We start from the raw sequence: 136680 nt of genomic DNA, 5'->3' as shown, positions 1-136680 counted from the left end.
TTATTTTAGGTATAATAAAATTAAATTTTAAAATAAAATTTAAAACTCAAAATTTGAAGTGGTTTGGCAATATCATAAAAGTGATATGAAATCTCCTTTTGTATTCAGACTTTATATTATGAAGTTGGAAAGCAAATATCAAAGTAGCTATCCAAGTCCCAATCCAATTCAGAACTGCTTTTTTCATGAGGAACAAATCTAATAATATTCAAATAGATATAATCCAATGAAATAATTAATAATAACTCATTTCAACATAATAGATAAAAATATTAAATTAAAAAAAAAAAAAAACCCACCCCACAACAAACAGGGGACATAAAACTGATTGTTGTTTTTCCAAGAACAAGACCAATAACTGAATAAGGGTTGCTGTCAACGGAAATTTCACACCACATTTCGGGTCAATAATTTTACAACACAATAAATAATTAGACAATTCTAATAAAATTATACTCTTTCCATTATGCATCTAAATGACATATTTTACTAGTGTAGTGTGTTTCTTTACACTCAAATATCAAAATTTTACTATTTAAATAATATTTATATTTAAAAAATATATATATTTTTTTTTTCACAAAACATTTCATTATATCTTTTTTAATATCAAACTCAAATAAAATTTTTTAAAATTCCATCAAAAGAAACACACCCGATTGATTTCCTAAATTTGTAATAGGCCTTGCTATTAAAATATTCTACTATCAAATACATCAACAGAAAGCTGAATATTACAAAGCTGAATATTATCAACAGAAACCTCTCGCAAATTGGAACAGAAAGAATCCAATTATCAATCTTATAGTGAACACTCACTACCCACCCCACCCCTATGCACGGATAAAGACACACAATGCTCTGTGTGTGTGTAAATAAAAATAAGAAAACACAAGGAGATGGGGAATGACATTAAATAGAACAAAAGGAAAATATCAAGTCTAGTTTGGAAGATAAGATATAAATACATAAAATAATATTTTATATAATTGTAAGGGAAAAATAATGGAAAAACACAGAAGGGACTTGACATTACTAGGCACACCCCAAAGAATGGCCACTCTGTCTTTGTCCTCTTCAACTTTTATTAATTTAATTACATATATATATATATATATATGAAAACAACAAACAACATAATAGGTGCAATGGCAATGGAATGGATATATATACATACATATGCACATATGTATGTATATATATGAGTCATCATCTATCCACCAATGATGAGAATTGACACCTAATTTGTTGTCTCCCCAACTTCAAGAACCCCCATGTTACCTGCAATCATCTTTTCCCCCTTCCATCATTATCCAATGAGCCTGCCCACTGGGGACTCGCCACGTGTACATTCATGGCCCCACATAGATCAACACGAAAATCATGTTGATCTCTGGGCCTTTGGGTTCAATGGCTGTCCATCCATCCACATGGGCTCACCAAATTCATATTCATATTCATATACTAATACTACATTCAATTAATCCCAAACAAAAGGGGAATGGGATTGGAATAGAAATTAATGCAATTACTTATATCCCCCACCTTACCAAACAACGTAACAGAAATAAAATGGTCCATTACTTACTAAAAAATGGCCATCTTTGATTTGTCTTATTGCATCTCTCTCATCCAAAATTAGCTGTTGGAGGCTATCCCTGTAAATGTAAACCACAAAGAAATCATGGAAAACATGATTACAGCAACTTAAGGTGATATTGAGGATAGGTAGATAGACATATGGATAAGCCATGTAACCTTGAAAGAAAAATAAGTCGCGACTTCTTTTAAATGCCGCTCGAGTCCCTTCCGAAAATGAATCGCCTCATCCAGTCTGATATCACCAGCATTCTTGTGCGCCAGCTCACTAGCTTGCTGAAGAGATTGGGTACATGTATACACTAATCATGTCTGATTGAAGATGCAGATAAGTTGCTGTTGTTGCAATAGAGAATAAGGCAAAGGCTCACCTTGCATATACAGAATACCAAAGCCACTGAGTGCTGTGGCCGATCGAAATCCAATCTCCGGGGAGTTGGGCAGCAGTCTGCTCACCTCCTAAGGGAGCAAATTGCCCTAAATGTTTGTACCTTGATCACAAAGTAGAAAAGTAATGCAAGCAATTAATCTGCAGTCCATTTCGAAGTAGTTATGAATGCATTGCAGTAAATGGTTCCAAACATATTATATATATATATATATATAATTAAGCAGTGGTGTCAAAGGAAATGGTTCGATTTGTACCTGAAAGGGCGGAATCTGTGACGCCCTTCACCCCTGAAGCGCAGGGGACCTTCAGGATTTTTCTCACATTTTTCCATGCGGTTGAAACAGTCGGCAAGATAAGAACCTTGCTGGGCTGCAACCTGAAATGTCATCAATAAAACATTGAAAGCGTATAACATGCTTTTCTTGAAAGAGACTGTTAAGTATGAGAGGAAAAACCTGGGCAGTTGCTGGAAGGTTTTTCATTTTAGAATCCACCTGGGAAAGGACCAATTTAAATTCGTCAAGATTCACTTCCACAGATTCCTTCACAGAATCCCCTCTTGAATCCTTCAGGAGATCAACAAGGTTGTACAATTGTTTATTTTTCAAATAGAGTTCCACTTGAGGGTATCTTTCACATATATCATCAAGCACTTCTTGGAATTCCTTGACAGTGAGTGTTCCAGAGTTGTCCTTGTCTGCTTTTTGAAATATTGCCCAAATGTCTTCCTTAAAAGTATAAACAAATCATGTTAGCTTCAAAACAAAATATTAGATATTGATATGAACGGTAAAAATTTCAAAATGATAAAAGTACTATCACCAAAATGTAAAATATATTTTGCATGGATCTTAGAAAGCAGAATGAACTAGTAAAAATCACACAAATAGACACAACTAAGAGATGAAAAATATCTTTTGCAGAGAGAAAAATAAAGCAGATTAGACAAGAAAACTCGACACCAGTAATCTAGCAAGGCAAGTTGCTGCTTCTTTTCATATCAAGTATTTCTGCAATATTTGTTTTGGGTTGATTTCTTTTTGCTAGGAGGGTGAAACAAGGGAATTGTATGAAACCTATCATCACCTATTTTGGTGTCATTCCACATCATATAATGCTTTCTATGAATCACTGATGCAATGTCAAGAAAGTAACTAGCATTGAACAGTTAGAAGTTAGAACCATGAAACGAAACATAGGGGTTATAAATGATTTAGGCAACATAGTTCATTTGATTTTGAATCAAGGAGCCAGTTTGAAATTTTTGACAAGTCCCTCCAATTATGAGTTTTAGATATTAAAAAAATTATATACCATGACGCTTCGTTGATTGATTGTGGCACAGTCTCCTATTGCATAAATACTGTCGCACCCTTCTACGCGCAGCCATTCATCAGTTGCTAGAGCACGTCTTTTACCCTGATGCACAAAAAGTTGTTCAGAAATCACAACAATTTTATTTGGGATCTATTCAACAATAAGCCATTACACAAAAACACCTTAACAAGTTAAAACTGTTAAGAACTTCCAATTTACCTGACCAATTTGCTTCATGAAATCCATTATAACAGGGCGAGTACCAATACCAGTTGACCAGACAACCATTCCATATGGCATAGTGGACAAGCCACCATTCTTAACCTCTTTAGTTGAAATTTCTTTGTCTGTTACTTTCACAACCATTGCTCCAGTTTTGATATCAATTCCGTCCCTTTTAAACTTATCCTCGGCAAAAGCTGTGATTCTTTTGTCAAACCTGTAACAACTCACATGAGACCATAATTCAAAGGGACCTGCAAATATGTGGCACTGCATATTTGAACAAGACAGATCTTCTTCATAGAAAGAAATAAACTAATAAAATTTTGATGTATTTACACAGTGACCATATTAGAGCAAGACGAGACCTTCCTCGATCAGAACCGATGTCCACTTAATTTCTTAATTTGAATGATGTTTCTGAATCTTTCAAGCAATAGAACAACATTATTGATATAGTTGAAGTCAGAGCACAGGTTGATTATTTTACCAGTCTCATTCCTGCACGGAACAGACTCAATTCATAGACACTTTGAGGAATCTAATGGATCATTCGGGGGCAAATAACAGAATCATAAACACATGCACTTATTTTTATGATAGGTCATCATCATGCTATCCATTCACAGTAGTGTGCAAGTTCCGTCTCTAATTATTTTAATTATGAAAAAACTGCAACTCACATGTTCAAAATATGATCAGTAGCTTCAAGAAGCGTTATCTTTACAGCTTCTTTAACCTTTGGGTACAACTTCACTAGATCTTCATTCACATAATCATGAAGCTCTGCTGCAAATTCAACGCCGGTTGGACCTCCTCCAACAACAACAAAATGAAGAATTTTCTTTCTTTCATCATCACTTAGGTTAGGCAAACTGGCCTGCTCAAAACATTCTACAATGGTCCTACGAATTTTTTGAGCATCTTCTATTTCCTGCAAGAAAAGAAGCTTAGTGGAGTAAGTTTCCCTTGGAGTAGGCACAATTTATGACAGATTCAGCTCCTATAACTTAGGATAGCTGATGTTTTATGCTCAATATGACATTGGGTGTGATAATGTTTCAATCCTCACTTCATTGATTCAAACTCAAATCATTACTGTCGATATGAATCACCCAAAAACATTATAGCGAAAGCGGACAGTAAACATTTCACAATGAAACAAGCCCTTGGATGCTACCTTCAAAAAATGGCAGTTCTCTGAAACACCAGGGATGTTAAAAGTATTTGCACGAGCCCCAACGGCAATCACAAGATAGTCGTAGTCTACAACAATCTCCTCTTCGTCGGTTGGACAGCCAGCCAGGTAGGACCGGCAATAAACTTTTTTATTTTGTGAATCAATCTTGAAGCATTCTGCTTCCCAATAGTGAACATCTACCTTTTTCTGCTAGTGATAAGAATCCAGTGAGCATACAAATTAATGGTAACCACACCGCAGAAAGGAGACTAGAATGCTGAAGATTTCACTTTAAGCCAAGAGGAAGCCAAATTTGTAAATCTAGGATTTACAAATGATTAAGTCATACTAAAATTAGCTTCTACATTTTGGCAAGACTGCTGAATAGATATGCATGAAAAGGCAAAAAGGCTGAAATTGCAGTAATATAATTTAAAAGCTCAGAGTAAAAGAAGTTCGTAAAGAAGACAGAGGGAATGCTCAATCAATTCCATGATCAAATAATAATAATCACAGAAAATTTGGGTATGATGAATAGAAAGCCTATAGTTCACATTACCCCAAAGACATTATTTACCTTTCTCACAATCCTTCGAATTGGTTCCACTATGCTTCGGGGTTCCACAGTACCACAAGTCACACTTGGTAGCAATGGAGTAAAAGCAAAATAGTTACGTGGTGATATCACCTGGACATCATAGGATGGGTCTTTCAAGCTCTTTAAGAAACTTGTTCCAGCCCAACCGGTTCCAAGCACCACCACTCTTTTTTTCTTGTCACCAGCCTCAGAAGAGTCTGGAATATTACTTAATTCTTCTGCTCTGGCTTCCGAATAAGCCACAAGGCCACCACCACTGCTTTTCATATATAAATTTGGAAGGATTTTAGTCAGCATATCAAGAGCAATTGCAAATAAAATGAAAAGCCCAAGAATTCATTAAAAGTTTGTTGTACCCAAACATGAAATTTTATAATCTACCGAAATCTTCAATTTCATTTAACGAACCAAGTCAATACTAACTTTATAAACGTAGCGAAAAGAGAGCCAAATCAAACATTGACAGAAACACAAGTTGCTAAATCATGATCCCGATCTACAACATTTTCATACTATCATATCCATTCAACTCAGCAACCATCATTTCATTTCATAATCAACGAGACATAGAAACCATACGAATCAATTCTAGCCGGACACATTAGAGCAGTCAACAGAACAGAACTCCATCCACAACAAAATCAACAATAACAACAACAACAAAGCAACGAAAACCTGATGGTGAAAACAACCAACGCTTTAGCAAGCGAACTATTCTCCCGAAAATTCCGCGAAAATCTCTTAAACACCGTCATCTTCTCCATGCCTAAAACTCCAACTCCAGATCACCTCCAAAACAACAAATCAAACAGAGCAAATAAGGAGATTCAAATTACAAAGAAATTCCAGTTGCAAGAAGAAATTGAATTGACAGAGTGACTGGAAAGCGGTAAAACCAAACTGCCCACGAAGGTCGGAGGAGAGCGCACGGGAAACGTGATGACTGAGCTGTAACCAGAATTGTTGTGAAGAAGTATGTTTTGGGCAGACGAGTTGCACACGAGAACGAGACGCGTGTGACCAGAAAAGGAAAAAACCAAAAAAGAAAAGAAACGCTTATTCGTCGTAACTGGACACGAGCGAGATTAGAGTCCACGTGCGAACTAATCTTCGTTGACAACCGCTGACAGCCTGAGAGGCCATAGCTCCTCTATTTAACAATTAATTAAATAATTAATTTATTTAGGGCACCTCATTATCTCAATAATGTCTATATTAAATCATGGGACAGTAACATTAGTATTGAAAATTTTCTATTAAAATACAATTGTGATTTGATATGTACATTCTACCCATTTTTCTAAGAACAATTGCAATATTTTTATTTTAGAATGTCATGATAGTTAATACTTTATATTTTTAAGTAAATTTATTAATTTTAACTATATTTAATAAATATAAATTAATTTAATTAAATTTTAATATATACAATTATTAATTTTTTTATTTTTTAAATAAATTAATATTTTTATCTATATTTAGAATTTTATATTTTTTTTTTACCATTGTATTTTTAAATCTTTCTCTTAATCTAATTTGTTTTCAATCCCTTACAAAACTAGTATTTTTAATCATAAAAATAAAATAATTTATATAAAAAAACAAATATTAAAAACTCTTTTACCGCAGCCATCAAATATACTGCAAACTTGTATGCATTTTTTCTTCTTCTTCAAATAAAATAATAAATAAAAAGACAAATCAACTATTAAATTTTTTTGCATTAATTGTTAAATATAGTACATTAAAAAAATGCAATAAATAAATAAATATTGAACATACAATAAAAATTAAATATACAAATCAATAATAGTGAGTAAATTTGATGGACAAATTAAGTATATAATATTGAAATATTGAAGGTATATATATGTAATTTCTGTTCGTATTTGGTTGCAATATACTACAAGTAACATATTTTTTTACATGTATGACGTAAAAGCAAAAACGATGTTGTTTTCAATTTTCAAGCATCGCTGATTGAATGGGTATATTAATTTGATGGAATAATTTCCTTCGTTGCCAGCAATTACTATCATCATCAGAAGTAAATAGTGACACAGATAAATCTGCCAGTTTCTTCGCATTCAATCTGGACCGTCGGATCCTCCTTTGCTTTGGAGCATTTGGAGCTTCTACCTCATCGAAGAAGCCAAAATCTTCTGGTTTTGTATTCAGAAAAGTGGAATTCTTACGAGGTGTGCTGAAGGCAAAGTGAGATTGCTTTGCCATCAATGCCTGCATTTCAATTCAATCCAAACAAATTGATTCTACCGAGAAGAAAAACCGAGGAAGAATTTGAAGAACAAATCGATGAACTGAAGCAGAGATTGAAATTAGGCGCAACTTACTGCTGCTCTAATAGATTTGGACACAAATGATAAAGTCTTAAGATCAGCATGATCTACTCCACATAGAACCCTAATCTGCAGAGGAATACGTAATTGGCATTGGTATGGCTTAACTAATCAACACATGATTAATAATTCAGTTTTTGTATCACAATCAGCAAAACGAAAAAGGAATCTATCCTCATTAACTTCCTCCATCAATTAAAGCGTGAAATTAAAACAGTTGTTACTAACCAGAATTTCCTGAGGCAAATCTTCGAGTGCTGCAGATTTCAGCACGCTCAAACAGCTCTGTTTCTCCGAAGATCGCCTGATTGGAACGAATTTCTTCATCGCAAAATTGATATTAAGTAACAATTCAATAAGCCACAGGATGAACTGAGGAAACCTATTAAGCAGATGGTTATGCTGAACAGAGAAATTAAAATTGCAGAAATCCAAATCAAGAGGCGGAGAATCAATTGGCGGTTCATCTAATTAAGAACCGCCACTCAGATTATATATACACACATATACATACATATATATATATATCAGTGAGTGAATGTATGTATATATATCAGATTGTGCAATTAAGTTCCCACACGCTCAGCCATTCATTAAAAATATATATATATTTAATTCATTAAATTTGCATTGACGTGTCTTTAATTTAATTTTTTTATTACTATTTCTAATTTTCGAGAATATTCTGCACACGTGTCGAGCAGAAAGAGTTTTGTGCTCTTATGACGTGGCGGATTTTTATTGGTCAGGTTGGTGTATGGTAGCTTACCAGTAACGCGTAGTCGTGGGTCGTTAAAGTTACCGGACGTGGATGTAGTGCGGAATGCGTACATTTCCGAAGAGGGTATAAATGTAATTTCGTGGATTTGAAGTTAGTTATAAATGTAGGGCAACGGTCAACGCGTGGACGGTTGAATTACTTGCTATAATTGTGGTGGGAAGTCTTTTTGTTGTCCTTAATAAAGTTACAGTTGAGATTTTTGGTATTATTTTTGAGGCATACGCATTCAATACACGTATAAAATATTTAATTTGAATTAATTTATTTAAAAGGGTATTGAAAAAGTGAAATTATTATTATTATATAATTTAATGCGTAGATTTCGACTATCACAATTAAAAACTTGCAGATTTAGAACCCAAATTTTGCTTTGGTAATCCTATTGACTAATTAATTGGAAATTGCGATTGTTATTTATAGTAAAAGATAAATTGTTTTAAGTAACCTATTTATATACATATTAATAGAAGATGTCAGTAATTTTCAGAATTTAAGTTATATTGTGATGATCTTGTATAATTGTAATAGGTAACTACATTACAGATATTAAGTATAATAATTAACTATAAATCCTTGTATTATTATAAGATGTTTAATGTTTTTTCATGTCAAGTATTTGAACCAATTTAGGTTGATTTTATATTAGCTTCATTCAAATTCTAATTTAGTTGAGTTCAAATTTACAATCTAATGTTAGAAAAAAAAAATATATATATATATATATATTGGATGAACTAATACTCTATCAATTAGATATATCATAATTGGATGAGCTAGTCCTTCAAGCTGTTCAAGTAAGTAGAACATAGTGCACCAAAAATATCCCAAGCAATACTAGTAATAACACAACCTGTAGCATCTTAACACACTAGAATAAACGACCTCCTGAAAATTTAAATCCTAAAATAGAAAAACCTAATAATAGTAATATATTATGTATTATATATAAAAAAATGTGAAACAAAATAAGAAGAGACAATTTTTAATGAAAATCCTCTTTGATGAGCAAATTCAAGAGATCACACAGTTAGTGTTGTTGGTTCTTTTTCTTTCCCTTCTTTTTATCTCTCTTGCTCTGCGGTTTCACCCGGGATCTCTTCTTCGGGGCTTTCTTGAATTGTTTCTTCTTGCTCACAGGGATGACCGTTTGCTTTCTCTTCTCCAGAGCCGCTTCCTCTGTTTGGGATTGAGGTCTTGCCGGCTCCGGTTGGGTGGGACCCTCCTCCGGCATTATTTCACGCGTAGTCACTGTCACTTGCACATCACCATTGTCGTACATGGTTGTCCCTGAACCAAACAAGATCACAAGGGGTTTATAAAAAGCACTATGGAGATTGCTATTGAATTCGACACTTAAGTCTAGTGAAGCAATAGAGGGTATGGTACAATATAGTATGATGTGTAATGGTTTTGAAGCTCGTGCAAATCACCGTAAAAGAATTGCATGTAATGAAAACCGCAATAGTTTTTGTAAATTGCAGTAAAGCATACACAATTTATCGTATGGAATGTTCCAAAAGCTTGTGTGCTTCCTTGATTAAACACATCAATACATACATACATATAGATGTGCGTATTTGAGAGCATAAATATATATTTATATATGCTATAGGTACTGTGTGCTGATGATAGACACACTCAACTTATATTAATTTAATACAAATGCAGCACATAAACTAACAAACTTCTATTGATTTCAGGACATTACATATATGCTCATAAAGCACATTCTTAAATAAGAACAGACAACACATGTTTTCAAATAGTACAGCAGGTGTTGTCTCCTAATTTTTCATGTCCTCATTGAAAAAATCAGCATGGTAAGTCTCATATATATATATATATATATATATAAGCATCAAGTCAAATTAGCAACTTATACATAGGGTAGTATCAAAACTACAGTCAAGCGAATCATTATCTTGCCATGACAATTAATTGCCATGACTGTATGTTCATAGCTACATGCGTGTGTGTGTTCATGAGCATCGAGGCATCTTAGACACATACAGAAGTAATATTCTTCGGTCCGAACAGTTGCTATATTCCTCTTGTTTTCTAGAGATAGTTTATTATGCAATCTAAATTTTCGTTGATATAAGTTTTGAGATAATACCTGCAACTGATGCAACTGGTTCAGAATTGTCATCTTCTTCATCATCGGCTGCGGATTCAGCACCATCGCCACCTGAGTCAGGTGGAGCTCCACTATTCATAATGAAATCTCTTTCCAACTTTCTCTGAAATTCAAGTGGTACGTGTTAGCATTATGGTACACTGCTAAGACAAATCTTCAATTTCAAAAAACAACACTATGCAATGCAAATACTTCAACAACAGTTTCAGAGAATTCACACAATTCAGAGATTTGGTAGCAAAAAACTTCAAAGTATCAGAGATTTCAGTGCAATCAATTGAAGAAAATAAATTCATAAATGAAAAAAAAAAAGAAAAAAAGAGAGAGAGAGATCCATAGAAAAAACGGCCAGAAAATCCGATAGATTCGTGTGGAGTTGTCGACATACGAAGGGGAACGAGTTACGAAACAATTTAGAACAACAAAGCAAAGCATCTCGTGTGGAGTTGTCGACATACGAAGGGGAACGAGTTACGAAACAATTTAGAACAACAAAGCAAAGCATCTGGCTGTGAAGTGCTAACCCGTTTGCGCATCTCAATGCGCTTTCTGCGGTCTGCTTCTTCCTGCTTCTGCCGAGCCTCTTTTCTCCGCTTCTTCTTCCTCTTGTGGAAACCGGTGACGAAATCCCTACAATCAATCACCCACAGAAAAATCAGAAATCATCATCAATCAATTAGGGATTCCTCCGTATGAAGTTAATACAAGCGAATCATTCAAACAAAACAGGATGAAATAGCCCGTACTTGAGGTCCTTTTCATTGAATGACAGTGACAGTGTTTTGTTCTTGAGAGCTCTCTTCTTTATGTGGCGAGAACGGGAGCGCAGACTCGGCGGTGCTCCGTCTTCCGCCGTCGCCTCCTCCATGGCCGCTGTGACAAGAAAAGTAGTAAAACCCTTAAAATTTAGACTTGCTCAGAAGGTTTCGAACCGACGGTCCAGGCCGGCGACGGCAGTTAACCGAAATCCAAACCGCGGTTCGGTTCCATTTAAACTGTAATCGTAAGTCGAACCGGCGGTTCAAAGTTTTATTTAAAATAAGATATTTATATTTAAAATTTATATATTTTTAACCAAAATAAATATTATTAATAGAAAATTAAGCACTTACTCTGTCCAATCTTGACTCTTGAGGCCATATTTTCTATTTTTTTTTTTTTATAACCATGGACAATTTTATTTCATTAAACTTACTATATCAAAATATATTTAATAAATATAAATTAATTTAATTAATTAGATATCATATTATATCATAGAATTCCTTAAAAAAAATTTATTTCTATCTCGTACCATTTAAAATTCTATCCATTTTATAAAATTAGTTATATTAATTATTATATATATATATTTTTATTTGTATTGTATATCATATTCATATTATAAATATTTTTCAAAGTGTTAAAATGCATATTCTAATTAGTTAGTGTTATATATATATTAAATTTATTTTAAAATATCAATATAATTAAATATATATATAAATATTACTCATTATTATTAAGGGTGTGTTTGTTTGGGGGTTTGGATTTTGAGTTGGAATTTGAATAGTAAAAATTTTGAATTTGATAGTTGTATGATGTGATGTAAATAGGTGTTGATGTGATGTTTTGAATGTAAAATTTATTTTTAGTATAATATAAAAAATGAAAAATAGTTGTTTGATTTGATGTTTTTGGGAGGAAAAAATGAGATGTATAGTAAGATTTTGTAAAAGTCTTACAACCGAACACACCCTAAGTAAATAAATGTCATTATCTTAAATATTGTATAAAAAAGTGAAAAAGGTGTGAACGAGTATTATTTGAAACAACTACAATATTTTATTTTATTATTTTAAAAAAATATTAGTAATATTCGTCTTAACTGGAAACCACAGTGTGAGGCGACAGCCCAAAGTGTGTGGGCCCAATACCCACAAATTGCAATTAATGGCCCATTCACACTAAGACCGCGACCTTTCTTATACGTTTTTTTCGTAAAAAATAAAAAATAAAAAATGGAAATAGAATAATATAAAAACTACACTGAAATGCATTTTTTTATTTGATTTTGGTTAAAAAAACAAAACCAATAATACGGGAAAAAGATGATTAAACAATGAGTATAGACTAAAGATAAAGTGGGTGACAATATTTTATTAAAAATATTCTCTATTTTTTTAAGCAATTAAGGACATTTATAGGAATACATGGTTTTTTTTTTATTAGGTTCAATCGAAGTTTACCCAACCTATTTTCGGATAGGGATTGCGAATTCTCAAATTATAAATAATAATAATAATAATAATAATAATAATAATAATAATGATAATCATTGATGAACTAAGAAAAAGAAAAAACACCAAACTTAAATATATAAAGGTAGAAATTTTGTACTCAACCTGTGTTTGATTGTTTCTTATTTTCATTTAATTTTTTTGGAGCATAATTTGTTTGGTTTGATTTTTTATTTTTGATTTTTTTTAATTATAATTTTGACTTTCTCTTTTAAAAAATACTTTATTTTTCTATTAAAATATTATTTAAATTAAAATACAAAATTGAAGATGGAATACAATCTTATAAGAACACATACAATACTTTAATTAGTTGATTTAAATAGGTCATTCAATTAGTTGTTTGTATTAATGTGTTTGGTGAAATAAATGTTTGATATTAATTATTTATATGTAAAATGACAATTGAAGATATTTATATTTTTACTTTTAAAATTTTTTAATTGTGTTTATTTAGTTTTAAAATTTTAAAATTTTTTATTATTAGTTATTTGAAATTAGGAATGTGTTATAAAATATTTTTTAATTAATTTTAGATTGATAAAAATAATAGTATATACTTTTATTAAGAAATATGAATATTTACTATTAAAAATGATATAAAATATAAAATAATAAAATTTTAGTATATATATTTATTATATTAATTATTGATTAATTTAATATATTTATAATTTTTAATAAATTTATTCTATTTTATTTAATTTTAATATACAAATAAAATAATAATAATAACATAATTATAGTTTACAAATAAAATTAATTATATATAAAAATTAATTAATTTAAATTTATAAAAATAAAATTATAATTTGATAAATAATATATTAAAATTATTTATAATTATTGCAGTAAAAAATGTATTTATATGTAAAAACTACGGGTAAAAGATATTTTTTTGTCTTGTGAGTGTAGTAGTGACAATTGTGAAATAATAAAAAAGTAAGAATAATTTTACAGTGATATGATTATTTATGAAAATAAGACTAGACAAACAAAAATGGACAAAAGGTAAAAAAAATTATTGGGACAGAGTAAGAAACAGGCAAATAAAGAATAAATATATAGCTTTTAAAAAATTAACTTTTTAGGCCAACAAATAGTTTATTTAAAATACATAAATTACTTTGACAAGCTAAAAGCTCTTGATAAATATTTAATTTGTCAAACACCTCATCAACAGTGGCTTAAGATTTGTTTTAGGAGTGTTTATTGATAAATATTTAATTTATATATATATATATATATAAACATATAAAGTGAACAAAACGTATATTGTAGATTCAATTTCACTACCATATACAAGAAAGAAATATTTTTATAATTTTAGATACAGATTTCGTTTTGTGTTAGTTTGTATGCATACAAATACAATACACCCCACCCCCCCCATAAAAACTTGAATCCAAAATTTTCAAGCTTTTTAAAGCAAAACAGGAAAATTAATAATATGATAATCAAACCTCAGAGCAAAATATTGCTAAAACAAAGTACTCTGGAATGGATTAAGCTTGGGCTCCACTGCTGCTTGTCGTCGTCGCCTTCTTCTTCTTCATGTGCTGATCCAACGATTTCTGCCGCTGAATCCTCATTTCGTCGTTGATCTTTCTGATAAAATCCTCGAATCGTCGGTTCAGCTCCTCCTCAGTCGGCGACGGTTCCTTCTGAAACGACGAACTCGTCGGCGGAGAATAGTTGCCGTTGCTGTCGCTGGTTGCGAAGGAATCGTGACGCGCCTCCGTTATCATCTTCCACACGCTCTCCAGCGTCTGATTCTTCTCCGGTTTCGGCGGAATCGCTCCTGAAAGAGTTGAGGAATTTGAAAGCAGCGATTAGGTCAAAATTAGGGATTTGTGAAATTTTTGTGTGATTATGTTGGCGGTTTTCGGGTAGAAATTCTGAGAAGTTTCTCAATGGAATAAAAAGGCATTTAATTTTTTATGATGTCACGTTTAAATCACGTGACGCCAGCAAATATTAAGAGCCTTTAAGAACGATGCGACGTCGTTTGACGGGGACTTTTTGGTAAATTTAAAAATTACTCACCTTCAGCAGCGGTTCGGATTGGTCGCCGGCGATTGATTCTGGGAGTTACCGGAGGCTTCTCTTCCGCCGTCGGGAAGTACTCCAGCTGAAACTCCGGTGGAATTCTCTCCGGCGACACCGCGGAGTTCGCTTCCATGGATGCGTCCTCAACTTCACCATCGTCGTCGAAATCAACCACAGATTCATCTTCAATTTCATTACTATCGACTCTCAAACCGTTAACCGTCACCGGTTTCAGCTCCACAATCCGATCTCCACTTTCGTAGACCACAACCGCCTGCTTCCGCTCCTCCACGACGTTTTTAATCTCCGATTCCACCGGCAACGCCGCGAGCTCCTCCGGCGGAGGAGTTTGCACCGAAATCAGGTGGCGATCGCCTCGAACCGCCGGCTCCGAATCTCGAATCTGCTGGAATCGCGACGACGCAAAAATCGTTATAATGATACCGTTCACGATTACAAACAAATAAGGAGGTTTCAGCCACACCGCCGGAGCTTCATTCACCGTCGCCGGAACGGACGCCTTTATCGCCATACCTAAAAGCAGAGCTCCAGCAGAAATCAGCAACGCTTGCATGGTTAAAATCCAGGTATTCATCAAGCTCGCAATGAATTCAAATTTTTAATTAGTTTATCTCAAAATGTGTACAATTGCGATTTGCGAGTGAACAGATGAGTGCGAACAGAGCAATAAATGGCAGTTACGGGGGAAGAGGTATTTATACAGAATCGTGGAGGTTCGATAGACGAAGAACGCTGGTTGTGGACCCCGGCGAAATCTGGGCCGTCGGATGAGGGAGCGCAGGGATTTCCGTGGCGGGAATCGAATGGCTCTTGTTCAGGAAGGAGTATTGGGACAGTTGTAATTAAGGTATGGTTTATCCACTATAGGTCAAACTGAATTAATTAAGATATAAGTTACCTGCGGGTTATGAAATTAAAAGATTTTCTTACAAGCCGAATCTTCTTTATCCAGGTTGTAGAACGACAGTAGTTATCAAAACAATAAATGACAGTACCTACAGTACTGAAATTAAAATTTAATGCTCCCTCGCTCTCTTAATTGCTATTCGTTTGCCTTTTACACATAATTTAAAATATATTAGTATCAATATTGATATTTACTGAAATAATTTTATTAGTATTGTATAATATAAAAATAATGATATTTATATAATATATTATAAATTGTAAAGATATTTATAATATTAAATATACAGTATAAATTACTAAAATAAATATATACTTTAATATGTAACATATCAAAATAAAAAAATAAATAATTTAACAAGAAAATGAGAGAATATTATATTGAATAACACAATAAATTATCAAAACACATACACATACACATGTACATACGATATTGCTACAAAAGTTGCATTGAATGTACATAAATGTCTATAAAATATTTTCAGCATCATAACTAGACAGTATTTAGCAATAAAAATATCAACGTCATACTGTTTAATTGTGTTTATCAGATTAAATTTATCAACTATGCAATGGTTGTTATTTGAGAATTACTTTAGATATAATTAATTTATTTAATGAAATTTTTAGTTATAAAATAACACACCCACAAAATCGAACTTTTTTTTTCAATAAATAACTATTGAAAGTGGTTAATTATTGCCCGTTGATGTATAGTTTAATTAACAAAACATTAATCAACAACGTCAGTACCCCAAATATCTACAATACTACTGTTGACTGTATTTAATCAAATAAAGTGCCAATTAATTAATTTAAAAACAGGCCCCACATAACTACAAATTTCTAACACTGTCACCTTTATTTTGTCTTTCCTTTTTCTTTTCTCTTAGTAAGATTATTTATATGAATAAACTATATGAAAATGAATTACTATTTTATTTATTTTCTGCAATATAATTATATATATATATATATATATATAGTTTTTAAGATAAAGGGGCTTTTATTAGCGGCGAACGGCTGTCCTTTGTTGTGTAAATCTGTGTTAAAGCAAGATGCTTAAATACTATAATAGTAAATTATACGTTGAGATTGAAGTTTTTAGAAGTAAGCCAATTATTAATTAAATGATTTTAATTTAAAATAACTTCATAATTGTGCATTAAATAATATTATGAATACTATATAGATTTGTTATAGGGCTATATAATATAGATTCATTAATTAATGAATATAAATATGTTAAATATTTATTTTTAAAAATCTTTTAAATTAGATATAATTTTTTTAATTGAATTAATTCATTCATCATTATTGAATTTTGTAACCAACAATTGATTCAAATTGCTAGTATTATTTGGGTTGGTATCTGTAAGATTGTATAAATGATGGTCTCACTTAAAAAGTTTAAATTATTACAAATACATATCATTTATTTATTTATAAACGAGAGACAATGTGGACGATGAGATTCGAACACGACATCTATGACTTTGATATCATACTAAATTTAATTGATTTCTATTTGTAGATATAACTAAATAAATTATACTTATTCCTAGAAATTTAAATTTTTAAGTTAAATGATTATTACATCATCTAACTGTTTTCATATGTTTTTTTTTTCTTTTTTTTTTTAATGTAGAATGGATTAGTAATTATATATCATATGTTAAATAAAAAATTAATATTTACTAAATTGTTTTAAATGGTATTATGGTAATTAAGAAATTTAATAATTAAAATGACGTGGAACCCGGAAAAAAAAAAAAAAAAGAAAAAAAAAGGGAGGATACAAATAAACAAACTTTTTAATATTACATTCATTTAAAACTCATTATATGATTATAAATGTTTTGACAATGTATGCTAATCTTATTTTGACCCTACCTTTAAAGTTTAGGCTATAATTTATTTACTTATTGTACGGATATTGTTAGGGCAACTCCAATCCAGTAGGTTGTGCAAAAATATGGAGTAACACTGTACATTCCACTCCATTTTTGGAGTGAAGTTTGTGTGGTGTTTTGTGGTATTTATGTATTTTTGTTATTTTTTTTGGATATATTGTGTAATTATATTTTTTTTAAAAAATTATGTATAATTTTATTTTTTGAAAAGTGATATAATTTTATTTTTTAAAAATAATGTATAATTTTATTTTATTTTTTAAAGTGATATATAATTTTACCTTTCGAAAAGTGATATATAATTATATAGTTTTTTAAAAATAATGTGTAATTATATATATTTGGGTTATATTGTAAAAATAAATTAAAGTTGGGGTGTAATTTATATATATATATAAAGTTATGTAAAATACTATAAAAGATGAATATATATGGAATATACTTTTTAGAGTGAAAAATTGAAGTTTATGGTTGGAGTAAAATTACCGTAAATTAACTGCTTTTTTAGCAAAAATGAAGGAATATGTTGGAGATGGTCTTAAACAAGAATACCATTCCTGTCATTCATATAATTTATTTAATTTTAGACACACTCATTGTTAACTAAATGTCAAATGATTGAATGGTAACTAAAAATATTGTTCAATGAATCATATATTATTGTTAAGGTATAAAAGTTCACTCGGTAATTTTTTTCCCTATTTTTTCTACTATTAATTTTCATTGATTTATATAAAAATACACTATTTTTATTTTTTCTCAACAAAAAGTACATAAACTAATATTCGATAAAACAAAATCTCCAACTAAACATACACTAAAGATGTCTTTGTTAATTATTACTTTTAACATCTTCATTTTTGTATGGTTTCTTTTACAATAAAATATAGTTATATATAATATTATTATATATCTATCACCTAAGTTTCAATCAAACAATTATATTTAAAAGATAAAATTCACTATACTATGGCTTATTGAATTTTTGAATTTAATTTATATGTATCATATAATCTAAACAAAAGTATTTATTAATCTTACGGATAAATGACGTCAAACACAATAGTATTGGCCATTTATTATTATTATTATTATTATTATTATTATTATTATTATTATTATTTTCTTACCGATTAATTACACGCAGAAATATATCACATACGCATAAAATTAATTAATTTCATCTGACATATATTCGGGATATTTCTAACAATCTTTTTCATATACATTAAATCGGTATTTAATGCGGACCGTCGTCTTCTAACATGTCAAGAACTAAATACACACCGTTGGATCAGTAGTTAGGACGTTCAACGGTTCAGATTCATTTACTAGTTGAAGTCCCGGAGTTGGAATTTTCAGTCGGCGAGGACAGTACGAATATGGCGATGGGCGAGTCCGGGCCCACACAGCCTGGGCTACACTCTTCCACCGACCATTTACCATTTTAGCAGGTAAAAAAAGGTTTCACTTTTTTCGTATTTTCGTAAATAAACTATTTAAATTAATATTTGGGACTTTATGAATAATTGGTCCCGCGGGAAAATTGAACCACAATGTATAATGGGGTCATCCACAAATAGACAAATAATTATTCAACCTTTTTTCTCATATTTATTTATTTATTAATCATTATTATTATTATTATTATTATTATTATTATTATTATTATTATTAACGATAATGTATGTAAGATAATAAGCAAGTGTAAGTATTTAATTTAAAATAAACAAACACATGTGCCTTGTTTGGATGGGAATTTTCATTTATTTGACATTTATCTGTGTTATTGTGTGTTTATGTGACATTTATCCACTTTAATCTCTATAAGTACCTTGGATTTCTTTTATTTGTATTAGGTTTTAAATAAATATTTAAATATTATTTGTGTTTATAATTTTAGACATGCTTAGATTGATATTTTGTTGATTTTTATTTTCATTATGTGTATATATTGGGTGTGTTCTTAGTGTAGATATTATATACCGAACATCATACACTATACTCATTTTTAATAGAATATATTACATTAAATAATTTTATTTTTCTTTTACATTAATTAATTGATACCTGCACTTATCAACTAGTTTGAAAGAGTGTGTTTGGTTGGAGAATTTTATCCGAATTTTATTATTTATTAATTTTTTTTTAAAATTATCAAATTAAATATTTTTTTTTTCTATTTATATCATATCGTACAATTATTTAAATTCAATTTTTCTTTACTATTAAAAACTCAAACTCAAAATCAAAATACCAAACCAAACACACTCAAATATGTCGGTAAAGTTTTGCTATTACACTGGTTATCATTTTTATTTTAAACTATAATTAAATATCAAATTTTCATTTAATCTATTACCAACAAATTAAATTATATATATATATATAAATAAAACAGTGTATCAAATACTATTTTAATTGAGTTTTTTACTATTTTAAACTCAAAAAATACAAATCTAAATTCCAAAGAAACACATTTCTTAAATGCAATATTAAAAAAACAATACTTTGATACAAATGATGTAAACTATAATACTAAAAACAATAATTTTTAATGCATATATAAAAATAAAAACCAACCAAAGGCAAAAGTTGAACACAGACGTGTATATTTTTCATACAGATGTACGTATATCCGAAATTGGTGTGCATTGCCACGTGGCCAACGGTATTTAAACTACCTTCAAAATCAATCCACCCCAAGTCAAAGGGTGTGTTTTGGATATGGGATTAATTGGCTTCATATTACAAATCATTCAATCTCTTCTCCTTAAAATACAAATCGAATATATTACATTATTGTTATTATTTATTTATTTTTTCCCATCCAAAAATTTTATATAAAATAAATATTTAATTAAATATTTTCAATATCAGTATATCTTGAAGTTTTCAAAATTTTTATCATAAATTTAAAATGTTACCGTTTTTTTTTTTTTTTATTGAAATCGATATCCAAACTCAATTGACAATTACACTACCAAACATACCCCAAAATTTCCGCTAGTCATCAGAGAAGCGTGAGCGGGAGGGAGGGACCAAAAATGGGACACGTGGACTCAAACAGGTGATAGATATATAGAAAGATGATAGTTGCCGTTTTCAGTGGATGTGGAATGAAAATGGTATGTCGTATACGACGTCGTCTACTGCACCCCACACGTATACGACGTCGTTTTGACAAGACGAGTAACTGTCTCTTTCACAAATTCAGTTAAAATTAGTTGCACTTTTAGTTGTAAGTTTTTTTTTTTTTTTTTACTATTTGAATTTTATATTTTAAAAAAATAATAAAATATATGGAGAGCATTTTTCTTTCTTTTTTTCTTTTTTTTTTTCTTGATACATTAGATATTATTTAAATATAAAAATCTAAATCAAATCTTGCAAAAAAAATAATAATAATAAAAAAAAACATTGGCGTGGTAGGAAGTTAAATAATATTATTACAATAAATTGGGGAGGGACTTTTTGAGCTGAATATGTTCAACGCGTTCACACTCTCGGACAAATGCTCATCTCGATCTGCTGCACTGTCTAAGCCGTAATATTTGGGTCATCGTCATCCTCTTCACCTTCATATTTTATTTATTTATTTACCAGCACTCTCTTATTTATTTAAAATGTTGTGAGAATATATATATATATATATATATAAATTTGTGATAACATAGTAAATAACTAAAAGGTTTTGTGTTTTATTGCCCACTAAACCCTAAAGAATAAGGAACCATAATGGATGGTTTTGTATTGATTATATTTGGACAAAAATTTTGTCAAAAGTTTTTAATCTACCCTTTTGATTTATTTGTATTATTTGTTAAAATATTTTAATATCACACTATATATTAAGTTTTTATTCAACATGTATTATGTATTAAAATAACACGTTCATATAACTGCATCAATTTTTATTTTTATTCAATATATTACTATTTCCAAATTAATCTTAAATTACAAAATAATTTTAAAATATATCTAAATACACTTTGTGTTATATTATTATTACTGTATTGGTTAAATATTTATGCGATGGAGTCAAGTCAAAGAAGAATTTAATTTTATTTATTTTGACCTTAACTAATTTTATTTAATTATATATATATATATATGTGTGTGTGTCTCTGTATGTATGAAACTCAACAAATCCACTGGTTTTTTTCGATATCTTTAAAAGTACTGTGAATGTACACGTCATTGGTTAGGAAAATTTAAATAATTAGTATATTTTTTCCCATGACTGTAATGATATTATATGCTTAAATAAAAATATCAATATAAAATAATCATGAACAATCAATGAAAGAAGAAACATATGTAAAGTTTATATGCTTTAGTTATACGTAAGATTATTCATCTTGTTCTCTAAGCTTTTAAACAAAACTTAATCGAACTCAAATTTATATTTAATATTAGATCGATAAAAGAAGAAAATCTAATAAGTTTATAATAAACATGAATTTAGATAAAATTAGGTCAGTTCTTTTACCACGTAAGAGTTATACTTAATTACTTACATTGTAAGTATTGTCTTCCATTTTTTATACTTTATGCCAAACCCACTCGACTTGAAAGTCTTTCAATATAATGTTTAATATAATATATATATATATAATTTTAAAAGGATGTCTTTAGTTGCAAGTTAAGATGTAAAAATTGGAAATTATGATGTAAGTTAATTTATGCCACAATATATATTTTATTACAAATACCTTTAAATAAATTTTGAGTATTTTAAAAAATAATTCTTGTATGTTCAATGTTAATTCATGATCAAATTTTATATAATTAAAAATTATATATTTATACATAATTAATATGAATAGTTTCTTATTAAAAAAATAAAAATATAATATTTATTTATTAATAGAAATAAAATTAAAAGATAACAAGCAAATTTTATTTTAAAAATATAAAAAAGTTGATGCGCTACAACGGCAAAATAACGAATCCTGAAAATGTTTATAAAATATCGTTGAAGATTGCGGAGGGTCCTGGCCTGTGGGTCCAGGCGATGGACAACCCGTGTTATCGAAAATCTTTGCTCAAAAGCAGTTAATGCTCGGTGGGTTCCACAGGTGCTGGGATGAAATGGAACCGCACTTTCCAGAGTATCTAGGCCGTTCGATTACGTGATGAACGGTGAAGATTAAACCGGTGCTTGGAGTCCCGGAGTTGTGGTAAATCGAGGTCCAGTGAGGATAAGCAGTTACTTGTCGGTTATATTAATGTTCCATTCTCTAACTACCTTATGCGACTGGGACATTGTCTGGACGGTGGGGATTAGTCAACACACTCCAACAAGTTACGACATGGATAATTCTATTTTATTATTATTAAAATTAAAAGAAATAAATAATTTCATTTTTGTCAAATTTAATTGCCTTTGCCATGTGTGGCAAACTGATTGCTCTGTGTATATATCAAAATTTAAACTGAATTTGATTAAATATATATATATTTTATTTAGTTTTTAGTAAGGGTGTGTTTGTTTGGGGATTTGGATTTTGGATTGGGATTTGAATAGTAAAAATTTTGAATTTGAATAGTTGTATGATGTGATATAAATAGGGTTTGATGTGATGTTTTGAATGTAAAATTGATTTTTAGTATAATATAAAAAATGAAAAATAGGTGTTTGATGTGATGTTTTTGGGGGGAAAAATTGGATGAATAGTAGAAATCCTCCAAAATTCTTCAAACAAACACACCCTAAATGTATTTTGCTCTTTCGATGTTGTTGCATGATGGGCCAACCTTATAGGCCCATTATATAAAAATGTAAGTATTAAATTGCAACTATATGGGCTTTAGGGCCCAATCAATCATAAGTGAAATGGAAATAAAATCAGCCTAGTTTTTTCGACTCATTTGAATTTAATATATGTCAAAATAATGAATCGAATTATAATATAAGTTACTTGTAATGGAATCTGGCATCCATATGTCATTTAATTTAAATATAATGCAATAAAAATATAACTGACCATTTTACCTGAAAGGAAATTTATATTATATAATATTTACTGTTTAAATATATTAAATAACGCAATAAACACCTCAATAAACTTCAAATTAAAAAAATAAATTAATACAGACCATTAATATATAATCTTTAATTTATTTGTTTACACAAGCAAGAATATGCAATGCTTTAGCCCAACCACTGCTTAATGGTTGGAGAAAGGAAAAACATTGAGTAAATCTCCACCGTCCGATTAAATCTAATGACTCATATTATTGTCACAGTCACATGTAATTGCGGTTGTGGATAAACATTAGCTGACATATTCTCGGGTTCCGTGTCGCCAGCAGTACAAATGATGCATCTCCACGTAGATATTTATATTATTAATTAATTCAAAATTCCAATAATTTTTAAACAGTAAATACACATTACTGCACTTACCATATTTATCAATAACAGCAAAATATAAGTAATAAATATTTTTACACAGGCGATGACCCACTCCCGGGCGTCCAGGTCCCAAACACCAATAGACGGTGCAAATCGGTTCCGGAGTCCGAATCCAGGAGTCACACGCAAAATCAAAGAACATTTGGATAAAATTGCCACGCATTGAGCTGTCCCCACAACGGTAGCCTATAAATAGAGTACCAAAACGTTCTCTTTTCCATCATCATTCTTTCGTTGTTCAGATAAGCACTAATTCTCTGTTCATTTCCTTCCATTGAAGAATAGTAGAAAAATGTTGGCTGTATTCAAGAATGGCGTGGTGAGCCCACCAAACGAGCTCCATAGCCCAGTTTCATCCCAAGGTCCCGGAACCAAAACTCCAGAAGAAACCCTCAAGGCCTTCCTAGCTTCAAATCCCTCCAATGGCTTCTCTCTCGGATTCCCAAACAAAGCCCTTTTAGCCTACGCTTCAAATCAAAGGTATGTAATAAAAGTGCATAAAATAAGTAAAACCCTAATCCCCAAATTGACCTAATTATGATCAATTCTGGTCGGTTTTCAGGCTGTTTTGCAGTGTGAATGACGTGTACTGCATTTTCTTGGGGAGTTTGAACAACCTATGTGGTCTGAACAAGCAGTATGGACTGTCGAAGGGTGCCAATGAGGCCATGTTTGTTATTGAAGCTTATTGCACTCTCAGAGACAGGGGCCCTTTCCCTGCCCATCAAGTTCTTAAAGAGCTAGAGGGTAGTTTTGGATTCGTGCTCTACGACAACAAGGCTGGTGCTGTCTTTGCTGCTGTTGTAAGCACAATTTTCATTTTCAATTTTTTTGTTTTTACAATCCAAACACAGCCTTATTGTTTCGAAATTTGAGTTCCTGATTTGGTTTGCCAAACGCGGCCATAATATTTTGGTAGGGTGCGGACAGTGCAGTGAGCCTCCACTGGGGCGTAGCATCGGACGGCTCTGTTTTGATCTCAGATGATGTGGATATTGTCAAAGCCAGCTGTGGGAAATCCTTTGCTCCTTTCCCTGCAGGTATAATTTATTTATTTATTTTAATTTGTTACTTTATTATTATTATTTAATTGTTTATTTATTTATTTATATTTGTATTGGTTTAGGGTGTATGTACCATAGTGAGGGAGGATTAATGAGCTTTGAGCATCCAATGAACAAAATGAAAGCCATGCCGAGAGTGGACAGTGAGGGTGCAATGTGTGGCGCTTTCTTCGCCGTCGATGCGTATAATAAGGTTACCTCCATGCCACGTGTCGGAAGCGAGGCGAACTGGTCCACCTGGGGTTGATGTACAGGATCGATCCCTCCCTTCGCTAACCTCACCGCCTGTGACTAATCCATGACGTCTGTGACTTTGTGTTGTCTGTTATTGTTTTACCGTTCAGTTGTTTCTGATTGGGCTGTCGTCGTGACTCCCTCACGGTATATGGTAGTGTGCTGTAGCCAGGAGGCTTTTTACTTTGTAATTTGAATGAATATTTGTTTAATGAAAGCTTAGCTTAAAAAAATAAACAATCAATACAATTTTTTTAAATACATAGATTTATATACTTTTTTGCAGATTAATGAAAATATTGAAATGTTCAACAATTGTTATGTGGCAAATGGTCGTTCAGCCTACCATCAAATCTGATGTCATAATTTGTAGTACTTCTTTTATTCTTAACAATTTATTACTATTATTCTTAATTTGGGATATCTTAAATTTTTTGTAAATTTTCTTTATTTACAATATATTTTTTATTATTTGAAAAATAATTTATAAAAACATACAAACGAAGGAAAAAAAAAAACTATTAAAAATTACGCGCACACAAAAAAAAAAAACGTACTGAAAATGAAGCAAGCATAAAAAGGGGGACATATTTAGTAATAGAATTAAAATTGTTGATTGATTTTCACGTGTATATAAGAAATTATACAGGAAGGGGGAATTATGCAAATGGGTGCAATCGGCAATAATTATAGATTCAAGGGGTGAAACTTGTCATTTTGACAACTTAAGAGGACAAATTTGAGAAACGGGTTTAGTTTGAGGGTTACGTGGCAAATTCCTGTAGTTGGTCGTTACCAGCAGCATAGAATCGAGGTGTGTGTATTTTAGTGGCAGACGAAGCTCTCTCCCCCAGCCATGACTTCCGAGTTCTGACTCATTCTCCGTTGCCTCTTCCACCGCGTGCATCCAAGGAAGGACTCCACGCGGTGTTACCGTTCAAATCACAGCTACACGCACGCCTACAACTCCGATCACTTTCCTTAAATCGATTTTACGCATTTACAGTTCGATCGTGGCGACTGATTAATTGGTGAGTAGCAGCAGTCCTTGTTTCATTTTTTGAATTGTCAAATGTGTTTAGTTGTTGATTAATTTCTCTCTGCTGCTTGTTTTTTTTTTCTTTATGGATCTCTGTGTGTTAGGAATTCTGAGATCGTTGTGAAAATGGTGTACAAACGAACATATTAGCTGTTTGAGTGGCTGCGGCTGCTGCTTCTCTAATTTTTCCGTCTAACTCTGAGCTGGTGCTGCTTCTAGTTTTGTAAAATATCGTTTATGTTTGAGATTCTGAATTAAATTGAAGCAATTCTGTTGAGAGAGAAGGGAGAGAGAGGGGAGTCAACTCAGTATAGTTCTGTTGCTTTTCACATTATTTTCTGGAGTAGATGTAATTGCCTACGATTTCCATTTCGTGCAGAATCAACTATGTACAAGAAAATTTCCCATCCTTTCTATGACTATGAGTTTTAATCGCAGTAATGGAGAGTCATACAAGCGATAGCAATATCGTAAACCTTGTTAACTTTATGCATATTATCATATTTTGAAGGTATGCTGAGTGAAAAATCGTTGATCCTTGGATAGATGTTGAAGGGGAGATCTACTGATGCGTTGATAAATAATTATTGTGGACGTTGACGCATGTGAGTCTTGGCGATCATTGTGATAGAAACAAGGACATGAATTGCAGCTGTTGTGTTGCCTCAACCGTGCTTCGGAAGAAAAGCAAGAAACGAGATAAGCAATCCATAGAAGAACAAGAAGGTAAATGTTTCATCACTCTGTTGTGGCAGAACAACTTCAAATTTTGATGCATAGCATTTCACCAGTCTGTTTTCATTTTTTATTTCTACTTTTCAGTTTCCATGATTTTGATCTCAGGATTCAACATAACACCGTTTTCGGCTTACAATTTATAACCATTTCCTCGCAATATGTTGTTAGAGAAAGTCACTCAAGTTTCAAATTGCAACATAAATGCTATTTGATATTGAAATCATATTGTTGCCAGTGTTGGCTTAGCAGTATATGCATGCTCGTAGAATCTGAGAAACTGTTCATAGAAATAGGTATACTTTTCGCTTCCCACTCGAAAATTAAATAGGAAATTCTGCAGCTCTGTAAACTTCATCGTTTCAATGTATTGAGAACACTTTTGAACATTGTATTAGCTTAGGACACAGTTGGGGTGGGTGTACGATGCTATAAGTAGATGGTTTATTCATCTGTGTTTCTTTCATTTGGTGCACCATTGTTATTCTTTTCAAAACTATTCTTATTCTAAATGTCTTCTTCTCAACTGTTCCCACATCATATGTCTTTACCAGGTGCCTCAGTTGTAAATACCAAAAGCTTCTTATACAACGAACTACGATCGGCAACAAACAACTTCAGTCTTACCAACAAAATAGGGCGAGGTGGTTTTGGTACAGTTTACAAGGTACTATACTTAACTTATTTGTGCTCCTCATCAATGGTTTCAAATTGTTATTTCTTTTTGTAAAATCCTTGAATTATCTACACACGAGTTTGAAATTCTTAATCGTGCATTGCAATTCCAGAAATTAAAATGAAAGTGCTCTCATGATAGAGTTGAGTTAATGTAAAAATAAGCAAGAAAGGTAGCCTTTCTATACTATTTGAACCAAGTTTATCATTTTACATTATCTAACTCAATAACTCATCTCTTCAAAGGTGTAAAAATAACTGAGTGCATTTTGCCATTTATTTGGCCATGGAACTTGATTGATACACTTGCTCGCGCATGTGCGCGCGCACATATATACATATATATATATATAGGGTGTTGTCAAAATGTGAATTATTTTATTCAATATTGTGTTGACAAACATAAATTATTGACTAACAACATATGATTTTAATTAAATATGCTATGTTAATTGAAACTATGTGTTGACAGATTTATATTTGATGAAATGTGTTGTATGTGGTTTGTGGACTATTATCAAATATGTTGCAATTGTATTATATTGCCATGTACATTGTGCTGTTTATTTATACTTGATGGGCTGATTGTCAATAATGTCTGTGTTGTTCTTTGAATAAAATAATGTAGCACCTCTATATACACATACATATATATATATATATATATATATACACTCTTATGGCATTTTCTTAGCTAATCGAAATCATATTTAAACAGGGAGTTCTCAAAAGTGGAACACAAGTTGCAGTGAAGAAGCTTTCTCTGGAATCAAATCAAGGAGTACGCGAATTCTTAACAGAGATCAATACTATATCCAATGTTAAACACCCAAACCTCGTCGAACTACTCGGTTGTTGTATTCATGGACCACACAAGATGTTGGTGTATGAATTCGTCGAGAACAACAGCATCGATCGCGTACTACTAGGTATTTTCTCTAAATCATCCCATGTTTGAACCACAATAAGACATAATTCTCCCAAATCAAATGCTAAACACACTTCTCCCCTTGTAGGTCCAAGAAGGTCTCTAGAATTGAACTGGGCGAGAAGGTCTGCCATTTGCGTGGGTACTGCCAAAGGACTTGCATTCCTTCATGAAGAACTTATCCCTCACATTGTGCACAGAGACATCAAGGCTAGCAACATACTTCTCGACAAGGAGTTTCACCCGAAAATAGGAGATTTTGGACTGGCTAAGCTATTTCCAGACGACATAACCCACATCAGCACACAATTAGCTGGAACAACGTATGTCTATCCATACCTTTATCTCAAATCTATTGACTCTCAAGATTCTAAAGGTTTCTAACTATAAGTTAGTCATCTCGATCAGGGGTTACTTGGCTCCCGAATACGTTTTGGGCGGGCAGTTAACCATGAAGGCTGACGTCTACAGCTTTGGTGTTTTAATGCTCGAAGTTGTAAGCGGCAGAAGCAGCGCGCACGCCAATTATGGAGGCGCACGGATGCTGTTGATCGAATGGGTATATGCCGACAATTCTACACTTAACTTTTATATACATTAAAAAAAAAAAAGTGCCATTTTGGTCGTAATATAAGATAGTTGCTTCACAGGCATGGGAGCTCTACAAAGAAGAGAAGCTTCTGGATATGGTTGATGAAGAGGTGGGAGAGTTCCCAAAGGAAGAGGTTCTAAGGTACATAAAAACAGCTCTATTCTGCACTCAAGCAAATGCTAGCAGAAGGCCGGCGATGAGCCAGGTTGTCGAGATGCTTACTAAAAATGTGAGGCTTAATGAAAAGGAGCTCACGCCGCCCGGTTTCTTTGAGGATTCCGGGCGGCGCAGTGGTGGCCAGACGAAGGTGTATAAGTCGTCGGACACTTCGACTGGCCAGATGAGCTCTGCTCCTATTTCTATTACTCAGGTAACCCCGAGATAATATAAGATTAGATAAAGATAGAAATTTAGAGAACTGCTGCTGCTGAAATTCAGCAACTATTCATTGCTATCCGTTTTTTACAATCTTCAAATATGCATATTTGTATCATTGTATATGTATTGCACACTGATTTGTTGTTGATGGTCTAAGAACCATCAAAATTATTAAGTGATCACAAATAAATTACAAAATTATTTTCAAAATCCATTTCTTTTTTTGTCAACTGTAAATTGCATGGTCGTAATATGGGTGCGGTGCGGCGCAAGAGTTCTATCCCTTCGACTAGCAGTAATAACTACAACATTTATGCTGCACTCAACCAAACAAAGAACACCACAACACATTACAATACCAGAATATGTAAACCATTCTACACAACTACAAGAATATTATTCATAAGCTGAAATTTCAACACAAAGTGCCATATCCGGCCAAAAGAACCTAAACACCCCCCACCCCACCCTCAGAAAAAGAATATATATTTATATATATGGAAACAATATATTGTCTAGTGTATGCAATCAAAACTCGGAAAGCGTTAGTTACCTGGTTGGTGATTGGCGGAAGGAGTTGCTTCTGTGGAGGCTTGTGGAACACTGTTAGGATCAGAATTATTGGCTGCTGGTTCAGCATTTGCAGCACCGTTTGAAGTTTTAGAGCCTTCTGCATCCTTCCCATCTTTCCCAGCCTTAGCTGGAGCAGCGGGAGGGGGTGGTGGCATCATGTGAGGCGGGGGATTGTGCTTAAGCTTCACCAAGATTCCACGCATCCTTGAAAGGTCGGTTGGTTTGCCCGGTTTTGGGCCTTGAATGACTGTGATGGATGGCTTCTTATCTTGATCCTTTTTCTTTCCTCTCTTCTCAATGTTGGCAACCTCATGAGGAACGAGCTCTGCTATGGCTTTCCAGTACTGTTTGTCGGCCTCTTTATGGAATTTTTCTTGACCAGCTAGGAATAGCTGTTTTGTGTGTGATATACAGAAGTAACAGAATGTTCTTATGCTAGGAAAGAGATTTGAATAAAGAAAAGGTGTGAAGATCTGGAAACAAAGAAAAAAGCTCAGACCTTCTCTTTTTCTCTGTTGTTGGTTTTGTTGGTCTCTATATTGAGTTTTCGTTTCTCGTGGAAAGCTTGCTTGTAGTCTTCAGCTTCTTGAATAATTTGGCTTCTCATTTCTTTTTCCTTCTGTTCTTTCTCCTCAAGACGAATGGCATTTAACCTGCATCAAAAGCTGAAATGAATGGAAAGCTAGTGGAGTCTTGAGAATAGCATGAATGTCAATTCTGAGGTTTATTTTTTTATAGCATGATGTTTACAAAGTACAAACAATAACACATTTGAACACGTTTGGGCTTTTAAGGTTAAATGGAATGGTGGATTTTCAGGCCAAAAGTAAAATGGAATAATGGATGCAAGAGCAATTTAAAGGTTTGTTGCGTAGTACTTGTATAACTAACTGAATGGCAGAATCAAACCTGAAAGCATAACGTATCGATTTATGCAACCATCAAACATCATTTCATGCTTACAACAATGCACACTAATCAATAATTTATCACCCTCAATCGATCCAAAAATTATAAACAAGTTAAATTATGGCAACAGAAGATATATACATATATATATATCATATGTGTGTGCGGCGCTGAGGAAATATAGATCACCGGGAGTAAATCATGTTTATGGCAATTCGCTTGAGATAACGCTACATCCTTGATCAAACGGAGTGCATCTTAACTCTAAACAACTATCCAGGTCAAGGGTGTCAAAATAATACTTAGCTATTACACATATATGTTCTAAATTGGTTGGATACACCATGACTAACTTCTAAAGATTCATCCGAAACCAACTTATACTTCAATTAATGCTTCCTCTTAAACTACAAAATTATGCAATGGAGATGTTATGAGCCATGCGATGGCAAACCGACTACGATTTTTCATTTTCATCATATTTGTAAATAAAAAATCACAATCACAACAAGAGATCTCCACGCGATCGGCAGCAGGAAAGCTAAAATGGCCTACAGCAACATCTGGTAAGCGCAACAGAATACCTAATAGCCAGATCCCACTCGTAGATATATCAAATTTCACGAGCATCGAAGGATCAATAGAGCTATAATCGAAATAGGATCTAACCTCCGCCATTCCCGAAGTGCGAATCCTTCCTCTTGCATCTGATTAGGCGGCGGTAGGATTGGTCCATCCGAGCTGAATAGCCCCTCCGAATCTCCGCCGATGTCATACGGTGCATTAGCATTGCCATTCGAGATCGGAACCGAATCAGAAGCTCCGAAATTACCACCGTTAGAACCGAAACCGAACGGATCGGAGCTATCCGCATGATTCACCTGCAAGTTCTCCGACTCTCCCAACTCTGAAGCGTAAGGTGCGGCAGAGTGAGGCGGTGTATCAACGGAGGAAAACACGGTATAGGAATCGTCGAAGGCGCTGTATCCACCGCCGTTCTCGAAAGGACGCGCCGCCTCGTCACCATCCGCGCTGTACGCGTCGAACGATTCCATCTCCTCTTCACTCTAGAATTGTTCCGCCGGAATCTCGATTTCCTCTCTCTCTCTCTCTCTCTCTCTCTCTCTCTCTCTCTCTCGTTGTTCCACCGCCAACGCGGAAGCAACGTATGAATGCTTCCGTATCCAGTAAACCTGCTTATATACCTGTGTAGTGTACTGTAATGCGTATATATACGTCACGTCACTGCGCGGTGACGTGTTCATTTTACCCTCCAAAAACCGCACTAATTATTTCATATTAAAAATTAAAATGCGTCCCCTCCACTTTTCTTCTAAATGAAGATCACGAAGCTGTTAACTACCAGTTTACTGTTATATTATTGGAAGTTTGGAACTAAAAGCCATTTCTAACACTAACGAATATATGTATGCGATCATTCAACAATATAAATACATATATATTAAGTTAAATTACAATCAAAATTTGATGTAGAATAATATACGCTGGTCCAAAATGTTATCATCTAATATATAAACATTCAACACTAATGTAACAATATATGAGATTATATTTTGTACACAGTTAGAAATCTATCATGTCATTTAACCATTTTATTTATCTATACACAAAATTGGAAATACTAAACACACTGCGTATTTACTTATCCATATAATATGAAAATTATATACCATCTGCATATAAAATCATAATAATAAAAAAAAAAAAAAAAAAATCAAATCAAATCAAATTATAAAAACCACCACCTAATTTATTTTCACAATTAATTCCCTATCATATATGCAGCAACAGAAGATTTTCTGCATAAACAAGCAAATAAATTATAAGCCCTTTGATAGAAGACAGATTGCAAATAAGCACAATCAATTTACACCTATACAAAATTTACTTCAGTTCAATAAAATCCCATTCCAACTCACCCCCTAAATAATCCATAACTCAAAATAAAGAAGAGCTTATACTATACCTCAAAACAGTGCCCCCAAAAACACACCTACATCGGCTCCGGAGGTCGCGGCAGCTGCCCCGGCACATCAATGAGTATGTTCGATCCGCAAATACCTTTTGCAAAACTTGCTTTCCAAGGATCTCCCGGTTGATGGCCCCTTTTTTCTCAGTATAACCACGCTCCATTTACATGTCAAGATAATCTGCAGGTGTAAGAAACCCCCGAATATGCCAAAGACTGTCATTCCGTCCTCTTGTTACAAAAGTTTGGGTATCTAAACTGTCGCGCTTCCAGCAAGTGATGTCAGTTCAGTCAGTCAGTTAGTTGAACAATCTAGAGAGACAAAAGTGAACAACAGCGGGCAATATCTAAACATTTGGCTTCAGGAGGGATATATCTGCAATTGTTACATATCTTTGGCATTGGGTTGTGAAGTATACAAAGATGGAATAATGTAGAGGAGGGATTTTGTTAAGGAACAGGGGATTCGTTGTTCTTCGGGTGCCGGCCACCTGATGGCATTCGCTGGAGAACTCTAGAAAAATCGGGTTTTAATCTTTTATTAGACATGTCCTGCATGGATCTGAATCAGGAAGATTTAGAACAATGGATAATTGCAAAACAACGGCAAGAAGAGGTATGCATTGTCATTGAGTAAAGTTAGAGATGTTCAGCAATGAGAACTATTAAGCTGAATTTATAAGATGCAAGGCATTCTTAAATATCAGCGTGAAAATAAACATAATGGGTAAAACTACTCACCTCGGAGAGCCCTGACGCTTGTAAGGAAACTGAACCGGAAAATTTTTCAAGGATAAAAGAGCTTTTTCTGCAGCCTAAATGAAATTGTTTACAATTAAAAAAGTGTAAGAGAAATGAATTTGATACACACAATTAGAGACATGGAAGAATCCATGTGGAAATTGATAATTAGTAGAGAAGAACCTGAGATTTAGCATCATCCCACGTTGACCCAATTGCCTTGCCCAAGATTTGGCCATTGATCTCAACCTAGAATGCAAGCAAGAACTAGAATCATCATTCTTTCATTGGTGGAACCTTTGTTCTCTTTCTCTAAATATAGGTCTATTAAGACATAAGGATAGAACTTCGCATCCAAACAAAAAGGGGAATACAAATAAACAGTGACATTCCAAACACATAACAAATTTTCCAACCTTCAACGTTTTTACAATCAGTAGGAAATAATAGGTAAAAAACAACAAAATTGGTAACTTATAATTGGCCAAAATTTGTTTATGATTTATGAAGTTCAAAAAAGGGGACATTCTGACCTCTGCATAAATTTCTTCTTTCAAGCCTCGAGCTGAAATCTGAGGTCGAGTATGGAAAGCCACATTGCGGCCCTCCATTTTGCACTGAAAAAATAGTGACAACAAGAAACACAGCATCTGAATGGCCAGAAACTCACAATTTACATAACTCATGATGAGATATATATAAGTTTAATACTTACAAGCTCTTTAAGAGCAGCAATGGAATTAGTTGGTTTCTTAGACGCATCAAATCTAGGGTCTCGAATTCTTGTTGGTGTTGATGCCGTCGAGGGAACAGACTCCTCAGACAATGCCTGATTACTGAGCCTACTTCCATCTCCAGGAATGCTGATCGAATCCTGTTTAAGCTGAGACAAGTATTTATCTGCAAAAGAATAGTCGATCTTTGTAATGACCCAAGAAGTAAGTCGGTATGTAATAGTTCAAAAACTACAGCAGCCAAATTATCCTATCTTGCGTACAAAGTTGCCACATACTACTCCTAACCCGATACTTCTGCTAGTTTTGGCTATTTCCTTCTTTATACGTGGTATAATTTAAATTAACTTTTGGTCCAGTCCTTATATGCTTATTTTGTAATATTTCATATATTAGTAAAAATTGTGTAGAAAATGGCAAAGAGTAAATTGTGTCAAAAACAAATAATTTTTTGCAAATATTCAAGGTTTGTTTACCTGTAATTTTTTTTTTACCTATTTTTACTATTCAATCTCCAAACTTTCCTAAAGAATGTCACATTCAACCACTATTTCTTCTAAAAAGAAACAAAATCCAAAAATAAAAATAAAAAGACATTCCAGATAGTAAAGAAATAGCAAATATTAGGACAAATGTTCGCAAGCCTGTATGACAAAGACTAAATATGCTTTATGCACAGATATCTCTGACCTAAATTGATTATCCAGGGAAACAGTTAGAAGCCAATGTACAATATGCAAAATAATTATCTTCAGCATCCAAAGACCATATTGTTAATACAAAAAATGACACCATACAGTTAGCTCTAAATCAGAATATATTTTGGTATCAGGACCACAAGCAAAAGAATTAATTATAGCATCACAAGATAATCCCCAGGAAGTGCCAGAAGAAAAACGGCCTAAAGAGAGTATCATATGACTTCTAATATTCAAACACCAGATATGGTACATGAAAATCCACTGTTAGAAGGCGAGAAAATAAAGAGGATTATGATAATTGTAGGTAGATTCGTCATAAAAGATAAAATTCTACCAACTCCCACAGTCGAGAAGGGTGAAAAAGAAACATGAAGATAAATAAGAACAGGGATACTACATTTCGATAGTTTAAGATACGGATGAATAAAATGTGAGACTGAAAGGACTTGAAAACAATGCAGAGCAACAAAACAGAGCAAAACCAAAGTCAATGAATTACACAAAGATCATTGTCCAGTATATAGATCTACCGTAAATCACTAGAAAGCAAACTCAAGAGGAAAGGAAAACTACAAACTGAATTCACCCCAGCCAGCCCAACAGTTCCCTCTTCACCTTTATTTATTTATTTTGAAGCTGATCTTAAACAATGGCTTCAACTAAAAGTTTTAAGCTAACTGAACTATGCAGTATTGTATATTTATATATTTATTTCCTTCAACAATCCTGTCAAAAAAATGATGGAATCTTTTTCCACAAACCCTTAAATATGACAAGTTTTCAGAATATGGATGATGATATTGATACCACCATAAAAACTTGAGCTAACAAGAGATAACAAGCAAAGAAGACAATCCAACAGATTTAACTATCAGCCAGCATTTGTTACCAGCCAAATACATGAGAGAACTTTCAGCTGCGTTGTGTTGTGCTTCCCTTCTGGTCCTACCCATACCTTCGCCCACCTTCTCCCCAGCAAAGAAAACCTGCAGAAGACCCTCAAATTATGCAAGTGAACAAAATTCCCTTCCTCTTTTGGTGCAAGAAATGCATGAATGAGAAATATGACAGCATCAAGATACATTCAGAAGTCTAGAGCAACCTCAGCAGAGAACTGCAGTTCTACACTTGATACTAGAGCTTGCTTAAACTCCACCTGCAGGTTTGAGACAACAGAAGTCAGAATTAGGCCGATAAGATTAAAAGAATAAAGCAGATGTTTCATACCCTCGCCCCACACTTAAGAGCAATATCCTGTAAAGCTCCAGCAAAAGTTTCATTGTAGGAATCATTTTGTCCAGATTCAAAATCTGGATCCTTGAGAACAGGTGCAGGGCTATCATCTTCACCTTGAAAATGGGAATGGTGAATTAGTTCTGATGCTTTTGATTGACGTTGAGTATGTATTTAGTTACGGATTATGATTTCAGATATAACATAGAAAGATCAGTCAAAGAAAATAGAAAACAAAAAGAGTAACATATGGAGGCTAAATGAGCTAGATCCATATTTGGGGATTTTTGAAAAAAAAAGAAAAATATTAATTATTTGTCAAATCTGATAAAAAGGTAAAATCTCCAGTTTCTGGCTATTATAAATTTCCTCAATTCAGGGTGAAATAGCAATTTTACTTTTAAGGATTTACCATATTCCACAATGAAGTTTTTTCTTTTATTTTTTTCCTTGAGATTTTAACATGTGGATGAAATGAAATTTGCAGATATCAAGCATATCTTTTTCTTTTCAATAAATCTGACTCACGAGAAAAAGAAGGGAAATGAGGCCGTGGTGGATTTATCCTTAACACGTCTTCTCTCGGGAGTTCCTGAATACATACAATAACACACAATATAAATACTTCTCACATAAAGAAACTACCAATAACTAATATTCCATTGGTGGCATAAGATTGATACTACTTACCTTTTTCGGCAACCTCTGGCTTTCAAGAGCTCTGCCAGGAGGAATGGGTGTTTCAACTTTGTTGAGATAGGGCGTGTGGTGGGGCCGGTGACTTTCAATAGGAAGCGACCCAGAACTAAACTCCACAGAAGGTGCGACTCGATTCAACTGTCTGAGGTTCACGTCCTCTTCACCAGGAAACCATCCACGTGGATGAACTCTAGGTACAGGCACTTGTGCAGCTGGCTCAGTTGGAAACTTGGGGGGGTCAGTAGGAGGGTGTTCTCTAATGTCTTGACCATGTTGCAAAATGAGTAATCTTCTCCTTGTATCAGGGTCTAACTCAGATTCGGGTACCTCTCCTTCTTCCCTTGCAGGAGAACTCTGCAAAGATGTTTCTGCTTGTCCAAGGTGGGTCGTTGGGGCTTTAAGGAGTGTAGCAGTGACTTGTGGTACGTGCTGACTGGGGAATGGCATCGAAGGCCCTTGTACTGCTGTTGGAGGATGAACTGTAAATGAAGTTGATGGTGCAGAGTACTGAAGGGTTGATACAATTCTTGGATCTAGATTCATTATGGGTGTAGAAGCAGCAGTCGAAGATGCGGCCATTGCCTCCTGAAAGATTTTAGAATTTCCCAATTTAACATCCTAACACAAATAGATAAATGAATTAAAAGGCACTTCAAAAAGATTTAGAAAAGGAGAATAGCATGGTAGGAAGGAATATCAGCATAGAGAAACAGCGCCACAAACAATCAATCTTTCTTGGCACCAACAAAGCATATAAGAATTTAAAACAAGAAATTTAACCTTTAATCTTCTTTCAACCTCTGGACCTGCCATCCCATCAAAACCAAGCAAATCTTTGTTGCCATTTGATATTGAAGGATCCTCCTACAAAATACCAAAACTAATGCAGCTTAGTATGTGAATTTTTGTGGTGTAACTTGTATTGCAGCAGGAATTCAAAATCAGCTTTTAAAATAATAAAATTGAGTGTATTGTTCAGCAGAGGTTTGAAGGTTAAGATTGGATAAACTAACCTCTGAAACCAAGTAGTTGCTCACATCAGGTGGAAAAGGCAAGTCAGCAATATCATCTTCATATGCCACTTCAGCTATTCGTTGCATTAGACCATCATCAAACTCCCTGAGTCAAATACATCAAGTAAATCACATGAGAAGCACATAATCAAGAAGAAAAGGGAAAAAAAAAAAAACACAAACACACAGAGGAATACCAAACTTACTTGAAAAAACCACCTCTAACATTGCAGGCGACATTTCTTGCAACACAGAGCACAGGAATGGTATTGTTGGCCTACCGAAGTATATTAAAGACAATATTCACAAAAATATAATATCAATATTGCAGGCAGAAATAGTTTGTCGGTGAGAATTAGTTACTTCAGCTTGAGGTGCAAAATATGGCATAAAAGCAGGAACAACATGCAGTCGAGGTTGATCCTGTTCTTCCCATACTTTTAAACGGTCATCGATCACCAAAGCCATCTTTGGATGACAGTTTCCATCCTGGAAAACGTTAAATAGTGATTTCCTCAAACCTGCGCACAAGTTAGTCAAATATTAAGGTCAGAAGTAATAAATCCAATCTAAAATTGAACTCACAGTTCCCCAACCTTACCTGACTTAACACACACTATGCGATCAAAAAGCTCCCTTGGGCTAATCAAATTGGAGTCTGGATCAAGAAGTCTCCACATTTCTAACGCATAATCTCTTTCCGCCATTGTGCAAACAAAAACCTCAAATCGCTTTCGACCTTTAGCTGTCAAGTAGCTTCTGAGATCTTCCCACGCAGGTCTTAATCTCACGAGAACACTTGTATCACGTACCTGCAGTAGCACAAAGTCAATATCATGCGATGTAGATTTTGCTTTGTTAGGGCTTTTCTGAGTGAGACAATGCAGATAAAATTATAATATAAGCTGCAGAAGAAAGAGCAGTGTCTTTACCTGTGGATTGATGCGAGTAAGAATAATGTTTCTATCCGGTAGCCGTATAAGTGGGCGCACAATAGTTGGGTGATTGTCAGACAAAGCCAGAACCACCTCAGACTCTGCCTTAATGATTTTTCCATTGTCATTTATCTGATCGGCTTCAGCATATTGCTTCAAAATACTTCTATCATCCTGATAACGCCTAACCTCCGCCATCATGCCATTTATACGCTGTTGGTCAGTCTCAAAACTTATTTTCCGCTGCAGCGAATCTATCCTATCCTCAAACGAACGCATTGTATTGGCAACTATAAGCGTTTCATCAAGATCAAAAACAATGCCAAGACACCTTAGATTCAGCATGACAAGGCAAGAATTGTAGAGGGCTGACGACACATTAAATCCCCAGAAGCAAGGGGTTTGCCCTTCGTACTTTCTTGAATGCATTGCAACTAAATGAACATCCTGGCCATCTATAAAGGCTACAGCCGTCTGCAAAGTATTCATTATGGCAAGAAAGTAAGCATTCGAAACTAAAAGTAAACTAATGACAGTTGTAATAAAAAGTTCAGGATGGAAACCATGACGTCTCCAGTTTCAATTTACAGAATAATGAATAAGACGAGGACAGATGCAAGAATTAAAACATAGAGATGAATAGCATGACTAATGGAAATTAATTATCTTTAACGAGATAAGAACACATCCACATGTTCATCATTTCACCGCGAATCATGACTCTAGGATTCACCATTTATATTTAAAAGAAGAGATTTAAATATATTGAAACACTTGTTCAAGAATTGGGTCTAGCCTTCAACCTATGCAAAGAAGCAACATATTTATATCATTCGGGAGTTCTTTTTACATCACTTTGTATCACAATTTAATACCCTTTTCCGATTTCCAAATAAAAGAAGTCAATATTTCTTTCGCGGCAAAGGCGCCAAAAATATTTCTAGAACAAAAGCATTGCCCTCTTGGATCAAATTATAGTTTCGAATGCCTTCGAGATTCAATTGGAGATTACATTTTGCATAATATGAAATTGACTTAAAAGCTCTTCGCCCAGAAAATCCTACATTGTTGCAAAAGTTCAAGACACATAAGTAATCTACCAAATTTTACATTAAATAGAAAAGATAGGCCATTAGTCAATTTCCCTATAGCTATAGCCCAAATCATTCTTCCCCAAGTGTATGTGCAATTCTGTAATAAGGTTTACTTGCTAAAATTTAGAACCCATGGGTCCTTATCTGCACAATGCTTGAATTGTCCCAAATATGAAAATTCTTTACTGTCTAAAGATCTGCATTATTCAAAAAAATTTCAAAATTAAGGTTCCTTCAGTTCTGAATCACAATTAGGGTTTCACTTTCTTCATCACAAGGTTTTATTAATTAATTTAGTTATTTATTTTTCCCTAACCAGTGAGAATTGTGGTTTCTGTACTGTTTGGCGACAATACCTTGTTATCCTTGAGACAGTTGGCGTGCAATACAGATAGCGGCGAGTCCACCGCGTTCTTCGCCGCCGATTCCAGTTTGAAGCATATTCCGGCGGCAGAGTTAATGGTATGAAGCACGGCGAGTGGGGGGCACCTCTCACTCGGCGGCGAATAGTGAGAAATACGAATTACCCTAATCTCTTCACCCCAAACGCCGCCGTTCTGCCGTAGCAGCTCCGCCTCCCCCAGCAACCTCTCCCCGTCGTACACCAACACTAATTTTCGATACATTTATATATATTCTCCCAACCAAAAACGAAACAATTTCAAACTCCTTCGCTAAATTGGAACAATTTTGGGAATCAATCAATATTTTAATCAAACTCCACCGGTTTTTGTTTCCTCGTTTATGTATCGGAGAAATCAATCGTTCAGTAGGAGAGGTAAAAACATCAGAAGACGACGAGATGCGAAAAAAAAAAAATATATATATATATATAAACAAAAACTAGGGATTTGGAACCAAGATTTTCAAGTATGGTAGTAGAAAATTCCCGATCATGAAATTTTAGGGTTTAGGGTGGATGTTCCCGATCAAGATCCAAGATTTTGGAAGTTCAATTAAGAGTTTGATCGGTGGCGGATGATGAGATGAATATGAACAGGAAAACCCTAGATCCAGAAAAGCGTCAGATACCTGCGCCGCGCTCGCTGCGTGCTCTCCCTAACCTAATTCTGATTCGGCTAATCTGATGGCTGACGCCTTTTCCTTTTTTCTTTTTTCTTTTTTTTTTTTTAATTAAATTTCCACTCCTTTTCCCTTTTAACTATTAGGCCAATGTTATTGTTATAGAATTTACGATCATTAAAATAGCCTCGGTTAATGTCGTGTTCGTTTGGTTAATTTTTTTCAATTTTATTATTTATTATTATATTTTTATATTATATTAAAATTAAATTTTATATTTAAAATATTACATAAACTCGTCAATCATCTTAAGGACTTACTATTCACTTTTTAGTGGTCCCTTTTATATGCTAAAATTATGATAATATTTTTTTTTTATTTTTCTTTTTGTTAAATTCATGTATAGTTTATTTATAATAAAATATTTTAAGTTTGCTTTGTATAAAAGTAATAAATGTGCCTCCACCCATTTAATTTGTCTCACTTTCTATTTTCGTTTTCACATATTATTTATCTTTTTTTTAAATATAATTATATATTTTAATTATATTTTAAAATTTATAATTTATACTCCCTCAGTCCCCTTCTACGCTTCCTTCTACGCTTCAAGTTTACATTTTGACGTCATTATACTAAACACTAAAATTATTTTATATTTGTATGTTTTTTTTACAAATGTCTTTTTATTAGTATTACAAGAGTATAAGAGACTAATGAAAATATTTTTATATTTTTTAATTTGTACTAAGTTTTGATATAATAAATAAAATTCAAATATCAATATGCAAAAATAAATAGAAACTTTAGAGTCAGACAAATGTAGTATTTTTATTTTAATTAAAATATTTTAATTATATTAATCTTAATATATAATTATTTTTATTAGATTATAATTATTTTCACTAATATTTTCTTAATTATACAAATACTTAAAACTTCGTGTCTAATTTAAATGAGACAAACAAATGAATAATACTTTTGAAAAAATGTGTTAGTTCATTTTCTTAAAAAAGAACACACCCCTTATTTAATTATAATTTTATTATAATATTTTCTATTTATCTAACTATATTTTTATTAATTCTTTATAAAAAAAACTAGAATAAATCATTTTAGTTTTTACTTACCCAATTTGATATTTAAACACACCTATTTTTATGTGCATATTTGTTACCATTGAAATTTATGCAATATAAAAATAATATGTAAGAATATTATTAAGTTTCGATATGTTGGTAATTTTAAATGAAATACAAAATTACTTTATTATAAATAAGACAGTATATTAATAATTACATGTAAAATATTAAATTTTTAATTATTATTTGAAAATTCATCTACTAAAATAAATAAATAAATAAATAATTATGAATATTTCAAAATAATAAAATAGATATTGATATGTTGATCTATATTAGGGAAAAGTTATTAAAATATAAGATACAGAAATCTTTTAAAAAAAATCTTCAAAGAAAATCGTACTTAACACATCTGTTTTATGGGAATCGATATTAAATTATCTATAGAGCTTATCCTACATAGATGTTTAATAAAAATAAATTCAAATGTTCACATTTTAAAATTTACTGCTAAAATATTCCTTTTAAATGCTACAATATATATATATATATATATATATATATATTCAGTTTGGTGTGCTAAGCCGTGAATCCATATTATTTTGGTACTTAATAAAGTTGATTGTCGGATTTTCAAGATTTAGATCATGTTGGGCTTGTTCTAATATTACAGTGTTAGGCCAGCATTTATGATAGGGTGTTTTTTGTATCATATGCTAAAAGAAGTACATCTCTTATTTGCAAAATATTAATAGTAATTGTTCATATTCTTATGGTCTGCCTTTTTATTCAATATTTTTAAGATAAATATATATATCTATTTATTTAATATTCCATCTTATATAAATAATAAAAACATTGCAAAAGAAGTAGCTCGTATCATATAACAGTAGAAACCAGTGCAATTTAGAAACAGTAGAATCCGAGAAGCAATAATCAGTTACCAGCAACTCCCGGGATCTCAACACCCGATACATACAAATCCATACAAGTCTACTACCATAGCGTTCCATTTCCGGCGTCGGACTCCCGGAGCTTCGAAGAACCATCACCTCTTTCACCCTCCCTCCCCGACTGAACTGACTCACTCACTATCTCAAATTACAGTTTAAAAGTTTCCCATTCAGAAACCCCAAAACCCAACTGTCAGCCATTTCCAAAATATCATCCAAAAACAGTACCAATCAGGCACAAATTTCGAGACTCAATCATTCATCACCAGAAAAACAAAACCCAAACAAGAACTTCTCTCACTGCTCCCAAAACCCTCCAAAATTTCCCCCCAATTTTTTCATCAATTCGATCCCTGCAATGAAAATGAAAAAAATCTAGGAAGTGAACAAGTTATGAAATCTCCAGACGCCATTTTCAGCTGCAGAGAAATCTACGCTACAATTTCTCTTATCTCCATCTTTCTCTTGGCTTACAACAGCAGCTCTGTCTTCTACACAACCGTCCCCATCCCCGCCGCCACAGACCCGCCGGAAAAAGTCACAACTCCGGAGGAGAATGTCGCCGGAAAGTCGTCGAGGAAGGTCTTCTCCGTACCTCAATTGAACACCCGAATCCCCCTTTTGAGCCAAAATCGAAACCTAGCAATTTCCCCAAATCGAACTGCTAGACAGACTAAGAAGAAATTGAGAAGATTTGAAGATCGAGTGACGGATTTCTTCGACGCCGATTGTAAGAATCAATTCTTCATGACATGGATTTCGCCATTGGAGACATTTGGAGGTCGGGAAATCTTCGTTCTGCACACTCTATTCACAGCACACCCAAATGGCTGCTTGATCATCGCCTCAGATTCACTCGATTCCAAAAACGGGACGAAGGTTTTGAAGCCCTTTTTAGCCAAGGGTTTGAAAGTTTCAGCAATTTCTCCTGACTTCAATTTCCTGTTCAAGAAAACCCCTGCAGAGGCATGGTACAACCAGCTAAAGAGCGGGAGCCTGCATTCCGGGGTTGTACCATTGGGACAGAATCTATCCAACTTGCTAAGACTGGGCTTGCTGTACAGATTCGGGGGGACTTATTTAGACACAGACGTAATCATTCTGAGGAGCTTTAACGGTCTGAAGAACGCCATTGGAGCTCAGACAGTCGATTCTATTACAGGGAATTGGAGCAGATTGAACAATGCAGTAATGGTGTTCGATCGAGGGCATCCATTGCTGTACAAATTCATTCAGGAATTTGCCCTTACATTCGACGGCAATAAATGGGGCCATAATGGGCCGTATTTGGTGTCCCGAGTCGTCGCGAGGATTTCCGGGAGGCCCGGGTACGAATTCGAGGTTTTGCCGCCGCCGGCATTTTATCCGGTGGATTGGAGTAGGATTAAGGCCCTGTTCGAGGGGCCGAGGAATTCGACGGAGTCGAAATGGGTAGCAGCAAAACTCGATCAGCTTCGGAGCCGGTGTTTCGCTGTTCATTTGTGGAATAAGCATAGCCGGGGGATGGTCGTCGAGAAAGGGAGCATTTTGGAGCACTTGATGTCGGGTTTCGGGTATAATTATTTGAATTCGACGATGAATTTTTAAGGTTTGCAATGTCTCATTGCAAAGAGATTGATCATTTCGTCTAAAAATTTGTATGTTATTAATTGCATATGTAGTTTAGGGAAAGAAAATATTTTTCATTACATGTTACGTACATAGGTGTGTTAGAGATTAGGGCATAAAGGAGCATGCAAGAAAAAAAGGTTCTTGAATGCTAGAATTGTCGTGTTCTGTTCTCTGTATGGTTAAAATTCTTTTATAAAGTCTACAATTACTACAAGATCCTTATTTACAGTGTTTCAAAATTTTGGAATTGTTGCAGGAGTAGTGTGTATATTGCATTTATTGTATGTGGGAGGTGGTGTGTGGTTGTTGGGGGCACCCGGGATCTCAGTCCAGATGCATGAACGGTTGTGCTCCTTGGAGCTTAGTTTAGTCATGCGTGGTTGATACCTAGACTCGGTTAGGGCACGAGAGTCTTGTGTTGTTAACTATGTAAGAATTTACCTGCTATTAGATTAGAATTTTATAAATTTTAAATATTTTTTAAAAATAAATACTATTATACTCAATGTTTTGGAATTTTGGGTGTGTTTATTTTGTATTTTGTATTTTGAATTTGAGATTTTCTTTTTTATTTAAATATAAAAATCTATCGATAATATAAAAAATAATATTTTGTATTTAATTATTAATGTTTTTGAATGAATAAAGTATATATATTATATGTTTTGTATAATTATATATAATATTAATATAAAACGTGTTACAATTAAAAAGTTCAATATTTGGACAATATTCATAGCATTCATTTAAAAGAGAGTAAATTGATATTTATATCTATTGTTGGGATATATTAGGTTAAGTTCAATGCTTCTAGGCAGTTATTTGTACATTATTTAATGTTGTATATAAATTTATTTTGTAACTCCCACTTGTAATCTCATTGCTAATTATTTAACTCGTAAATACAAATGTCCAAAATGTGACAAATTTTTATAATAATAATAATATCTTGGGACGTGGGTGGGTGGGTTGATTGAGATTTATGAGGCGAGGAGGGGAGAAGGACATCACTTCTCTGTATGAATAATTGTATCGTGTGATCCATGTGCTGCGCTTTAAAGTTTAATCTCTTTCGCTGTCGCCCCCTAATATATCATAATTATTTTTATACCTTTTTGTCTCTTTTCTATGGGAGGAACGAGTTAAGACACTGCATCATGATGTACTACTCCGACCTTACAACCTTATCTAAATATAATTATTATAATAATTTAGTTGATTTTTCCGTCGGGTTTGATTTACAGTGTATTAGGTTTGATCGGGGGTTTCACTTTCGGATAACGGCTGCGAATTCCCACGTCATAAAAAAATAAAAAATAAAAAAATATTATAATAATTTTAAAAAGAAATCCTAAATTTATAAATCATTAAAAAAAAATGAGTATATTGTTTAGTTAAATGAATATAGTACATTTGTTAAATTTATATTTTTTTATTTTTACATGAAAATTATATTAGGCACGATGAGATGAAGATAAAGAAAAAAATAGAAATAGTTATGTTACACTTGTTTGGTTGAAGTATAGAATTGAAAGTTAAAAATTAAAAAATAATATAGTATTTTTTTTATTCATAGAGAAAAACAAATAATTAAAAATTAAGAGTCTATTTATTATATATATTTAATAATTTGACTATTTAATTTTTATAAAACATCGTATTTAAATTATTATTTAAATAAAAAATTAAAATTAAATTAAGTAAATAAAAATTACAAGTACTTATTTCACTATATTAATGTTTATTTGTTGAAATATCTTTTACTCAATTCACTAGTTTGTTTGGGGGATTTAATTAGATTTCTACTATTCATTCAATTTTTTCCCCCAAAAATATCAAATCAAACACCTATTTTTTTTTTTTTTTATATTATACTAAAAATCAATTTTACATTCAAAACATCACATCAACACCTATTTATATCATACAACTATTCAAATTCAAAATTTTTACTATTCAAATCCCAACTCAAAATCCAAACCCTCAAACAAACACACCCTAATGTTTCTTTTGTCTCAGTCATTTTGCCAATATATACCAAATCGATTCATCTGACATGTCCCTACATGAATTCTCTGCTTATTGAATACAATTCAATTACATATATTATTGAGTATACTCTTTATATGCAGACGATTTACTAATTTCATAATATTATAACTTTACGACTTATTGTTAAAATATTAATTTATATTTAAATATTTATTTTTTTGTATGAGACATAGTTATGTAATACGTTGAAAGCTAAAAGAAAAAAAGAAAAAGATAATTTATAAGTATCAAATATGTTGAATATAAAGCCTTTATTAATTTTTAATTTTTTATGCTTAAATAATTAGTTATAATGTTATATGTACGGTATTTGATATGTCCCACCTAAATATGTCTGTCTCACATAACTTGTCCTTTCTATTTTTAGAAATATAATTATGCACTTTAATTGCATTTTAAATTTTAAATTTTTTTAATTTTAATTAAACTATTTACTTATCTTAATCTTAATTTATAATTATTTTTACTAAATAATAATTATTTTTACTAATACACTTCTTAATTACTTACTAATTATATTTTACCTAAATTCCCATGTAGAATACACCCATATTACATGGGACGGATGGAGTAATAAATAAAAAAAATTACAATAAGGGGCTGTTTGGTTCGTGGATTTTGTGGGATTCCATGGAATTTGGATTTTAAAATGCTAATGAATCCATATTTGTTATAAAATTGATAATGAAATTTTAAGTGTATGGATTTTAAAATCCTGCAAATGCAGAATTTTTCAATAAGAGTGTACCCCCTGTTACTTTAAAATATCATGTCATTATATTTTTCATTTTACTATTATACCCTCATATAAAAAAATTATATTTCTTTTTCTTTTTAATATTAAATGTATATAAATATATATATTTACATTTAAATTATATTTTATTGATTTTATAAAATATTGGGATATAGTAGAAATAAAGTAAAAATGACTAAAATAACCTTATTAGTATGTGTGATATAAAAGTAATGACATTTGTGTAATATATTGTAAGTTGTAAGGATATTTATAATGTTAGGTAGATAGTATAGTTACTAAAAAAAAAGAAATGAATATTTTGTTATGGGACGGATTAAAATAGAAAAATGGATATTTTGTTATGGATGCAATGAATATTTATTTATAAAAATATTATATATATTTAATTCTTTTACTAAATAATTTAAATAAATTAATAATTTTAAATATCAATTAATAATTTAAATTTATTTTAATGGTGTATTAATTTTGTATTTTTAGTTTAAATTATTTTTTTTATATTAAATATGAGAAAGAATGTCGATAGTATAAAAAAATAATTAAATTGTCGTATTTTTTAGTGTATCGATTATATATTACAATATATATTTTGTATGAATATATATTATATCTTTTATTATTAATCGAAAATCGTATTAAATTTTTTTTTATTAGAATACACTAAATTTAGTAAAAAACAAAGTTTATGGAAAAAAAATAGATGTAAAGTTTAATTTATCACAATAAATAAAATTCGTTGAAGTATAATTACGTCATTTAAAATATCAAAAATCAAAATCCTTGAACCAAACACATGATATGATTCCAAATCTAAATACAATAAATCCTAGAAAAGTCTTTAAACCAACCAGCCCTAAATGTTTTAAATGAGAAAATAAAAAATAAAAAATAAAAAAATCTCAAAGCAAAAGAGCCTAATTAGCTCGGTTTTGATTCATACATTACCTAAATACACACAAGTAATTAATTAAAATGGATGGCTAATTGCATTTTATAAATTTTACTACATCTGTCTCATTATTTTTGTTTGATTTATTTTTGGCACGATTGTTTAGGTAATATGATTTTAATTAAAACAAAAAATTATTATTATTTTAATTTTTTGTTTGAGTATATTTTTATAAATTAATTTTAGAGAGGTTAAAAAAAAAAGTAGAAACATTTTAAATCATTTCAAATTTAAAATAAATAAAAAATGGACCAACTGAAGAATAAATAAAGGCCATTGATTTATTGCACGTGATGTAAGGCCCAGCCCATGTTGGTATGTGTATCTGTAGCCGCACACACAAATGGACATGTGATACAGACAAAAGCCATGCCTGTTTGTAGTAGTATGGATAATGGCATAATGCATACGTAGTTCTTTATTTGTTTTTATTTTCAATTTTTTTTTCTTAGCCAATATTAATCCGTTCACGATAATAAAACAATTATCAAATGATCAAAACTTACTGATGTGTTTCTTTAATACAATATTTTCAAATTTTACATGTACTATGCAAAATTTGAAAGAAAATATATATATATTTATATATAAATAAAAATCACATTAAACACGTATTTTGTATTATATATATCTATCTATATGTATATATATATCCATATCTGTTCATTATACAATACTTTTTTTTGGATCACGCTTTATTTGTTCAGTTTCTTATAAATACTAGAATCTAAACAAATACTATATAATTAATAAATAATTTAAAAATATATTAATAAAAAATATTATATAATATAAGTAATTATCAAATTTAAAATATAATTATTATTTAATGATAACAATAAATTTTGTAAAAAGAGAGTATAATAATAATAATAATAATAATAATAATAATAATAATATTATTATTATTATTATTATTACTAGTATTATTACATAGTGAAAGTACAGGTAGGAGGCAATGTGTGTGTGCTTGTTGTGGCATTATATTGTTGGGCGGATCGAAGCCGCTGTATCTTGCGTCCGCGATCCCAGGCGCCTGTCTCCCTTTATCCACTCTCTACATTCTACAATCCAAATTAATCAAAATATTGGATTTTTTTAAAGTATTTTTATTTGAAGATTTTTTTCTTTATTTTTAAATTAATATAAAGTATAGAAAAATATATTGTTAATATAAAAAATAATATTTTATGTTAAATATTAATTTTTGTAGAGAATAAAATATATATTGAAAATCACGTCGAAAATAAAATTACAAATAAATTCATTATTTAAATAAAAATTCAAATCAAAATTTTATTTCTAATCAATTTGGAATCACAAAGAAACAAACCTAAAATTTTTCATACTTTCATTTAATTTGAAGTTATTTTTTTGTAAATTATTTGATATAATATTTTCTTTAATATATATATATTAAATAATAATTTTAAAAGTTTCAAAAAAATCATTATATAAATCAAACCTAGATAATCGCGGTGCATGTATTTTTATATTTGAATTTTTTTACATTATATTTATTTATTGTAACTTTTACTTTTTTTTAAAAAATAAAAATACTATATTATTTTATTTGACAATATATTGTACTTCCTCCGTTCACGGATAAAGTATATATTTACTTTTGGCGTGGTTAGGTAAAAGTAGTGAAATGACATTTTTGCCCCTGCCTTTTAGTATAAAAGTAATGATGTGATATAAAGTAAGGTTATTTGTGGAAAAAAGTGGGGTATTTAATAAAATGATTATTTTGTAATTTGACGTCCTAAAATAAAAATTCGTATACTTTGTAATTGGACGGAGGTAGGGAATATTTAGATTATTTAGATCAAAATCTAAATCTTAATAGACAGAGATCCATCATGCTTCTAGTTTATTTTTTATAATAATAATAAACATAAATAAAATATAATAAAATTGTGATTTCACGTGGTCGCATCATAATTTAATTAACTATTATAATTACATAGGTGTATATATGTATGTGTGTGGGAACAGAAATCATTGTAGTTTAATTTAAACTAAGCATACCAAACTGGACTCCTACCCAAAAAAATTCCAGATTCAAAAAGGGCAATATTTAAATAAAATGGTAAATACTATTCCCTCCGTCCACAAATTAATATTCTACTTTTCTATTTGAAACATTTAATAACTATTGTCTTATTTTTTTTTTAAACACAAATTTTACATTTTTACCCTTCATTCATTTATTACTTTTTCATATCTACCATACAATTAAGGGCAAATTTGTTAATTCATAACAAAAAGACAATCACCTAAAAAAACCGTGTAAATATACTTTAGAACAATAGAAATTGTACGGAGGGAGTATAATATTACTATAATGTTTGTAACGAGATATTGAATTTTATTTTTCATTATTAATCTATCCTTGTGTGTCTAAAAATTATTCATTTATTTTTCAAAGAGTTAATAATAAATAAGGTTGGAATTGTGTGTCAACTTTAATTGCATCCGTTGGTTGGTCTGAAATAGTGTTGGTGAGTGACTGACAATTAGTTTATTTTTGTTAGTGTGTAATGAAAATTGAAGCAACCAATCAATCACATCAAAATCAAAATCAGAATAATTAAAAGTGACAATGAAATAGAAATATAAAAAAATGAGTTTTAATTAAATTTAATTTTAGGAGGAATAGAGAATAAATGAAAATAATTGGGGGTGATGATCATAGTTTTTGTGACTATAGTGCCAACTCTAATGTTCCCCTACTGCCTGCCTACCCTACACATACTTTTCATGAATAGATACCCAATTTAATCAATTTTAGCTTCGATCAAAAAATTATTATTATTATTTTTAATACTATTAATTTACAATATTATTTAAAAAAGTAATATGCCAAATATTTTTCTTTATTTAGACAGCAATTTCGTTAACTTTTAGAGTTTTGTAAAATTTCTGAAAATAAACAAAAATGAGGGTTTGTTCTTTTATGATTTTAAATCGAAACTAATATATTATTATAATTTAAAATATAATAATTTTTTTTTCACAAATTATCGTATTAAAATATTATTTATATTGACATTGTAAAAAATATCGACAATATTTATCAAAAATATTTTCTTTTTTCTAAAAAATAAGTATTTAGTCATGAAATATTAAACTAAGTACTATAATTTATTATTATTTTTTAAAAGAATTTCAAAATTTTTATAGAAATTTTTCAATCTAAACAGAACTCAATTTATTTGATCCAACACTGTTTAAATAAAATAAAAAATTCTTTCAGAACTATGACATCAAGTATTTTTAAAATTTTATTTAATATATTCAAAAAAATTATTATTATTATTTTCATTTAAAATATCAAATCAAATCAAATATTTATATTATATTATATTAATTCAAAATTTTGCTATTCTCGAGCACAAATACAAACCTTGAAAAAAATATCTAAATTTGCTGGATGATGTTTAATTAGATTTTGTTAACACAAAGTGTTAGTTATGTAAATAAAACATATATATATATATATATATATATTAATTAGTGATGCATGCGTGCATTTGGTGTAATGATGATCTTATTTGATACCATATATAAATTAATACCCTCACCCTCACCTTAACCCCACCACAATGTTTTTACAAATAGCAAAAATTATATGTATATATAGGTTGTTATTTTATTTTATTTTTTAATTTCATCTTATTCTAGTAAGAAGGAAATGAGTGTTATATATATATATATATATATATGCATATAGTTGTCTTAGTGCAAATCTATTATTGAATGTATTTAATCTTTGGTTTGGAAGTTAAAAGCTTTGTTTAAGCAACAAATTTTTACTCATTTATCATTATTTATTTTTTTAAAAATATTACATCAAATATATATATTTTTTCTTACAAAACATCAAATTAAATACTAATTTTTTACTTTTTTTTTTTCTTAACTTCCAAATTTTCAAAAACCTCCAAAAATCCGACCTAAACAAACCCAAAAGGTTTTTATTTTTGAATAGTATTTTGTACTTTGTTTAATTATATTTTAGAAATATTTTAATGGTCAAGTTGTATTGAAAGTGGTAACATTTTGAACTAAAAATAAATATATTAGATGTAGATTTGCCTAAACTATTCCAAACATTCAAATGCTTTGATTTTTTTTTTTTTTTTTTTTAATTCAAACTAGAATTATGAAAAAAAATCGTAATTGTGATTGGACTTTTTAATGTTTATTAAAATACCATATTAATTGAAAGTGTGAAATGCCTTCCACCCTATTCAAACATTTTTTTTTTTTAATTATTATTATAAGCTTCTAGAATGTAGTGAATGGATTTAGTAACATATATGTGCTCTAAAGTTTATAAAAATTTATAATTTTTAGTCGTTCAAATTTAAAATATTTATTATCAAATTATAAATTTTAAAGGGGAGGGATGTAGTATAAATAAAATAAAGATAGTAAGATTTAATAACTATATATTGCACTAACTATTGGAACCAAACACTACTTAAACTTACAAATTTATGGTATGATATCTTAATTACATTTTAAATAAAAACAAATGAATAATATATAGTAAAAATTACAAATAAATAGGATGTGATTTTTTTTTTAATATTAATAAATTACATTTTTTTTTTATGTGTATATATATATAAAAAAGGATGTGCTTTAAAACTTAAACTGACTCTTCTTCCTTTATTTTTATTTTTATTTATTTTTTTACTTTTTTTCAAGAACATAAAATATATATATATATATACATATGCATATACATGTATGTGTATATCCATATAGACAGAGAGATGGTGACACCCAAAACAGATATATAATAGAACGATAGATACACAGGCACAGACACAACACACAATCTCATCTTTTGATATACAATTAATTTTCCTTCTAATTTAAATCCCCAACAATTCATCATATTAATTACACACACAAATCCATGGGGTTGAAGGCCACAGAACCTTCCGGCGACCATTCATCGCCGGAGCCGCCACAACCGCCGCCACGGAAGTCGCCGGAATCCCTCAAGTGTCCGAGGTGCGGTTCCGACAACACCAAGTTCTGTTATTACAACAACTACAACAAGTCTCAGCCCCGACACTTCTGCAAATCCTGCAAGAGGCATTGGACCAAAGGCGGCACTCTCCGGAACGTCCCCGTCGGCGGCGGCCGGAAAACCACCAAACGCCTCCGGACCAATTTTCCGGCGGCCGATAGTGCCCAGCCGCCGCGCCGCCAGGGTCGCGCCGGATTATTACCTTTCGACGAGGAAATAATTAACACGCCGATGATTGGCGGCTCCGATTTAGCTGATACGACATCGTTGCATGACGTTAAGCCGCCTTTGTTGGATCAAAATCCGACTCCCAATCCTATAGTCATTAATGATCTCATTAATGATCAGTATTCTGGGATTAGTTTGTTCGATTCTTCTTATGTATCCGGCAATGGCGGCGCAATTCCAGTTCCGATTCCGAATCTAACTCCGAACTTGAATATGAATAACGATGTGGATTATTTGTCGAATAATTATTTCTGGAATTGGGATTGGAATTATTGGAAAGGGATCGGCGACGTGTTCGTGGGATCATCCGACGTTGTTTGGGACGATGTCTACGCCGAGACAAAACCCTAGCTAAGAAGCATCCTAGCCTGATCGAGTTTTAATTAATTAATTTAATTTGTTGTTTTTAAAATTTAAAATTTTGATTTTAAGGATTTGTATGCATAGGTTGATTAATAGTAGTTAAGATTGTTGGTTAAGGGCATGGTTCAGTTGTGTAATTTAATATAAAATATTGTACACTAGCTATTTGAATACCATATATAGTTTTCAAATTCTAGTATTTCTGGATCATATTCGACATGCATTCTGTTAATACTTTTTTGTTTCCTAATTCATATATGTATATATATACATATATAATGCAGTTAATACAAAACTATACAATAGAAGCCAATGAAGCATGATCAAAGCATTATTAATAAATTGTACTATAAATTATAGCTATAACAGCAGTCCGCTGGAGTCCAGTTGTTTTTATTAAAATGCGTGCATATATATACTATATAAAATGTGATATATATATAATAATAATAATAATAATAATAAATCAAAATCCATTCACCCTATACATACATACGTATACGTATACTAATCAGGACTAGCTAGTACTTGTATAGCCTATATATGTATATGTATAATGTGGAAATTGAAAGTAGGCGTGGTTGTCAGAATCAGAAGATATTGGGACAAAACAGAATGTGTAATTTGTGGTGCTGCTTGTTTGAGTTAGCAGCTACCTCATATGTGATTTTTATATACATTTCTGGAGAACATTATTAAAATTATTATTGAAAGATCAATGGATTGGATGGGGTCTCTTGACAAGCTGGGGTGGGGTGGGGGTGCCCATTTGATGTGTATATTATATAAAATTATATACATACATGTACAGACATGTAGGTATGTATATATATATATATTTGGAAGATTCTCTTTATGGATATGTACGTTTATTAGTACCGCCTTCTTTGAACACCAGAGTTTGTTAGTCTGTTTCCATTTGAGAGATCATTTAATTAACTATTTTTATATTATTTTAAATATGTGCCATTGATCGATTATTACTTTGGACGATTCAGTTCAATAACTTTTATACTGATAATTTTATAACATAATTAAGCACCCTAAGAAGAGCATTTTAAATCAAAACCTTACATGATAGACTTGATCAAGAAAGCATATGTAGGACCAGCCACCGTAGACCGTACCATATCATACCAAATTACCAACTCAATCACTTCTTACATACACAACGATCACTTAACATTGTCAAAAATATTTATTATATTGAATCATAGAAAAACAATATCTTAATAACAATTTGCAATTTTCGTAAAAAAATATTATTTTCTCCTACAAATAGTCTTTACATATAACATACAATATTGGATTCATCAAGATTTAAGGATCAACTCTTGACACCACAAAACCACCATTGATTACCTGAAAAATTTACATGGAATAAAACGAACTGCACATAGCAACTAAAATGCCAAACCTGAGAAATTTCTCACGAAAATATTACAAATGCATTTATTATCTCCTAATCAATAAAATTGATCATTCATAGCAACCTTTTCAACCCACAAGTATAGATGAATGTAAAGAACAGACAAACCTTATTTCGAGCCAGCTATATCGATCCCATTCGAATTCCGGTGTCCCGACTCCCGGGCGCGAGCCCATCGCTGCTCCTCGAATAGCTTACGTAAAATAGCCCCGAGAGTATCCCCGTAAAGACAATGAATGCAGCCCCCGCCCCAAAGACACCCTTCCTCAGAGTCTCGCAGGACGGAGGATTATCCGAAAAGTATGTCCTGTACTTGGTGTGGTAAGCGTTACGAACCGAGCCAGCCAATAAGCATACCTCAGCGATAAAGAACACGACCCTGCATGGTGAATGTTCGAATTCGATCCTCTTAAGTTGCTAGAAGTAATGAAATGTAAAGCTGGCTAATTAATACACATGAATTCATTCATCATGTAAGCAGAGACTTATTGAGATGGTGAAATTTTGGGTTGGGATTTATATACCAGCAGGTGATGAAAAAGACTATTGTACGAACCCGGGCACGGCCAGGCTGGAGAGGCCTCCCACAGCACAAGCACCGAGCGACTGCCATTATCAGTATTTGGCTAGCCGTTAGAAGCAATAGTGATCCCACGCCGAGGCCGGTGGCTATGTCCTTGTCGTAATGGCAATACTTGGAATTATTTGGATCAGTTTGAACTTTTGCCTGCATAAGTCATTTAGATAGAAGAGTTAGGGGTCTTCGCAAACCGGGGAAGTAATAGTCGCTGGATGGGATCATTCTTTTCGACAAAGCAATTCGGAGCATTGTTAGTACAACAAATATGTCATTTAAGCTCTGGACTTCCATGAGATTCTGAAGGCAGAATTGATCTTACATAAGTTCAGTTTGATATGCTCTTAGTAATTAAGAATGGCACCAAACTTTGATTCTAATTTTGTTCAGAGGGTACAATGATCAAGATACACACAAGCAAATACTACTTTGATTTAGATATAAATTGAATTCTTTGGTATCACCAGTTAGATGTGGCAAACTATAATATGCAAGGAATTTGTAGAAACCTTCTGCGTCAATGTTCATCGTCTTGCAAGCAAAAGAAGAGAAGTAAACAATGAAGATACCGATTACTATCTCCTCTTCCTTGGGTGTTCAAATTATTTATTTAAATAATTCATGTCTTCAATTCCAATGACAAATCCCAATTCCATCGATCAGGTGAAAGGAACTCTAGATTACTAGTACTTAATACTTTGAAGAGCTCTTCAAATTAGGGCAGAAATGCAACCGGTGAAAGAAAAATATGACAGCAGTCTAATTTATAGAATTGCGCACAAAATCAAATGCTAGAACAATCCTGCTCTCCAATTACAGGAGACAATCAAGTAAACTAAAACCTATAGGTTGATTATCACAAAGTTAAAATAGCAAAACATCGGAAAAATATAGCCATACGAACAATCAAATCAAATTGCAGAAACCCGTAGCAACCTCAGATCAAATCCACGCAAAAGCAACTGGAAATTACATCATGAAAAACGAAGAGGATAAGGAACGATACGCAGTGCAGAAGTTAGATAAAACTCACGGTAGACCGACGCTGCTCAGCAGCAACAGCGAGTGCAAAGGCGATCAAGTCCAAGACGAACACAATCGCCAGCAGCAATTTGGACACCATCTCCAAATCACCAATCCTCGAAGAACTGTTCTCTCTAAAATCAGATGCTCTATTAGCAGAAACTTGGTACAAACCACCAGAAAATTCGATAGAATTTCAACATACTTTCAACTCTGAAGAAGAAGAACAACTATACATACATGTAAAAGGCAAAGATTCTGCCGAGCGTGTGGACCACGCGAATAACCTTTCACAGCGGACTACCAAAATATTTCGTCAAAAAAAATAAAAATTAATAAAACAAAAATTTATAGATAAAGCTATCGTCCCTTTCAGCAGCTCTGTAAATAAATACGCAATCTGCAATAATATCTGAAAATTTAATGCACTGTATATTTAGCCTCTGCTCACATATCCTTTTTAATAATAAAGATAAAAAATACATCAAATATTAATCTAAAAATACATGTAAACTTAAATAAGTATATATATAATTAAAATACACAACCATAATCTATACGTAAATTCCATAAACCACAAAGCATACATAAGTGGGAACGAAATCCACAGATTCAGCTACCGTTTGGCTTCGAAGATTCCTTCCCTCGCCACACGGCCAATACTTCGTCGGTTCTGAACCGCTGAGTAAACGTCGATTCCTCGAGCGGCGTTGATATGCCGTGAGCATATGCGAGGAGCCCCGTGTACGCGATCATCGCGCCATTGTCGATGCAGTAGCGATCGTCCGTTGCGTAGAGCTTCCCGCCCCTTTCCGAGCACATTACGCGCATCATCTCCTGCAGACGCTCATTGCAGCCTACCCCGCCGACAATCAGGACGTCCTTCTTGTCGCAGTGCGCCATTGCGCGCTCCGTGATCTCCACCAGCATTGCAAACAATGTTTCCTATCGATTTTTTAGGAACATTTTAGCTTTTTTTGGGCGGGACGCGCAGAAAGAGTTTATTAGTTAGTTTACCTGTAGTGAGTAGCATAAATCCGCTGGGGTGCATTCGTTATCTTTGAGTTTCTCCTCGGCAGTCGCCTCGATGAAGCTCAATATCCCGCTAAATGAAACATCCATTCCTTTTACAACGTACGGGAGGTCTATAAATTTCTCGCCTTTCTTTGCGAGCTGTTGGAAGGTAAACAATCATCTCCGAGGCATGAGAAATCTTTACGTAATTTATGTAAAATCAAAACTTTTAATACTATTCGTAAGCATTGTATACTATTCCCAAAAATTTCCAAAACTTCCATCTAAATGGAACCTTAAACAGTTGTATGAATAACCCGAATTGCTGAAAAAAAGGAGATTTATATTTAGCTATGGGTGTACCTGCTCGATGTTGTAGCCCGGGCTCGGATCATTGGATAGCTTAAGGACCCTGGCAAATCGATCCAAACAATTCCCGACAGCGATATCTATTGTTTCTCCAAAAATTCGGTAACGGCCTTCGCTATAGGCGATGACCTGAGTATTTCCCCCACTGACGTATAAAACCACGGGGTCATCAGCACCCGTCACAATCCTCCCCATTTCGATATGAGCGACACAGTGATTGACGGCAACAATTGGCTTTTTCCAGAGCTGTGATAGCACGCGGATAACCACCGCGGCCACCTGTAATGGAGGTTTCGGCATTAATCTAAGCTAATATATTTCATTTCATATACTGAAGAATAACGAAATGGTAACGCTGCTGTTGATTGAAAGCAGAGAATAATGGAAATCTGTTGAAATTCAAATCTAAAACAAAGCAGAGTCCATTAAGTTCTAAGTAAATACACAAGATCAAAGAATATGAACGACATCCATTAAGGAACACAGCAATTTCGAATCATAGCTACTGTATATAATAACTGATCAATTAGTTCGATTTTACGAGCCATTGATGCAACCGATTCAAGCTAATTCACACAAACAGCAATATCCGAAACTCCACCAAGCATCAGTAACATTTCAGTATCAACTACGGCGTGGCTCAAATTGATGGAACACTAAAAACCGCAGCGGTTTTTCGATACCTGGAGCGGGGCACCCATGCCGGGGCCTTTGGTGTAGCAGAGGCAATCAACCTCATCCGCCGTAATCCCCGCCTCCTTCAACGCCGACTTAACGAGCGGAAGCACGTGCTGGAGATGGTGCTGAGCGGTTTCTCGGGGGAGAAAGCCATGCCCCGGCGGCGTAATGTAAGTATGACGCGGATTTGACAGAATGTTGCCGTCGAGAGTCACCACCCCCACCCCGATTTTGTTGGCGGATCCCTCAAACCCTAGCGCCACCAGCCTCTTCTTCTCACCCTCCATGATTTTTGGAGTCGCAGCAGAATCTAGGGTTTCCGCCTTCTAATTGATGTTCTTCAGCTTCGACCCATCGTACGGACAAATTGTATTCGGATTTTTGCATTTTTTTAAGAAAAGTTTCATTGTTGAATATTTTCTACGGCTCGAAACTCAAAATGGGCTTTAGAATTTCTCATGGATCAGTCAATGGACCCTATTTACTTAAAAGCTTTAAAATGGTTGGCTGTTTGTTGAAGGTTTTTTCTTTTCTTTTTTTATTTTTTATTATTTTATTATTTTTTAATATTCTAAATACAAAGTAAACATTCAACCTTATATTTCTTATATTTCACAATAAATAATAAAAAAAAAATCTTATCAAACCATTTCGCAAAACAAACAAATCTAAAGGTCCCGTAAGGGATTATGCGATAGTGTAGGATAAACTCGTGATCATGAGGTTATATACGATGAGACTTTACTTTTTATTATTTATATAAGAGAAAAATTTCATATAGTCGAAAACATCAAAACTCTAAATAAAGTTATAAACGAACAGACTCTTAATGGAGTCGAACACACAACTCTGGAGAAATATGACAGACATATAACAAACATATATGTAGACAAGACTCTCAATGCAAATGCAGAACTCCAATATGAAATTACAAAGGGATCTCGAAACTAAAAAAATCTCCATATGAAATCATAAAATTATAAAGTAAGACTAGCAAGAATAAGTATGATGTCAAAATTAAAGACTTCCGGGTACACCCAAGTTGAATCTACCCGGAAAATTGTGAATTAGTAAATTATATTTATTACGAGAGAAATGTAGAATCTTATACCATATTAGATGATGTAAATGACAGTCTTACCTAAAATCTTAAGTTGCTAGGAAATGTATTATATATTTATTTATCTACAAAATAAAAGTTTACAAACAATATTAATATTAAAAATATATTTTATTTTCAAATATCACATCAATAACTATATATATTATATAAAATAATTAATTTTCAATTCAAAATTTTAATGCTTAATATCAAATCCTAATCTCAAACCTATAAACAAACAACCTTTGGATTTAAATATAATATTTGAAAATTTTGAGCTACAGATTTGAGTACTTTGATTTAATGTTTCGCAGAATATTATTACAAATGAATATGGTGAAAAAATAATATTTGGATATATATATAAACAAAATTTTAATTAATTTATTGACTTAATTAAAGATTATATTTTCTTGAGTGCGGTAGTTATTATGATAAAAAAAAATTAAATTAAATTCAGTACAATTCTAACAACATAATATATAATGATTAACAATAATTGATATAATAACAAAAAATATATCATTTATATTAATATAATATATAAATCAATAATACAAAATAATTGTCTACATAATACATTACAATTAATTTCAACAAAAAAATTATTCATACAATATTTCATATAAATAGAACTGTGGGCCCATAGTTTTAATTGAAACTATGTAATACCTACTACATATTTATGATGTGTTGATTGTAAATAATATTAAAAAACAACATAAGCTAAAACAACATAAGGTTTGTTTGTTTTGTGGATAGTGCTTTTAACCGGCACATTCGATTTCAAATACAAACCAAAATATAAGGACCATTGTCTACTTTGGAACAAATGAAATATTAAGTGTGTGTTTGCCTTTTTTTTTTTTTTTTTTTTAAGTTTTTTGAAATTTTGGATTAATTTGAGAATAGTAAAAACTAAACAAAAAATGAGTTTGTTTGTCCAACTAAAATTTTACCCAATATGATTTTCAACAAATATTTTATTTTTTCATAAAAAAATCAATATTCAACAAAAAAAAAAAAATATTATTTTTTACTTTACCGTCGTAAATTTTCATACCACACATATAATGAAAAAAATATCTCAAATCAAAATGTTAAACAGACACCCCTTGTATATTTTGTATTATATAAACAACTATTTGATAAATAAGCATTTGATTTCGTATTTTGATATAATATTTTAAACAAAATATAAATATTTGATACATATACATATAGTTCTTAAGAAATTATAGTATTAAAATTATGCCTAGTTAAAAGCCCTTGAAAGAGCCAAACTAGCTTAAATGGAAGGAACTATTCACAATTTATTAGAATTGAATAATCGAGTTCAATTCCTATAGGAAAAATGGCTATTGATCAATGTGAAATTCACAGGTTGCAATTCCGATTGCAATTCCATTTATCCCAAATTTTTATTTTGTCAAAACAATTGTTTTTTTGACTTGCTTGCTCGGGTCATTCTCCACCGCATGTTGTTCGTTGTGTCTCTCGCCACCGCCAATGAAAGCTCAAAACACAGTACGACATTAATTCAGTAGTATATTCAAAAATTATTTCTTCGCACTCACCATCAACAAACATAATCGAATCATATTGTGATATTTTCATCCTTCATTTCTATCTGCTTATTTGGATTCTCTATCTACTATCTAGTGAAGGCATTTGGATTTCCGTACTTCAATTTCTATACAGATATTTTGATTTAGAATTGATTTGATTGCCGACAAATTTGTGTGCTAAAACATTTCTCAATTTGGTATTTGTTGTGTAACAATTTATGATACGAAGGTTTCCTGAGGATAGAAAAATATAAATGATTTGACTTTTTTCATTATTGTATATAAACATATACTCTCTCTATCTAATTTCAAAAGTGTTTTTTGAGATTTTGTAGTATATTAAAAAAATAATACTACTTTCGTTCACCGTCAATCTATCCATTTGCATTTGACGTCATTGTTTTTAATATTAAAAATATCTTTATATTTGTATAATTTTTTGTACAAATGTCATTACATTAATACTATAAGACACAAATAGAAATATTTTTGTCGTTTTTCTTTGATTTGTATTACGTTTTGATATAATAATTAATATTCAAAGATTAACATGCAAAAAGTAAACGGATAGATTTGTGATGGACGGAGGTAGTAGTATTTTATTTATTAGTAGAAGTGTGTAAGAAGTTTGATATTTTTTTTCTTTTGACTTTATGTATAAATTAATTGTGTGTGTAATGATATGTTTGTAACTTATGTAAAAATGAAGGGTATTTTAGTATTAGTGTATAATTATTTTTATTATAATGTAACGAAAATAATAAAAATGATACTTTAAGTTGAAACGAAATGAGCATATTTTTATATATTTCATTTCTAGAATGTTGTATTTGAAGCAACTTTGGGAGGTGATGTGATTTAGGAATTTTGGAAGAGTTTGAGATGTTTTTATTATTTAGGATTGATGCCGGAATAATTGTTGATTCCCGGGCTTGAGGTTTGGGGATGATCAAGTACGTGCTTAATCAAATTAATGGTTAATGTTTTAGAAAACAATGATTATGTCGATTTAATCCAGTGAAGCTCGATTAACGGCCTAGAAGTCCTCGGGAAATGTGCTTTATTTTTCTCATAAAACATTGCTCTGCTGACGGCAGCGATAAGCGAATAACGTGTTGACGGAAGTATAGGCGGAGATAAACGAGCATGCGGGTTAGAGCGAAGGTGAGTGCAGAATTTGGTGTAATTATTTTTTTATCTCTCCCCCAGTTTTACTTAAGTAAAAATCCAGTAGAAACATAATAGTTTATACTAACAAAAAACTAACATCATTATTCTAATTTTGAACAAGGGGTGAGTGTACAATATTTTTGAAATTACAAATAATTAAATTAAAATTTTAAGATCAAATGATTTTTTTTAGTAAGTTTCTCTGGTGACGAAGAATTTTTTTTACAATTTTGTCTATAAATATCATATTAATATATTCATATATTTAAATCCAATTTAAATAATAACACCATCTCTTATATTCATCAACAAATTGTATGAAACAAATGTGTTACATTTTTCAATATACTTCTTAATATGGTTCAATATATTTTTATATGATTTAACATATATTCCTATTGTTCAATCATATATTTTAGGAATTATATGATTGCACTTTTATTTAATTACGTTAAATTAAAAAACATAATTAATTGACTAATTAGTTTTTATTAAAGATGATTTTATTTTTTTTTTCTTTTTTACATTACGATCTAATTGGTATATATATTACATTACTTCAAAAATAATCTTAATCTTCAATACATTGTCTAGTTTATTGTCACACTTCTTCCAAATGACTAATTCAATAAATTAAAATACTAATGTTGTTATTATTAGAATAGTACTTGATCTAGAATTTTGTATAAGTAGGAATTAATAATTAATTATAAATTTTATTTTATTTTATTTTTAAATGGGGGTTTTCATATAGGAGACATGCAAATTAAATAAATACTTTTAGTCAAAGACAAGAGTAATTAAAAATCTACATATATGATCTTCTAGACTTCCACCTCATTTCATTATCTATATCACAAATCATTGTAATAAATAGTTTTAGCATTCGGATTTTTGGATCGAATTTTGTCAAATTCGAACAAATTTGAAAGTATGCATGTATTCGATTGAAGATAAACTATTATTTTAAAACAAAGGAAAGAAAAGTGATTCTAATAATAAAATAAAAAATATATATATATTATGAACTTGATTTGAATAATGAGAGACTTTACATGTTTGTATTTTTATTTGTATTTTTGTAAGATTATATATATAGTATATTATTACGAAGAATAATAAAATTTCTACAACAAATTAAAAGAAGTGAAAAAAAGAAAAGGGAAAGAAAAAAAGAATGAAGTCTTCTTTTGAAATTGTCTAATTGAATGAATATATATATATATATATATGTGTGTGTGTGTGTCCACTTTGCTTGGAATGAATGGTGGACTTAATTTGTTCTTCGATTAACTTGATTGCCGAAGTCGGAACTTTATATATATATATATATATATATTTTTTTTGTATGTGATTAATTTTTGAAATTGTTGACTCAATCATCAACATTATAATTTTTATTCAATTAGAGTCAAAGATAATAGTCAAGCTAAACTTCAAGTTTGGTTTATTAATTAATTAGATCATATATGCAAGATTTGTTGGAATTGTCACTTTAACAAATAAGTTGGGATGGGGTGAGATATATATATTTAAAGGTGTATTTTGAATTCAAATATAATTTAAATAAAGTATCTTTAATATATATACATATGTGTAATTTTATAAAGAATTTTTTTATATAATAAAAATATATATATATATATACATAATTAGTATAATTGAATTAGTTTATAACTAAAAATAGGAAAATATATTAATGTATATTCAATAAAGTAATCCATAAATTGGCTAATTAAAAGTCTCTTTGCATATTGTTATTATAATATAAATATGCTGTTGTGATATATATAGTGTTGTACATAAAAATACATATAGCATATGTATATAGGTATTGTATGTGAGTAGGGTAATGATCATAAAATAAATAAAACATTAGATTTTAATCATAATTTAATATATAAATTAATTTTGAAAAATAGATGTTTATTGCTAAAAGATAATACGTACTAATTTCTAAATTACTATCTTTTCATTCAATTTTGTTCTTGTTCCTTTTGTAAAATACGAAAAATAAAAACAAAAAATTGAATGAAATATATAGCATTATGGTGTATTCTTATTTTTTTTAAAAAAAAATACATGTTTCTTCCAAAAAAATTATATTACACATTTTCATTATTTTTATATTACTTACACAATTTTATATATTTTACATAAAAAATATTTATTCAAACTATTTAACAAAATAAACATACCTAGAGATTATATATTTTTTTTATTATTCAATAATTTTATTTTTTTTAGAAATATCATCAATTTAAAAATTAATATTTACTTTAAAAATATTAAAACTACAAAAACTGAAATACGAGTTAAATACATTTTTACTAAAGTCTGATTATTGAACAAAGAAAAAAAAAAGAATTTCAGAATGTTGAAACAGTAAAACAACCATAATAGTAATAGGAGAAGTGATCGTCAAGTTTCTTCACAAAGTACAAAATAATACTTAAAAATTAAATAAAAAATAAAAATAATTAAGGGTGTGTTTGTTCTGCTCAAACTTGGACTGTTTAGGTTGGGGGGACACGGTCGAAAAAGGTTGTGTTTCTTTTTTTTTTTTTTTTTTTTAGTTTTTTAAATTTATAATAATTACAACGGAATAAAATATATACAATATATATGTCATTTTATAGAGAATAAAAACTTTTATTATAAAAATAAATAAAAATTTATAAATATATATGTAGATATAAAATAAATTTATATCAAATTATACAAATTAATACACATTTATATTATTATATTCATTATCATCAAATCAATACACATCAAAACTTTTCAAAACTAACCAAAATTCAAACACATAAATTCAAAATTCAAATAAAAATCAATATCAATCTCAAATTTCCCCTAACCAAAACACACCCTAAATTATTATTAGGGCTGCAGTACTTTAGTACATTGAGGGTTCTGTTTCTTTTTTTTTACAATAAATCCCACGTTGGATAAAAGCGTGTTTGAAGGATTAAACACTCTCGGTTTCCATTGCAATTCAACCCCCAAGCACGATTTTTCCTCAAATGTATGTTCAAAACAACTATTTTTCAAGAGTCACACATCTTCAATTTGGTAAACATTCCCAAAATTCAAAATTAGACCCCCAACTAATGCTATATAAATACCCTCTACTCAGACCAATTTCAAAATTATAGTATAAAATTCTTCACTAAAAAAGAAAAGAAAGAAAAAAAAAAACCATACATTTATTACACAGACTACATACATTAATAATCAATTACAGCATTCGCATAACCTAAATAATGCCAACACGTCAGTCCGCCGTCAAATTGGGCGCCATTTCCCGGCGGGCAATCAGGGCCGTCGGATCATCGGCGGACTCTCCTCCGCCGTGCGATGTGTTCATCAACCACCGCGGGATCGACACGAAGCGGAGCGTGGCGGGGCTGCTGTACCAGCGCCTCCATGAGGTCGGCGGCGTGCGGCCGTTTCTGGACAGCCGGAATATGAAGGCGGGGGACAAACTGGTCGAGAAAATCGAGGAGGCCATAAAGAAATCGAAGGTCGGGGTGGCGGTATTTTCGCCGATGTATTGTCAGTCGTACTTTTGTCTGCACGAGCTGAGCCTTATGGTGGAGACGAGGAAGAAGATTGTCCCAATATTCTGCGACGTGAAGCCGTCGGAGTTGGCCGTTAAGGACGACGGCTGCCGGCCGGAGAAGGATCTCTGGAGATTCCGGTCGGCGCTGCAGGAGGCAAAGGACACTGTCGGATTGACATTCGACACCTTAAGAGGGTATCATATATATATATATATATATAAGGGTAAATTGTATATATATATATATATATATATATTACTCCACCATGAAATATCAAGGCACTGTTTATAAGAACAAATATTTAAATTTTGACATTTTTATATCTATTTTTTATTATTTATAGAGTTTTTCAAAAATTCAAACTTTTTTTTAAATAGAAAATTTTTACTCCATAAAACCAGTGAGATTGTTGATTTTAATTTAGACAATATTCATTAAAGCATTCGTTAGAATGATTACCTCAATTTCATTACCCCATTTAGAGAAAATTATGTAGTATTTAATAAAATGCAATAAGATAAAAATTTGTTTAAACATTACATGAATTTACCAACCAAAACAAGAACTAGCATTATTTTAAACACCGTTTTTAAAACACAACATTCATAGGAATGACCTAGCGGTGTAAGGGTTGGATTTTCTTACATTTAATTTCATCAAATTACTCTTATTAACTTATATATATATGTAGGGATTGGCCGGAGTTTTTGGCAAGGGCGACCGAGGCGGTGATGGATAACTTATAGTGGCGGCGGAAGAAGAGATGGTATCACCACCGTCCGATTCGATTAAAGCTTTGTTGAAATGTTGGTCTATATACATATACATTTATATCTATATGTTCTAACTCATTCTTTATTTTTATTTTTTAAGAATATAACTAATTGTATCCACTGTAATTCAATATATATATATATATAATGTCTTCGCGTCCGTTTCTTTGTATTTGGTTTGAATTTGATATTAAAATAATATTTGATGAGATATTTTGTAAACAAAAATATATACATATATATTTTGAAATACACATGGTTAAAATAGTACAATTTGAAATTCTTTTGCCAAAAATACTCTCAATAGTGTTTTATTCTCCTTTGTACATTATATTAAATTCATGCATTTCTATATTTGGTGATTATTATTAATATTATTATTATTATTATTATTGAAATGAAATAATATATGTTAGTGATATTTCATAGAAAGACATAATATATTTTATAGAAATTATGGGAATTATACAATAAATATATTTTTAAAAATAAAAAATAAAAAATCTCAAAGTAAACAATAAGAATTATATTAATTAATCGATAAATCAAGAGTTCACTTTCTAGCTATAAGCTTCAAGTTTATTTAAATGTAATGGAAAGCACAAATAATTTAACATACATATTCAGTTTCTTAAGTTTTAATACTATTTATCAACAATAGTACTAATTCGATTTAAAATATTATATATAGCTTGATATATTTTTATTTCGTTTAATAACTTCTTACATTGTGCTACATATGAACATTCTATATAATTCAATAGAAAAAAAAAAAAAAAAAAAAAAAAAAAAAGTCGTATTTTTAGTAAAATGAATAAAATATCTCATAATTCTTTATTGTGTGAAACTTATTATATTATATTAAATTAAAATTTGCACAAAATACTCTATTTGATTCAAAGCTGATGTTTTGCTATAAATACAAACTTAAATTATATAAATTTACACAAATAAAAAATAAAATATCTTAATAGTCTCTCTTTTATTAATAAAATAAATAAATAAATATTTGATCAATCCTTTATTTTGATAATTTTGTAAATATTGGAGTTTGTCTCCAAATTAGTATAAAATAAAGCATTAATCAAATATTTATTTATTGATTCCATTAAAAAAAAAAAAAAAAAAAGACCTACATAATATATTTAGCTCTTTTATTTGTATAAAACTGGTATAAGTAGGTTCGTATTTATATTTCAAACATCTGTTTTAGACTAAGAAAATATTTTGTGCAAATTTTAATTGAACATAAAAAAAATTCATACAATAAATAAAATATGAAATATTTTGTACACTTTTACTACAAATACAATAGGTTATATAATTTACCCTTCCATAAATTATGGATGTAGTGTACTATACTTTTTTATTATTATTATTAATTTGTTGTTGGGTTGTTTTATTTTATTTTTACTATATTTATCAAAAAAATAAAAAATATTAAATTAAATATTTATTTTATATTATTCTAAAAATTTATTTTGAATTCAAATCAAATTAATTTTTATTTGAATTATATAAAATCAAACAAATATTTAAATTTAAAATTATATTATTCAAATCAAAATTCAACCCACAAACAAGTATACCATCATTGTTTTGACACTTTAATTTGATTAAATCAATACGGTGCTGATTTAACTCAATCAAACAAATATATATGAAAAAGTAACAAATATTGATAATTATATAATCTAGTATCACATAATTTAAGAGCATATCATATAATTATATATAACAAATATAATATATATATAGTAACATAACATATGATTTTCTTTTTGTGATGAAATATTAATTATTTTAAATTAATGTGTTATACCATCTGCTTATTATAAATTATTGATTATTTTATTATAAATTATTTTTTACTTTGTATTAATTTGATAACTTGGTCAAGCCAAGAAAATGAATTTGGACGTAGGTGCAAGAGTGTTATAAAGAGGGTCATTTTGAAGTAAGACGGGAGAATCCGCTCATTTCTACTTTCGAACTTTAACTATCCTTCTTTTTTTTTTTTTCTTTTCTTTTTTCTAAAAAAAAAAAATAATAATAATAATACAAATGAATATATATATATCAATAATTGAGATAAGCCTCTAATTATTGTATATAATCTTTTGTTGAATTTGCATTATTTTAATTTTAATTTTTGCATCTGTTCAAAACCAACCCCCTCATCTTTTGTCAAGTAATAATAATAATAATAATAATAACAATAATAATAATGATGCAATCAATCCTATTCAAATTTAGAAGAGTAAGACTATTTCATTGCACGTGGTGAAGGCAATTACAAGCAGGCCGTGTATGAGTGCACAGCCCAGAAAACACTTCTTTAGAAACTACTCATTCTTCAAGTAACTAAACTTTAAATCAGAATGATCTTCTTACACAAAAACAAAATAGAATTGAATTTCTTCTTCTACAATATTGAAGTAACAAGCTGAAGATGACAATGACAATGACAATAACAATAACAATAACAGGAAGAATCTTAATATTTACTAAGTACTATATACTAACTGTGATCTGATCATCTCTATGCAAAGATGTCTTGCCCTGTCAGTTAGTCAGTCAGTCAGTCTGTCTGTCAAATATGGAATGAAAAAGAAGAAGAAGAAGAAGAAGCTCTTTTGTCTGAAGATGGTTTACCTTTGCAGGCAAAATATATTCCCAAATCTGTTTTTCTTTTTCTCTCTTTTCCACTTCCCTAATTAATAACTAACAATAATTCCTTCCCCAAAAATCACCTCCTCAAAGCTTAAACAAAAAATAAGAAAATAAAGAAGAAAAAGTAAAATTGCAGTTGCAGCTGCAGCAGCTGTTAGAGCCTTCAAAGAATCTTACCACTAACCAACCAACCTTCACATATGGATAGATTCAGATGATCAGACCCTGAACAAATACTTGAGATCTTCAACCGTCAGTCGCGTCTGCCGGCTGCCCGTTTCGTCCTCTCCGAACGCCGATGCAACCATCTCCCTCTTTCGTTGCTGGGAAAAACAATGGCAAATCGATTACAATGTCATGGAATTGAATGATTTGAAGTATTTTTAACATTATGTTCTTATATGGGATTGTTTACAAAGGGTACCTGTAGAGCCAGGATCCGATCCTCCACGGTATCCTTAACAGTCAGCCGGAAAACAGAGACAGGACGAACTTGCCCAATGCGATGTGCTCTGTCGACAGCCTGATCTTCAGTCGTCGGGTTCCACCACAGATCGAGGAGGATGACATTGCAGGCTGCAACCATGTTGAGGCCGAGACTCGCAGCTTTCAGGGACATGATCATGACAGAAACCTACAGGTTTGGGTTGAGGATCGTCGAATTGATTCTTAGAAATATGATAATAAATTTATGGCAAAATGAGAGAGAATAATATATACTTTCCAAACCAAATGTGACTTATAAACGTGACCAATCTGGCAAACCTGGGGAATAGTATTGAAATCTTTCACAGCTCTGTCGCGGGAAGAAACAGACATCGTGCCGTCAAGTCTGCGATACTGAATTGCAGAAGTTTTCAAGCAAGCTTCGAGCAAATCGAGCATTCCTGTCCACTGCGAGAACACAATTGCTTTCTGCCCTTTGGCAGATTCGCTCTTCACATCCAAAGCCCCGTTATTTTCAGAGGTGCGTACCTTTTCTGCATCATCAGAGAGGTCGTCTTTTGTTTTTGTCGTGCAATCCTGAGGTCCGCACAGAGTCAGCAAGATGTGGAGGGCGGCCTTGATTTTGGAAGAATCTTGGGGACACATCAATGATTGAGGCTCGGATAATTGGGTAGCATCAGGTTCAGACTTCACGTTGTTTTCAATGCTTGGCTGCTCTGACAGAGCAGTCCGTAGGGCGATTATCGAAAACACACTTGACTTGGCGAGATTCTTTCTGCACTTCTTGGAGGGGCATTGGCTGTCGGCACCTATCATTTGCTCGCATATGCACTGATTGCAAAATACATGTCCGCAAACAGTTACAACAGCATCTTCTGGAGAATCCTGTAGATCATGAACATTTTGAATGCATTCAACAAAAGAGGGATTTTTTCGCGAAATAGTATAAAGAAATGGTGTCGTGCTAAATACCAGCAGGGGAAGATCCGAAGAAGTAACAAGAAGCCAGGATAAAAATGGCGACATACCTTGCAAATTCCACAGATAGCCAACGACGCTTCCAAACAGTTCACGAGGTAAACTTTCTTTTCATGAGGAAGCTGCTTTGCCGCCTCGATGGACTGGTTCAAATTTGAATTGGAATTGAACCCCTTTACAAGAAGGGGGTGGTCGCAAGCTTGTCTAAGCCGGAGAAGCATTAACAGTATGTTAACGTAGTTCTGTTTGACCGTTCCAGCTGCAGCATATTCCTGGCAGAATGAATTGAAAGGGATGACTCCGTGGTGTTCAGAACCAACAATGATGCTGAAAAGCAGCTACATGAGATTTCGGTATAACATCAAAACATACCGCAAATTGCGCGCGTGATTCAGCCTCTAATCTACAGTAGAAATCACGTTCCTCTTTGGAAAAATCAATTTTTTTAAGATCTACTGTTTTGGGTGGGAGATTGATAATTGGCTTTCCATCAAGGATAGTACCTGAATACAACAGTAATGCCATTAACCATTAACTACATCAAGGATAAACACTGTAGAAACAATTTGATACAGCAGCTTCCAATAGCAAAGCAATTCAGCAGAGTATTATAATGGAATTGATGGAAATAAACCATTAATTAAGCCTTAGGTCTCAAGAACAGAAAGAAACTAAGTAATACGGAAGCTAAAAAGAGTGCATTACCGCACAATACTAGCAAACTTAAAGTTGGAAAACAGAAATTCAGAGATATGTCTACCTTTGGTCCTTCGCAGCATAATTGTCTTCAGCACTGCTTGTAGTTTTTTGTAACCAGTCTTCGGATTCTTATGAACTGGCACTTTGATTTGCTCACAAAAAGTTTTGAACACAGAATAAGGCTCGTGTCTAAGAAATCTGAAGTAGCTATAAAGATCATCAATGGCATTCTGGATAGGTGTCCCGGACAGACACCATCTGCGCTTGGCACGAAGACCCCAACAAGCCCTGGCCACTTGAGTGCGATGATTTTTAATGCTCTGAGCCTCATCCAACACAACCCTAAACCATCCAACCTTGGCAAGTGGACCAGATATATTTTCAAGCAATTCATTGTCGACTCCATTTTTACTCTTCTTGGAGGATCTTTTGCCAGTAGTCTCATTTAACTTTCTTTTTTTGCTGGACGAAAATTCTTTATATGAAGAGCCAATTTGATCTTCATTTTCATTAACAACAGGCTGTTTAGGCACCTCCATACTCACAATTGCATATGTCGTAATCACCACATCATGTTGTGCCAGTTCATAAGGATCCTTTGTCCGACTGCTTCCATAATATACCAGAACAGAAAGTTTGGCACTACGTGATACTTTATTCTGCAACTCATCGGCCCACTGGCGAAGAACACTTGTAGGGCATACAATGAGAGTGCCACCAGAAGGCCGACCATTTGCTTGCACAGATGCCTTGCCACCATTAGCAGGCAATGCATTAAGGGGATGAGATTCAGGTCCTTCAATTCTAGCCAAAGTCTCTTCGGCACCATCATCATCCTCATCCAAATTCAGCATCTCTGTCTTGACTTGTTTTTCATTTCTCTCAGGTGTTTTTGATGATGGGGACCTTTCCTTCAGTAACAGGGCAATTGTTGATATCGTCTTTCCAAGTCCCTGAAAAAGTAGAACATTAAGATTACTTAATAGTGATTATCAATAATAAGGGTAACTTGAAGGAAAAGTAACACCCTAAAGAAACCTGATCATCTGCAAGAATGCCACCAGAACAGCATCCACCTCTTGTTTCCTTGTTGACCATCCAGGATAAAGCAATGCGCTGTAGATAAATTCAACCTCTATCAAGAGTGATATTAAACATTTGTGGAACACACACTCCCAACCCATAAACTGTCCCATATATAATATTTACAGCGACAAATAATCACAAGAACCATCAAAGGCACCTGTTGCTGCACTCCAAACCCAAAAGTCTGAGTACGAAGATCACCGTATACAATCATTGCACTCCAGAGCTATTCGTGAGAAACTTTAAAAAATTTTGTATAGCAAACAACTAAATCAGCTTTGGCAGATATCAGCTTCTAGTTTCCTAATACCCACTCATTGGGATACAATTGCATTTTTCAGGGGGGAAAGGATCAACTTGTTACCCTAGGGGAATTTTATAGTTTGTATGCAATTTTTCTATAATTGAATTAATATGGTTTGTCATTAACAGTTACCCTAGGGGAATTGTATATTGTATAAATATAAACTAGCCATGATATCTTAGCACATTCTTATATAAATCTAATCTTCCGCCAAAAGCTGAAGCTATACATACATGGTCTGGAAACTAAGATTCGTGGTCCAAATTCCATTTGATAAAAGTAAAACAACAATGTCGATGAATTTGCATCAGGTTACTTTCAACAGATCTTGATTTCGTTCGACCACAAAAAATTACATGAAAGGATATTTACCTGGTGTTTCAGTAGAGACACTGACAAAAGGCCATCAGGTAAGGTAGCCTCTAACTTCGGTTGTGAAAGATCCTGCAATAAAACACCTTCTCTATATTATTTCTCCAGGTCAAAATAAAAAATATATCTAGCCTGTTTGTTTAAGTTTTGGATCCACTCTCGAACTATTCACCACCACTTTCTACCTCTCAAAACCATCAAACCAAGCAATTATTTTTCATTAATATTACATCAAAATTCAATGTTCATTCAAAACATATCACTAAAACCCTGTTTCAATTAACATATTTACTTTTCCCAAACCCCCAACCAAATCACAAAGGTATAAAAATAGATAGCATAAATAGTTGCAATCCAATTTTTTTTACAGCAACAGAATAAATTATCCCAAGTATCTAAACTAGATACAGATGATAATTAATTCCAATTCTAAACAAGTTTATTCTGATGATAAATAGTTGCTTATTTGATTTTTTGCTACAACATATATACATAGATATATATATATATATAGATATACTCATCATTATAGCATTCTCCCATGACCATGGCATATACAGCCTCAAACTATGGAACAAATATATATATTATCTATTTTTTTCCTTGTTGATCTTTCCAAAGGCCACATCAGCCATTTCAAGAAAAATTGGTAAATGGAAAATCTAGAATGTGAGGGGAAGTAAAAAAAAAAAAAAACATATTGTAGATTCCAGACAAGTAGATTAACATTAACTACAAATATGAAAATGGAAGCCTAGAGGTTATTGCATTAGAAATATCACCTGAAGAGCAACTTGAAAAATGACCCGTTCATCATTAGGTTTAAACCTTGAAGATACAGCCACTTGACTTGTGGGAACTCTTGAAGGCAAGTGATGTGATGAAATAGCTGGCTTAATGCTCATCCCATGGTTTGGACGTGCAGGAGTGCTTCTATCCTCCAAAATACACAGATCGGAATCATCTTCGACATCGATCTCCGTGCGGGTACTATTTTGAACCTTGTTCTGAGTATATTTTGCATGAAAAAGATTACTGAACTTCGGAATCTCATTTTCCAGCTGTAAGGAACTAATATTCCCCTTAAACGGAGGCAGAGCCACTAAACCTTTTTGCTCTGAAACACGCAATTCTGGATAACAATCTGGAGCAACAAAAGTAGAATTGTTGTTGTGAGTTTCACCAGCTATAAAAGGAAGACGATTCATCCTAAAGTCTGAATTTTTTTCTTCAATTTCTTCTTTTGTAAGGGGTAAATACTTCAAATGTGAATCAAAGATGTCATCAGAATATCCTAACGAACTATATCCAGGAAAATATGGTTGATCCTCCGAATGAAAAAGAGACATATCACTATTTTCAGATAACATATCTGAAATGTCTGCTCCAGCAATATCCCCTGAACTAGACTCAGTATTAGAGACATCAAAGGAGATCTTGTCCCCATCTATGGCAGCTGAGTTTTCCATTTGTGTGAAGGAAGATCCAATATTAGTTCCCTTGAATAATGTTTTCCCATGTGAATCTGCAGGCAGTTTTTGAAACTTGGATCAATTTTGTCTATCAAATATTTAAAATAAATGCAAAGCACAAAGGTCAACATATGTACAAAAATGGCATAAGCATAGGATTCTATGATTGAAGGTTACTTTGAAATGAGAGCTCATAATCCAGGGTTTGCAACAAGAAATCTAGACATATATAACATTATCTGCAGAATGAACACTAGTAGTGCCCTGTGGTTGAGGATTCGATATGTTCAGCTATTTTTTGGTCTAATCATACTCAATGATAGATACTACTATGAAAACCAAAATAAGTTAATATGTTGCTGTGTCAAATAGGGGAAACATTACCCTCATTTTGGTAAGAAGATGAGGCATTTAGTGAGCCATTGTGTCCATAACCATAGTACAAATCATTGCTCTGACTCTGGGATGAAGTTTCAATCTTTTGGCTTGCGGGAACACCATAATTCCAATCAGATTCAAGGAAACCATCCAAATATCCTCCTGTAGAAACCAAGGCTTCAGAGTTGTTTGGCAGGTACGAAAAATCTGAACCTGGCAACATATCTGTTGAAGTCTGCATTTCTGTTGAAATACGCGAACTTATCAATTCAATATTACATGCAACTCATAATCGTAAATGTTTTGAGCTTATCAACAACAATAACAACTTGTTGCAATGGTCAAATCCCATCTTCCTAAGCATATAAATATTAGAATGGTGCACAAAAGTCAATGCACAATGAAAATAAACTCCAAAAATTAAAAAATGAAAACAGACTGCTCACAAACCTTTTAGGCCATCAACAGGAGGGAGATCTTCAGCCATATTACCCTGCAATTTCATAAAGAATATAAAATAAGTATCATTCAGTTATATCAACATATTGAAGCAGTACTCGGAACCAAAAAGAAAGTCATTGAATACAAAAACCTAATGGGGTTCCCACAAGTGCATAAAAAATCACATCAGATCCGATACAGACAAAGGTGTATTGCAAAAACCTTTCAATTTGAGAATTCAAGGAATACAACTTTAGTGATTAATATTTGAAGTGATTCATATATACCTTAAACTGTTCTACCAAATTAAATCAGATCAACCTTCGTAGAAACATGCATAGAGATAGCAACCCAGTGGATCATCTATAAATCATACAATTAGTTCATTCATTACAAGTAAATCTCTAAGTTCCAAATCTTCTAACCCCTAAATTACATACATTTAGGCCCAATGTTTAAACAAATAGAAATTATAAATCATCAATTAACAAGTCAGTTCCATACACACTGATTTCAAATCCTAAAAGTCCAAGAACTACAAATTTCACAAAGCACAATCAAACACGCATTCCTCGAATTGAAATCAAACCTCTTGTTGTGAGGCCCCCGGAGGAACTCCCCAAGTGCCAATCAAAGAATCAACATCGAGTAAAACATCGTCAGCGTCGTCCTCCGCGTCGAAAACAAACGCAGACGACGATCCCTCGTCTCGGTCCACCATCATCATCTCAAATCCCAAAATAAGAACATCAAAACCCTAATATCCCCTTAAAAAAAAAAAGAGTCAAATCCCCCACCCCAAGTCGGCCCAATCCAAACACCTAAAAAAGAAAAATCAAAAACAGAATCGAAAACACGAAAATCCACGGGGCAATTACAACCCCAAATCGACAAAATTACACCCAGACGAAACTATTCGCCAATTTCAGCCGGGTTTCCCGAGACCCGGGGAAAGATGAAAGAAATCGCTCGTAAATTGAATTGAATCCGAAAAGGCGAAGAGAGGCGGTGGGTCAAATATGCGCCGCGTTGGCCGTTTCCCATTCGGAGTAGGAAAAGATTAGGAAAGTGGCGTCTTTAAGTCATGCTCGCTATATACTTTACTGTCTTTGTTTCTGAACGATTCCGTGTTGTGTTACGCCATTGCCTCTCAATTGTGTTATTATAAATCGGAGCTTTTTATTTTTGGAAGGTCCCAGGACCTCGACTCCTTATGGGAATTGGGCCCTCGATTTTGGGCCTCCGGTGCTCTGCACCGTGGGGCTCCTGAATACTACTATTGACTCGAGTAATTTACCTAGGTCGACGTAGAGATTAAGGTAAGTGAACATGAATTCCAAGATTATAATCAATCATTGTATGGTAAGTATATGAATTTATTCAATAAATTATATCCCTTTTCTATTAATTTTTAAAAAATAATAATAGTGTAATTATATTGGAGGGAATATATGGTAAGTGTATGTATTATTAAGTGTTCCAAAATATTTTATGGTAACTATTTGTATTGCGACAAATATATGGTAAGTACATGCATTCTGATTTTATTTTTTTAAATAGAGATTTGGATGCTGGAATTTATAAATTCAATTGAGCACATTTTAAAAAATGATCATCTTAATTTATATTATTAAATAATATAATTAATTTTTAAACATCAAAATGAATGTTGAATTTAAAATTAAACACCGATCTATACTGCTTTAAATAAATGCTAGTATACTGAGTTGTTTAAAAAGCTTCATCAAATTGATATTAGTTGTGTTTGATAATTAATTAATTATTAGAATATTTAATTAACTATTAATTGTTAGTTTATTCGAATAATTGATCTGTGTAGTTAAATATACTGTTTATATTAAAATATTTGGTGAATATTTTTTTGATATTTATTAGTTATTTGTATTTGAAATTACAATTATTTTGTTTTCAAATATCAGTATGCATTATTATTTAACTACTGATTCATTATTGTTTTTATTAATGGAATATAATATTTATGTGATGAAAATAAAATAATAAATTTATATTATTCCTTAATTTTAATATATTTATAGTATATAGTATTTTTTTATAAACAAAATAACTGTTAAACTAGTTTAAAAAAGTAAAACAAAACTGTATAGCATCTTCACACATTTTAGTATAAATGCATAAATATCTTATCATTTGTTTATTGTGTAGATTTTCATGTTCAATTAAAATATGCACAAGAGATATATAAATATATTTTGTCTAAATATGATATTTAGTTATAAATATACATTTAATTGTACAAATTTTATATAAATATAAAATACAAAATATCTGAAATAGTATTTTATAATAAAATAATAAATTAATAACTTATCAATTATTCCTTAAATAAATTTAAAAAACAAATCGTTACCTAATAAATAAAAATAAAAATAAAAAGTTGAATATCAGTTGTATAAAATGTTGTTTAAGATATTTTATATTTCTTTATTTGTATAAAATTTATATTGTGTGTTACATTCAAATATCAATTTTAAATTAATTGAATATTTTGGGTCTTCTTCAAGTTAACATGATAGAATCTTACATAATAAATAAAATACAAAATATTTTGTACGTTTATATTTTTAACAAAAAATAAATATAAAAAAATATTATATAATATACCCAAAAATAAAAACTAATGTTTAAAATATACATATTAAACTATAAGTAAATAAAAACGCTATTTTAAAGCAGTTACAATGATTCTTGTCTCAATTAATGATTTCAGATGGTCTGTCAAATCAGAATAACAATGGTGGTTTTGGGACAATGCTATCCGATAATTTACAAAATCACAGTATCTCTCAACAAACTCATAGTAAGCATATTTTTATTTATTAAAGGCTAAATTGCACAAAATTCACACTTGATTTTATGAAATTGTGTCAAATCATCATATTTAACAGTATATGACCTAAATGAATTCAAATTGCGAATAAATTTTAGAATTTCAATTTATAAACCCTTAAAATTACAAATATATTTATTTTTCTTATATTTACTCTTAAAAAAAAAAAGTAAAAATAAACTCTTGAAACCGAAAAAAGTAACTATATTTTTTAGTATATTTATTATTTTTTTAGACTAAATATAAGAAAAATAAATATATTTGTAATTTTAGCGGTTTAGAAATTGAGATTCTAAAATTTATTTCGAATTTGAGCGTATTTAGGTCAAATACCGTTAAATAAGGATTGTCGAGGGGTTAAACGCAAAGTTTATGAAATCACGGAGCTCTTTGACGCAATTGTAGAAGTATAAGAGATTTGACCCAATTTTATAAAATCTTACAATTTTCAAAGTGATTATTCAAATAAACAGTGACTTTTTTTCAAATCACTCCAAAAAAAAACACTTGAGACAACTCCGCAGCGCAGACGACGATGGTAATCTTCTTTTGTGTCTTTCTGTTTGCTTCCATCTTCTCTCTCCATTGAGTTTCGAGCTGCAGTAGGGATGAAGCTATACTAGGGTTTGTAGGGTTCCTAATTTTTTATAATTTTTTTAGTGTTAAAATATTAATTTTTATGTATTTATATAAAATTTCTCTCTCAAAAAAATTATCTAAATTCATATATAATTTTGTCATTATTTTTTATTTAAATTTATTAATTAAATATTAAATAAATTATAACAATTTCGTCCATCGATATTTAAATGCTAGTTTTGTCCCAGTGCAGCAGTGCTAGTGGACGACAACGACGACAAAGGCAGCAGCTGTAGCAATCAAATCACACCGATGAAGGCAACTATTCAAAAATTTTCACTATGTACGAAAGTAAATGAATATGGAGGATGAAAAATGATAGAAAGAGTGATTCAATTCACGTAAAGGAGGACAATGAGGGAGAAAAAAAGAAAGAAATATAGCATCGATCCGGCATCACTGCACCAAGCACTGTTGATTTGATCTTTGATTTTATGTTGTTGTAATTTAGGCCATTACAAGTGATTTGTTTCGAGCGAGCGGCAAGAACTCTTAGACCTCGCGCTTCGAAACTGTCTAAAATGAAACCATGCTTTTATCGCTTGTGGTAATTTATGATTATTAGTGGTACTAACAAAAATCAAATATTAGTTTTTGTCTACATTCTCAATGTTTTAGTTATGATCTTTATTTAGAAAATTTGTACAGTTCACACGTCAATTTTGAAGACTTTTGTATTATTTAATACTTTTAAAAATCACCTTAAATACACATATATTTTTACAAAATATTATATCAAAATATTATTTTTTTATTCTATTTATTTTACTTAAATTGTTCAATTTTTTTTTAGATACGAAATTTTAGAAATTAAGTAATTAATAAAGTAATTAAAAAGTATATTAGAAAAATAATCATGATTTAATAAAAATAATTATAAATTAAAATTAAAATAATAAATAATTTATTTAAAATTAAAAAAAAATAAATTATAAATTTTAAAATGTGATTAAAGTATATAAATATATTTAAAAAATAACAAATAATATGCGACCAGTTCAAATAGAAAGAGTGGACAACGTAACTTGAAGATCTAAAAAACTTTATATCTAAATGAAACTTGAATTAAAAAACAAAAAACATTTGTTGTTATGGTTTGTAAAAGAAAATATTATAATTTAATTTAATATATATATTTTTTAGAAAAAATTAATGTTATATGGAAATAAAGCCCTATTACTATTAATCATTTAAAATAAATACAAAAAAATTCTGAATTAGTTTTACCCAAATTTAAGTCAAGGGTTCGAATCTCACAGCGGTAATGAATTGAATTAAACCATAAGTAAATTGTGTTGTTTGTTTATAATTCCACTGTAAATTGAAAATTTGAACATTCCAGATTAATCCCTGGGATGAATTTCTTCCATTTTTTTATTGGGAGTTGACAGCGCCAATCGGTGAATTCTGATGTCATTGTTTTGGATGGTCATTCGACAGCTCTCTGAAATCGAAGCCATGGTAAGACCCCTTTTCCTATCGCCACGCAGAAATTGTGGAATGATTTTAGTATTGCATTACATTTACTAGCTCCTTTGCCTTGAATTTGAGGCTTTGTTCAACCGATTCGTTTTCTAAATGTGGACAGTAAGTCGGTTTGCAGTCAATTGATGTTAACGCGTTTTCACCTGCTTGCGCGCTCGTATCGTTTGATAGAGATCGATATCTGTCGATTAATTCAGCGTGTGTTCTTATTCTATGCTATGGGGTCTCTTCCACCGCTATGATTATTTCCCTAGGGTTTTTGAACTGGTAATCGATGCTGGTATGGTGCATATATATATACGTATATATTGAGGGAAAGAAAGGGGGAAAATATTGTATTAGGAAAATGCCAGTGGACTTATGTTTGCGTGCCCTTCGTTAGAAAGAATTTAATTATGCTTCTTACTTTGTAGGGCAAGTCTACAATTGTGATATTTTGTTGTTCAGAGTTTGCTTTTTCTTTTTGCTTTTAAACTTTTGCAGGAGGCGTGTTACATATTAGATCTTGTTGGATTTAATTCGTTAACTTAGTTGATTAAAACTAACTATTTTGATGGTTTGAAACTTGGTGCACTCCTTATAGCTTTTGTTTTGTGATTTTTGGCTATTTTCAGTGATGTTGTTTGTGTGTAACTGCAGTGTGATGTCATTGACTAGTGTGATTGGTTTGGTTTCGCAGGCTACGTCAAAAAAAGTTATTACTAGAGCAGATTGGGAGAAAAAACTCAATGATGTTAAAGTTAGAAAGGAGGATATGAATAAACTTGTGATGAACTTTCTTGTTACAGAGGGCTATGTGGAGGCTGCAGAAAAATTCCGGCTTGAATCTGGGACAGAGCGTATCCTGTTTTAATATCATTTTTGTGTGGAATCAATTTGATTTATAACACACTGTTGTTTAAACCATGTTGTATTTCCTTATTGGAAAAATAGCAGATATAGATCTTGCAACTATTGCAGACCGTATGGCTGTTAAGAAGGCAGTACAGAGCGGTAATGTTGAGGATGCTATTGAAAAAGTTAATGATTTGAACCCTGAGGTGCGATTTTCTTTACTTGTTTCATTTTTAGTTTCTTCTGTTTTTCTTATACATGTTGAATGGAATCTACTGGAAGTTGTGTATTTAGCTTGTAAGTTTGATTGCTAGAGGTGAAAGGTTTCTGTAATATCATAGTTATTGTGAAAGGTTAATGTAAATTTTCCTGTTGGTGGTGCAGAACTTGCATCATTTACAACTATGATTTTCTGTTCTGTCACAACATGCATCATTCATTTGTTTCTCTATCTTTCTTTTATTTTGCTTCTGCGTATATGTAACCCTTATGGTTTTTTTTCCTGTCTGATATCAATGGTATTTCTGTTTAGTGGACAGTCACCAGTACTTGGTCTCTCTTTCTTGGTCTTTTGCGTTTCATAATAATGTAGCAAGTCTTGATTGTTTTGCTGCAGATACTGGACACAAATCCCCAACTATTTTTTCATCTTCAACAGCAACGGTTGATAGAAATGATTAGGAATGGCAAGGTAGAAGAGGCTTTGGAGTTTGCTCAAGAGGAACTTGCTCCAAGAGGAGAAGAAAATGTAATTATTGGATTGATTTATCATGTTTCTGAAGCCATATATTGTAGAGTAGCTTTCAGCATTAGACATTGCTTATTATTTGACTGGTTGCACTATATATTCACAGCCTTTTCGCTGTATGAAGTTCCTCTAATTAAAAAATGTGTTTCCTTCTATCATTGATACTCATCATAAGTATATAAATTTTCAGCAAAGCTTTTTAGAAGAGTTGGAGAGGACTGTTGCGTTGCTTGCTTTCGAAGATGTCACCAGTTGCCCCTTAGGTGAACTGCTTGACATATCCCAGCGCCTTAAGACTGCCAGTGAGGTCAACGCAGCCATCCTTACGAGTCAAAGCCATGAAAAAGGTTAGACAACCCTGGTGCCTTGTGAAACTTGGTCTCTTGAATGGTTTAATATTTTTCTACTACCATTTTAGACAGGTTGCCAAATCAGCACCATGTTTTACAACTCTTAATAGAGCCTGCGCTAAACCTTTGATGCCTTTATATTCCAGTATGCATAGCCCATAATGATTTCCAAAGGGCTTGTAATCTCTTTGTAAGGATAGAGCATCCATTATTTTATAAAATCTAAAACTGTGTGACAAGCCAATCTAAAATTATCAGAGGGCATGAAACTTGTCACGAGAATTATAAGGAACTGAGGTGTACTAATAAAGGAGATCAAGTGAAATTACAGGTTTCAAACTAGAAGCTGTTGAATAAATTTTAAGGATGTCGGAAGCGGTAGTCTTATACTTTTTTTGCTGCCAGACTTCTTTGATTGGATGATCAGCCATCATTTGTATTTGATTTGTTTATTTCCCTTATGCTCAATCTCTTATAACTTGCCTTTATATCATTCCTCTTCAATTTGGTGAGCTTCTAATGAAGCAAAACCAGGCCAGTGCTTGAGGATTCCTTCATACTATCGTGGTACATTAATTTATTTTATTTGGAACAGATCCTAAGCTTCCCAGCTTACTGAAAATGCTGGTGTGGGTGCAAAACCAGCTTGATGAGAAAGCTTTGTATCCTCGAATAAATGATTTGTCCACGGCAGCCCTAGAAGATCCTGCTGTTTGAGATACAGAATAAAATCAACTTCATCTGAGAGGTAGTGTTCTTTTCCTTGGAAGATGACTACATTCAGTAGTAAGTGGGATGTCTGAACTGCTTTGTGAATTTAGCGTTTGTAGTTTGTACATGATTTTATGATGAATATTGAATTGTGTAAGATTCCAGATCTGTATAAGAGATATAATATGACACGTATTTCTCTGTTAGTGTCTGCCCATGTCTTTATCCGTAGATCAGTTTTTTTATCAATTAAGATTCTTGCTATTGAAAGAAAACATCATCTAGTAAATAAATGGCTTGGGGCATGAATTCAGAGTATATGTCTACTTGTGTTTTGGGATGTTATTGGTGTTTGGATTTCAATATTTTGAAGTGGAATATTATATTTTGTATGAAATTTAGGGACTGAAAATGATATTTTGCACAAAAGAAATTTTTAGAGGAAAGAATAAAGTAGATATGCTTTTTGAATATTTTGGATAGTCTGATGTCTTTGTTCAGTAGTGGAATTATGTGTTTTGGCCAAAATTAAATATATGCTGGCTTAGGCGTGAACTAGAACTTGGAATGGTTTATTAAATTAATTTAATTACCATTGATCAAGTATGAGTATAAATTCCATTAACTATACCCTTAAGTTTAGCAAGCAAATCAATTGTTGGTATTGAATGGAATCAGATTCCTGTATGGTAGTCCTGTAAATTTGAATTAATAGTGGTAAATTTTCAATGTCAACATTTTTCTCGTTGGTTAAGGCAATTTGGATTTAGATTATTTATTTATTTATTTACATATTCCTGCATATCTTTAGGTCTCTCTCTCAATTTTCTATATGACATGGAATACAAAAAGTATATCCATTGCTAAAAAAACACTATAATAAAATATTATCAACATCTCATTGAGATAAACTGCTAAGAGTTTTATAGTACAGCATCCTCTTAGCAAACATCACAAAAAATATAGTAATATGGATGTTTGCATGTCTATGCTGTTATATTTTAATTACCTCAAAAAACACACCAACCACAATGTACTAGACATCAAAACTTGACAAAACATTTATATGATCTCCAAAAAAGCATCCAAACCAATACACAGAGTCAGTCTTCCTCATTCCACTGTCCCAAACAAGTAATAATAATTTATTGTCATGAAATTGATGCTGATTGTGCATCAAATCATTCTTCACTCCACCAAAACAACACAAACCCAAATCACTCTTTCTGGGCACTCAAGAAAACTGATGTGCTGCAACTCTCCATCCTTTTCTTGGTGAATCCCATCATCAAAATTGAGGGCATAGCTGTAAGGATCATACCTGAATTTGAACTGGGATTTGCTCCCATTCCTCACACCTTTCTTCATTGCTGCTCTCAGTCTTCTGCAGTGTTTCTTCCCCACATTCTGCATCCACTCTATGCTCCCTAGAAACCCCATTCAAAAGAAACTGATTCAGATACCAAGCTACTACTTGAAAAAAAATTGGAAATGAAGAAGAGGAGTGATGTTCTAGAGTGAGAAATAAGAGGGTATTTACTTATTCTAAGAAATGGGGTCATTTAACCACTGAGGAATTTGCAAAATCAAAATCCCTTGGTGTCTCTAGTCAATTCTTGCTGTAGCAGACTAGATGATCCCTCTCAACAAGAGAGGACCTTTTTTTTTTTTTCTTATTGCTTTGGGGGGCTCAAATCAAAATCCTCATTTCAGAGAGAGAAAGTTGAGCTCAGCAGTGGGAAAAGAGCCACATTTGAGGGTGGGGGAGGGGCCCTTTTGCTCTGTCAAGTTTGTTGGTACAAACATAACAGACAGTGGTGCTCCACAAACCAGAAACCCCCCACCCCCCCTTTATTCATGGCAGGGCGATGTGAGTCCTCCATCATATCATGCCCCTCTTTTCTGCATTACATTTCATTCCTTGCATTTATGCTTCAGTTCTTAGGCAAAAGCCCATATGGCAAGACTCCCATTAAAAGCCCTTTCTTGTTTCAGCAATGTTCTATAAACAATGTGTTCTTGGTGCTTCAGTTTTTTGCTGTTTGTGTTCGACAAACCCTTTGTTTATCATTTCTTGGAATTGCTGCTGTCTGAATTTCTGACATGGTTGGAGAAGTCCGTTACTGCCTCATGTGTCTGCTTCTTGCATGAGATGTGGTCATACTTAGTTCTTGACATTTCCTTTGGATTTTTGGTTGATTTGCTGCTCGTTTGTGTGCACAGCTGTCTGAGGTTGATTTGGAAGTTGGAACTGATTTGAGCACTCCCTTCTGGAGAATCAAGACAAATGCTTAGGTTTATTCAATTATTCATATTATCATTATTTATTACCATAATACACACACAAAATAATAACTCAAGAAATAGTTATGGTTGGATTCTCTGCAAGGGGCATCAAATCAAGAAGTCCCCTTTGCGTCTTCAAGAAACAGGGGGATTCTCTTCACAACCTATAAAATAAAATAAATATAAAAAGTGATCCCTGCTCTGCTCTTACCCTGCCCAACCTTTTTTACATACAATAATCTTGTCAACTTGTGTCATGTCGTAACCCCTGCAATGCAGTATTCTTCTGGCTTTGGCCCATTCCTAGATTTGGGATTCTTGAATATTACTGTCCATGGAAGTCAGTTTCACCCTTGAGTGGATATCAATTTTGTTGACAATAATGGATAAGGGCCTATCTCTTGTGTCAAAGTAAATATGATCAGCCCATTATTTTTTTGGTTTTCTACGGTTAAAATTACAAATAAGCCCATTAAAATTTTGTTGAGAAATTCCACATTAAAATGGTGCAGAGTCACATTTAAAAACAAATGAAACGTGAAAATCAACGAGGTTACATTCTGACTTACTTACAAAACGACACCCACTCATGCTCAAAACGACATCACAGAAATATGAAGCATTCCAATGACATTGGATCTTCCAGCAATGCATTAGTTGTCGGTGGCCAGTTGTCGTCGATCTTGCGGGTTTCCCCACCCGACCCGGAATTCCCGTCTATTCCCTCCCGCTGGCGATACCCGTCACGATCCGACCCGGAATCCGTATCCATCACCGGCGACATTGTCCTCCCTCTTCTCGCTGATCCCTTCCCGCCGCTGTCCCTCCTCCAGGATCCGAATGCGGATCTAACCCAATTGGGATCCGGATCGTGGAAATGGGTCTCCCGTTTCTGGCTAGTCCTCTTTCTATTTGCCCCGTCGGGTAATGACCCGTTTTGGAATGCCTCCGGCAGGTTCCAAAGACTTTCGTGGAGCTGAGCGGTGCCGACGACGTCGTTTTCGGAATTGGGGACGGTCGGACGCTCGCTCTGAGTGCGGGGGATCTTTGAGGATGATTCCGGGAGGTCGTCGGCGTTGCGCCCCGAGGGATTCCGGGAAACGGAGCGGCGGTGCTTCTCGCATTTGGTGTTTACGAATCGAATTTGGTTGAAGTAGTTCCGACTTAGAATTGGCGGTGGATTTTGGGGAATGGCTGGTGATTCCGACGAGAGGACTTCTTTGACGGTTTCCTCTTCCGGCAGCGGCGGCGATTTGCCGCTTTCATTGATCCTGTTCGCGGCGGAGTTGGATGATTTGGGAGGCGGAGGGGCGCTGATGGTGCTGATGCAGGAGCCCATGGAGGCGATGGGAATTGAAGGAAGTTTTCGAAGGGATGAACGGCGGCGAGCGGCGGAGGAACAAGGAGGTCAGGTGAGTGTTAAATGGAGGAGCAGTTGAAGCGAGAAGTGAGGTAGAGATGGATGTTGGCAGAGGCCGGGGACTCTGGGTCCCCATTAAATCTGTACCGTTCATGTGTTGGATCCCACGCTTGAGCGCAGTAAAGGACCTCGGGAGTCCTAACACGGGAGTTTTCCTTTGATTCAAGAGAGCTTAGGGCACGTGTTTCATTAATAGTAGTTGAGTGATGAAGCTTTGCTGCATTAGATTTAGTATTCTATAAAGCGACGTCGTTTTGCCAAGGTGCGGTGTCGTTTTCTCCTGCTTTTGTCATTTTTAAAGAGTGTTTGGAAATTGAGTGTGGTTTTGGATATTTAGATAGTAAATGTATAAGTCAAATATATTTTTGATATAATATAATTAAATATTTGATGTAATAATTTTATAATTTGAATAAAAAATACATATAGTTTAAAATTAAAGTAAAGAGTGATGTATATGCCGACACCAAACAAACCATTTTATTATTATTATTATTATTATTATTATTACTAGTATTATTTTTTATGACGCGAATCAAAGAAACCAATTTTAATTTGCTCTTTCGCAGTATTACTTTTCTTGGGCTGAATTAATGGATCATATGAATATTTTATTTATTCGTTACTAATGGGCCAAAAAAATTTGCGGTGAAATTCTGACTTCATTCCTACTCCAAATATGACTCTTGGGCAAAAAATTAGTATTGAAATAACTAGGGACAAAAAAGAGAAAAGACTACTGAATGCTGTCAGTACTTCGTGGAGTCGCAACGACGTCGTTCTGGGTCTCCTTCCCCAATCCCTACTGCAAATACCGTTCCGCAGGGCAGCAGGAAATCTTTGCCCCATTTAACTTATTCTTCAAAGCTGCGGGTTTTACGAGGTCTCGGAAGAGAAGTTCGAATTTAGCCCGAAGTCTGCGTCTGCAAGTCCATTCTGTTAAGGTATGTGTGTTGCCCTAAAACTTGCACATGAACGCGAATTATGGGTGTTGGCAACGTTTTTATGTGTTTATATGTTTATGGATTGTAATTTTAGTGCAATTGGTAGGTTTTGAATGTAAAAAATTGTGTAGCCGCTGCGTTTTATGCCCGCTGGCAGTTTGCTGATTGCGAGAATTCTATTGGCAGGGATTTTTATTTAATTATGTACGTGAACTAGGGTTTGATTTTTCAAGAATTTACTGCAGGAGTGAATGCCCTTGGAAGGTATGGCGATCGCGCATGTGCTCCTTGGAAAGCCCGACTGGTTTTAATTTGCGTATCAAGCATTGGATGCGAACATTAGTGAAGAGAGTTTTCTTCGTTATGCTCGTTTCGCTTGAAGGTTTTGATTGACGAAATGTAATTGTGATTGTGAACCCATATGCTTGCTGAGTCTGATTGAAACTGAATTTTTCCGTTGTTAGTTATGTTCTGTCATTTTACACGCCCCCACCCCCAAACAAAAAAAAAAAAAAAAGCAAAAACAAAAAACAAAACTTGAACATTCCATATGATCTTCTAGGAAAATTTGAAATGGCAATGAGCTCTGCTCATTTCATTTGTATACTTTTCATGATAGTGAAATATATTTATTGCAGGTTAAAGGATATTCGGTTTGCTCGCTTGTTACCTCTTGAATGTTGCACATTTTATGATGGATCATCAAGGTGGTGCTGAGGACAATATAGGAATTCCTGATGATCTGCGGTGTAAGAGATCTGATGGAAAGCAATGGAGATGCACTGCCATGTCCATGCCCGACAAAACTGTGTGTGAAAAGCATTACATACAGGCAAAGAAAAGGGCAGCAAGTTCTGCAATGCGAGCAAGCCTGAAGAAAAAGCGAAAATCATTAGGTGAAAGTGATATCTATTTGGAAAGTAAGAGTGATGATATGGATCTACCTCTTAGCTCACAATTTGGTGATTATTCTGGCTCTTCTGGGAAAAAGAAAAAGGAGAAATTATCCAAAAACCAGGCAAAATATTCACCTGAGGCACCGCCAGGTAGGAGTTTTTCTGGTCGAAGTTCTTTGAGGTCAACTGATGATCTTGAAAGAGATGGTTCTGAGTATGAAGATAGTAGGAGATGCTATAGAACACCGCCTACGTCTGCTGTAGATTCTGATAGAAGCCGGTCGCAGAAGATGTTTGAGATTAGTCCTATGACGGTGAGTGGAATACTGTCCGGTGTGAATAAAGTAATCCACCAATCTCTTAACATTTTATCTTTTATGCTGTCTGCCACAGTGTCCTATCTTAATTAGCTGGTTTAGTAACAGTGTATGCTCATGCCAAATGGCATCAAGTAGCCTTCTTAGATCCCTCCCCACAAACCCCAACCACCATCCTGACCCACACAGAGACAAACACAGGGAGTTAAGATTGAACACAGCATTTTCATAAGCTGTTGGCTCATGAGAATCCATCTATGATTCTGATATTGTTCTCTTATCTTAGTCATTGTAGTGATAGCCCATGATTATTTCTTTGTCGATATCAATGCAGTAGAATCTGGATCATGGCAACCGATGGCTGCCAATTGCTAGCCCTTGATTTGAACTTAATATTAATGCAGGCTTCTTGTCAGCATAGCTGAATTCTTGAGATGCTGCTTTTTATATGAAATTTATTATTGAGTGGCTCAGATAATTCCATATGTTTGATATTCATTCCACCTTTCTTCTATGCACTTAATTTACTGAGAGAGAGTATTTTTTCTTTTTCCTCTCTCGCAGGAGGCTTCTGATGGAAGCTTGGAATCCTCTGATGATGATACTGGGGAACAGCCTTGTCACCAGTGTCGAAGCAGTAACAGAGATAGAGTGGTTTGGTGCCTCAAATGTGATGGAAGAGGATATTGTGAAAGCTGCATTGCAACATGGTTAGACAAATACCATCTAAAAGAACCATTTTCTTGTCTTTCTCAATTCTAAGCTGACGGTACGATGTGTTATTTCTCAGGTACTCTGACATCCCAGTAGAGGAATTCCAAAGGCTCTGTCCTGCATGTCGTGGCACATGTAGTTGCAGGGTGTGTATGCGAGGGGACAATCTGATTAAGGTAGTAATCTTTCCCTATTTATTCCCATCATTTTAAACTTGTGATTTGGTTTATATTTTTAAAGATAATGGTGCTATCTTGTCTGATAGAATCTTTATAAATGTTTTTGTTAAGGCAAGGATTAGAGAAATACCTGCTAAAGATAAGTTGCAGTACCTCTACTGCCTGTTAGCTGCAGTGCTTCCGATAGTGAAGCAGATCCATGCAGTACAATGCTCTGAGGTAGAACTGGAAAAAAGGCTCCGAGGTATGATTGTCCATGCCTTTTTAGATTGATGTGATAAATATGTTAATAATCAGTATATGCAATTCTGTGTTTCAGGAAATGAAATCGATTTGGGCCGAACTAAATTAAATGCTGATGAACAGATGTGCTGGTTAGTTGGTGCATATTGGCTTTCTATTTGCATATGCTTTTCTATGGCATGCATGAGAATTTTTTTTTCTTACTTCACAAAATTGAGAACATGGTAACAATATTTTTGCCCCTGATTGGCTCTTTTATTTTCTCTAAATATCTTGGAGTTATTCTTATGTTTCCCCTGTTACAGTGATTTCTGCAGGACACCTATCATCGATTATCACCGACACTGCATAAATTGTTCTTATGATCTATGCCTTAGCTGTTGCAATGATATCAGGGAGGCATCCATGTGTTCTGTCAATGAGGATATGGGTTCTGTTGGTAATGAATCCCAAAAAAATGATAAATTAATAGTGCGCAAGCCTTCATGTTTGTCAGATGTTCAGTTAAATTCATTAAAAAAGCTCACTGATTGGAAAGCAAATGCTGATGGAAGTGTTCAATGTCCGGGAAAGGCACATGGAGGGTGTGGATCCTCTGTGTTAACTCTGAAACGCATCTTCAAGATGAATTGGGTGGCCAAACTAGTAAAAAATGTTGAAGAAATGGTTAGTGGTTGCAAGATAGATGATTCTGGTAATCCTGAGGAAATTTGTGATGGTCTCAAGCTTTGCCAAGCTGCACACAGAGAAGACAACGACAACTTCTTGTATCATCCATCTTCAGAAACTCTGAAGAATGATGGGATTAAAGACTTCAGAATACATTGGAGAAGGGGGAAGCCTGTTATCGTTAAGAATATTTTTGATGCATCTGCAATGGCTATCTGGGATCCTCTGGCTATATGGAGGGGGGTAAGAGAGACAGCAGCAGAGAAGATGAAGGATGAAAATATTATTGTGAAGGCCATTGACTGCAGGGACCGGACTGAGGTATACCTTTATTCAGTGGGAATTTGTTTCATTTTTTTACCTTTTAAAAACTCCACCTTTGGCCTAAAGCTTCCTTTTGTGTTTCTAGAATTCAGTCAATCATTTTCCAGTCTGAATCTCTTTTTGTCTTCTTGTGCTGCAGATTAGTATTGAGCTTGAAGAGTTTATCCAAGGATATTCTAGTGGCAGATTGCAGGATAATGGCCAGTCACAATTATTAAAATTGAAAGATTGGCCTTCACCTAGTGCTTCTGAAGAATTTTTGTTGTATCAGAGGCCTGATTTCATCAGTAAACTTCCGCTGCTTGAGTTCATCCACTCCAAATGGGGTCTGCTAAATGTAGCTGCAAAACTGCCTCATTATTCCTTGCAGAATGATGTGGGTCCCAAGATATATATCGCTTATGGGGAAGTGGAAGAAATTGGTGATTGTAATTCTACGGAGAATTTGCATCTAAACATGCGTGATATGGTGCGTGCTGTTGCATTTGTACTACTGTTTAATACTTTTCCCTTGCTTCCATGCTCTGTATAACTGCCTGTGCCTGGCTTGGTACTTTTGTGATTTGTTAAAATGCTTAGTCTTTAGATCTATCATATATTATTTAAAGGAATAGAATGTTGAAATGGTAGAAACAGCAGTTACGGGAGATCCTGATTGATGTGCTTTTTTTGTATTTCTAAAGGAATTGCAGGGTGAATGATTGGCTGTTGGATAGTGTGTGGAATATTGAAGAAAGGTTCTCTAAGGCGTATGTGTGGCACTTTAAGTCTAATTGCTAATTGTAGAAATTCATCTTAGTAGAATAGAATATCTATAGTTTAATTCGGAATATTCTGTAAATGATAAACTGTTGTTTCACTCTTTAGTAGTAGCAAAAGTCTGCTAGTGTTGTGCTAAAGACAAGTCATTTTCCTCTTGCTTCACTACTTTGTTTCTCTTATCATGTTTAATGCCTGTGTTGATGTGGGTAATTTAATGACTATCTGCTGCCACAATGTTAGGTATTTCTTTTGGTGCACATATGTGAGGCGAAGCTGACTGGAAAAGAGATGCAAGATGATGCTGTGGCACAATCGGATAGAGGGTTGGACAGTGATACTGAGATTTGCGTAAGTGGCAGCGGGCACATAATCTCAACTGATAGGCTGGATGGCTATGAAGCAGATGAAAGGGCAAATGAACCTGAGAAAAAGGATGATCTAGAAATTGAAGGAAGTAGTGTTATTGAAGAAAAAGGTATCAGTTGTTTTGAGAATAAACCTGGTGGCAAACCTTTGAAGATGCAAGCAGGTGCGCACTGGGATGTCTTTCGTCGAGAAGATATCCCCAAATTAATGGACTATATATTCATCCACCAAATGGATTTTGTGAAGTCCAACCATGCCCTCGGTGATTATGTGAGTTAAAAATCTTGTCCTTTCTTCTTTTCCAGGAAATATCCTTTCTTATAGCTAAAACTGCATTCTTCTTATCAGGTATCTCAGACTCTGTACGACGGGTCAGTATACTTGAATACTCATCATAAAAGCAAACTGAAAGATGAATTTGGTAAGTCCATAATTATGTCACCTTAAATTTGTTTATGTCCAACCAGGCCAGTTGAATGTCTGAACCCACCTGGAAGTCTCTAGATAATGAACTTTTCGGCATTGTGTTATTCAATGGGTGTACAATTTCAGGTCAGAATTCGTCTTTTAGGTTGGAGGGGAACAAGTGTGAGTCGAAGAATAAAAGAGAGATTGTCATTTGTTAAAGTACAGCTCTTGTATTATGCATAGAATAAGATTTGTAGGGTGGGTGGGCAGTCTGCATAGAACACGCAAGCAAAAATAATTTGAAAAACATATGATTTTACTCAAGGCTGATTTTTACTCTGGTTATACTACTTTGTATCTATTAATAAACTGGGATATGATTTTCGGATTTTGCTCACAGGAGTGGAGCCTTGGTCATTTGAGCAGCACATTGCAGAAGCAGTATTCATCCCTGCTGGTTGTCCTTTCCAAGTCAGACATCTTCAGGTGGGCACTTCTTGGCCATGCCTAATCCGATTACCCAGCTTCTGCTCTATGTTGGTTCACGGTTTTAACAATCCTATAACTTGTATCGGTCCTGCACATAATTATCGTATGGTTGAGTGTAAGAAGCTTAAACTCATTTTTTTATCGATCTTGTATTTTCTCAGTCTTCAGTTCAGCTGGGACTCGATTTCCTTTCCCCCGAAAGCCTTGCTGAAGCTCAAAGAATATCTGAAGAAATTCGTGGACTCCCAAACGACCACGAAGCAAAGCTCCAAATATTGGAGGTCGGGCATTCTCCTTTTCTCCAGATTGATCTTACATACTAATAGACTGAAGAAGTTCCTAATTCCTGTATACGACTGTTTAATGGATGTTTCAGGTGGGAAAAATATCATTGTATGCAGCAAGCTCAGCGATCAAAGAAGTCCAAAAGCTTGTTCTCGATCCCAAGTAAGCCAAGCCAAGCCAAGCCAAGCCAAGCCGTAAATTTTAACAGTAGATTTTTGAAGCTGTAATTCTTCAACAACGCAACGCAATTGCTGTTTTCTGTGCAGGCTAAGAACTGAGCTTGGTTCCGAGGATCCTAATTTGACATCACTGGTGTCCCGGAATTTAGACAACATGGTCAAGCACAGACAGATCTCTTGTACCTAATCCATCCCATCCTCAAGGTATCGAACTCTATTCTATTCTTCGGTCATAGAAATAGTTAGTTATATATATATATACGAATGTTAGAAATCATATCTGCCGAGGGGATCGATCATAACTTCTTTAACATCACTTTTTGAGATGGGCGTCAATTAAATGTGTAGAGCATAGAAACCATATTGTGATAATATTTCGTCACGATCATCAAATTGCCTGACCTTTCATTCCTTTCTTCTGTCTGTAGCTTAGCTCACATTGAAACATTTTATTTCATTCTATAAATATATAAATAATCAACCACAAATATTAAAAATTGTTTCTGAGGGTTCTGATCAGGGGTTAATTAGCACCATATTGATTAATTTTAATAGGATATAAATTAGAACAAATAATAAATTAGAGTAGAATAGACAACATATGTTCTATAGTGTTAATTTATGTGATGTATTTGCATTATATAAATCTATATTTTATGTTATTGATTTATATATAATGTTTTGTTGAAAAAATTGCTAACATCCGATTGAACACAATAATTAATATCTAAGATGGACCATAACTAACGCACCTAATACAACTTAAAAGTCAAAGTTAGCTCAAGTTCGCTTGGTTATAGATTTTAAATTTATTTTCGATTCATAGTAAAATATAGACTCTTCTTATTTCATGATAATGAGATTTTTTATTAGTCAGTGAAAATTATAGAAATATTTTGAAAATTTTTTAGGTTTGAGTGAAGTAGTTTTTATTGTTTTAAAAATAAAATATTATATTTTGTTGAAAATTTTTAATTAAAAATTGTGTACAGATTAAAAGACCAAAATAGTATTCTTTTTCTCAAAAAAAAAAAAAAAAAAACAGAAAAATAAGGGTGTGTTTGTTTGGGGGTTTGGATTTTGAATTGGGATTTGAATAGTAAAAATTTTGAATTTGAATAGTTGTATGATATGATATAAATAGGTGTTGATATGAGTTTTGAATGTAAAATTGATTTTTAGTATAATATAAAAAATAAAAAATAGATATTTGATTTGATATTTTTTGGGGGAAAAAATGGGATGAACAGGGGAAATTAAATCCAATCCCCCAAACAAACACACCCGTAAAAACTAATATATACGATGCAAGCATCAAATATATGCCAAGTCGAGGAGAATCATCCTTTCTCAAAATTTGATTTTCATTCAAAATTCAAACCCTATAGACTACGAAGATGTATATAAGACTTGTTATGTCCAAGTGTGTGTATATATATATATATATATATTTATTTATTTACTATTCAATTTAAGAATGAGTTTGGGTGCTGGTTTTTGGTTTGGATATTAAATAGTAAAATTGTGAATTGAATTATTTAATATAATATAAATATAAGTTGATGTGATATTTTTAATATAATATTAAATTTTAATTTAAAATAATAAATAAAAATAAATATTTAATCTGATATATTTTATTTTATTTTTGTAAAAAAATCACAACCAAACGCAACATCAATATTCTTTAAAGAAAGCCTTAAATCTCAACATCTTCAAGTTTTGTTTGTGACTTTGTTTAGTATAATTTTTTGTTGAGCCTAGTCTAAAGACTATTATGTTTGATAGCGGTTTACTCATAATTTATTCGAGTAATATTAACCGAAGATTCACACGCTATAAATATATATATATATATATATAACATGTTTCTATAAAACTATTTTGCACAAGTAATCATAAGAAGTTAGGGTGCGTTTGTTTGGGAGTTTCGATTTTGAATTGAGATTTGAATAGTAAAAATTTTGAATTTGAATAATTGTATGATGTGATATAAATAGGTATTAATGTAATGTTTTGAATGTAAAATTAATTTTTAGTATAATATAAAAAATGAAAAATAGATATTTAATTTAATATTTTTAAGAAAAAAAATTGGATGAATAGTTGTATTTAAATCCAATTCTCCAAACAAACACACCCTAAGAATAATAAGTAGACCAACTCCATGTGACCCGCAACTCTAAAAGTTTTATGACCGATAATAATAATAATAATGTCCTGAGTTACTTTAATGACAATATATCAACAACTCCTTCAACTCATTCAAATTTATACTCACTTTTTATTCGGTTTATCATTAAAAAATATTCTCATTTCTTTTTTAAGTAAAAAATCGTTTCATTTTTGTACTGTTTTTTATTGTAAAAAAAAAATTAACAATTATTACACACTTTTATTAAAACTCGTGTTCGTTCAAATAAACACATGTTTGCTTGACGGAAGGAGTATATAATTTAGACAACATCACAATTTAATTTAATTTTTTTGGAAAAAATAATAATAAAGAAGTACCTTTGAAAAAGTTGACAATGAATTATTCCAATTTTTTTTTTTTTTTTTTTTATTTCTTTACATATGTATATAGCTTTTTCATTTTATTATTTTGAATACTTCATTTGTACATTTTATGTATGTGCAATAGATAATATAACAATACATTGATTGTATTTCAAACTACAATAAATAAAATATAAAATAAGACAGTATGATGACCATAATTATTTAGAATTCAGATACATCTAATGTGGATAATTCAAATAGTGAAATGAATATACTGATTACGGATATAAAGGTATAATATATAAAACAATTAAAGATACTTTAAATTGACTTTTTTTAAAAAAAAAAAAAAAAAAAAATCTCTTTTCCTTATTTTAATCATTGATCATATTTGTTAAAGTTTTAATATAGTAGATAACTAAGTACCAAAATTAAACTAATGTTATAGATAATATATTAAAAGGATAAAACAATATACCTTACCTTCTACAAAAACTATTCAAATTAGAATTAGGAATAAACTTATTAAAAAATTACTAACAATAATTAATATTACCTAAATAAAAAAAGAAAATTACTAAAATTATAGCATTACCTAAAGAAACCATAACAAAATAAAAATAACAATAAAATTAATGTAGAATATGGTTACATTATTAAGACTTATACGCAACTATAAACACATTCTAATTGTTTGTTGAATTTTGATTCGAAATTTATTTTTCAACTATGAATATGCATATTTATATTATCTATTTTTTTAAATAAAATATTAAATGAAAATTTATTTAAATTAAAATAGAAAAAAATGCAGGACATCAATTGCATGCCCGCCACGTGCCCGGACAAGACCCACGTCTACTGGAAAGGCGAAAAATGAAAACCTCGTAGAATGCAATTTATCATCAATACTAAATTTAAAAAAAATAAAAAATAATAATAATAATTATTATTAATCTTTAATGTTACTGTTAATAATCTGACACAAATTCAAAACCTTCCCCAGCTGTACCATAACATAACATAAATACACTCGTAATTAATTTATTATTGTTCATCCAAATGCATAAACAATCTCGTACGTGTCCATTCATTTTTGGGATCCACTAATATTCCACGATCATATTTAATTACATATTTTAATTATCTAAAAAATTATATTTTATATGTCAGTTTCGGAATTCTCCCACTATCAACAGTGCTAAAAACGTGAAAACAGCAAACTAAAGTCGCAATTTTGAATTCCCTTTTCTAAACACACGACTTTTATCTTCACATGAAATGCCTGACCGAATATTGCTTCTTTCTTACCCGAAATTCACTGAATCTATCCTCGTTATTACCACACTTTCATTTCAAGATTTCCACTTCAACTAACATGAAATGTTTTTTGATTTTTTAATTTTTTGCTAAAATTATTTACTGCATCACCTCTCTATTTTCTGTTCTTCCTCCACAGAAGTCATTATCCAAAGATGGGATTTTGATTTTACCCCCAAATAGTGAGTTGTTCATCACTTTCTTTTTTGTTAACCCACTTCTCATAGTGATTTCTTTTTCAAGAATTAGTCATTAATAGTTTCATTTAATAATGGAAGAGTTTTGTTCATCTTCTTCCCAAGAACAAAAGCATTTAGCAAAATAGCAATCACTGGTTGTTGGTCTTTCTTCCCCAATTTTCTTTCTATTCGTCTGTTCCTCCAAAATTATTGCCACAGTTGTTGGGCTAATTTTGGTGCCTTTCACAATTTTTTGATTTTTCAATTTTTGGTTTGGTTATCAGATTTACCTGCTCTACTTAAATCCCCCAACTTTTATATTTTGCTCTTTCCTTTTCTTCTCTTCGCCATCGACGCTGCTGCTGGCTAAAGTACACCCTTATTTACGTGATGTACAAGTACTGTTATTGGTAGCTCAGTTTTGGAATTCCATTGATAAACCAATCGTGAGAAGAAGCTTTGAAGGTATGTCTGCTGTGTAAATTCATTTGAGGTTTTCGTTCTGCTTTACCATTGCTGTTCTTCGTGTTGATGTGAAATTACGATTGTGTCCCTTTCTCTGATTTGAAATTGTTGGTTGGGAATTGATGGGAGTTTAGTGGATTGTTGGTGCTTTGCTATTCACCATTGATAGGGTTTGGTGTTGAATGAGAAAGTAAGATTTAGACAGAAAGATTCATTGATTATTGATGAAAGAAAGATATACATATACATACACACATATATATATATATTGATAGATAGATATAGATATATTTTCCTGTTTATGACAAGAAGATTCAAATTATTTCCATGAGCAGAGCTGCAAAACAAAAAGGGGTAATCACAATCTAAGCATACCCTAATTTTGATCGATTCAATGAGAAAGGTTGAATACGAATTCTATATTCGCAAATTTTGTAAAATTGGAGTCTTTAAGTTCTATTGTTAGAAATTTTTCATTAATTAGAGTAATGAACATGGAAAAATAACAAGGGGCTAATCAATGTAAAAATAGTTTTTTTATTGAAATAAAAGTTTACTTAAACTGAATTTTATCGTATTTAGTTCATTCTCTTAACCTATACAAACAAGTCATCTTTGAAAGCTAAACTCAAACACGATAAAATTCAGTTTGGTTTGGTTCGATTCGTTAACCGCTCTTATCAATGAGTAAGCATAATTATATCATCCTTGTATATAGTTTGAACGACTCGCTTTATGATTATATTTCCACCTATGAGAAGGACGCTTTCTTTTTGTTAGGATTTGAGAATGTATATTTCTGTCGAGAAATGTTTATTAATTATTACAAGAGTTGAAAAGCGAACCATTTTTAGGGTACCTTGTATGCGGTGCTCAAAGCCAGCTAATGTTTGATGTGTGTATGAAAGTATTGGCGCCTCGAATTCGATGACGTCGAAATAGTTGTTTGATTGTGTTTATTGTTCAAGCATTGTTGCGGCTCGGAATATTATTTGAAGGTCAATTTTATTGGTGAGTCCAGATGTGCATGCATTTATTGCAGTTTGTTATGTATTGGAATCATACACCGCCCTATCTACGCTATTTTGGCTGTTTGCGGCGGAGAACGCTATACGGCGAACGAAAATGTTGTGTATAATGCATTTGTTAAATAGGTGTCAATTAGAAATTTAAATTTTTATAAACTTTTAGATGGGATTAGTATAGTGTTTACTTATGAGGTACACGATGGTACTATGATTTTAAAATTGTAAAATGGCGCGGTAATATATATAGTTTATAATTACCGTTTTGGCGTATGTATATTAAATACAGATAAGGAAGTGGTGTCATCGAGGAATATGGTTGAATTTTAAATATTTGTGTGTAAATGTTACCTAATTGAGATAGAAAGGTAATAACGAATGATTTGGTGTATTTATTTGGAAGGTATTCGAAGGGTCGAAGAACAAATAGAACCGAAATAAATATAGCTTCCTATGAAAAAATTAACATGGTGGAAGTGGCTGATGAAGAAGCAGCAGTTCTTGTTTGATGGGGTATGGAAATCGATTTTTTTTTAAAATTTTTTATTTTACTTAAATCATCGAATTTTTTTATCGATACTTGTGGTTGGAGCTACAGGTGTTCCGCGGATCGAAAATGAAGCAGCTTCCGTTTATGGGAGTTGTCTGTGTGGTTATCTTGTTTGTTCTTTATAGGACAACAAAATATCAGCATCAACAGACAGAGGTACTATCGAATTCGTTTTATTTTTTCGAGTCTTGCTTTTGACAATTGCTTCCGCTGATTTTTAATTCGTTTATCAGATTGACTCGAAGTTGCTCCCGTTCTACACATCTAAGGTATCTTAATATTAATTGTGACATTATTCGAAGCCTATAAGAATCGATTTTGCAGTCGGAAGTAGCAAGAATATAGAATCTTTAAATAATCTTGTTTCGTTTCCGAGAAAAACTAACTATTGAGGTTTTTTTATCCAGACTTTTGGCAGGGATAGGCCGAATTTAAATAGTTTACCTCATGGGATCATCGAGGCGAAGTCGGATTTAGAGTTAAAGCCTCTATGGAGGATGAGTGGTTCGAAGTTGAAGGTATAACTCAACGCCGATTCATTTTATTTCTTTTCCTAATTTTCGACTAATGAATTAAACTTGATGTCGTATACATGTTTTTGTATTTTCAGAAAAGCGTACGAAGCTCGAGTAATTTGCTTGCGATGCCTGTTGGAATTAAACAGAAGAAGAATGTGGATACTATTGTTCAAAAGGTACCGTAAAATTTGACGACCGATTAATTCATGGATTAATATCCAATGGCTCCTAATGATTCGTCTTTGAATTCAGTTTCTTTCGGAGAATTTTACCGTCATATTGTTCCATTACGACGGGAACTTAGATGGCTGGTGGGATTTGGAATGGAGTGGTCAAGCCATACATATAGTGGCTATCAACCAAACTAAATGGTAAGAGTGAAAGACACATACATCTTAGTCGAATGTGTGATCCAAAGGTTTCTTTGTACTAAGATTTTATAAATATTATTGTTTTATAACTTACGGGAGTCGTGGATAACCTTTTTTTTTAATTAATGTTTTTAGGTGGTTTGCAAAGCGCTTTCTACATCCGGCAATTGTGTCTGTATATGATTACATATTCCTCTGGGATGAGGATTTAGGGGTCGAGAATTTCGACCCGAGAAGGTACACATTAGCATATTTGTCATGTTTTCATATTATCATTTTCATGTGTTCCGTAAATGAGTTCTTTTTTTCATAATTAATTCTAATTTCCTTTGTTTAGATATCTTCAAATCGTAAAATCCGTAGGACTTGAAATATCTCAGCCAGCTTTGGACCCTAATTCTACGGGCATACATCACCGGATCACAATAAGAAAGAAAAGGAAGATATTCCACAGGTATGTAATAATTTGTGTAATTTCTAGGTGCCGTCAATATTTGTCACGCCCCGAAAAATCTAATACAAAGTCTTATTTACTTTTGTAGTTGTAAAATCTATTCAATTTCAATTTAACTTATCCGTACTATTTTGAGCAGACGAGTATACGATTCCAGAAGTAGTAGCAAGTGTTCGGACGGCATTGACAGGCCGCCATGCACTGGGTAAATTTGTTGCACATAGCATTCCCAATTTCTCCTTAATTCTAACACTGTTTGATTTCCTTTGTAATAATCGAGACTCGTGTTGGTTGCTGCCTATGGTTTTGCAGATTTGTCGAAGGAATGGCTCCCGTATTCTCGAGATCAGCCTGGAATTGTGCATGGCATTTGATACAGGTAATAAATAATTTCTGAACCGTAAACACACTTCGTAACCTCGACTAGATTCGCGTACTAAAAAGACATTGCATACGGCGCACCCTTTGTTTACAGAATGACCTCGTACATGGTTGGGGAATGGACATGAAGTTCGGCTATTGTGCACAGGTAAGAATCCACCCTTTGTTTAGCGTCGATCACAATACCCGCAATTTTTATTAGAGAATAAAATTCAAACCTTCATACTTGTACCTAGTACTAATACTATCACCTTTTCTTGTTTTGACAACCTTGTATTATTCAAAGGGTGATCGCACGAGGAAAGTGGGAGTAGTCGATAGCGAATACATTGTTCACCAAGGTATACAAACTCTCGGCGGCCAATCTGCAAAAAAGGTATCCTTCTTCACTCGGACATGGTGCATTATTCTCCCCTACCTATTCATAATCTCGAGATTTCCTCGAAAAAGTGTACTTTCAATTGTATTCTTACATCGCTATCGATCTATCCATGAACTTGACTTTCTTACATTTATGGTATGACCAATGCAGGTCGTCTCCAATACCAGTAACAAAGCCATTATGAAGGTACAAATTTTTCGGAGTTTTTTTTTTTTCATTGTCATTGATGAATTCTACTTAGATTCGCCATGTCTGATTTGGTTCTTCGACTCGACAGAGGCCCGGCGTGGATGTTAGAACAGAGGTGAGAAATCTTACTATTGTACATTAATTAGCCTGTTTTGTCTGAAATCTGGACAAAGGTATAGTCGACATTAATTGATAGCGTTTAGTAGATATATTGGAAAATTTTGATATTATTTATTGATATATATATATATTTTATGATTCCTATATTTTCAGAAACTTTCAAAATCTTATATAAACGGAGTCTTTATTTGTGCAGATACGAAGACAGTCTTCAATAGAACAGAAAAGGTTCAAAGAAAGATGGGAAAAAGCTGTGGAGGAAGACAAGGAGTGGGTCGATCCTTTTCCAAGGAGCAAGATGAGACGACGTCGTTTTAATTAATTCAGCAGCTAACCATCCCCAACCAAAAGTTACTACTACTCATTTTATCTCTTGTCTTCTTCTTCATGTCGTCTATCATTCTTGTACATTATTATTATTATTATTATTATTATTATTATTATTATTATTATTACTACATAATTATTTTTTTATCATATGTCAGCATTATTCATTATTCGATAGTTATTCAATCTCGTCTTTTCGCTTACTAACAATTTACCCTTCTAGAATTTATTATGAATATTGGATAAAAAACTGAAGAAAAAAAAGTAAAGGAAAAAATAGTAGGTTTTCTTTGTCCGGAAGCATTAGGAATAGCAAGTGCGTTTGATTTCTATTTGAATTTGAATTTACTTGAAATTAAAGTATTTTTTTAATAATAAAAAAAATATGGTTTTTTTTATAAAATATTATATCAATTATTAATTTTTTATATTTTTAAATTTTTAATATCCTAATAAAAAAAGTTAAAAATACGTATGCGAATGGGCAGAAATGTAAAAAGAAGATAATAGTTGTCCCTTTTGGCGCACCGTGGACCGTCCGCATACGAGTTTTCTTTCCCCCGTTTTCTTCTCTCTTTGTACGAATCCAAAACCTCTGTCTAGGACGCCTTCGCTCTTAAGCTTCCACGCTCCGTCCTTTACCTCTTCTTCTGTTGCGCTGTTTGGATCACCGGACATCGGTTCAATTGAAGTGAGAAGGAGTCTTCAAGTAAGGAGATGGCCGGCCGTTACGATCGCAATCCTTTTGATGAAGAAGATGAAGTTAACCCGTTCTCTGTATGTACTTTGAATGGATTTACTGTCCCTTAACACCTTTTAATATGCGTAGAAATTGTATTCCTTGCTTGCTTTAATTGCTGAAGGAATCTATATCGAGTTTCTTCGAAGTCGAGTTGATGAAAGAGTTTGCGAGGAAATTTTAGGGTTTTTAGGTTGACTCTGTTGATTGCTTGTGTAGGGTTCTATTTTGGAAGTGTGGTTGTTGGATATTTTACCATACTGTTTTCTGTAGTCGATTGCACGCGGAATTAGAGAGTTCATTGCGGTTTTATGTTGGTATAATAGAAGCATATGATTTGATTTATCTTCGTGAGATTTTAATGATAGTAGAGATTAGAGAATGCTTAGATCTTATGAGCAGGGGATATGTATGATCTTTACTTATCTAATATTCGATGTTCTTGAGTTTTTGGATATAGATAAAATCCTTAACGGGAATGAATGTGTTTGTGCGGGTGCCATATGATTAATGCTTCTATGCAATGCATTTTTAATATTGATATGCTAGAAGAAGGTTTATGTTGGTGCTGCTTGCTATTAAAAGCATTAGAGATTGGAAATGGCTGAAGCTGAATGCGTTTCTAGTTATCTGTTGTGGTCGAATGGGATTATTTTATATTTTATTTTTATTTCTTTATTGTCTTGTTTTGTTTTATGGTATTTGGTGGTGAGAGGAGTTTTATGGACTGGGTTTTACCTTGATGTGATTTTAATAAAGCATTGCTTGAGTGTTTTATGATTTTGTCACCATAGGTGATCACAACCAGTATTTTGAGGGGCAAGATTGTGTAGGATGTAAGAACGCCTTTATTTCCTGAAAAATGACTCACCCGCTAGTCAGAAGTTGCATAAAATTTTAGCTTGGAACATCATCTTAAGTTAAAGATACTTGCATATGTAGAGGACTATAGGAGAGGAGTATTCAAGGGTTTGTGTTTGGTTTAATTTTTGTTTTTGGGGTTAAATATTTGTTGGAACAAAATGATATGTTTTTTATAGCGAAGCTTGAAGTGGCATAATAAAAAAACTGAAAATGTATATTCCCTATTTTTTTTTTAAAAAAAATAATAATAAAATTCTGCAGTATGTCGTATAAGAAAGGGCTAGTCAACAAATGCAACACAACATATTCATTAAAATTTTGAACCTATACATGTATAAGTTTGTCATGAGTTTACTGACAAGATACTAAGGGGGGACAGTAATGCCTCATTAATTCAGCAAGTACAAACTGATAAGAATTTATTAGTTTATTCTTTTAGACAACTGATAGGCCCAGTTTATTTATGTATTATTATTTATTTTATTTTATTTTTTTCTTCAAAAAAACTGATGCTGATATCCAGGATGGAGGGGCTAGAGGAAAAACATCTGGACAATCAAATTTTGGTGGTGGCGCATTTTATACGACTGTGAGTTTCTGTGTATAACTACTCCGCTGAGAAGAGCATCCTTTTTAGTTTAGAATGTGTGATTAGTTGCTTCAATTGGATGGTTTAGAATATATATATTTCTGAAGAAATGTAATTCTTATCCAAGACATCGGCATTATCCTTGGTGGAGTGTAAGCTGATTTTCTGTCTTCCAGGCAACTGGAAGTGTTCCTCCAGCTGCAAACTCAAGACTTTCTCCTCTTCCACCAGAGCCTGCTGATTTTTACAACCCTACAGCTTCAGTTGACATTCCTCTAGACAGTACTTCAGTAAGTGCATCTCTTTTGTTTTGGTTAACATGTAATGCAAAATTGGCCGCCTTTCTTTACCGAACTCACATTGTCTGGTTTTTAATTAAAAAAAACATTTCAAAATTAGGATTTGAAAAAGAAGGAAAGAGATCTGCAGGCTAAGGAGGCTGAATTGAAAAGGAGGGAACAGGTACTGTTTGCTATTTTGTCGTATTCTACCAGCCATGAATTTGTTTGCACTGTTATCAGAATGCCCTATGCTATAGAAAATTTAGCTGAAAAGTTTTATTGAATTTAATTGAAAGAGGTTTGAGGAGCTGAATTACTGCTCTGCTCAATAAGCATATACAACTTGTCTCAGAGCAACATTGTAGGGTCTCCGTTGGATGATGTTCACATTTCTAATTGTAGCTTCTAATTTGAATGATGCCTGCAGGAAGTACGGAGAAAGGAAGAGGCTGCTGCACGAGGTGTTTTATCTTCTCTTAGTGTGTTCATTTTGATTAACTTACTGTGAGACTGTTGCAGGACCAACACTATTTACCATAAGAGGACTAAGTATGGGACGACACTGATATATTGTTTCTATGCAGCTGGTATTGTTCTCGAGGAGAAGAATTGGCCTCCATTTTTCCCACTTATTCATCACGATATTGCAAATGAAATACCAATTCACCTGCAGAAGATCCAGTATGTTGCATTTACAACGTTTTTGGGTATGTTACTTTTGCTAATAAATAATGAGTAATTTGTGTTCTTGTTATAATTACTGCCGTGCTATTTAATAATCCTTGTTATATCACATTTCTTATTATAATTTCCGATCATATTGTCCATGGTTCACATGTTCTATTTTGAAACAAGTGTTCCTATTGTATGGCCACTGGTCGCCCTTTTTGTACAATTAGCATTTATTTTCATTTATTTTCTTATCTGTAAATAAAGCAACAAGTACTCTTCACTCCCAAGCTTAGCGAGAACATTGTTGATGACTGCATTCTTCTTAAGTTGGGCATATAATATATTTGTTGAATCACTCGGAGGTGAAACTTTGTGCATAACAGAAAATTAATTGTGTTTACAGTTACTACAACATATACATTCAATAGTTTGTCAGTCCCAGCTCTGCAATATTTACCTTGTCATGTACTTTCGAATTTGTTGCGCAGAGTTCATTTTAATATCTGAGATTTACCTATATAACTATGCTTTTTAGATCTGCAAAACACTTCTAATCGGTGCACTTTCGGATCACGACTAGATGATGTTAATGATTGTATGCTGTTGGTGATCAGGACTTTCTTTTGCCCTTCTTTGGAATGTTGTTGCTGTGACTACTGCATGGATTAAACAGGGAGGTTAGTCCACTCGATTTTTCAGTTGATATCCGTTTACTATTTTTCATTTTCTTTGAAGTAATTTTCTGAACTTCTGATATGTACGCCAGATGCAAAGATCTGGTTTCTTGCAATTATCTACTTCATCTCAGGGGTGCCAGGAGCCTATGTGTTATGGTATCGTCCTCTCTACCGTGCTTTCAGGTCTGTGCTTTTATCCCTTTTCACTACCAATTCTTTTATATCTACGGATAAGTAACTTGTGCTAACTTCTCTGAGTGAGCTTGGTTACAAGGTTACCATAGTCACCGAAGTGATTCAATTTAGCATTGTCATATCATCGTAATAATTGAAGAAACCTCTAATTCAGTGAGCTATATGACATTTCTCATGTGTGATTTAGACTTTGAGCTTTGGTATTTCAGGACTGAGCGTGCTATGACGTTTGGGTGGTTTTTCCTGTTTTACTTGGTAAATTTCCCATCTCCCATGCAACAAATGATGATTAATATACTATAATATTATATGTATATATTTATATATATATATATATATAACATGCTTACTCTATACCTTCTTCTGCAGCTTCACATCGGCTTCTGTATCTTTGCCGCAGTTGCACCTCCTGTGGTTTTCAGGGGAAAGTCTCTAACGTAAGCCCACCTTTGTCATTCCAATCATAGTATTTGATGACGTATCTGTATTCACCTAATCTTGAATATTTATTTCGGTTTTGCTCCGTTTCTCTTCTTTTAATATCATGTACGCTTCTGCAAGTATTCTGCTTAAAATTTCAATTAATTCCTGGTTAATCTGATTGTTGATGCAATCTTCGCAGAGGCATACTTCCTGCTGTGGATCTCATAGGCAAACACATACTTGTCGGGGTAAGTATGATCCGGACTTTTATATCTTCCATTGCAACAATCGGAACATGATGTAAATGTCTTTACCTGATTCTTGGTAATGCCAGATTTTCTACTTCATTGGGTTTGGACTATTCTGCATCGAAACAATGCTCAGCATTTGGGTTATACAGGTAAAATCGCCGGTAATTGAACTTAAATATGGTCTTGCACAGATATTATATGTTTTTACATTTTTGCTCGATGTTCTGCGCAGCAAGTGTACATGTACTTCCGAGGCAGTGGCAAGGCAGCGGAGATGAAACGCGAGGCTGCCCGGGGTGCCCTTCGAGCAGCCGTTTAATGTATTGTAAGTGCCCAAACGTAAGCAAAATTTACTTGGATGTGAGATTATATGATGAATTGGTTGTCTGTTACATGTAAAGCATATTTAGTTTCACGTATTTTTTTCTTCCCTTCGGTGAAAAGTTGATTCTAACTGTTTTATTTTTCTGAAATAGCCTTTAGAGAGAGAGAGAGAATAGAGTATATGATCAACTATGGAGTTGTTATATGTGTTTGTAAATTTTTATCTTCAGCATACGGCCTTCTCCTATGTTTTGTAAGATATGTAATTCAATATTTGCTTCTGTGATTTTAAAATTTTAGGTCCAAATACTCAATATTTTGGGCATTATTATAATTTTGATGAATGATGTTAAAGTGGTGTTAGACTGATGAAAACATTCTGAATATGTCTTTGTAGGTATATATATTTAAAATATTTTTATTGTAATAAAATAATTGCTTCATAAAACGATCCGTTTGTTTTTGGGTATTTTGATGCTGTTTTGGAAAAAATGGCCTGTGTCAGTCCGGATTTACCCCAAAGTGTCCGAGTGCATAGGCCCAAGTCATCTGAAACGAGTATGGGCCCCACATGTGATGTAGCTTGCCATGCCATAGATGCCCAAAATATCAATGGGCCGGTCCATGTGCTGATAACGTAGCGTGTCAGTCATGCTGGCCCAATAAAAGCACGAGTTGCATAAGCCCAATAATGGCCCATGAATCTTCTAATGTGTTGATATATACAACTCAATTAATGAGGATATGGGCCTAATAATCCATTTTATAGGCCCAGTTGAAACGTAAATGGGCCAAGCAACTGGCCCATCTCACGGGTAAAATGTTATTGGGCTAAACGGCCAAAATCAGGCTACCAATCTCCGTACATTAATTCTTCTACCAGCACTCTTAAAGGCCCAGTTTGATTGGGCCAATCTTGGCCTAGCATAAGCCCAAAAACGGCCCAAGAATCTACTGTGGTGATATATCCAACTCGACTAATGAAGATATGGGCCTAATAATCCATTCTTATAGACCCAGTTACAAACAAATGGGCCAAGCACTGGCCCATCACAAGGGTAAAATGTTATTGGGCCAAAAGGCCCCATTCAGGCTCACAATCTCAGTGCTAGCATTCTTAAAGGTCCACTTCAGTTGGACCAATTTTGACCTAATATGTATTATAAATGTGGGCTAAAAGGTAGCATTTATACCTATTACAATGACTGACGAGATTTAGGCCCAACACAGGTTTTCAGGCCCACATTTAGATTTCAACGATATTAGGACCAGTTACTGGGCCAGGGATGCTCTATTGGGCTTTACTTTAGGCCAAGCCCAGTAACTGAAATACGATCTAAAGCCCATGCATTATAATTCATTTAGGCTATGCATAAATGGCAACAAAAGTTTCCTAATTAGTAGTACTTCAAAATAATATTGACGTAATAATAAAAACAATACAAGTGGGAATAACAGTGTATGCTGAGGTTTCCTACAAATAGTATATAATACAAAACTCATCCTTCTAAAAGAGATAGTAATACATTTATCATCATCATATATAACATAAATTTTTATCAGTCAAACACTAATTTGGCGACGACGATCGATTGTTAAGGAACCAATATATATATCAAAGAGATTCCGAACTGTCCTAAAGCCATTGCAATTTCACCAATAAAAACACACTATCAGTTTTAATTTATATTCATATTTTATAGTTGTATAGCAGTAGTGATGATAGCGATGAACTAAAGGCAGGATGAATTCCAGCTAGCATCGACAGCCCTAATAATTTTTTCATGCAATGCAACTCCAGAACATGCAATTATACCTCGATCGAGGCCCTCTAAGAACATACCTTTCGAAAAGCAGAGTGGGTTCCCTCTTGCATCAGTCACCACTCCTCCAGCTTCTTCAATGATAACAACTCCAGCAGCATGGTCCCATATCTTCTCCTTGTACCCGGCCCGAGCAAACTTCATGAATATTTCAGCATCTCCTCGCGCTATGGCTGCATACTTCACCATGGAATACACCCGTAACGGTTCTTTCCTGCAATCAATAACTATACTCAGTTTCATCTTTCCTAATTCCTTAAGATTCAATATGCTAATATCCATATTTTGCAATCTAGATCGAACGCTAAATTAATAGTATATTATATGCTATTAATGATTGAAGGCTTAGAAGAAATATATAAATCACCTGAGTCCAACACTGTGAGCTAATCCGGCAGTGAAGGAATGGCTTGAGTTTGCCTTCTCAACTGGTTCACAGAAGGTAGCAAAGGCCGGATCTTCAATGCTCGAAACTCTGATTTCTCTTGCAGAGTTCGGCCAGACAAATTTCTTTTCTTTAGTTAATAACGATTGCATCCATGCCTTACCATCTCCTTTCCTTGCATACATCACACATCCTTTATCCCAAGATGTCGATGATGCTGATGTTAATCTGGATAATATTCTTTGGTAGCCATTTTGGTAACTAAGCCATTCCTTATTCATTGGATAATTTGGGCATCCAAGAACTCCGAGCACAGGTTCGCCATTCACTATCAAACCAAGAGCTACTGCATATTGATCCCCACGCACAAATCCCAATGTGCCGTCCACTGGATCAAGCACCCAAAATCTTCCAGTTGGCCCCCCCATCGAGTTGCATCGGCTAATGGCTTGTAGAACCTCTGAAGTGCTCAAAGGCATAACCGGCGCATCGATTCCAAAATTAGATGCTTCAGAAAGACATTCATTAACTGTCTTTGTAACAGCATCCAGTAAGCCGACTGACTCGACCTTGGACAACACGAAAACATCTTCTTCAGCAACAATTGATACATTTTTACCCCCAAAAGCCTCAGATAGCACCCAGCTCACAGTTGCCTGTACACTCCAATCTGCTAACAAGTAGCAGAGGAGTGTTAACTACAGCAGCCTGTGCTATATACATTATTAGAATTCGATATAGAGTATTTTCCTGAATGATTTAGCTTCATCAAAGGAAAATCGATCCAGAAGTTCCCTGAGTGCAAACATTTTAGGCACGGCCATCATTTCATAATCTAGTGAAAATTCTTCACACTACCAAAACATAATACTAATGCCTGTACGCAAAATCCAGCTCCAGCTGAATCAAGTATTGATAATCAATCACACCCACAAACGTGGAAAGCAAGTAAACTAACGAAGCAAGTAATTGATATTTCTCCTACATTTGGTTTATTAATTTTACAAAATACTCATAATATCATAAAAACAAACAGAAATTTGATATCGAGCAAAGTAGGTCATTTCAATACGGAACAAACTATAAAACTAAGGTAAAAAAGCGTTACCGGCAACAGTAACCGGAGAATTATCATCCTTGGCTTGCACGTGGTCGCCGCTATTCGAAAGCAACCTCTCCTGAACTCTCTGACAGAGCAAGCACGCCATGTGCACTGCCTTTACAGCGACTTCCAACTCTTCGGAATACCTATCGTCGACCGCCGCCATGGATTCAAATTCCAATGTATCACTGTAATCGTGCGCCGTGGCAGACAATATACCGCAACGTAAGGGATTACAATTCAGATTCAGTGCGGCTGAGGCTAGGTGGGATTTGTAGAAAGCAGAAGGAATAATTGGAAATCCTCGCCCCGGTAGCGAAGCGTTCCTCGTGGAAAGTGGCAAGAAGGCGTGGGGGAGGAGAGTCGCGGCGGCGTGAGAGACGGGCATTTTTGGAGCATAGAAGGATGTAATGTTGGGGAAGGTATATATAGAATAGATGTAGTAGTAGTAGAAGATGGTCGCCCAATCCAAGCCAAATGAGAGTGAATGATTGATTGATTGATCGATCGATCGATCTATGGATGGTGTGAGTTTTATTAGGGTGGGAGGAAAGATGCCAAAACGACGCGTTTTGGTACGACATCAGTCAAACCAAACCAGCTGAGCTGAAGCTAATAAAGGTGTGTTATTATCCTTTTTTCTTTCTACAATATTCAGTATATATATATATATATAATATAATATTTATTTTTTATTTTTTTATAAAAATTAATTATTCAATATAAAATTTTAAATTTTATATTATTGATTTATTTTTTATATTTCAAATAAAAAATTTCAAATTAAAATATCAAATAAAACATATGTGTTTATTTGACAACAAATCCTATAGATATTAGGATTTGAATTCATAATGAGTTCATCCCCACACATCAGATCATCGATTCATACGTGAACATCCATATTATGAATTCATAATGTTTTCATCCCCACACATCAAATCATCGATTCATTCGTGGACATCTATATTATGAATTCATAATGAGTTCATTCTCACGCATCATTATGTTGCGGACTCTATGATGTAAAACTCATTGATATCCATTCTATTGCTACTTATATGGACAATATGGTCATCAATTTTTATTTTTCCTATAGTTATTTTCTTTTTACTAATGTTGAAGTTACAATAACTATGATAAATATTATACGGTTTAAGGGTGTATTATTGGTTTTTTTTTATTCCACATATTTTTTTTTCAAAAAATTAATACATTATACATATTCATTATTTTTATATTATCTATACAATTCTCCATATTCCACATAAAAAAAATATCATTTTAAACTATTTCACAAAACAAACATACTCTAAAATTGTACTAAATATGTTTTATTAATGATAATTTTTTTAAATTTTTAAAAGAATAGAAAAACAAGTATAGTATTCACTCAAGTATGACATGTACAAACTACTCATACTTATAGGTATGGTATATGAACATATCTATTGTGTTGAGTTAACAATAACATATTTTGTACGAATTATTATTTCACATACTATATTTATATTATATTAATATAAACTAAGAATATTATTTTATGTTTCATATGTTGCATTATAATATTCAAAGTATTGTTAACATGATTGTCACACGACATATTTACCGGCACATAAACCACCTTAACATATGTATATATACATATTCATAAAAAAAGAAAAAGTAATAATAAAATCAACTAAATAGTGTTACATTTCCTAAGTGACGTATTGGTTCTAAATAAAGAAAATTCAAAAGGTGAAAGAAACTCTAAGCTGAAAAGAAAATCAAAGTTTTATTTGATAGCTGAGTTGAATTTTGGGTGTTGGTGAATCAAATAAGTGTGCAATTAATTCAAAACAATCGGCCAAACAAAATATTAATCAAAGGGTAAATAATGAGTTATGATTATTTTGATAGCTATGTGATGGTAAATTTCATGAGAACCCTATCCATTACTTAATTGATATGTACACACAAAATATTCTACAATAGCCTATATATATGTTTCTATCTATTGATTGAATGATTGATCGTTCATATACTCTAATTCATATCTATATATAAAAAAAAACTAAAGTTGATTAAGTAGAGCCATATTGGTTTTTTGCTGGTTCATGAATTAGAAAATTATACAGTGTATTTCAGAGGCCATTAATTTATTATAGCAGCAACAGCACCAAAAATTTATTTGGGTCGGCCCAGTGAGTGTAGGAGCAGGAACGGGAGCTTCTCTGCTGCCCCCAACCAAACACTTGTTTTTTTTATTTAACATTTTACTATTTTAAAAGAACTAAAATACCACCTAGATATTTCTTTAAAAGATATCTGAATACACCCTAACTTTTGGAGTTAAAAATTGACTATGACTAATCATTGTTTCATTTGAGTAAAGATAAAGAATAGTCAAACTAAAATTAATCTTTACTATTGACTCAAAAGAAATACATAATTTGATATAATTGTCCTTGCTTAATCAAATGTTAAATTTAATTCAATTTATACTGAATTAAATTTATATATCAGCATCTTATCCAAGGCCAAGGAACATAGAAAGGTAGAAGAAACATATGCAACAAATTTTGCTTCTTCAATATTGTGAGGCTCGAGCAAATCTAGAATATACTTTCTCGATCCACTTTCACTACATATATTTTACTATCTTGAATCATCTACACTCAATATATTTATTTTTAAATTTAATAAGTATGGACTCTACACATTGATAAAACACTTTTTACATTTTACCTAAAATTATAGTAATACAACTTGATTGCGAATCCGGTGCTGACCCAATCAAATCAGTATTGATCGGATCAGCATATAACAAAAAGGTAATCACATATATTATATACTATCATAGTATATTTATGATACAAGATATTTTATGTTATAACTCATATATATGATATTTTGTAACATAATATATGTAGTGTTATACAAAAATATATATTGTATACATTTATGTGAAATGATGACCTAATCAAATTGGCACCATACTGATTTGATTCAGTCAACACTTTATCTACGCTCGTACAACTTTATATCAATTGTACTTTCGACAATATTTTACTCAATATATTCTTACACAGTATTCATCACATAAAACACTAATATTCCTTAATTTATGTATAAAAAATAAGCAGGCACATACACTCCGGACAAAGAGAGTATGCAATAAAGTGGGGAATTCAAGAGCAAACAATAATTGAGATGTATTGCGAGAATCGGATATTTGTTTGAAGGATTTTGGTGGATTTCCACTGTTCATCTAATTTTTGCCCCCCAAAAAATCAAATCAAATACCTATTTTTTATTTTTTATATTATACTAAAAATCAATTTTACATTCAAAACATCACATCAAACCCTATTTATATCACATCGTACAACTATTTAAATTCAAAATTTTTACTATTCAAATCCCAACTCAAAATCCAAACCCCCAAACAAACACACCCTAAGAAAACGTGGTACAAACTACACATATAAGACACAAATATGATCATTTTGAAAAACATATGCATGCACTTAATTATAATATGACTTCAAAAAATTGAGTATAAAAATTAACATATATATATATAGTAAAATTAATAGAACATACTTTCCTATGATATCATAATTTTGTTATAAAATAGTAAGTATTTTAGTTATTTTAAAATCGAAAAGTGGATAAGAGGTACGTACGTGTATATTCTACTATCAAAATTCAGCACCCTATGAATGAATGCGTGCCACCGGTTCTAATCAATTATCACAATTCACATGTATTTATTGATATTTTTCTATCAACATGATGATGTGGAAGATGCTAAAATAGCCAAATTTGGAGTAAGAAGATAGCAAAAGTAGACAAGTGTTGAGATAAATATGGGGAGAAGAAATTAATGTGAACTGTTCTATCAAAGCATGTAATGTGAACTGTTCTATCAAAGCATGTTCTCACACAAGTAGAATTATAGAAAATTCTTTTCTTGACCAAATTTGGCCAATTTTTCCCCATTATTCTATAACTAAACATATTAAAACACTCGTGCAAATATCCTAATTAAAGGGTCAATAATCGTCAAAGTGTGAAGGAATTTGACAGGACTTTAAAAACACCAAGTTGAGCCATTTTGCTACCAAGTTCTACCTAAATGATTGCTTACAAAACTTTCCTAGATTTCGGAGGTCCTGGGAGCACGGTCCAGCAGCAACTAAAAACCCTTCGTTGTATGAACTACTCAACTACATAATCAAAGGTGTATGACTCCCGGGTGTCACTCTCAATTTGCCTACAGTTCACCTTCCTAAATCCTAACTGTATATAGGCAGCCTTAGGAGATGCACTGAACCTCAGATAACACGAATATGTCTGGATTCAATTCACCTACCTATCAATATCCAATAATATTAAAATATTATTCTAAAGAAGATAAAGAAAGTGACATAAAGCCTCCACCACACACAGGTGCTGGAATGGCCCGACTAACTAATTGATGGCATGTGAATTAACCCACGTGTTCATAAATATCAACGCGACTCACCTGCAAATTCCAGCACTAGTAATTTTCTAGAAGTTGAGGGGCATTTTTGGAATGCTATCTACTATATAAGTGGATTGAACTTTAAAGAAAGAAAGCAGAGGATAGAAGAAGGCGAAGAAGCAGTTATTACCTGAAGTGAAGTAAAGAGGACTTGACTTGTTGAGATGGAAAGTGGAAGACGGGAGAGAATGATCAACGGTGGGAAGCCATGGAGGAGGATGGAGTACAGCCGTCCGATTCCCAAAAGAGGGCAAGTGAAGGCGGCCATTGTGCTGGTATTGGCACACTCCTTGTCGTCCATTTTCTCTCGATCTCAATATCAATCTTGAGCAGAATTAGCTGTAAAAAGCAGCAATGTCAGTGGGAATGAGAGAAAACCTAAATTGGCCGTCGATATTAGGGTTTTGGCCGCTTGGGGAAGGATTTAGTTTTGAATTTGTTTTCTGTACAGTTGTTTTATTAATAGAGAAGGTTTTGAGCGATTCTCCTTTTGTGATTACACTCAGTAGGAGAGACATTAGTGGTTCCTAATACTCCTAAGCTATCTGAACAAAAAGCACAACAAGCAGAACAACATTCAATATCATTTCCTGACTTGGACTGCACCTGGTCTGAATATGCACAAGTCAATCTCCTAAACTGCAACAAATTTGCAATTAAAACCAACGACTAATTATCTATTTCAAGTACTCAGGATGAATCAGCCAGTCTTCGAGAGGGCAATGAAAGAAAAATTGCTTTCTAATCGCAAAATATGAAGCGAAACCTACTGGAACACATTCGACTGAGAGTCTCGAGTCAAAAATAAGATCTGTTCTCGCACATTAGTTTTAGATATGTAGATCTAAACTTCAAACTCGTAGTTTATCCCACTGTATTCGTAAAGAGTTTTGACGAACTGATGAAAACAGTAAATTAGACGCCATTCTTCAACCATAAAGTTCGCAGGAAACATATCGATTAACGACGTCCCTAAATCTTCCGAGACATACAGAAATTCCGAAGGATCATTGCTCAAACTCAAAGAACACAGACAATATGCTGATTACCATCGGTGCGAAATTACTTACACAAACGAACTGATTTCATTGATACTTACATGCAGTGCAGGGCAAGGAGACGCCGTTTGCTCGGTAATTTTTCTCGACAAACATGACGACTGAGTCTGAAACCGATATAACAAGAAGCCGCCTTTCAAAACATCAATCCGCACATTCATTAAGCACTCTACGCTACGACGCCGTTTTACCCATAAATTAATTGTTCTAAAATTTTAGTTTTGGTGGTGCGTTTTCATAAAGCAATGTCGCATGTAGAGAGTGCTTAATGAATGTACGGATTGTCGAAGAGGATGGTAAAACGGCGTCGTTCCGTAGAGATCGCTTAATGAATTATGAATGTACGTATAGATACTCAATAAGGTGAATTGAATGATCCTTAACATGCATGTACTACTAGTTCACGTCCTTATTTCATAAGAAATAACAACATATATTATTAGACTTTCATGCATTTTATTAAACGGCAGATCAGATGTTCAAAACAGTACATGAAAGTAGTCGAACATGTCTCGAAACATCACAACAAGCATTACATATTTCAAAGACGAGGAGGAAGCGGCTCAGGAACAGAGTCGGAGTCATAGTCAGGATCAGAATCAGAATCAAAGTCACCCAAACCATGCATGGGAGCAGGCACAGGCTCGGACGCCACGTCGACAACCGAGGCAGCGCCGAGCATTGGAGAAGGCATAGGCCTGGGGATCACAGGCATATCAAGCTCCGGGACTGGGGGGACAGGGGGCACAGGGACAACCAGTCTCCGAATAACACGATCGGCCGAGCACATAGACAGGTTTAGACTTAGGCTTAGCAGGGCAATGCACAAGCACCAGTGCCATTTTGTTGCAGCCATTCTGAGTGATTTTGATGGATAGAAAACATCAACTCTTCAAGGTTTTTATATAAAGTTTGGGTAAGTGGAAATTACAGAATTTTTGAACATACAAAGCTTGTGGACCATAAATTGTGGATGATAAAGAGGAAGATTAGATGATGCAATGCAACAGAAAGAGAAACAAAAAGAGTCTGAAACTAAAATTCTCTTACACAGTTATAATATTATATAAATTTTTTCTATAAGACAAGAATCCTACAATTCTGACTTTCTTTATTCAAACCTCCTATGATCTGTATTCTTCGACCTTTTCAGCTGTCATTTATTCCATCTCGAAAACGGGACAAGAAGAAGACAAGTGTAGTCATCAAAACAGCACAAGGAAAGAAAGAAAGCAGCAGAACAAGAAAATAGTAATCCGGTTCAACGATTCATCGACCCGCAGCTCGCGCCTTCGACTCCTGACGGAGTGATACGAGTGTGGATATGAGTACAGACCTGCCGAGTTTCCAGACAGTCTATCATATTCCATGTTGACAACCGGACAGGAAAGGACAAGCGGTGCTATACCGCGAAGATTAGACAATGTAGGTTGCTGCAAACCTCCATCACCATCGTTGCTCTCGTCATAATTCGGAGAAACAGGGGGGCTCGGATGGGGGCCACAGCCTTCGGGGTTGAACATGCCGGAGAGGCCTTTTATCCCGGAGGCTGGTGGCCTTGGAGGTATGGGAGGTCCTCCATGCTCAGGTTCGGGGATGGATTGGCCGCGGCCGTAGAGAGGGACTAGAGTTTTTTCTGAAGTTTCGGCCTTGCAGACGGGGCACCGGGGCAGCTGATCTGATGGCAGGGAAGATGTTTGGGAATCTATCCATTTGTATATGCATGGCCAGCAGTAGAGATGGCCGCAGAGAGTTACGACTGGATCGTGGGCGAACTCTAAGCATATGTTGCAGTCGAAACAGGCTGCGGATGAAGAAGGAACTGGATTCCATTCTTGCTCGAAGAACTGATCAAATGCCATCGGATTTTCAAGCCTGCAAGAGTAATTGACAGGTAATTGGAATAAGCATAGAATCCATGGCTGCTAAGATATCAGAGCTCATATGTATTTTGTTATAAGAAATGGGAGGTTGCTAAAGCATGCTGGATGATTATTTAATGACTATTGCGTAGAAAGAAAATCTTTTAGGAAGAGGAGAAGAATTAGTCCAAATTGGGAAGATGGATATGAAAAACAACTGCCAAATTGCACATATGGGAGAAAAATATATTTCCAGGCAGCCGACAATGGTGGATCCATTGAAGAAAGACAAAGTTATGATAATAATCAAGTGGTAGGTGAGGATTCGAAGAACATAGTTTGAGACCTTGATTATATTCCAGAAGAATGTCAGGATTAAAGAAATAGCAAAAACCAAAGACAGATTCGATGAAGTTACAGATATCTCTCATGAAAATGAACTCAATAAAATGGTTCTATCCAATGCAGTAAATTCATCAAATCTTAATACGTATCTGTACACATACTGATTCACCCCCAAATTATGAACAGCTACTTGATGATATACCTAGAGTCGGCTAACTAATGCGAAATTATACACCAAGACAAAAAATCAATGAATGAAATGCAGAAAATAAGGCATTGATAAGACATTGAAAGCACTGATACTTCTGCTAGTTAAACTAAACTTTTCAAACACGAATTGAAACTTTGACGTCCATGAAAAACGATCCACAATACTTTGAGTCAACATTAAAAGCATTGATACTGGTGCTAATTAAGCTAACAATGATCAAACACAAACTGAAACTTTGACGTCCATGGAAGAACGATAAGCTTCCTGCCTCCGCAACACTTTGAGAATTTTTAACAGAAACAAGCCTCCAGACTTACCAGATGAATGCGGTAAGAGTAGAATGGAGAGGAATTTGCGGAGAACAGCAGTAAAGTACACAACTCAATTATTTATTCGAAAATAATGGAAAATTCTGCCTTGAAACGCGCAGGCTGTCTGATCATAATCATACTTTCAGCGCAAGAAACTGCCGATCCAATCTATCCATGTATCTTTGAGCATGCATCCTCCCTGTGTTCAATCTTCTTCTAGAATTTTGAGAGAGATACAAATGGCATCTTCTTAATATGAGAAAATTTATAGCAGCAAAATCTGCACGGAATGAGTAGGCAGCTTCATTACTTCCATTTATGGTCTTTTTTTCTAAAATATCACAGTCAAATATTTTTTTTTTTTTTTAAAAAAAAACATAGCCTTAAAAAAGAGTCTTCAAAACTCACATAGAGTGAATAAAAGTAATTGTATTGAATTGTTATTTTATTATTTTTTTTTTAAGAAAAAATAAAAAATATATATTATATATTGTGTGAATTTCTGTATATTATATTTTTAAATAATATTGATGAGAAGTCATATAAAAAAAATACAAAAACTACCAAGTGAGTGTGTTTGCTTTCTATGTTTGGATGAATATATATATATATATATATATTTTATGTATCAATAATATAAAAATAATATTTTCTTAATCAATTTTTAAAAATATATATTTGTTTTTACGTGAAATTTTAAAAATAATAATATTTTAATTGCAATGGATAATTAAAAATAATATTAATATAATTTTAAATTTTTTTTTTTTAGTAAAAATAATTATGTAATAGTAAAATAAAATCATTCTTAATAAAAAAAATAGTTATTTTATAGAAATTATTAATTATTAATTATTTTTTTTGTAAATGAATAACATGTATATATTATATATATTGTATTAATATAAATATATAAAAGAATCGTGCCACTCAAAAATATAAAATCAATACATTCAATAATATTAAATTATATTGGGATGATAATATTGTTAAAATTTTCATAGCATAGATAAAGTATGATTTTGATTCTGGAATTTAGAATATTTTATATATAATTTGATAAGAAAAAATTGGATTATGTACTGGCCAATTTTCAAGATAATAAAAAAAATGAGACTAATTATTTTAACCGTGATCAATTTATAATTTTTTAATTAATTCAACTCATGATTTTTAATATTTATAGTTATTGACCGAATTTAAACTTAATAAAACGAATACACTAAGGATCCTTTTACTTTTGAAATATTATACTCTATAAAAAAAAATGTTTTTTTTCTTTCTTATTATTAATTTTTACAAAATCAATAAATAGATATTTAATTATTATTTTTTATTCAATATTTATTTACAATAAGTATCATTAATTTTATTTATTATTTTTTAATTTATTCAATTACTTATCACTTTTTTAATAAAATATTTATTTTTTTAATCTCCTGGACCAAGGTGTGCAAATTTTAATGAAGAAAAAAATACAAATTTTCAGAAAAAAAAAATTAAAAAATAATATATTATACATATTTTTATATTAATTATATAATTTTTTAAACTTCGTAAAAAATATATATATATTTGTTCAAATTATTTACCCTTAAAATTGTCTTTCACTTGGTCCATTTTCTGAAATACCCTCCATTTACTCATTCCTAGCCAAACCTCAGAAAAAAGTACTTATCTTGAAAGCGGCGCGTATCTACGTGGTTGGGTGGTCCGGGCCGACTATTCATAAATCATAATGCAGTAGGTACCATTGGATGGTGCTTCGCAATTTCCGGGTGATCTGTACCGTTCATGGTCTGGGGCCCACACGCCGTCGACGGATGATGATTGTCAACCGACTACTTCAGGCAATTTGGCATGTGATTGCCTCTTCATACTAACCTCTTGTGTCATCGTCTTCATATCCAATATTAAAAACTTTTTTGTCTCGGGATGACTCGTGTAGGGGTTGAACATGTGACTGTGAAGTTATGAGTTCAAATTCCAAATACTTTATTTTTGGATAGCGATTGCGGATTTTTACGGCATAACTCGTTAACTATAATTCTTTCATCTATTAGTACACTTTTAATTTTAATACGTCTAAATAAAAAAAAATATATATATTTTATTCTTTTAGAGAAAATAACTATCAATTAAATATCAAAATATATTTATTTTTTTAATTTTTATATTACTTTATTACATACATATCTATATAATATTAATTTGCATTAATTGACCAGCAAAATCAAATATATGTGAATCAATAGGAACTCAATAAAATAATAAACAAGTCGGATTAGAATTAGAACCCTTAACTCAAACTCAACATTACAAACTGATATAATACATTAATACACCCTCACTTCATCCCATTCCAATTCAATGTATTTACTTTTTATCGTTCTTGTTCATTCACTAAATAATATATATTTTTATGATAAAATAATTCATAGTACATAACTATCAAAATCTTCGTAACTTCTATAATATAATTTTCCTTGGTACATATATGAAAATATCAAAACTATATTATACATTTTCATTAACTCATAAAATACTATCATTTATTAATTTGCTAAAAAAAAGATAAAATAATGCATTCGATTGAGACATATGGAGTATTAAATAATTAATTTATTATGCATATAATAATTTTATTATAATACCATACAATAATTCTATATGAAATAATAGAATTTGAATTATAAATTTTGATTGAATTCAAGTTCAACCCCGTACAAATCGACTTATTTAAAACTTTAATAATTTTAAAAGTCATAAAATATTAAGTCTTTTCCTTTTGCAATTTTTTTTAAAATTTTAATTTAAATAATAATTTATTCAAGATAATATATATCTTAAAAATATAAAGACGATTCTTTTTTAATTTTTTTCTAGAAAAAACCTTAAAGTTTCTTCTACCCTGGGCAGCTCGGCCCGTCTGTTCCAATCAGGCCTAATCTGAATCATTATACGGGCCTCATATGGACCTATCGGTCATAACATAGCCCGCGCCAACATATTTTGAATCTTTTTTTTGTTTTGTTTTCCCTTTCTAATATGATCAAATCAATACCTGTTAATTTAATTAATTTATTATTAACATAATATTATACTCCTTCCACCTAATACGAAAAAGGTATAATTAGTAAATAATTTAAGATGTATTAATGAAAATAATTATATGTATAATAAAAATAATTATAAATTAAACTAAAATAATTTATTAGTTAATTAAAATTAAAAAAATTATAAATTAAAATTTTAAAAATAAAATTAAAATGTATAATTATTTTTTTAAAAAAATGACAAAATAAATTAAACGGACTAAAATAGAAAAGTGAACCTGAGAAGTGAAGTGGGACAAAGGGAGTAACATGTATTTATATCACGTTAAATACAAATATAAACCTTAAGGAGCGCACTTGTTTTTATCCTTAGTTATGAACTTTATACAATTGGTTGGCAATTTTAATTCTACGTTTTATTATTAAATCAATTTTAATTCTATTTATCGACAATCTCAACCTAATGAACATACTTAACCATTCCACACTTCCAGTTCGATCGAAAAGTGTGTATAACCTAAAACTACTTTTTCTTTTCATTACTATTTGCACCAGTCACATGAGAGAAAAAATAATTAAAATAAATAGTAAACCTAAAAATCTCATTTTTAATTATAAAATATATATATATATATATCAAACCCAAAGTAACCTAAAATACTACCAAAATACAAATTCGAACACACGCTGAATAACCTTCATTATGCCAAACTAACTAAATTAAGAATAAGAACAAGACTGAAGCAACAAAATAAGCCACAATTATAGATTAAAAAATGATCGACAACTTTTTTTTTTTTTTCCTAATAATAAAAAAAAGAAGACATCAACAACATCAATATGCACGAAAAAAATACTTTATTTTCAATTAGATATTATCATCTATATAGAGATATATATAAATACATACAAATTTAAATCTAGGCCGGACCTTGAGCAGCTAGCAGTAGTTGAGATTGATAACAAAGAAGATTAACTTCTAAGGCATACCATATTCATGGAAAATAATGCTGACATATAACGAAAAATAAAAAAAGACAACAAAACCAACAAGATAATCCTACAAGATAAAGAGCAGAAAGGCTAACGTGCCCGCGTCATCACTCGATGTCGTCGCTGAGCCTGTTGAATCTGAATAGAAAGAGGGGGTCTTCGATTGTGTGCCTACAAATCAAACAACCAACGGATCAACTTGTAAATAGATTGAAGTGCAGTCACATTCGAAAACAGAGTAATCTTGTTTTCTTATTCGAGCAGGCAATCATTAGATGTGTGTGTAGTAGGGAAGAAGAGACGCATACGCCAATTTCTGTTACAGTGCGGCACGAAGAGCATTGAACTGCTGGCGCTCCGTGCGGATACATGAGCAGAACATTGCACCCTCCGCACTTGATTTGGCCAACGTCATGGGCTGCACGAGAAAAGAAAAAAAGTTGCATTTGTTAATGGACTATGGACTTGAAAATCTGCGAATCTTGTGAAAAAAACATTAAAAGAGGATTGGATAAACCTTCGAGGACAAAATTGACTTCTTGGCATCCTGGACATTGTACCCATTTTGTTCCTCGAGGATAGATGCACAGTTTTCGGCAAGTACCACAAACAAGCTGTGCCTTTTCTGCAGGAAGACAATGTCACTGCTTGTAAGAGTAAGTAAAGGCAGAGCTCATAACATCACCAGTTAGTTCACAAAAGTATTCAAAGCTGAAGACACATCAATTGAATCACAAAATAGACAAGCAGTAAAGATAATCGGTGAAATATTGCTGGCGTGAAAAGGGAGCAAACACTCACCCGATCCAGATTTTGCTGGACCTGATGCAACTAGCCGGTGAGTTGGTATAGGCTGCTGTAATGGAGATGCAGGTTGGGGCATGGATCTAGGCTTTTTGTCCACCATAATTTTGTCATCGTCTTTCGTCACTAGATATATGAATGAGCACAGACTGAATGATTAGCCGATATGTTACACTACCTCCTGGAAGTATGTTTGCAAGGCAGGAGCATATGTAAATTTCTTTTCAAAAACAATTCAAAGATGTCTTCCTTCTAATAGGCAATCATTACTCTTTTGCAGCTTATATCATTTTTCAGAACAGAGTTTCTGCTCATATTCATACAACTAAAAGACATGAAAATTTGTTATACTGAGGAAAAACCTTATTATATATACGAAAAGCAAGGAGGAGATGATGAATCCCATCAGATTAGTCGGTAAAATTTATCCAAAGTAGTCAAATTTGTGAAAAAGGAATCTGTAAGAGGTACCAACATATCCTAAAGAGATCAAGGGAGACGAATGTGATGAAAATACTCTACTACTGATAACATGTTTTTAGCATATAATTATGTGCGGGACGTTTGGTATCTAAAAGGCATACCACTGGTCAAGTCAGCTGATGATAGCTTCTGTATAGGCGGTTCAGCTGGCGATGAATGTCCTTGCAAGGAAATGGATTGGGACACCATTGGAGACGCTTCATTACTGATCCTTGTATTTGTTTGTTTGCTTCCTATTTCAATATCTACAATGGCCCCCAAGTCAGATCTGACTGATGTCATTCAGCTGACTTTGTAATGCAGTTAGCCAGTTACTGTGTGTATAGTTGAACTTGAGACACATCCTATCCTATTAAAATTATCAAATGTTTTCAAGATTGAACTGACATGACATTCTTGAGGTAGAATATATAGGAGACGAATTTAAAACAAAAACCTCTCAAAGAAACCAATTAATATTATTAGAGAAACATAAAACTGCAAGGCATACTAGGCATGTTTAGAGTTCAGGGTCAGGTGGTTGTGGTTCTAAACTTTCAGAATCTCATTCCTCCAAATTAAAGAACCATAACCAAACCATGAATAAAGCATCACTGGAACCAAAGCACAAACAAACAGCTCGTGTTCCAGTTCCAAAACCATTATGGTTCCAATTCACATTTTAGATCAGTTCCAATTTGAACCCGGTAGTTCTTCAGTTCCATACACATACAAACCAGTTACAGAAGTAGAACTGGATATTTTCTTCAGTTGTATCAAAAGAAAGATTAAATCACACACGAGAATTTATGGTTCCATTTTGATTAGCACTTTAAAACAGCACAATAAATTTATTGGGCGTGCATTTCATAGAAAGACAATTTCCCATTGAGATGAGTTTTACTGATGTATATAGAACAAAAAGGTCACTGTGATTAAAATGGCACAGATGTGTTTGGGGTAAACTAACCTGAAGAAACAGTTGATGATGGCTGCAATGGTGGTGTGCTCGGCTGTGGCATTTGATGTGGCACTACTGCTTCCCATCCAGGCGGAGGCCCTTCATCTAATTCTTCATTGCTCTCCATCTTCACATCTGAATATGTCCAATGTAAAACATGCAAGGAGAATTACAAAATAACTTCACAGCAAACCGAAAGCTCCAGGACATATAATACTCACAATTCAAAGGATCCCAAAGCACTCTAAGAAGGCAATGCAACATGGTTTGTCTGGGCATGAGAAAATAGTCGCATGCAATATATTCACATGCAATTCTTATTTTCAAGATAACTCATGGATTCCTCTGACCAAATTAAGTAGATACTCATTGACTCAAGCAATGTGAACTAATCAGAAAATTTTCAAAACCAGATATCCAATTTTTGGATACAAAATTATGACAGAAGATTATCCATATTTCCAATATAAATTTCATCTAAATACACAATAAGCAAGGACTGTCACCTGCTTCATTTGGTACAGGATCAGGTAATGTATTTACAAGATTACTGAACTCCCAACCCGGAGGTGGCCCATCTTCATCCTCCTCCTCCTCCTCCTCCTCCTCCTCATCACCATCATGTTGGGTGCTCATTCCCATATCTAAATAGAGACAATTAGTTAAATAGTATCTCAATAAGATTTCTGCAGCCACAAAATCTAAGTGAGATATACCACCACAATGGGCATTACATTAGAAAATTTTCCATCCCTGTCTACAAAACTCAGAAAATAAATGCATACGCTCAATGGTGCTCAAGGTAAGAGCGAAACTAGAAACTATCCTAGTCAACAGTTACGATGGTTGGTAGATGCACATCAGCTATGTCACATTGATGTTCGATAAGAGTATATAGCAAAGAAGCATACTTGCTTGAGCCTAATAAATACTTCAACAGAAAAATAGAGGGTCTGTATTAAAGTTTGTAAACCTCAACTACATTCTCAAAGTGTTTCGAAGTCAAAAACAAATTCACACAACTAAAAAAGATACCGAATTCTCATCAAGCAAGTATTTCAAAGTCAAAAGAATTCACGCAACTAAAAGAGATACCGAATTCTCATCAAGCAAGTGTCGCAAAACCCTAATTCTTCTCCAAAACTAAGTGACAAGCTAGGCAGCATTGAGGCACCAATTCCATGTAGTTCTTAATCCCCGAAACCACAATATTAGAAAGAAGACTAACCAGGAGGCGGAATAGACGGCTTATTAGGGTTCGGGACCACCGAATCGAAACCAGGCGGCGGACCTTCTTCTTCATCTTCATCTTCATCTTCATCTTCATCTCCACCTCCATCCTCATCGTCTTCGGGTTCAACTTTTTCCGGCTGCCGATTTATGATGCACTGAAATCCAGGCGGCGGCCCATCGTCCTCTTCTTCCTCCTCTTCTCCGATCACCACTGCTTCCGCCTCTTCCGGCACATCCATTTTTCTCGCTCGTAAACTGCACAGAAACTTCGGAGAATCTCTGTCCCTGAGAGCAAGAACAGCTGAAGAACACTGCCTGAATCCTGCGATCTTTCCTTTTCATACTTCACTCCGAGACCAGAAGTGACTGAAACACTTACTTAAAATCACTGGGCCCAAACGAAATGGGCCGGGCCCAAATAATAATAAATGGGTCTAACCTATATATAATTGGGCTTATAATAAATCAAAGCCCATCACCGGTAACGTATAATAAACCGCCTCAACTTGAAAACCTCTCACGTAATAAGAGCTGATTGGCGCCGTACAATCTGAACCGGCCGGTGGTGGTTGAACCGTTCGGTCACCGCTAATTAACCGGCCACCAAATTATTCACTCCCTTCGTAGTAACAATAGAAGGAAAAAACTCGAGACCAGATTAGCTAATTTTGTGAGAAACACATATTCCATTAGGTAACCAACAACAACCAAACGAAGCCAAAGGTCACCTCTCACTTATCTGCCTTTCCTAACACACACAAATCAAAAATCTAAATCCTCCCTTAATTCTCTTTTATTTTTATCACAGTTCAATTTATTTCAGATCAATCCTTCATTCTCTATCATCATCTTCTCTGAATGAATGAACGAATGGCTTTGTCCAAGAGGATCCCACTGTTTCTACTGAGGCTGCTCGCCATGGGCGCCGCGCTTTCCGCGACGCTCGTCATGCTCACCAGCCGCGACACTGCTCAGGTCTTCGGCATGAAGTTCGAAGCCAAGTACACCAACTCCCCTACCTTCAAGTGAGTCTAGCATCACAAACAACACACAGTTTTCAAATTAATTAAACCTATCTGTTCAAAAATCAAAGTGTCGCGGCAATGCGTAGGTATTTCGTGCTGATGAACGCCATTGCAACCGGTTACACGCTGATACTACTCTTTGTTACTTATAAGGGCTCGTACGGGCGCGTTGTCCTAATTCTTGATCTGGTAAGTCAAAGTCTCACAATACACGCACACAAAAGTTCAAGCTCAAGACTACCTACTACTCTTTGTTTTGCAGGTTATGGCAATGCTGCTTGACTCGAGCTTATCGGCATGCCTAGCGGTGGGGCAGGTGGGGAAGAATGGCAACAACCATGCAGGATGGATGCCTATTTGTGGGCAAGTGCCTAAGTTCTGTGATCATGTCACAGGTGCTTTGATCGCAGGTTTTATAGCTGCAATTGTGCATTTCCTCATAGTCCTATTTTCTCTACACACATCTCTCAATCTTTTCATGCCCAAGACTTAAATTACTTATTTCTACCTACACACATTTATATCACATACATACTATTTTCTCTGTAATCTCTTTTCTTGTCATGTTATGACATCCTATTTTATAGAGATTTATTCTTCTAAGACTCGAGGCTTAACTCGACTTGACTAACCATTCTTGCACGAACAAAGAGCAATGTAGATCGGGTCGTATTTAGTTTTGAAGTACTTCACACATAAAAACCATTCCATGTACCTAAAGTTTGAGTGTACATACGGTACATGGTTTATTCCAAACCACGCTATATTACAACAACAATACACGCCACTGCAATTGTTCGAGTTTCCACACTATGAAACTCATCCTAATGCAGTGCTTGCATCACACATCGATTGAATCACAGGATAGACTAGCAGTAAAGATAATATACACAGTATAGATATAATTCAAAGGATAGGATTGTTTTAGAGAACCTGGTCGGACACATCGCCGCAGATGAAACCCTTCTCAGAAAATGCTTCGACGAGTTTAGGGTAGAGCTTCGTCAGCATGATCTTGAAGCCCGTCGAACATCCTTCCTGAATTCCTTGCTCGTCGTTCCCATGATTAAACGGATGTCCAACTGGAGCTCCTTTCACATAAGCCTTACAAGCTGACAGGATCTTTTTGCTGCGGCGACTAAAGTGTTCGTCCACAAGCGCCTCGAAATGCTGTCCCAATAATTTCTACTTTAGAAGGAAACAATAAGTTTAAAATGGAAATGCCGTGGCATTGATCGGGACTGATTTACCTTGGGAGGCTTGCGCAGTATGTACAGCATGGACCTGCAGTTGACGAGGAAGGCATTCTCGTTATACGAGAATGAATTCTTTTCACCTTCTGCGCGGCCAATCTGCGCATCAAAACCAGCCTCGTTGAAATAAGGTTTTTCATTGAGCACAAGGGCCTGGAGGGAGAGAAGCACTTGAAGGATCGTCGAGGAGCTTGGATTCCAGACTTCACTTTGAGATCCTGACCATGTGTTGAGAAGGCTGAGGCAAACCTTCCCCGACTCGTACAAATTTGGATTTAACCTGAGCCCACCAGAGTTGTAGAAGACCATCTGCACAGACCAATTCAATTTCGATCATACATATATCTTGTCAAACAATTGGTACTATGTAAGAAACAATTACATGTCTAAAACTGAACAAAGAACCGACTTACAGGTGGTTCGTTTGGATATTGTGGAGGAAGGTAAATATCGAAAAAGAAAACTCCATCGTGATATGGAGTTCCATCACTGCCTAGTATCGCAGTTCGCACCAAATCCATTCTTTCCTCGTAGACACGGACGTACAGACTCTCTGTTTCGACAGTAGAAAATTACTTAAGATTGTCAAAAAGAAAATGAAAGTTTTATTAACCATTACTTACCAGGAAGATCCTTCTGAAAAATGCTCCATTCCTGGTGAACCTTCTTCATCCAGCCTCTTTTCAACTGTATGCATACATAAATCAGAAACTAAGCCAACGTTCAGAGAAGAAATGGGATATAATTTTAGCTAAGAAAAGCCTCATGTTGAACCTGGGGAGACTGCAGATTTATCCCGGATTGGTGGAAAAAATGGTGATCGAAACAATTGTTAACCATATCAAATTGCCTAAAAGAGTCCAGATGCTCAACTTCTTCAATCTTCTGTGGAATGATTCTTTCCGGCAACTCTGAGTCATCGACAGCTAGAAGTTGTCCACCAAGGTTTAGATTGCTAAGCTCCACAGCTTCCTCCTCAGGGGTTTGGCTGTGCCCCTGTGCATCTACTGATGTGCACTGATAACGACTAATCAGGGATGTGTGTGCAGACCCGAATAAGCTCGAAGCAATCCTAGTGAAAAGGCCTTTTGCGACTTGAGAAATGGAAGGTAAGATGGATTCCATTGTATTATCACAGTGAAGATCTGACTCACCCTGCGCGATGTAGCGTAACATTAATAGGCCATTTTCGTTGCAGGAAGAAATGGAAATAGGAGATTTTGGCATACCATTAGCTTTTGACCTAGTAATTGGTTCTTTACAGGGAGTTCTTCATTCGGTTGTTGATTGTTTTCTTCACCAAGCACAGATGCCGTTGAGCTCTCACATTTATCAACCCGAAAAATCTCACAGGGCGCTACCTGTTATGATGTTAGATATGATAAACATTTTCTTAACAGTATCAAGAATAGATTACACAATGTAGAATATGGATACCTTGCTTGTAGCACAATCGGCCCATTTGACTTCAACCTGGCCGTGTTTGAATCCAACAACGGTCCCAAAATACGACAGGTATTTACTCTTCAGATTCTCGCTCTGATCCCCACCATTTTCACCATCCTCCGGAGCAGCTTCCTCCCTCATGTGAATCTTAGAGACCGTATCGCCTGTTGCATTGTTTCCATTTTTAAGTTCAAGAAGACCTTCATCAGCCTTGAGGACCACCTCGCCAAGGCTGTACGAGTAGTCTGGATGCTCGACAAGTTCATAAGCGCTCACAATTTCCTCAATATCTGTTTCCTCCGATTTGCATGGTTCCGGCAACAAGTTGCACCATCTCACCTGCACAGTTCGTTCTTTAGGATCAGCAGTTCTGATGATACCCCATTTCTTCTGTGAATCATCAAGTGTTCCCGTCCCCTTTTCCAACACGAACATCTCCGGCCAGAAGTCATGGCCATCCACAACGTTTATAGGAAGTAATAAATGGGAATCCAATGCCATAGATAGGCTTCCATCCTGCCACAGAACATCAACTTTAGTTTTAGTTTTTATGATCACAGCAGTCTGTCGAAAATTAGGACCTCCCTCCCATGTCTGAACCGTTGCATCAGATTGATCATGACCTTTAACCATTTGAGAAACAATAGCACTCGGAAAACTCTGCTTGGCCGGAAGAGAACACCAATCACCGAGCTGCCAATTTGTGTGGGGGAAACAGGGAAGAACAGTCAAACTTTTCGAATCCTGAAAACCTAAAGGCACAGGTATCTTCTTGCTCCCATTTAAAGCACAACAAAGCCAGTCGACATATACAAGTCCAGCATCCACATTGCACACAGTTCCTTGCTCTTTTCTATCCTTTCGATTGCCACACAGCCAGCGAGTTGGTGCAGAGGTAGACATATACTCAACCTGAACCCTTAGTCCAGGATAGAAAGGATAGTGAGGATCATCGATTAAATCAGGTGATGTCGGAGTAATCTTCTCAGGGCCCTCAGCAGATAACTGGCACTTTGTGCCATTATCGAGCAGAATGGTCAAACAGTCGATTACCCTTTCGACTTTCCCAATCCACGCCCCAAGTATCACATAATCTGCAACAGAAATCGAGCGTATTTTCTGAAGATCTCTAGTATTGATATCAGAAATTTTGCATCCATAGATGTTTTCGACATCCACGGTCATGTCCACATCAATGACCTTTCCCTGTAGGCCAAGTGGATCGGAAGCCATGCAAACGATGTCGTTGTGCAAGAAACCCCTCTCAAACAAGAGAAAATCATCAATCTTCTCAATGGTCTCCTCGAGACTTGAGAAAATTGTCCGAGCTTGTCCACCATACAGAGACTCCATATCCTCTTGATCATCAGAACTGCTGCTCTCACTCATACTGTCAAAGTCACTGAGAAGCGATTCCATAATGCTGATAGAACAGGACAAGCAATGAACGTAAATGAGTTAAACAATTTTCAACTATATAAACCGTGCAAGCATAGAACGATAATAAAAGTAAGACAGGAGCTTACCACCACAATTAAAGATGTGATCAACTAAGTTCCAATGATACCACTGCCACACAACGACTACAAGATATCCACTGCAACCAGAATCAACAATACTTACTTTCTTTCTTCTTTTTTTCCTTTTTTTTTTTTAGCTTAAATATATCTCCAGCACTGGAGATTGTATGCCAAAGGAGATTTGCCCGGTACAGTTACAGGAGTATGAACACTCCTATAATGCCAAATAACCGAGATTTGCCCAATGAAGGGTAAGGAGTACTGAGACTCCAAAATGCCAAAGGAGATTTGCCCAGGGGAAGGGGGACAAGTTTCGGCTGACAGTGCAGCCAGTGCAAAAAGCACCCTGTAATGAACAAAAAACAACAATTAGGACAACTGGATTCATCGACTGGATATGAAGCACAGTATATCAGAGAACCCACCTCAAATAATGGAATTCTAACACACCAACGTCAAACTCAAATTTCCCAAACGAGATTAACCGAGAATTCTAACAAACCAACGTCAAACTCAAATTGCTAAAGAACTGGAAGGATCTATCTATACTTTAGAAGCCAAAGAGAGTTGCCTCGTCAGTCCAGCCAAACTTTAAGTCATCTTCACTCAATACCAAAGGAGTTAGATTTGCCTCGTAGAAAGAGTATCAACCTAAACATGGGGAGAGCTCTTGCTGGAAGATTGATGACTGTACACAAGAGATTTTTCTGTCAATGTTCGCTTATGTTCCACGGATGAGCAGATGAGTTGAGAGCAGATTGGTGTTGAATCAGAGGTCTTGTCCTCGGACCAGTTCAGAGCTACAGAAAATCATGACCACTGCAAGGATGGGGAAAACTGATTAAAAAGCAAAAATATGAACACTTTGCAAGTGTGTTCTATCTTCTCATAGTCGAAGTTCCATTAATAGCTCTCAAACGGACATAATTTATTTAAATAAATACAATCAACATGAAAAGACAAAACAAAGACGCTACAAAAGTAGGTCCAAAAATGCATATAAGTGAGGATTCTCCAAAACAAAAAATTCCATTTTAGGGTAAGATCAAACAAATTCATGGTTCAGTCTAACAAATTCACAGCAAGATAATTAACAGGATGGATGAGCAATCGTAATCAAAACTTAATAGACAATAACATATAAAAAGTTAACATCCTTCTGAGTTTTGATAAGGCTTTGTCAATAAAAGGAGATACTAATGTCTTATTATGATACTATCATGCATGCAATGTATGTTCGGCAATAAAAGAATGAATTAAAGTTGTCTCTATTTAAAACAACACGCTTTTTGCATGATTATCCTCTAAATCCCATAACCACCACCCTGATTGCTTGCAGTCTAAGTTCAATCATGAGCCGTATAAAAGTTCTCTTGAAGTTTCATATTAGAATCCAACTTAGTAATATCGAGGCTTTACTTGTTATATGAATTACAAAATTAGGATCACCAGCCAAACCAGTACACCTCTTGCTCTTCTCTCTAACCTTTAAATTGTTGGATTTTCTTAAGTTCATTACGTCCTTAATATTTGAATATCAAGAAGTGGGTCGATTGGAACTCAAATCCCAACAAACAGAGGGAAAAAAAAGATCTAAAAAGAAGACAAAAACAGAAAACTGAAGAAAAGGAAATTCATCTGCTACAAACATAGCTAGCGAGGCCACCAGCCAAGGTGTGATCTGAATTTGAAATCCTAAATTGGAACTTAATGTCCTGAATCCTAAACCCTATAAAGATGTTCTAATTCCATCACCCACTAAATCATCATTCCTACGTAAAATTATACTCAATAAACTTCCCTTCACTTGACCCCAGCAATATTTCTAATCATGTACATAAACTCAACAAGCTTCTACACACACCCAAGAGATCAGAGTAATCCAATATTTAAAGAGATGCCAGGACACATTCATTTCCCAAAAAAAGAAAAAAAGAAAAAAATGTTCCCAAAGCAACCCAGGAACACCTACCAGGAATCCTCCGGTGATGAACAATCAACCCAAGCCAAGCCCTCAACACTGATTCCAAGCAAAGAACTTCCCCCACTTTCTTGGCTTCACACTGTACCAACTTTCCGGCAACGCTATGGCCAGTTTCTGAAAACAAAAAAGACGAAAACGGAAAGGGGCTAAGATGAACTGACTCTTAAGGGCAAAGATTGAAGACGGGAATTCAGAGAGGCCAACAAGGCACTCTCCAAATCCTCTCGTTCAATCCATTTTTACAGCTTCCGAACATGGCAAAGATGGATTTTTTCTTTTTTTTCTTTTTCTTCCCCCTTTATTTTCCCCTCGCAGAAACAAAGCGGAAATTACACGCACGCTTCTTCTACTGTCTGTATCTCCCGATTGGGGATGCCTCTCTATTTGTGAACATCATAAAAGAATATACCACAGTATCTCTATCTGCCCTGTATCCGCATCTCTCTCTATTCCAAGTTTGGCTACATACTTTTTCGTCAACACCACTAGACGTAACGGTTAGGCAGTATAAAATAAAATACAGTATTTCGATTTTATTTATTCTAATCACTTAGCCCTAGTTTTAGAAGTCATTGCAAATGCTCAAGGTCGAATCTTTACCAAGAATATTAGGACTAAGGCCTCATAGAAATGCATAAGATTCCATTTATTTATGATTTTATGTTCTTGAAAATGAAAAACAAGAAAAGCCATGGAAGCGGAAAAAGACGCTTCTTTTACTTTCATCTACTGCAAAGTAGCGCGAGAAATGAGTTTTGACCTGAGAATCTGTAGCAGCATTGACGAGCGGACACGTGGCATCTTGCTGTGGGCCGCCCCCGTTCAGGCAATCCCAAACTGTGTTGCTGATCGTCTGCCCACTGATTCAAAAATGGTGCCACCATTTTTGCTGAGAGTCAACTCCACAGGTGGACCGTCCACTTTGCGCTTCATTTGCAAGCTACTGTGCACAATTATTAGGCATCATCGACAAAAATATGTATATAATTTATAATTATATAAAAAATATTTATTTTCAATTCTAATTTAAATAAAAATACACTTAATATACATCACATTGTAAAGCATAAACTTTTGTAAAATGTATTTGATTATACAAAAATATTTAATCATAATTTGAAGTGAGAAAATTTCTTGTAGTATTTCTCTAAAAACTAAAAAGTGAACCCTTTTTTTTTTTTTTATGTAACCTGATGGAGATTTTTGTTTTGGGAGAAACATGTGTATTTGTTTTTTTATTTTAAAATAAAAATATACAACTATTTTGTACTATTTTAATAAAAATATATTATCCTATTAAATTAAAATATTATTTAAATCAAAATTCAAATAAATTATCTTTTCAAATTAATTTCGTGACTAATATAGGATGCAATAATCCTAAAATTATGTTTGTCTACCATTTTCGGATAAAATGTAGACAACATATAGGGTGTGTTTGTTTGGGGGTTTGGATTTTGAGTTGGAATTTGAACAGTAAAAATTTTGAATTTGAATAGTTGTACGATGTCATATAAATAGATGTTGATGTGATGTTTTGAATGTAAAATTAATTTTTAGTATAATATAAAAAATAAAAAATATGTGTTTGATTTGATGTTTTTGGAGGGAAAAAATTGGATGAATAGTAAGATTTTGCACAAATCTTACAAACGAACACACCCATAGTTTATTCCGGAGTTCAAGTTCATAGAACTATGGCCATGCACCATGTTATTTCTTCCACGAAATAAAAATCTCATCCAACCTAACTTTCTAAAATTCATCTGACTTTCATTCAGAAAATTATC

The 136680-nt window shown here is 33.1% G+C and overlaps 23 protein-coding genes across 45 annotated transcripts; 10 read left to right on the top strand and 13 right to left on the bottom strand.

The window, feature by feature from the left end:
* Positions 1-1436: 1436 nt before the first annotated feature.
* LOC127254514 (external alternative NAD(P)H-ubiquinone oxidoreductase B2, mitochondrial-like) lies at positions 1437-6340 on the bottom strand. 2 transcript variants are annotated; one of them, XM_051279649.1, is made up of 11 exons: positions 5983-6340; positions 5287-5566; positions 4710-4916; positions 4213-4463; positions 3527-3746; positions 3305-3409; positions 2446-2718; positions 2245-2366; positions 1971-2090; positions 1759-1875; positions 1437-1658 (listed from the first exon to the last, which is right to left on the bottom strand). In XM_051279649.1, exons 1-10 carry the CDS (start codon positions 6069-6071, stop codon positions 1788-1790), a joined length of 1755 nt encoding a protein of 584 aa, XP_051135606.1. In that variant the 5' UTR covers positions 6072-6340; the 3' UTR covers positions 1437-1658; positions 1759-1787. The 2 variants fall into 2 exon arrangements, with proteins under 2 accessions (XP_051135606.1, XP_051135607.1); XM_051279650.1 differs by having other exon boundaries at positions 5287-5563; positions 5983-6336.
* An 810-nt stretch (positions 6341-7150) lies between these two features.
* Positions 7151-8190, bottom strand: LOC127254635 (F-box protein At1g61340-like). The gene is made up of 3 exons (XM_051279849.1): positions 7893-8190; positions 7659-7733; positions 7151-7545 (listed from the first exon to the last, which is right to left on the bottom strand). The coding sequence occupies exons 1-3, from the start codon at positions 7989-7991 to the stop codon at positions 7267-7269; spliced, it is 453 nt and encodes a 150-aa protein (XP_051135806.1). The 5' UTR covers positions 7992-8190; the 3' UTR covers positions 7151-7266.
* Positions 8191-9175: 985 nt separating this feature from the next.
* LOC127254008 (uncharacterized) lies at positions 9176-11489 on the bottom strand. Its single transcript, XM_051278857.1, has 4 exons — positions 11329-11489; positions 11107-11212; positions 10562-10685; positions 9176-9732 (listed from the first exon to the last, which is right to left on the bottom strand). Exons 1-4 carry the CDS (start codon positions 11448-11450, stop codon positions 9473-9475), a joined length of 612 nt encoding a protein of 203 aa, XP_051134814.1. The 5' UTR covers positions 11451-11489; the 3' UTR covers positions 9176-9472.
* Positions 11490-14161: 2672 nt separating this feature from the next.
* LOC127254667 (uncharacterized) lies at positions 14162-15606 on the bottom strand. Of its 2 annotated transcripts, XM_051279894.1 has the most exons (3): positions 15395-15606; positions 14908-15313; positions 14162-14662 (listed from the first exon to the last, which is right to left on the bottom strand). In XM_051279894.1, exons 1-3 carry the CDS (start codon positions 15503-15505, stop codon positions 14367-14369), a joined length of 813 nt encoding a protein of 270 aa, XP_051135851.1. In that variant the 5' UTR covers positions 15506-15606; the 3' UTR covers positions 14162-14366. The 2 variants fall into 2 exon arrangements, with proteins under 2 accessions (XP_051135851.1, XP_051135850.1); XM_051279893.1 differs by having other exon boundaries at positions 14908-15606.
* Positions 15607-24389: 8783 nt separating this feature from the next.
* On the top strand, positions 24390-25745 carry LOC127254854 (stem-specific protein TSJT1). Its single transcript, XM_051280169.1, has 4 exons — positions 24390-24654; positions 24737-24977; positions 25094-25214; positions 25301-25745. The coding sequence occupies exons 1-4, from the start codon at positions 24467-24469 to the stop codon at positions 25483-25485; spliced, it is 735 nt and encodes a 244-aa protein (XP_051136126.1). The 5' UTR covers positions 24390-24466; the 3' UTR covers positions 25486-25745.
* Positions 25746-26131: 386 nt separating this feature from the next.
* On the top strand, positions 26132-30303 carry LOC127254852 (cold-responsive protein kinase 1-like). Of its 4 annotated transcripts, none has more exons than XM_051280167.1 (8): positions 26132-26503; positions 26616-26717; positions 27058-27237; positions 27801-27913; positions 28640-28850; positions 28938-29172; positions 29258-29408; positions 29500-30303. In XM_051280167.1, exons 3-8 carry the CDS (start codon positions 27153-27155, stop codon positions 29824-29826), a joined length of 1122 nt encoding a protein of 373 aa, XP_051136124.1. In that variant the 5' UTR covers positions 26132-26503; positions 26616-26717; positions 27058-27152; the 3' UTR covers positions 29827-30303. The 4 variants fall into 4 exon arrangements, with proteins under 4 accessions (XP_051136124.1, XP_051136122.1, XP_051136121.1 ...); XM_051280165.1 differs by having other exon boundaries at positions 26133-26503; positions 27023-27237; XM_051280164.1 differs by lacking the exon at positions 26616-26717 and having other exon boundaries at positions 26134-26503.
* On the bottom strand, positions 30149-32363 carry LOC127254853 (clathrin light chain 2-like). The gene is made up of 3 exons (XM_051280168.1): positions 31971-32363; positions 30892-31045; positions 30149-30784 (listed from the first exon to the last, which is right to left on the bottom strand). Exons 1-3 carry the CDS (start codon positions 32354-32356, stop codon positions 30365-30367), a joined length of 960 nt encoding a protein of 319 aa, XP_051136125.1. The 5' UTR covers positions 32357-32363; the 3' UTR covers positions 30149-30364.
* A 41-nt stretch (positions 32364-32404) lies between these two features.
* Positions 32405-41536, bottom strand: LOC127254851 (RNA polymerase II C-terminal domain phosphatase-like 1). Of its 4 annotated transcripts, none has more exons than XR_007839517.1 (18): positions 40798-41535; positions 39345-39821; positions 39014-39224; positions 38776-38933; positions 38619-38689; positions 38413-38518; positions 38180-38263; positions 37391-37984; positions 37229-37292; positions 36695-36816; positions 36570-36623; positions 36357-36453; positions 34748-34932; positions 34566-34649; positions 34216-34281; positions 34033-34106; positions 33289-33853; positions 32405-32506 (listed from the first exon to the last, which is right to left on the bottom strand). XR_007839517.1 is itself a non-coding variant. In XM_051280162.1 (17 exons), exons 1-17 carry the CDS (start codon positions 41065-41067, stop codon positions 33742-33744), a joined length of 2823 nt encoding a protein of 940 aa, XP_051136119.1. In that variant the 5' UTR covers positions 41068-41536; the 3' UTR covers positions 33139-33741. The 4 variants fall into 4 exon arrangements, 2 of the variants coding, with proteins under 2 accessions (XP_051136119.1, XP_051136118.1); XR_007839516.1 differs by lacking the exon at positions 32405-32506 and adding an exon at positions 32548-33121; XM_051280162.1 differs by lacking the exon at positions 32405-32506 and having other exon boundaries at positions 33139-33853; positions 36695-36810; positions 40798-41536.
* Positions 41537-43665: 2129 nt separating this feature from the next.
* Positions 43666-45321, top strand: LOC127253968 (uncharacterized protein At4g19900-like). Its single transcript, XM_051278790.1, has one exon. The coding sequence runs from the start codon at positions 43890-43892 to the stop codon at positions 45081-45083; it is 1194 nt and encodes a 397-aa protein (XP_051134747.1). The 5' UTR covers positions 43666-43889; the 3' UTR covers positions 45084-45321.
* An 8328-nt stretch (positions 45322-53649) lies between these two features.
* LOC127254702 (dof zinc finger protein DOF1.1-like) lies at positions 53650-54716 on the top strand. Its single transcript, XM_051279952.1, has one exon. The coding sequence runs from the start codon at positions 53802-53804 to the stop codon at positions 54495-54497; it is 696 nt and encodes a 231-aa protein (XP_051135909.1). The 5' UTR covers positions 53650-53801; the 3' UTR covers positions 54498-54716.
* A 1039-nt stretch (positions 54717-55755) lies between these two features.
* LOC127254641 (uncharacterized) lies at positions 55756-57822 on the bottom strand. Of its 2 annotated transcripts, XM_051279859.1 has the most exons (4): positions 57549-57822; positions 56463-56665; positions 56047-56317; positions 55756-55871 (listed from the first exon to the last, which is right to left on the bottom strand). In XM_051279859.1, exons 1-3 carry the CDS (start codon positions 57636-57638, stop codon positions 56062-56064), a joined length of 549 nt encoding a protein of 182 aa, XP_051135816.1. In that variant the 5' UTR covers positions 57639-57822; the 3' UTR covers positions 55756-55871; positions 56047-56061. The 2 variants fall into 2 exon arrangements, with proteins under 2 accessions (XP_051135816.1, XP_051135815.1); XM_051279858.1 differs by having other exon boundaries at positions 55756-56317; positions 57549-57821.
* Positions 57823-57951: 129 nt separating this feature from the next.
* Positions 57952-59994, bottom strand: LOC127254640 (uncharacterized). The gene is made up of 4 exons (XM_051279857.1): positions 59605-59994; positions 58916-59200; positions 58556-58711; positions 57952-58483 (listed from the first exon to the last, which is right to left on the bottom strand). The coding sequence occupies exons 1-4, from the start codon at positions 59884-59886 to the stop codon at positions 58151-58153; spliced, it is 1056 nt and encodes a 351-aa protein (XP_051135814.1). The 5' UTR covers positions 59887-59994; the 3' UTR covers positions 57952-58150.
* Positions 59995-66689: 6695 nt separating this feature from the next.
* LOC127254435 (TIR-only protein-like) lies at positions 66690-67751 on the top strand. The gene is made up of 2 exons (XM_051279527.1): positions 66690-67199; positions 67697-67751. Exons 1-2 carry the CDS (start codon positions 66706-66708, stop codon positions 67749-67751), a joined length of 549 nt encoding a protein of 182 aa, XP_051135484.1. The 5' UTR covers positions 66690-66705.
* A 2642-nt stretch (positions 67752-70393) lies between these two features.
* On the bottom strand, positions 70394-77743 carry LOC127254180 (helicase-like transcription factor CHR28). Its single transcript, XM_051279129.1, has 12 exons — positions 77218-77743; positions 76638-76680; positions 76194-76430; positions 75120-75862; positions 74338-74409; positions 73614-73691; positions 72637-73528; positions 72249-72379; positions 71927-72148; positions 71217-71783; positions 70876-71085; positions 70394-70774 (listed from the first exon to the last, which is right to left on the bottom strand). Exons 1-12 carry the CDS (start codon positions 77353-77355, stop codon positions 70670-70672), a joined length of 3438 nt encoding a protein of 1145 aa, XP_051135086.1. The 5' UTR covers positions 77356-77743; the 3' UTR covers positions 70394-70669.
* Positions 77744-81450: 3707 nt separating this feature from the next.
* LOC127253949 (protein GID8 homolog) lies at positions 81451-84470 on the top strand. Of its 4 annotated transcripts, none has more exons than XM_051278757.1 (6): positions 81451-81597; positions 82301-82460; positions 82555-82661; positions 83072-83203; positions 83394-83550; positions 84149-84470. In XM_051278757.1, the coding sequence occupies exons 1-6, from the start codon at positions 81547-81549 to the stop codon at positions 84268-84270; spliced, it is 729 nt and encodes a 242-aa protein (XP_051134714.1). In that variant the 5' UTR covers positions 81451-81546; the 3' UTR covers positions 84271-84470. The 4 variants fall into 4 exon arrangements, with proteins under 4 accessions (XP_051134714.1, XP_051134716.1, XP_051134713.1 ...); XM_051278759.1 differs by having other exon boundaries at positions 81595-81723; XM_051278756.1 differs by lacking the exon at positions 81451-81597 and adding an exon at positions 81741-81888.
* Positions 84471-88694: 4224 nt separating this feature from the next.
* LOC127254541 (E3 ubiquitin-protein ligase JMJ24) lies at positions 88695-95156 on the top strand. 6 transcript variants are annotated; one of them, XM_051279691.1, is made up of 15 exons: positions 88695-88914; positions 89160-89296; positions 89553-90154; positions 90692-90837; positions 90918-91017; positions 91132-91264; positions 91340-91487; positions 91569-92253; positions 92396-92725; positions 93259-93654; positions 93733-93805; positions 94193-94278; positions 94443-94562; positions 94658-94728; positions 94833-95156. In XM_051279691.1, exons 3-15 carry the CDS (start codon positions 89606-89608, stop codon positions 94930-94932), a joined length of 2937 nt encoding a protein of 978 aa, XP_051135648.1. In that variant the 5' UTR covers positions 88695-88914; positions 89160-89296; positions 89553-89605; the 3' UTR covers positions 94933-95156. The 6 variants fall into 6 exon arrangements, with proteins under 6 accessions (XP_051135648.1, XP_051135647.1, XP_051135649.1 ...); XM_051279690.1 differs by having other exon boundaries at positions 89160-89313; XM_051279693.1 differs by having other exon boundaries at positions 88696-88914; positions 89160-89313; positions 89553-90124.
* Positions 95157-98584: 3428 nt separating this feature from the next.
* Positions 98585-103650, top strand: LOC127254105 (uncharacterized). 4 transcript variants are annotated; one of them, XM_051279000.1, is made up of 16 exons: positions 98585-99211; positions 100640-100749; positions 100835-100942; positions 101020-101055; positions 101194-101304; positions 101397-101480; positions 101557-101675; positions 101811-101912; positions 102013-102129; positions 102269-102334; positions 102442-102508; positions 102605-102658; positions 102797-102886; positions 103043-103078; positions 103170-103196; positions 103398-103650. In XM_051279000.1, exons 2-16 carry the CDS (start codon positions 100690-100692, stop codon positions 103521-103523), a joined length of 1203 nt encoding a protein of 400 aa, XP_051134957.1. In that variant the 5' UTR covers positions 98585-99211; positions 100640-100689; the 3' UTR covers positions 103524-103650. The 4 variants fall into 4 exon arrangements, with proteins under 4 accessions (XP_051134957.1, XP_051134960.1, XP_051134958.1 ...); XM_051279003.1 differs by lacking the exon at positions 98585-99211 and adding an exon at positions 100204-100222; XM_051279001.1 differs by lacking the exon at positions 98585-99211 and adding an exon at positions 100410-100431.
* A 393-nt stretch (positions 103651-104043) lies between these two features.
* On the top strand, positions 104044-108837 carry LOC127254106 (secretory carrier-associated membrane protein 3-like). 2 transcript variants are annotated; one of them, XM_051279004.1, is made up of 13 exons: positions 104046-104305; positions 105655-105720; positions 105897-106010; positions 106120-106182; positions 106429-106462; positions 106586-106708; positions 107288-107350; positions 107440-107533; positions 107755-107800; positions 107915-107982; positions 108168-108216; positions 108303-108368; positions 108452-108837. In XM_051279004.1, exons 1-13 carry the CDS (start codon positions 104246-104248, stop codon positions 108536-108538), a joined length of 933 nt encoding a protein of 310 aa, XP_051134961.1. In that variant the 5' UTR covers positions 104046-104245; the 3' UTR covers positions 108539-108837. The 2 variants fall into 2 exon arrangements, with proteins under 2 accessions (XP_051134962.1, XP_051134961.1); XM_051279005.1 differs by lacking the exon at positions 105655-105720 and having other exon boundaries at positions 104044-104305.
* Positions 108838-109950: 1113 nt separating this feature from the next.
* On the bottom strand, positions 109951-112373 carry LOC127254104 (PAP-specific phosphatase HAL2-like). Its single transcript, XM_051278998.1, has 3 exons — positions 111860-112373; positions 110734-111421; positions 109951-110580 (listed from the first exon to the last, which is right to left on the bottom strand). Exons 1-3 carry the CDS (start codon positions 112239-112241, stop codon positions 110277-110279), a joined length of 1374 nt encoding a protein of 457 aa, XP_051134955.1. The 5' UTR covers positions 112242-112373; the 3' UTR covers positions 109951-110276.
* Positions 112374-117858: 5485 nt separating this feature from the next.
* On the bottom strand, positions 117859-120416 carry LOC127254107 (E3 ubiquitin-protein ligase RMA1H1-like). Of its 2 annotated transcripts, none has more exons than XM_051279006.1 (2): positions 120160-120416; positions 117859-119299 (listed from the first exon to the last, which is right to left on the bottom strand). In XM_051279006.1, exon 2 carries the CDS (start codon positions 119284-119286, stop codon positions 118630-118632), a length of 657 nt encoding a protein of 218 aa, XP_051134963.1. In that variant the 5' UTR covers positions 119287-119299; positions 120160-120416; the 3' UTR covers positions 117859-118629. The 2 variants fall into 2 exon arrangements, with proteins under 2 accessions (XP_051134963.1, XP_051134964.1); XM_051279007.1 differs by having other exon boundaries at positions 120294-120414.
* Positions 120417-124050: 3634 nt separating this feature from the next.
* Positions 124051-128017, bottom strand: LOC127254102 (uncharacterized). The gene is made up of 8 exons (XM_051278996.1): positions 127658-128017; positions 126936-127073; positions 126439-126564; positions 125591-125734; positions 125004-125132; positions 124720-124827; positions 124511-124620; positions 124051-124373 (listed from the first exon to the last, which is right to left on the bottom strand). The coding sequence occupies exons 1-8, from the start codon at positions 127899-127901 to the stop codon at positions 124293-124295; spliced, it is 1080 nt and encodes a 359-aa protein (XP_051134953.1). The 5' UTR covers positions 127902-128017; the 3' UTR covers positions 124051-124292.
* Positions 128018-128119: 102 nt separating this feature from the next.
* On the top strand, positions 128120-129237 carry LOC127254103 (CASP-like protein 1C1). Its single transcript, XM_051278997.1, has 3 exons — positions 128120-128687; positions 128774-128876; positions 128950-129237. Exons 1-3 carry the CDS (start codon positions 128521-128523, stop codon positions 129178-129180), a joined length of 501 nt encoding a protein of 166 aa, XP_051134954.1. The 5' UTR covers positions 128120-128520; the 3' UTR covers positions 129181-129237.
* A 138-nt stretch (positions 129238-129375) lies between these two features.
* On the bottom strand, positions 129376-135353 carry LOC127254101 (probable ubiquitin-conjugating enzyme E2 24). Its single transcript, XM_051278995.1, has 10 exons — positions 134879-135353; positions 133332-133725; positions 132913-133252; positions 131378-132809; positions 131170-131301; positions 130715-131095; positions 130564-130627; positions 130354-130493; positions 129938-130249; positions 129376-129857 (listed from the first exon to the last, which is right to left on the bottom strand). The coding sequence occupies exons 4-10, from the start codon at positions 132803-132805 to the stop codon at positions 129612-129614; spliced, it is 2703 nt and encodes a 900-aa protein (XP_051134952.1). The 5' UTR covers positions 132806-132809; positions 132913-133252; positions 133332-133725; positions 134879-135353; the 3' UTR covers positions 129376-129611.
* Between the last annotated feature and the right edge of the window lie 1327 nt (positions 135354-136680).

Source organism: Andrographis paniculata, unplaced genomic scaffold (assembly GCF_009805555.1).
Source record: "Andrographis paniculata isolate CXL003 unplaced genomic scaffold, ASM980555v1 Contig52END, whole genome shotgun sequence".
In the NCBI taxonomy this organism is placed as follows: domain Eukaryota; kingdom Viridiplantae; phylum Streptophyta; class Magnoliopsida; order Lamiales; family Acanthaceae; genus Andrographis; species Andrographis paniculata.
Note: the sequence above shows the minus strand (reverse complement) of the source record. Positions and strands in the feature narration are given on the sequence as shown.

Bases quoted from the DNA above. Each gene is read 5' to 3' on its own strand.
- LOC127254514 (XM_051279649.1), bottom strand. From the start codon at position 6,071: ATGGAGAAGATGACGGTGTTTAAGAGATTTTCGCGGAATTTTCGGGAG. The intron at 2,367-2,445 runs GTTTTTCCTCTC...ATGACATTTCAG, and splicing joins ACCTTCCAGCAACTGCCCAG to GTTGCAGCCCAGCAAGGTTC. The intron at 2,091-2,244 runs GTACAAATCGAA...TTTGTGATCAAG, and splicing joins CACAGATTCCGCCCTTTCAG to GTACAAACATTTAGGGCAAT.
- LOC127254635 (XM_051279849.1), bottom strand. From the start codon at position 7,991: ATGAAGAAATTCGTTCCAATCAGGCGATCTTCGGAGAAACAGAGCTGT. The intron at 7,734-7,892 runs GTTAGTAACAAC...ATTCCTCTGCAG, and splicing joins ATTTGCCTCAGGAAATTCTG to ATTAGGGTTCTATGTGGAGT. The intron at 7,546-7,658 runs GTAAGTTGCGCC...ATTGAAATGCAG, and splicing joins CCAAATCTATTAGAGCAGCA to GCATTGATGGCAAAGCAATC.
- LOC127254008 (XM_051278857.1), bottom strand. From the start codon at position 11,450: ATGGAGGAGGCGACGGCGGAAGACGGAGCACCGCCGAGTCTGCGCTCC. The intron at 11,213-11,328 runs GTACGGGCTATT...GATTGATTGTAG, and splicing joins TTCAATGAAAAGGACCTCAA to GGATTTCGTCACCGGTTTCC. The intron at 10,686-11,106 runs GTTAGCACTTCA...CTTGAATTTCAG, and splicing joins GCATTGAGATGCGCAAACGG to AGAAAGTTGGAAAGAGATTT.
- LOC127254667 (XM_051279893.1), bottom strand. From the start codon at position 15,505: ATGAATACCTGGATTTTAACCATGCAAGCGTTGCTGATTTCTGCTGGA. The intron at 14,663-14,907 runs GTGAGTAATTTT...CAACTCTTTCAG, and splicing joins AATCCGAACCGCTGCTGAAG to GAGCGATTCCGCCGAAACCG.
- LOC127254854 (XM_051280169.1), top strand. From the start codon at position 24,467: ATGTTGGCTGTATTCAAGAATGGCGTGGTGAGCCCACCAAACGAGCTC. The intron at 24,978-25,093 runs GTAAGCACAATT...ATATTTTGGTAG, and splicing joins GTGCTGTCTTTGCTGCTGTT to GGTGCGGACAGTGCAGTGAG. The intron at 25,215-25,300 runs GTATAATTTATT...GTATTGGTTTAG, and splicing joins CTTTGCTCCTTTCCCTGCAG to GGTGTATGTACCATAGTGAG.
- LOC127254852 (XM_051280167.1), top strand. From the start codon at position 27,153: ATGAATTGCAGCTGTTGTGTTGCCTCAACCGTGCTTCGGAAGAAAAGC. The intron at 27,914-28,639 runs GTACTATACTTA...ATATTTAAACAG, and splicing joins GTTTTGGTACAGTTTACAAG to GGAGTTCTCAAAAGTGGAAC. The intron at 29,173-29,257 runs GTATGTCTATCC...CATCTCGATCAG, and splicing joins ACACAATTAGCTGGAACAAC to GGGTTACTTGGCTCCCGAAT.
- LOC127254853 (XM_051280168.1), bottom strand. From the start codon at position 32,356: ATGGAATCGTTCGACGCGTACAGCGCGGATGGTGACGAGGCGGCGCGT. The intron at 31,046-31,970 runs GTTAGATCCTAT...CTTTTGATGCAG, and splicing joins GCACTTCGGGAATGGCGGAG to GTTAAATGCCATTCGTCTTG. The intron at 30,785-30,891 runs GTCTGAGCTTTT...CACACAAAACAG, and splicing joins ACAACAGAGAAAAAGAGAAG to CTATTCCTAGCTGGTCAAGA.
- LOC127254851 (XM_051280161.1), bottom strand. From the start codon at position 41,067: ATGTATCGAAAATTAGTGTTGGTGTACGACGGGGAGAGGTTGCTGGGG. The intron at 38,690-38,775 runs GTAACTAATTCT...ATACTTCGGTAG, and splicing joins ATTTTGCACCTCAAGCTGAA to GCCAACAATACCATTCCTGT. The intron at 33,854-34,032 runs GTGAGTAGTTTT...TTCCTGATTCAG, and splicing joins AAGCGTCAGGGCTCTCCGAG to ATCCATGCAGGACATGTCTA.
- LOC127253968 (XM_051278790.1), top strand. From the start codon at position 43,890: ATGAAATCTCCAGACGCCATTTTCAGCTGCAGAGAAATCTACGCTACA.
- LOC127254702 (XM_051279952.1), top strand. From the start codon at position 53,802: ATGGGGTTGAAGGCCACAGAACCTTCCGGCGACCATTCATCGCCGGAG.
- LOC127254641 (XM_051279859.1), bottom strand. From the start codon at position 57,638: ATGGTGTCCAAATTGCTGCTGGCGATTGTGTTCGTCTTGGACTTGATC. The intron at 56,666-57,548 runs GTGAGTTTTATC...TGACTTATGCAG, and splicing joins CTGAGCAGCGTCGGTCTACC to GCAAAAGTTCAAACTGATCC. The intron at 56,318-56,462 runs GTATATAAATCC...TTCACCATGCAG, and splicing joins GTCTTTTTCATCACCTGCTG to GGTCGTGTTCTTTATCGCTG.
- LOC127254640 (XM_051279857.1), bottom strand. From the start codon at position 59,886: ATGGAGGGTGAGAAGAAGAGGCTGGTGGCGCTAGGGTTTGAGGGATCC. The intron at 58,712-58,915 runs GTACACCCATAG...ACCTTCCAACAG, and splicing joins CGGGCTACAACATCGAGCAG to CTCGCAAAGAAAGGCGAGAA. The intron at 58,484-58,555 runs GTAAACTAACTA...AAAAATCGATAG, and splicing joins ATTTATGCTACTCACTACAG to GAAACATTGTTTGCAATGCT.
- LOC127254435 (XM_051279527.1), top strand. From the start codon at position 66,706: ATGCCAACACGTCAGTCCGCCGTCAAATTGGGCGCCATTTCCCGGCGG. The intron at 67,200-67,696 runs GTATCATATATA...ATATATATGTAG, and splicing joins ACATTCGACACCTTAAGAGG to GGATTGGCCGGAGTTTTTGG.
- LOC127254180 (XM_051279129.1), bottom strand. From the start codon at position 77,355: ATGATGATGGTGGACCGAGACGAGGGATCGTCGTCTGCGTTTGTTTTC. The intron at 76,431-76,637 runs GTTTGTGAGCAG...GTATTTCAACAG, and splicing joins TCCTGTTGATGGCCTAAAAG to AAATGCAGACTTCAACAGAT. The intron at 71,086-71,216 runs GTTTGCCAGATT...CCAAACCTGTAG, and splicing joins ATTTCAATACTATTCCCCAG to GTTTCTGTCATGATCATGTC.
- LOC127253949 (XM_051278756.1), top strand. From the start codon at position 81,835: ATGCTATGGGGTCTCTTCCACCGCTATGATTATTTCCCTAGGGTTTTT. The intron at 81,889-82,300 runs GTAATCGATGCT...TTGGTTTCGCAG, and splicing joins TCCCTAGGGTTTTTGAACTG to GCTACGTCAAAAAAAGTTAT. The intron at 82,461-82,554 runs GTATCCTGTTTT...TTGGAAAAATAG, and splicing joins GCTTGAATCTGGGACAGAGC to CAGATATAGATCTTGCAACT.
- LOC127254541 (XM_051279692.1), top strand. From the start codon at position 89,606: ATGATGGATCATCAAGGTGGTGCTGAGGACAATATAGGAATTCCTGAT. The intron at 93,655-93,732 runs GTGAGTTAAAAA...TCTTCTTATCAG, and splicing joins ACCATGCCCTCGGTGATTAT to GTATCTCAGACTCTGTACGA. The intron at 94,563-94,657 runs GTCGGGCATTCT...TGGATGTTTCAG, and splicing joins CAAAGCTCCAAATATTGGAG to GTGGGAAAAATATCATTGTA.
- LOC127254105 (XM_051279000.1), top strand. From the start codon at position 100,690: ATGAAAAAATTAACATGGTGGAAGTGGCTGATGAAGAAGCAGCAGTTC. The intron at 101,676-101,810 runs GTAAGAGTGAAA...TAATGTTTTTAG, and splicing joins GCTATCAACCAAACTAAATG to GTGGTTTGCAAAGCGCTTTC. The intron at 103,079-103,169 runs GTACAAATTTTT...TCGACTCGACAG, and splicing joins GTAACAAAGCCATTATGAAG to AGGCCCGGCGTGGATGTTAG.
- LOC127254106 (XM_051279004.1), top strand. From the start codon at position 104,246: ATGGCCGGCCGTTACGATCGCAATCCTTTTGATGAAGAAGATGAAGTT. The intron at 106,011-106,119 runs GTAAGTGCATCT...TTTCAAAATTAG, and splicing joins TTCCTCTAGACAGTACTTCA to GATTTGAAAAAGAAGGAAAG. The intron at 107,983-108,167 runs GTAAGCCCACCT...CAATCTTCGCAG, and splicing joins TTCAGGGGAAAGTCTCTAAC to AGGCATACTTCCTGCTGTGG.
- LOC127254104 (XM_051278998.1), bottom strand. From the start codon at position 112,241: ATGCCCGTCTCTCACGCCGCCGCGACTCTCCTCCCCCACGCCTTCTTG. The intron at 111,422-111,859 runs GTAACGCTTTTT...ACTTGTTAGCAG, and splicing joins TTCTCCGGTTACTGTTGCCG to ATTGGAGTGTACAGGCAACT. The intron at 110,581-110,733 runs GTGATTTATATA...TATTGATTGCAG, and splicing joins GCTCACAGTGTTGGACTCAG to GAAAGAACCGTTACGGGTGT.
- LOC127254107 (XM_051279006.1), bottom strand. From the start codon at position 119,286: ATGGCATTTGATCAGTTCTTCGAGCAAGAATGGAATCCAGTTCCTTCT.
- LOC127254102 (XM_051278996.1), bottom strand. From the start codon at position 127,901: ATGGATGTGCCGGAAGAGGCGGAAGCAGTGGTGATCGGAGAAGAGGAG. The intron at 125,735-126,438 runs GTTAGTTTACCC...GGGCCATTGTAG, and splicing joins ATCATCAACTGTTTCTTCAG to ATATTGAAATAGGAAGCAAA. The intron at 124,621-124,719 runs GTTTATCCAATC...TTTCTCGTGCAG, and splicing joins AGTCAATTTTGTCCTCGAAG to CCCATGACGTTGGCCAAATC.
- LOC127254103 (XM_051278997.1), top strand. From the start codon at position 128,521: ATGAATGAACGAATGGCTTTGTCCAAGAGGATCCCACTGTTTCTACTG. The intron at 128,688-128,773 runs GTGAGTCTAGCA...GGCAATGCGTAG, and splicing joins ACCAACTCCCCTACCTTCAA to GTATTTCGTGCTGATGAACG. The intron at 128,877-128,949 runs GTAAGTCAAAGT...TTTGTTTTGCAG, and splicing joins TTGTCCTAATTCTTGATCTG to GTTATGGCAATGCTGCTTGA.
- LOC127254101 (XM_051278995.1), bottom strand. From the start codon at position 132,805: ATGGAATCGCTTCTCAGTGACTTTGACAGTATGAGTGAGAGCAGCAGT. The intron at 130,628-130,714 runs GTTCAACATGAG...GTATGCATACAG, and splicing joins TAAATCTGCAGTCTCCCCAG to TTGAAAAGAGGCTGGATGAA. The intron at 130,250-130,353 runs GTAAGTCGGTTC...TGGTCTGTGCAG, and splicing joins AATATCCAAACGAACCACCT to ATGGTCTTCTACAACTCTGG.